Source organism: Tiliqua scincoides, chromosome 4, assembly GCF_035046505.1.
Source record: "Tiliqua scincoides isolate rTilSci1 chromosome 4, rTilSci1.hap2, whole genome shotgun sequence".
NCBI classification, from domain to species: Eukaryota; Metazoa; Chordata; class Lepidosauria; order Squamata; family Scincidae; genus Tiliqua; species Tiliqua scincoides.
Window position 1 is genome coordinate 190,401,542 of NC_089824.1, and position 144,179 is coordinate 190,545,720.

Sequence of the window (144,179 nt, forward strand, 5' to 3'; positions counted from 1 at the left end):
AATTAATAATAGTTAACATGTCAGTCTTTAAGCTATGATTCTCCACTCTCTCGGAAAAGGAACAAAAAGAACAATAGCAGAAGCGGCTGCTGAAATACTGGAGACGCCAAGAATCAGCATTGGGGGAAGAGGAGAAAGCAGTAGAATGGGATCAGTTAATATTATAGAGCAAGGCTTTTCAAACTGGGGCGATGTGACGCCCCAGCCTGTGAGCCCTGGCCTCTGCCACCTTAAGGGGCGGGGGCAGCCTGGAGGCAGGGAGGAGGCAGCGGCGCGATCCCCAGGATCGGGCCGCCCAGGGGGGCTGCAGGGGCTTGGGTGCACTTACCCAAGCCTCCTGCAGCCTCCCCAGGCTGCGGGGAGCCCGGCGCGACCTGCAGCAGGGCTCCTCGCAGCAATGAAAGTAAATGTGGAGCGATCGCACCCCTCATGTGGAGTTTGAGAACCACTGTTATAGAGGGAATGTAAAGGGGGGTGGGGAAATGAAGCTGTTTGAACCACAAAAGTTTTGATAAACAAGCTGAAGAAAACTACCTTTGCCAATTAATAAACTTGCAGGCAAACAGTGTTCTGTAAAATAAACTTTGATACATTGAAGGAAGGATTGTTGATAAATAGAAAAGCAGTCACTTGACAAGAATAATGTTTTTGATAGCCAGGCTGTGATCCTTAAAGGACCAACTGTAGAGAAATACAACTCACACCAAAAAGTTTGAAGGTTGATTAGCCTTGTTTAGCAATTTAATGAGACAGTACCAGATTTAACAAGTGGTGTAGTGGTCAGTTTTGAAATGCAGGAGGGAGTCATGGCACTCCCTCCCCAAATAGCCATGCTCCACTAAGGTTATACAACAACAACAAAATCAACTAAATTTTTCTTCATCACTGCCCAGGGTTTTCTTCTCCTGCTACTTAAATTCTGTTTTGAAACTTACATACCTGTACTTCATTCAAAGACTTAACTCATTTCACCCAAACTTTTGGAGGGGGTTGCAGCAGTTTGAAAGGTGAGAATAAAAAATATCCTAAATAAAAATAGAAGGTACATTACAGTGCAATTCTATACAGCAGTGTTTCTCAACCAGTGGTATGGGTACCACGAGTGGTACTTGGGGTGGTGTTACTTGCTGAACTCCTGGACAGCTGCCACCCAGCAGTGAAACCAGGAACATGACAGAAGAGGCTTGGCTCAGTGGGCAGAGCTCCAAAGCAGGTTTTTCCACCCTGAGCTTCTACCCTGAGCTTCTTACTGGTGTTTGCTGCATCGCATCAGCCTCCCAGCCCAGAAGTAACTGGTGATAATGTCATTACCAGTTACTTCTAGTGGTACTTCGACTAGGTAGACCATGTGAAGTGGTACGGCAGGGGACAACATTGAGAAACATTGCTATACAGCTTTACTAAGAAGTGTCCCACTTATTTCCACTGCTTGTGTCTTTTCATCCAATGAAATGAAGTAAAAAGAGAGGAAAAAAAGAAAGCCTCCACTCCCTTTCCGGGAGGCCAGATAGTCTTATACTCTCCCCTCTGTTCATCCATTCTTCCAGCTGCCCATGCTTCCTCTCCATCCACCTGTACCCCACCCCCACAGGGCCTCTGAGAGGAATTTTATCAGGAGGTATGAAGTTTCTTTGGGGCCCCATTGCAGAGGGGGAGGGGTGCAACAGTGCAGGGGAGGGTGGTGATGGACAAGCAAAATGGGGGCAGGGAGGGACAAAACAGGTTGGGGGGAGGGTGGAGACAGCTGGAAAAGGGTCTTTGGAGCCCAGGTCTACCCACCTACATGGTATCTGCAGCTAGACACAGTACTATGGAAAAACAAACACACTCCTAAGGGCCCAATCCTAACCGACTTTCCAGCACTGGTATAGCTGTGCCAGTGGGGCATGTGCTGCATTCTGCAGTTGGGGGGCAGTCACAAAGGCCTCCTCAAGGTAAGGCAAAGTTCGTCCCCCTACCTCGAAGTTGCATTTCTCTTACCTCGGTGCTGGAAAGTTGGTTAGGACTGTGCCCTAAGTCTCTCTAAAATCTTTTAAATATAGAAAATCATGCAGAAAATTAGGATTGTCATATTTAGGGTGCAATCCTAACCCCGTCAGTGCTTTCCAGCACAGCCATAAGGGCAATGCAGCTCTGAGGTAAGGGAACAAACATTACCTTACTTTGAGAAGGCCTCAGTGAGTGACAACCATCTGCAGGATGCAGCACACATCCCATTGGCACTGCTATGCCAGTGCTGGAAAGCACTGACATAAGGCTTTAGGATTGTGCCCTCGGGGTCACACTAGAATGGAAAGTGTCCTGGGTGTACCAAAACTTGCTTCTGCAGCAGCTGTAGCTCCGCAGCTGTGTGGCTGAGCTCCTATACACTACTTCATGGCAAGAGGATCTACATGCCAAAGAGCTACTGTAGCAGGCCAGTTTCCTCCCAGATTTGACACTGTGTTAAGGAGCATCATGTACCCTTTCCTCTGCCCAGCAGATATAGCTTGTTAATAGCTGCAATTGTAGTAGTATCTCCAGCATCTTGCGGGCAATGTCTGAGTAGATAGGAAAATGTAAGATCCCAGGAAATTTCTGGGCTCCCTCCTTTGGCTCCTGGGCCCCCTTTTTGACCCTGGACCCAGGTACAAATTATCCCCTTTACCAGCCCCTGCACCCCCTTACATCATCCATTTGTATCTGGGGGCAGGGTAGACTAGCACTTATGCCCCTAGGCCAGTCTAGGCTGAGCCACAAGCTCCTTCTGAGCAAAGGCCAGTTGAAAAAACTTTGAAAAACATCATCCTGCCAATGACATCCATCCTCACTCCTGTAGTGTAGGAGAAATCCCTGTACTGCACTCTTCCCCATCCCTTCTCAACAACACCACTGGATTTAATTCAAAAATGAAGTAACACTAGCAGATCTATAGAAAGGAGCAGCATAGCTGGCAACAGCGTAGAACTTGAACAGCCTGCATTGAAAAGAATTCATGTGCGGTGTGGAATTGCAAGCTACCTTTGCTGAATAAAACTCTCTTGGGAGTAAAAAGAGGATCTTGAAAATGGAGAAGGAACATCCATTTTAATTCTACTTCCAGTTAATTGCAGAAACGAAATGCTGGAGCAGCAGTGAAGTGCTCTAGTCTGGAAGGGAAAATCGAATGTAAGGACAGGTGAGGTTGGTGAGTTGTATATGATTGTGATAGTGTGGTTGCAATGAGGGCTTATATAACATAGTGATTAAAACCCAGAGCTTTAGGTTGGAAGACCCTGGATAAGATTGCAGCCAGCTATTAACTCACCATGTCACCTTAAGAAAACATCATCTCTCAGTCACAGCCTCCTATATGTAATATAATGTGGGAATAATAATGACCTACTTTTCAGGATTGATGATATAAGGATTACTGAAATGTGTTTAATGGATCTCTGCAAAGTAAGGTCCATTGGAGCCTGAGAGGAAGAAAGGGCCAAGGAGCCCACCTCAAAGTGTTCTGTTACTGTGCAGCCCAGCTTTGAACTAATGATCTGAATACCCAGGGATTCGTAGTATGTATACATTTTTCCTGATGCTCAGTTTGATGCAAGTACCTGCGATGCAGATTTACCCTGATGGTAATGTACCATCTAGTGGGGTAGCTAAGGGAGGGCTGGGGGTTACATTGTTCCTAGTACCATACCTTCAGGGGTGCCAACCTGCACCCCCCCATGGCAGATCACAAGGCACAGGGGGATGCAGGAGAAGGTACTGTGGCAGCAAGGACACCTCCTTACCACTGCAGTACCTTCCTCTGCACATCCCTCATGGGCGCTCTGAGCAGTTGCAAGACACTCTGAGCAGCCAACCACTTTTTAAGCTTTTTTCTTCTTCTAGAAATGGTGAAAAAAGCTGTTGATCACTCACAGCACTCTGTAAACCTGGAAATAATTTATGTCATCATGTAACTACAATTATTTCTGGGTCAGGCATTTCTGGAGGGAGGTGACATCATGGCCCTGAGTGCCGGATGCCCTAGCTATGCCACTGATACCATCAGAAAGAAGGGGATGAAGCTTGGGGTATATATGCAGGACTGCCTCAAGACCTCCTGAGGTAGCATGTTAACTACTACCACCCCCTTGCCTGGTGGTGATGTGCCAAACTCTGCTCCTCCCACTCCCTGGACTGGAAAAAGAAAAGGAAAAGGGGCAGAAGAGGAAGTGCAAAGTGTTTTTCTTCTCCATCTCCTTTGCTATGGGAATGGAAGGAAAGAGAACCAGTAGAGGTGAGTGGGTGGATGAAGGTGGGTGCCTACCAACAAGCTCAGTTGGCCTTGTAGATGAGCCAGCCTTTGTATATGAAAAAGGTTTAGAAATAAAATGGCTGATGGGGATTAATTTTTTCCCCTTACAAAGACACTACAATACACTGAGAAACAAAGGCAAAGAGTGTAAAATAACTCATGTATTTGTGTTCTGGAGGTTTCCTGTGCTGTGGTGGTTCACATAACTGGCTTACCCCTTTTATTTCGAAGCAGCTGCAGAAAGGGATTACAATTTCTTTTTCATGGTTATGGGCGAGAGATCCCCAACCCTCTGGTTCCTTTGCGAGGGGCGTGGGAAGAATCTAGCAATGGGAGGAGAAATGTTCACAGTTGCTCTATAGCCCATTCTCCTGTCCTGTGGTTAGGTTCTAAAAAGAGACTTGAGCCTCACACATTCTCGGAAAGCCACTCTCCTCTGAGCTTGAAGCTGGGCAGAAGTCACTCTCTGTGGTGACAGAAAAGCACTGTGTGTATGTTCAGAGGCACACATTCCCAGAAAACCACTCTCCTCTGAACTTGAAACGGAGAAGACACACTCCTCTGAACCTGAACCCTGGAAGAAGTCATTCTCTGTGGTAACAGAAAAGCGCTCTGTATATGCTCAGAGGCACAGGTTCCCAGAAAGCCACTCTCCTCTGAGCTTGAGCCTTGGAAGGTCACTTCTCTGCGGTGACAGAAGAGTGCTCTGCATGTGCTCAGAGGCACTCCACACATCACGAGTTGAAGTCCTCCGCGGCTAGCCCCGTGCGGAGGGAGGCGGGGCGGAGCGGGCGGGGCGGGGCGCGCTGCTTCTGGTCCCTGCCCGGCGGAGAGAGAGCGCAGGCCCCGCGTGCCGGCCGCGAAGGGAAGGGGTCGCTGTTGCCTCAGGATCCGCGCGCCCCGCGGCGCCTCCTCTCCCCGCCTTTTGTCCCCACGCGGCGCGCGTCAGCGGCTCTGGGCGGAGAGGGGCGGCAGGCGGCGGAGGAGCTGGAGCTGGTGCTGCTTCTGGAGGGGCGGCGGGGAGGAGCAGCCGTTGAGCGGCCGCCGCGCCACACGGCTCTGGCCTCGCACTCGACGCGGGCGCCGCGATGGGCGACTCCGGCCCCAGGCGGCCGGTCCGGGGGCACCAGTGAGCGGCCGCGCGCGCCTCCAGCCGCCGGGGATGGCGGCGCCGGCCGAGGCGGAGCCCAGCCCGCCGCCGGCCCCCGCGCCGCCGCCGGAGAAGAAGAAGCTGCAGCGGGCGCCGTCGCCGGCCAGACCCAGGGATGTGCCGGGCTGGTCGCTGGCCAAGAGCCGGCGCGGCGGCCACCCGGGCCTGCCCGCCTCCTTCTCCTGCAAAGCGGGCGCGGGCGGCGGGCACTCGCGGCGCTGCGGGGGTGACAAGAAGGGCAAGGCCGCGCCGCCCGCGGGCGCCCGGGGCGCCGGCAAGGGCCCGGGGGGTCGCGCGGGGCCCCGGGCGAAGGGGCGCAGCCGCCTGGCGGGGGCCGGCGAGGGGGCCTCGTCCTCCTGCGCCGGGCCGGGGAAGGGGCCTTCGGGGCGCGCCCAGCGGCCGCCCGCGCCGAGCCTGACGGACAGCAGCTCGGAGGCGTCGGACTGCAGCGCCTCGGAGGAGGCGGCCAAGCTGCTGTCGCTGCTGGAGCTGGGCGGCGGCAGCGACACCGAGTCCCCCCCCAGCAGCAGCGCCCCGGCCCAGCCCGCCAGCGCCTCCGCCGACGGCGCTTCCCCGCTGCCCGAGGACCCCTCCACGCCTGCCTCGCTGGCCAGCAGCAGGCTGCCCCTCAGCACCTCGCTGGCCTTCTCCGACCTCACCGAGGAGCTGCTGGACGCCGGCGTCGCCAGGGAGCTGGAGGAGCTGCGCTCCGAGAACGACTATCTCAAGGTAAGGGGGGCGCCTGGCAGCCCCATCCCACGCGTGTCTACTCTGAAGTAAGTCCCATCGTGTTCAATGAGACTTACTCCCAGGAACTATGGATAGAATTGCAGCCTGGGCTGGCGGGCTCTCTGTGGAGCAGGCAGGGGCTACTGCTCTTTGCCCTGCAGGAAGAACCTGTATCAATCAGTCAATCAATCAATTAATCAGCCAATCAGTTTATTATTGATATGGTCAAAAAAGAGGAGGGAGGGGGACACTTGGCTGGGCTGGATGCTATCCGTGCAGCCTTGGGGAGCTCTCTGTGGAGCAAGCAGGGGCTGCTGCTGCTGCTGATTGCCCTGCAAGAAGACCCTGAATCAATCAATCAATCAATCAATCAATCAATCAATCAATCAATCAGTTTATTATTGATACTGTCAGAGAAGAGGAGGGAGGGGGCCACCTGGCTGGGTTGGCTGGGATTTGTGCAGCCTTTGTGGGGGGGGGCTCTCTCTCTGTGGAGCAAGCAGGGGCTGCTGTGGCTGCTTGCCCTGCAAGAGGAACAGGTGTGGGTTTTACATGCAGCATCCTGCAACAGATTCTGCCTCCTCTCTTTGGTCCTTTGAGGTCTCCCAGTCTCTTGGAGCAACAGGGCATTCGGTCCTGAGAGGGCAACTGTGTGTGGCGCCATTTCTAAACAAGACACGCCTCCTCCCTCCCCACATTATAGAACAGTGCTTTTCAACCAGTGGTACTCATATCAGCAGTGGTACTTGAGGTGTAGTCCGATGGTATTCACAGGATCCCCAGACCTCCATTGCCTGGCAGCAGGAGGTCCTGGCAGCAGGACCACCATTGCTGGCAGCAGCAACACGTTAGACAGCAGTAGGAGACTTGGCTCAGCCAGCAGAGCTCCAGTGTGCACTTTTCACACACTCAGGAAAGCCCTCCTGTCTGCCCAGAGCCCCTCACTGGTGTTTGTCATGTTGCGTCTAGTTTCCCAATCCAGAACTAACTGGCAATGACATCATTGCCAGTTACTTCCGATGGTACTTTAAATAGGCGGACCTTGCAGCATGGTACAGTGGCGGACAAACTTTGAGAAATACTGTTATAGATCCTCTTGGAACAGAACAGATGCCCTGAGGAAAGAACTGATCACCACCTCATCCATCTCATCATAACATCAAATGGCTGGCATTCATCAAGTAGGATCACATATTTCACAGGGAACATTTCTCCAGGACTATAACTTTGTAGCAGGCAGCCTTTACTCCTATGGGACATGTTGCATGTCCCCAGATGGAACATCCCCTAGCAGCGCTCTTTGCAGCACATACCCATTGACAGATCCTATCTTTAAGGCTAGGCATCTTGCTACCAGAATTTTAGAGTACTGCCTTAGAAAAGATACCCGATTATGAAATATGATCTCCCTTCCCCAGCATCTGCAGGATGTTGGTCATGTGGAACAGTCATCTCATATCCTTAAAGAGGACACCTGACACCACCACCATGAAGCTCATAAAGCTCCTTGTAATAGGTTTCCTCAGCCTCATGGGAGACGCATGTTGTTTCATCAAACAGGATTCCTTTCCCAAACTCAGCTTGGGTTCTGGTGACTCCTCTCCTAGAAACAAGGGGAAGAGATGGCCCTTAGCCATATGTAAAGGCCTTGCAACAGTGGAGAATGCACCTTCCAGTAGAATCCCAGCAGGCAGAACTAAATACTTGGAAGGGATATGTCCCCTTTAAGTATCATAGAAACCCATGATGGAACTGTTGCTGTATATTATCATACAAGATATCTTGTTGCAGCATAAAATCCCTAGGAACAAATGCCCATCAAAGCAGCCCAGCATAGTCTTAGGAAGGATATCTTCTTTCATGGAATTGGAACCAGTTCTTCTCATCCCTACTTGTTTTTCAAATTCTTAACTGCCAGGGTAAAATTCTTAGGTGATAGCATCATATTTAAGGTGCCTGGGATTTTTCTGTGTAATAAAGAGCTCAGTTGTCACCAAAAGTCTTACCTACATCAGTATTTTAAGGAACAGAGGCATTTGAGTCCTATCAAGCAGGCACCTCTAGGGCATCATAGAACTCCCTTGGGCTGGGTATTGTTTGTTCTATAGGCTGCTTCCCTGGAGTGACTCTTCATATCCCTACTGTAATATTGAGTACAGCTCCTGATTATGTGACATTTCCACACCTGTGCTGAATACTTTCAGGACTACTTGGCACTGTCATGGAAGCACTATTTAGCCCCTGGAGAATCCATAAACCAAGTCACTATCAGTGGCTGCTAGGCTTTATGGCTGTGCATGGCCTCTTGGTGCTGTGGCAGTATGCCTCTGAACACCAGTTACAGGGGAGCAATGCTGGGAAATAACTATGCTATGGATTTCCCAGAGACAGCAGGTGGGCCAACAGGATGCTGAATTACAGCTCAATCCTGAGCTGCCCACAACGCGGGGCTGCCTCAGCGCCAAAAATGACTGCTATTGTAACCAGTGCCCTCTGGGCAGCTGCCGCCGCCTCCTTGGGAGAAGGAGACTTTCGTTCCCTTACCCCGAGTAAGGGAAATAACCCTGCAGTGGAGTTACTTGATTCTGTGGCAGCTCTGGAGCTGCCACAGAATCACAACCCAACAAGGGTTGGAGCTAATCTCCACTGATCCCACCCCTTCCTGCTCTGCTCCCCCCTCCATGCCTCCTTCCTGCCCTCCCCCCGCCCTCCATGCCCTCCTCCCAACCCGGAATGCTTCCCCCACCTCCTCCCACACCCCCACTCACCTCTCTGTTTCCCGGTGTTGTGGGCAACTGCCAGGTGGTGGAATGTGGGCCCTGGAATGTGGGCTCACGCTGGGCTTGCTCCAGCGCTGGGCCTGTGGTAAGGGCTCACAAACATGCCTTACGGCATGTTTGCGACAGTACGTACCGATAGTGAGCTAGCATGCACAGAGCAGGATTGGGCCCTTAGATGGGCATTTGGCCTGATCCAGCAGAGTCTTTCTTATGTTCTTAAGCCACATTTGAAGGTATAGCTGGGGGATGGAGCACTGTTGTGCAGAAGTAGGAATAAGGTTGGTTTGGGTCAGTTTGGATGATTCTTTGCCACCTGAACATGGTTCCAGATGCACATGCTCACACTATTCAGCAAGAGAGGGGAGGAGTCAGAATGTGTGCACCATATAAGTATACATGTCGGTAACTTCATGGGGCTTGTTTGAGCAGTAATGTCCAGACTGGCCTAATGTGTCAATCAAGATGCCTTGAAATACACATGATCTTACCAAATGTGTTTCCAATTCAAGGCTTGCTGAGATAATGTGGAAACGTGGAAGGGAACTTGTTTGGGAGCAATGATGAGAGATAGGGATGCTTCCGCTGTCCGTCACTGTTGATTTTCTGTTGTAAGCACCCTTCCTAAGGCTGTTTTTTTGCGCTAGCTGAGCTGGTTTTAGAATCTGTCTGGGAGAAAGATGATTAAAGACAGGCTGGAGGGGTCTTCACAGGGAAAAATTAACTGCTGGAGGGGATTGCTTAGCCTTGAGAGGGACTCCATTTGCAGAGGAGAATTGGTAGGAAGAAGTATAGTTTAGTCCCTGCCTGCCATTCTCCACTGCAAATTCTCCCTCCCCAGCATTCTGGGAGAAAGACATGACTGGGAACTCTGTATTTCTCTTATAATATTTTAGTTCCTTCCTTACAGCTTCCAAAAATGGATGCTTCCCAGTTAAATGATATTTGTTTAGTTTGAAATTTCCAATCCTGCAATGGAAGAAATGTATTTTCTTACTTGAAGGACTTAGGTTATGTGTTTCCCGTGCTTCTGGTTTAGCCAAATTAATAGCCTGGAAAACGACCTTGCTGATGCTCCTTTGGAGTGTTTTGAAGGAATTATTAAAGTCCAATTTGGGTAATGTAAGAATACTGTTTGACAGCTAGCCCTGTGGTTTCTGGAATGGAGGGAGTGGTTGGACTGTTGCCAGATTTAGTTCCCCTTGCTAGTACTACTGAGCAGCGATGGGTTTATTTTGCAGAATAATGTTGGCATGGCAACAGTAGTAGATATTTGTTGAATGGCTTGTGTGTAACTGTCTTCTTAGATGGAGGAGGAGGCTGCTTGCTGAAGCAGAGATTCCTATCCTAGTGCCTCTGTGAGGTATCAAGTCAGATGAAGAGCAAGAGTCCCAGAAGCATAAGGCTAAATCAACCTTGCAAAAAATAAATGTGATTATTTTATCTGACTTCTTGTATAAAACTAATGATTGTGTCATTTCTTTTTGTGGGTACACATTATCTATTGGAGCCTATCTCATTCTGCAGGGCATTTGTTTGTCATTCTTTTACCTAGAGGACTTGTAACAGAATTCAAAAAACGTTTCTTTGTTTTAGATACATTTGTCTAGTGGTAGTTGCTTCCCATCACTCACTGCCACCATTACATGGTTTCTTAGCTCTTTTTCTTTGTAAATCACTCTGTAAATCATCATGTTGACCCCTCATTTGTGTTTGGTTTGCAGGGTGCACACATTTGAGATTTTGTGTTCAGATAAGAATTCACTTATAGCCCAATCCTATGATCCCTCCACTCTAGCTGCTGCAGCTGTGCCAAAATGGCTCATGCTACATCCTGGGGGATGGGGAAGTCCCAGAGGTCTAACTACCTACAGGCTTTCTGTGCTGCTAGAAAAATGTTCCCTTACCTGGGGTTAAGCCTCCACTCACAATAATCTTGTCAGGTACATTAAGTTGAAAGATAATGCCTGGGCCAGACTCACCCAGTGACAGCCATAGCTGAATGGGGATTTGAATCCAGGTTACCTTGGTTAAGTCCACCATACTATTCACTCTGCCACACTGTTCTCTTATTTAGTAACCACCTTATCATATATGTTGCAGGCATTTCAGTGCTAGGAGGGTCAGCCATAAATGCAGACCAGACTGCTGTATGGTAAGGTAACCCACAAATCCAGACTTTGTGCTCCTGCAGAAGTGACACTCAGTTCATGTAAAGATGGCTTTGCCCTGCATTGAGACCAGGCTATGTCAATCTATTATGTTACAGATACAGATCTAAATAACATTCACTCTGATGTTACTGATTTTGCTGTGAACTTGTTGCACTCGCCCACTTTATGCTGGTACAGCTCATTCTCATTTTAGAGCTAGCGAACTTTTGGACCAAGGGCTGAAGTTGCTTATATAGAGCTGGTTCATGCAAAGCCAAATAAAGTAGTTGATTATTTTTCCCCCTAACTAAAGGAAAATTGGCAGGAAGTCAAAACTTCCTTTAGACTGGCCCATCTCAGTATTCTGATAGAAAACGGCTGCGGAGATTCAAAGTTGCCATGGCAACGCAACAAATTTCACCCTAATTAGAAATAAACAAGGGCACTTATGTTAAAAAGTATGGCCATGATCCTACCCAAATTAAATGTGCATGCCCTATTGATTTCAGCTGGAAAGCATTTTTTTAATGTTGCTGGTTAAACAAGTGGGACTTAGAAATGCTTATTTGTGGCTGAACAGAGTCAGTGTTGGTGGTGTTCTCTTTGATGTATGAGAATTGTTTTATCTTTGAGGCCTGTCAGTTGTACATCTGTGGGTGGTAGTCTTGTGACTCTCCTTATTGATCCTGTAGTTTGCTTTTGCTCTCAGCAATTTTGGCTAAATTGGTTATTCTTCAGAAATATTTCTTTGGGTTGTTGGCAGCTAGGATATTAGATGTCAGCTTTGCAGGAGCTGATCAGGCACACCAAAGCAGAACTGCTCACAAAAACGTCATTTCCATGTTCATTAATTAACATGAACAAGAGCTTCTTTGCAGATGTACAGGGCTGTGAAAACGGAAGGTAGAACAAAGAAAAAAATCTGAAGTGGCAGAGTGTTTTTGCTTCCTCATCCCTGGCAATCTAAATGAATACAGACTGTTGAATTTACTTTCAGCATTGGTCAGAAAGGCAAAGATTTCTGAATCCAGTGTGCTTGTGCTGTCGCTCCTGGCAATGGAAGTTCACCACTGGTTTTAAATACAGCTGCAGTAAGGTTCTTGCTATTGTGAGGTTCTGTGCATACTTATGTTCACTGATACTGCTGGCCTCATTTGAGGGACAGATTTTCTAGGTTATTTTCCCCCTTTTAGTTTGGATATGGCAAACATGGTGCAGAAGCTCCCCTACTTTTGAATGAACAGGTTTAGCCCTGACTTCTGGTTTGCAGTGGATGCTGCTGAGTACAGAAGCCAGGGGAGAGCATTCCACTTGACTCTGCACTGAAACTGACAACATTCTCAGTGCAAGTGACAACTTGAGGCCTCTACCTTATCCTAACCCCTTCCCTGGGGCCTATACAGGGCTACCTGGACTTGCACCAGCGAATTAGCTGGCACAGATCTGAGTAGTCCTATTGGGCAGGCCGGGGCTTGATATGGGGTAAGGGCAGGGCCAGATTAACATAGTAGCAAATGCTGCTTGCTACCAAACTGGTAGCAAATGGCCTTGCATTTTTGGGGGCCCCTGCACCCATTGGCATCACTAGTGGTGTTAGCCTGGCCTCCCCGGGTATCAGGGACCCAGGGCAAATAAGAGTGGGTGTCACAAGAGGCAGAGGCTAATTGAATTAGTTTACAATGCAAGTACAGTGGTGCCTCGCAAGACGAAATTAATTCGTTCCGCGAGTCGTTTCGTATTGCGAAAATTTCGTCTTGCGAAACACGGTTTCCCATAGGAATGCATTGAAATTTAATTAATGCGTTCCTATGGGCAAAAAAAGTCAGAACAAAGTCAAATTTGGTTTACAAAGTGTTTATTAAGTGCTCTTTAAAGGCATACCGTTTTCGCTCCATGTAAAGTGAACAGCAGTCAACAGTGGCATTAAGAACCATTATCACTGTCATTAACAAATGGAGAGACTTAAAGGTTTGAGTACTCTAGTTTTCTGGAAACCCCAAGAACTCATCATCGCTAGAGTCAGAATTTATGAAGCTCATTTGCTCACAATCACTGACATCACTTTCTTCACTGTCTTCCTCCCTCTTCCTTAGGGTGAATGTGAGCATAAACTGGCATGAAGATCCCCCCCCTTCCTTAGGGTGAATGTGAGCATAAACTGGCATGAAGATCCTCCCCCTTCCTTAGGGTGAATGTGAGCATAATCTGGCATGAAGCATAAAAAAAAATTCGTCTTGCGAAGCACGGTCATTAAAATTCATCTTGCGAGTCACCGAAAAATCGCAAAACGCTTTCGTCTTGCGAGTTTTTTGTTGTGCGAGGCATTCGTCTTGCGAGGCACCACTGTACATAATTTATGTTATAATACTTGTGTATTTAAAAAAAAAATTTAGGGCCCCTGTATAGCATATGCTACAGGCCCCGCACTAGCTTACTCTGGCCCTGCGTAAGGGAACAAATGTTCCTCCAACCAGTTTCAGCACTGGATAGAGCATGTGTCATGTGCCCCACTGCACCAGCACTGATTAGAATTGGACTGCTAATGTCCAAACTGTGTGACTAACTTTCTGAAAATCTAAGCATTGTTTTGCTGCTTTTTCCAACTGGTTCAGAAATCCCAGATGGATAGAAATGCTCTATTGTGCATTGAAAAGGAAAGTTAGCAAAATGAAAAAAATTTTGCTTGGTTATTTGAAAAAAAGCAAGAGTGCTCCAGGGAACTGGTTGGTAAGCTCCTGTCTTCAAGATGGAAAGAGGGCTGGAGGTGAATTTTCTTGCCTTTAAAGGTCATCCCCTCAATAATACCGTTGATAAATCACCCTGTCACAGCTGACCTATTATCTTGGGCTCATGAAAATATTTCTAAAGGCCAAATTCATTGCTTTTGCAATGAATTTTGCTAAGCAGTAGATGTAAAATTGTGGAATTTGTCATCTTCCCTTCTATTTCAAACTAATTGCAAACAGCCACTTGTATTAACAGTTTCTCTCTTTGTTGACAGTTTTATTTTTCTTTCCTGTTCTCTAGGATGGAGTTATTAAAGTCCAGATAGGCTGTACAGTATCTCTAGATCTTCATTCTTATATCGGTGAAGCTATCTTTAGAGTGGGGGACTGTAGTCATAGGGTTTTCTCATCTACCTCCATTCCTTTCTTCTCTTGGGAGTCCTGAGCTAAATACAAGCATGTTTGTGTACCTTCTTCTAAACATGGGTTCTTCATTTTTAAGACTTGTTTACTGTTAGTGTACTGAAGCAAAATTTGATCCTTCACACCTGGGCTGCCCTGTGATCTTCTGGCACCTGAAATAGTGAGCCAAACGTTGCCTCTTACCTGGTCATGTGCCAGCCTCTGCTTCTCCCACTACCTGGATTGGGAATGGGAGATGGAGTAGAAGAGAAGGTGTGGAGGAGAGGAGATAGGTGGGCTAACTCACTGCTTTTCTCTCCTCCACACTTTGTCTTCCATTCCATGCCCCTCTTCCTTTCCCAGACCAGGGAGTAGGAAGAAATGCTGCAGAGGAGAGTGAGCTGGCAGACAGTCTCATGGAGAACTCTTCACTTGGCCTCATGGATGGGCTAGCCCGGCTCCCCACCCCAAAAAATTACAAGAACATGCGCAAAGTCAAAACGACTCCAGTAAGCTTGGAATTGTTCCTTTTCATTTCCAAAGTGTTTGCTGTATTTTTATTTGTACAGTATTTCTTTTCTAGAAAAAACAGTAGAAGCTGTCAGAAATGCCCATCTAAAAAATCTATGTGTAGGTATTGACTTCCCTTTTACTGATCCCAGAAGTACAGAGTAATCTGTAGAAATTCTGTCTAATCTTTGCTGCTGAAGCTTCTCTTCTTCTTTCTGACCAACTGCTCTGATTAGGGAGGGAGAAGCTGCTCCATTTGGCTCTTTCAATAAACATTTGGCGATGATGTGCAGAGCACCTGCTCTGGCCTTTCCTGTCTGGCCTCTCCTCAAATATCAGAGACCTGTTAATAAAAAAAGTGGGCTGGAGCATTTCATACTTGTGCCTTTAAGAGCACAATCAGCCACACCTTGTCTTCCCACAGTGTGTGGTGAACAAGAGCTCTGAGTCCCTGTTCAGCAGAATGGAAAATGTGAGATGTGATACAGCAGCAGCTGCAGAGGGATGTGAAGACAAAGAATGGGCACTGGAGATTCCATTTGTTACAAGAGAGGGAGAAATCTTCAATCCTGTCACATTTCAAAATAACAGGCATATGCCAGAGATAACTGACAGATGGGATTCAGATGGACCTTAGCTCTGGGATCCCAGCTGGTCTTTTGCTCATCTTCAGTTCAAGCCTTTTCTGCCTCCAGAGTCTCCTGCCTTGCTTCTGTATTAATGTTGACTACCGTGAGCCTTCCCCATTCACCTTAATCTTGCTAAAAACCAAAACATGGCTGAGTCAGCATTGCGTTTTCTCTCTTCTCTGGTGTGAAGAGGATGTAAAGCAGAAGCCAATAATTGGAAAGCAGTAAATTGCTATTTCTATTAATTGTAATGTTAATGTGGGTCCAAACTTTGCCAAAAGGAAGAAACATTGGAAAGTATAATACTTTCTGAGGTCCTAGTTCACATTAATGGGATAAACAGCTTGTTATTCCTACTCATTTTAACAATGTGAAACCTGTAAGGCTGCAGTTTTCAAACTCTCTGGGAGTTTGAAAGCTGCAGTAAGTGCTTGCAGGGGAGGGGAGGGAGGAAGCAGGGGGTGGGGTGGGAGGCAGCGATGCAGTCCCCAGGATCACATCACTAATGGGGCTGCAGGGACTGGGATATACTCACCAGTCTCTGCAGCAGCCTTCCTGGGGTGTGGGGAGCCCTGCATGAGTGTCTGCAGGTCTCCCCAGCCTGCAGAAAGCGAAAGTGGAGCGATTGCGCTCCACTTCCGTAAAACCCTGTTAGCGACGTGATCCTGGGGATTGCATCGCTGCCTTCCTCCCTGCCCCCACCCTTAAGGGGGCAGAGGCCAGGGCCCTCAGGCTAGGGCGTCGTGATGCTCCAGTCTGAATACCACTGTTGTAAGGTATGGTAGGAATACACAAAGGCTGGCTTCAGACATGTTCTCAGCACTGCTGAGAAACCATGTTTTGTCCTAAAGCAGGAGTGTCAAACTCATTTCATATGGAGGGCCACATAGCATTCATGATGCTTGCTGAGGGCCGGAAGTGATGTCATTAGGCAAGAAGTGATGCCACTAAACAGGTCATAACCAAAAATAAACACTTTTTTCTCACTTAGGAACTCATTAGCTGCAAATGACAGAAGAGAAAATATACGAGTCTTGATCATATTTCAAGACATTGAAGAGCCCAATTTTCATGTGGGCTGCCCTTTCAGCAGTAACACCTCAGCACTACTTAACAGCTGAAAGCCTGAGGGCCATATAAAAAGCTTCTGCGGGCCACATACATCCCCCGGGCCTTATGTTTGACACCCCTGTCCTAAAGAGCCTACACCATGGTTTGAACTTACAAGCATACAATAGGCAAACCATGATTCACAGCTGTTTTTCTGTTTTCATTTCCCATCTGCCTGGGATTCACCTTGATAACAGCTTAAGTTCATTTGCATCTCTATGAATTCAGCAGCTATGATTGAGGCAAACATTTGATAGAATACAGATATTCCAATGAGGTTTGTTTAACTGCATTCTGCATTAAATTACCTTTCCAATGATATATAACATGATGGTATTATTCATACATACCAATTTTTCTCACAATTTTGGCCACTAGTATCAAACTCAGCTTGTTGCCCCCCCCCTAAAGCTTGTTGCCTGTTGCAATTGCTACCCCCTACATCCCCTTAGCTATGCCACTGAATGCAACCAACTGTGGACATTGGTGACATGGTAGAACTGCAGGCAGTATCGATTTAGTGTAAAAATTACTGTATGAGGTACAGGTGTTTCTAATGCAGTATATAATGAAACAAGACACTTTGCAGCTCCTTTTATTTTTGAGCTGTAGTGGGCTTGAAAGCTCTCAGTAGGTTGGCTGTTAATTTATACAGGAAGGTGTAAATCTGTGACTTTTTTTTATTCCAGTCAGTCTCCCCTCCCTACCCCACCTCATAATAATGTCTGAGCTGTTTTCTACTTGTCGGCAAGATGTGCAGGCTTATGCTTCTGTGCTGCAAATTTTGGAAGTTTGCGTTTCTACATGGCACATTATCTTTCAGGGGATGTATTTTGTAGCTTAGTGTAGATATTACCAATTAATAACTATAATTTAGAACGGGGCTCTTCAAGCCCTGACACACGTACCCCCCCCCCGTGAGCAGCGCTTACCATTCTACCATGGTGCTGCTTCTTTTCAACTCAATTGCTGCATAGGGATGCTCCAGGCAGATGTGTCTGCCCAGATATCCTGCTGCACAACCTGTTGGGACACTGGGCAATAGACTTGACCACCCAGAACGTCCCTGTGCAGCCCTCGAGTTGGAAAAGAAGCGGCTTTATGGTGGAACAGTAAGTGCCAGTCGGGGCAGGGAGAAGTCTGTTGTAAATACGTTTTTATCTTGTTTTTCAATCATGTTTTTAAATTGCGTTTTTAATCAGTGTTGTAAGCTGCCTTAGGTCCCTTTGGAGAGAAAGTGGGGTATAAATAAAGCAAATAAATAAAATAAAATAGAGTCTAAAAGTGCAATTGCTGTATCCATGGTTTGTCTACTGAGACATCATACTGAACCATAGTCATACTTCCCTAACCATAGTTTGCAGGGATGTGAAACTTGAGACTGTATGTAGGCAAAGTTTATAAGATACATTATCAGTAGAGTTGCTTGAAACGGTTTTATTTATTTTACTATTATTGATTTTTATATCCATGGAGGACTGTGAACACAGCATGCAGCTGGTACAGTAGAGCCTCCTGCAGTGAGTACTAGTGAAGGGAGTAAGGTTTGCAAAGTGATCTTTGGTAGAAGAATTGTGGTGTTACAGGCATGTGCCTGTTTTCATCTGTGAATGTTGGGTGTGTATGAAAACTATTCACATGAGTTGCACAAGGCAACCCAGTCTGTTGGGTTGTCTGTGGATTACAGCTTTATAGTCCAACCTTGTCTTCACATTGGTCTCTACTGTGCTGCTAACATGACCATCTCACACACAGATGAAAGACGCAAATAAATGACTGAAAGCTCTTTGAAGTGGAAATACATTTGTCCTTCCTCCATTGTCTACTTCGGTTCTTTCTCAAGGAGGTTCAGGCCAGATTGACCATGTTAATCTGCTTCCTCTCTCCAAAAACTAGATAAAACTGCATTCTAGGACACTGAGGACCCAATCCTATCCAATTTTCTAGTGCTAATGCAGTCACAATGCAGCCCTGATTTAAGGAAAAAACAGTCCCTTGTCTCGAGGAGGCCTCTATGACTGCCCCCCCAATGCGGAGGCAACGCACACCCCATTTGGCGCAGCTGCATCATCACTGGAATGTTGGATAGTATTGGACCCTAAATGAGAGTGACATTTCTTGAGTATAAGTCAAAAATTAAAAATAAAATGCAAGAAGCTAGAAATACATCTTATATATTGACATCAAGCTGCAGGGGGTCATTAGTTAGGGACCGAATATTTAAAAATACAGAGTTTGTACATTGGTCACAGAAGATCATAAGGTTCTATAATGATGCATTTATTTTATTCCTCTATTGCTTTATTGGTTGCAAAGGTATTTGTAACAGCCTCTGTTTAGGAAGCAGTTTGCTTTTGGGGTCACATTAATCCACCTGGCCTAAAGACCTTGACACTGCAGTGTTAGTCAGGACACCCATTTTACAACTTCTCTGTGGAATTGTAATCTTGTTTTGCTCCAGTAAATTATAGTGCTCTTCCTTCTGTCAGTATGTGGCTTGGAGTTAATTGAAAGCTGTTGCTTTTGTTCTCCAAGGAAATGTTCCCTTGTAATTCCTCGATACCAATTTCCATGTTACAGTGAGAGATCATCAGAATATGAGTTCAGCCCCTGCTGTGCTGGCTCCAATCAAAGCAACTTTTCAGCTTTCATATGTTTCAAAATGTGGCCCCCTTGAAGCTTTTTAATTCCTAGTAATACTATGGTTCTCAGCTGTATTGTTAGTCATAATACATGTAGTTTTGACTGATATTATGGACTTAAAATAAGCAATTTAGCATCAGTTCTAAATCTTTTCAAATTAAGGAGAACAGTCATATACTATACACTTGGAGGTGAGGGTGCCGGTTTAATTTCTCTCATTGAATTGAGGAATTTTGTTATTTTTTTTAAATAACAGAATTTTCAGCTGTGGTTTGTTAGCCCGCAGAGTGGATGGTTATTCTTGGCTCGCCACAAATAGTGCTCCCTCTTGGAAGCAGGTAACTTTCTGAGTGATAATAATAATGTGTATCTCTTGTTTCTTACAGCATTGTGGCATCTGTATTTGGCAGTATTAATAACCACAAATCAGTTATTCTAGCCCTGTGAGCACTTGTACAGTTTTTCCTAACTGCTTTCTTTGTTCCTTTTGGCTTGCCCCCAGTTATCTAGTGCACATCCCATTGATTATGGCTTGGAGGAACAGTTTGCCCAAAAGTGAATGAGCCATTCATTCATGTGTAACTTGGAGATTTACCGATTGGAAAGATAGGGTTGTGGAACTGGGGTTAGAGGCAGTTTGATGGATTTATTATTGACACTTTGGAACATACCCGGATCCCACAGTTTATTCTGTACTCCAAAGCTAACCCTTCCCAGTGTGTCCTCCCATTGACCCCTTGGAATACATGCCAGGGCAAAGCAAACCTTGTAGTTCGGACTTCTGGGTGGGCCTCTTGCAAGGAGGTATTTCAAAATCTGAAACAGCAAATTGGCATTACCTAGGAAAGTAATAGAATACATTAAATATGTGTGTGGCATATATGCATAAATAGGTTTTAATATTTGTGACATTTCTATAGGGAACCCAGTCCTAAAGGCGGTGCTGCTTTTGTGTGGAGCGGCACCAAAGTGGCTAGTGCTGCATCCTGTGGCCATGTGGCAGCTGCTGGAGGTCTTCTCAGGGGAAGCCTCAAGCCCTGCAATGGGGCTTCTCAAGTCTGCAGTGGCTATTTTGCTGGCACAGACTTGAGAGACTCTGTGTCAGGATGGAAGGCCCGACATAGAGTTCAGGATTTGGTGGGTCCTGCTCCGCTTCCTTCCCCCGCCCTGCCCTCCCCCACCCAATTCTGCCCACTCCCCACCTCCCCCCTGCCCTGCTAATACTTACTGTCAAATGGCACTGCTGGAGCGCCAGCAGAGCCTCCTCTTCTGGTGCTGCAGATGTACCTTATGGCACATTTGTGAAACCCAGTGCCGGCAGTATGCTCATACTGCCAGCGCTGACAGGCTCAGGATTGGGTTCTTAGGGCCCAATCCTATCCAACTTCCCATTACCAGTGCAACTGAAATGCAGCTCCAAGGTAAGGGAACAAATGTTCCTATACGTTTAGGAGGCCTTATTCACTCTTGTCATGAATATGTACATGTTAGGCCCAGGTTGGCAGTAGAAGCCTGAACCAAACTAAGTCAGTAACGGAGAAGTGGCTAGCAGTTCCTAGCTGCAAGAATGTGCGTAAATAAACAAAAAGATGGTTGTCTCTCCTTTGCTGGCCAGAAAGGACAGATAACAAGAATTACAAGCCATTGGAATGTTTAACACCTTAGTAGACGGAGAGGTGCCTGATCAAGCGTGATGGAATGCAGCTATGGATCTCCAGTTGGGAGGGGTAAAGAACTATGAGGGGCTAGCAACCAGGCCAACTTTAAGAAGGTTCTGTCCTCAAAAGTTTCTGATTGGACAATCTAAATAAGTATGAAGTCACCTCAGCACTATTAGCATAAGAAGTATAATAATGAGTGCCCCAAGGGGTGTGCGGGTTCCTTCTTAGACAGAGTTTTGGGTGCAACCTCCTGCACGCTTGGAGCTCCATTGTTCACCATGGGCACCTGGCCTCATAGATAGCCCTGGAGCTAAAAGATCTACATAGAGATACATAGTCAGCTAGCTTTATTATTTTATTGCTGATATGTTTCCTAGATGTTTATGCCTCTAGCATTTGCTGCCTTATGTAACTTTATGTAACCTTATGTACTTAAACTAAAATACCTTTTACTAAGCTGTTTCATTGTCTGTTGGGGACAAGGGTTCAGAATCCTGCCTAGCCGTTCAGCAAGCTACCAAGTGCTCACTGAGGTCTAGTAACTTGAGGACTGAAGTTCTAATTGGAGAAAGAGTTCAGTGCCTGCAAGGCATAGAATTAAGCCTAGAGGGTCTCAGTGTCCCTGGACTGAGGCACTGGCACATACAGGGTGGTGGCAGTACTACTGAGCAGAGGGGCCTTGAGGGCTTTAGGGTTCGAGAACCAAGAACTATGGGCACCCCAAACCCCCCTAAGTTTGTGTCACCTCTGTGACTGCTTCCCCACCACACGATGCAGTGCACACCCCATTGGCCTGGCTACACAAGTCCTGGAAAATTGGATAGTATTGGGCCCTAAGTCCCTTACTAAAAATATTGTTTTTGTGCATGTGCTTCTTAAGTGCCAAACTAGCAATTTTTAATGTAATAAGGTTCCTAGATGACATCGCTGTTGGTGGAGAGGCAGGGAGTATTCTTAATATTGTTTCAGTATAAATTCTTAGATGCTAAAAGATAAGGTGAGGGCATAACTACCTTTTAAAAGTGAATCTCTACTCAGTGTAGGAAAAAGTTTCTTTGCAACTGGGAACCATAGCTAAGTGATAAAGCACAAACTTTGTACACACAGAGTTAAGGATTTCTGACAACAGAGCTGGAAAATACATTTACCTTCATCTGTTGTCAGAATGGTCTAGAACAGTGGTTCTCAAACCGGGACCCACTTTTTAGAATGAGAATCTGTCAGGACCCACCAGAAGTGATGTCATGACCGGAAGTTACATCATCACGCAGAAAATTTTTGACAATCCTAGGCTGCAGTCCCACCCACACTTACCCAGGAGTAAGTCCCATTGACTATCATTGTTAAAAGCATATACAAAGTACAGTGGTACCTCGCATAATGAATGCCCCGCACAGCGAAAAACTCGCAGAACGAAAGCGTTTTGCGAAGTTTGGTAACTCGCACAACGAATTTTTATGACCTACGCTTCGCAAAACGAATTTTTTTTTGTTTTGCTTTGGTTTGTCTTAAGGGGGGGATCTTCATGTCAGTTTTTGATCCCGTTCACCCTAGTAAGGGGAGGATCTTCATGTCAGTTTATGATCCCTTTCACCCTAGTAAGGGGAGGATCTTCATGTCAGTTTATGATCCCATTCACCCTAGTAAGGGGAGGATCTTCATGTCAGTTTATGATCCCGTCCACCCTAGTAAGGGGAGGATCTTCATGTCAGTTTATGATCCCGTCCACTCTAGTAAGGGGAGGATCTTCATGTCAGTTTATGTAAGTAAGTCCCATTGTGCTTGCTCCCAGGAAAGTGTGCACAGGATTACAGCCTTCAAACTCCCCACTCAGCATCCCCCCCATCGCTCATTCACCCTCTCACTGCCCCATTTCCTTCACTTGTTTCCCCCCCGATCACGGCAAAAGCAAGCAATTGAGTGCAGCTGCTCTGTCCTCCCCAGCTTAGAGCACAATCCTGTGCGTGTCTCCTCAGAAGTAAGTCCCATTGTGCTTGCTCCCAGGAAAGTGTGCACAGGATTACAGCCTTCAAGCTCCCCACTCAGCATCCCCCCCGTTTTTGAAATCCTCTGTACAGTATGTATGCCTTTAAAGAGCACTTAATAAACACTTTGTAAACCAAATTTGACTTTGTTCTGACTTTTCTTGCCCATAGGAATGCATTAATTAAATTTCAATGCATTCCTATGGGAAAATGCGCTTCGCAAAACGAAAAACTCGCATAACGAAAGGACTCGCGGAACGGATTAATTTCGTTATGCGAGGCACCACTGTAGTCTGTTAAAAGTACAGTTCTGTAACATTTCCCCAATGCAGTCACATGCCATGGTAGCATCATGTGTAATATATTAAACATAAAATATTGAAATGAATGGGGACCCACCTGAAATTGGCTCGCAACCCAGTTTAAGAAACACTGGTCTAGATAAATCAATGGTATAAGGCAACTTTGTATGTTCCATTTATTTCTAAAATTTGAACTCTGCCATTCTTTTTTTTTTTTACAAAAATCTGAAGCAGTTAAGAGTATAAATACATGAATTAAATGCATTTCAATTAAGACATAACTTCAAAATCCATCAGTAAAGCAACATAATCCAATGTAAGAAGCAGCATACCTGATTGAAGATGGCAGAAATCAATGCTCTGTGGATTTCTAAGTCTAAAAAGCTGGTTTAATCACCACTGCACACACCCACAGAGACATCATTCTAATGTCATGCTTTGACAATGTGGTGTCCTGCCCTGATTTATGCTTGCATGCTTTTGCGGCTGTGGCCTTGGCTGAGGATTTTGCGCATGACTGGTGATGACATAATCACCAAGTGCCAGTGTAACTACAGAGGCGCATTCCAGACAGGTAGGCAGAACTTCCAAAAGTGGTGGAGTTTAGAGTGGTAGGAAGAGTCAGAAGCAAGGGAGAATGGAATCAGAGGGGGTGGGCCGAAGAGGAGATAAGAGGCCACACAGACGCAAGTGAAACAAGGAGTGAATTGGACTCTACAGGGAAAACTGAAGAGAGAGGGTGAGATGCAGCTGGAGGCTCAGGCTGTTGAAAAGTTCCTGTGCAAGAACTAAGTGTGAGGGGGACTGATAGGCTGCCAGCCCTGGTCTGGGGCTACCCCTCCACTGACAGGGTTGGGGGAGTGCAGCATGCCATTAAACACTGTGAAGTTATGGAAGGATCCACAGTCAGGGTGCTGAGCCTGATTGGTGTCCTGTGCTAGGTGTGGTCCTTCTGGCTAAGGATCACTGTTGTAATTAGGCAGAGCTATGATGAGAGACCACGAGGAAGGCCCTTATGCACTGAACTTGATGTGGAGAATGTGTGGTGATCCCAGACATATCCTACAGCTGCATAGAATGTTGTGTGGCCAGTGCCATTTATACACAAAGGAGAACTCATGCTATTGTGGCATGGTACCTTGGAAGGAAAAGACAGTCATTGGAATGGTTTAGCACTACATAAATAAACCTAAGGGATTTGTGGGCTTATGTGCTTTCCCCTTTCCGCTGTTGCCCTCAACAGCAGGAGAGTGAAAGCTCACATTCACTTTGAGAACAAATTCCACCTTCCCATTCCATAGAGGGAACTGTGGTTTGTTAACTAACAATAATTAGGACAAATCAGGATTGCAAATCATAGTTTGATCCTAATTTGATGTCCTGTTTTGTACCAGCTACAAAGTTGGTACAAACTGATTTGCACAAACTATAGTTTTCTAAATTCTTGCTTAGTGAGAAACATGATTTGTTACAAACAGCAAATGGACGTTTTTAATTTTCTCCCTTTGTTCATGAAGAAGCATGGAAGGGGGAGAGAGTATGTAAGCCAGAGACTTGCCAAAGCTTATTTTCATCCCAAGAAACTCGTGGTTTGCTGTGACATCTGAACCAACCAAATTTTGACCTTGGGCAAGTCATAAATCAGTTCCTCATCTGGAAAAAAGGAATAAGTGGCTTCTCATAGAAAGAAGAAACAAGAGATGGTAATTTTTAACCATTTATTTTAGTAGTAAGGATATTTATGCATTGTTTTCCAACCAAAAAGTTATCAACACAATTTGTATAACAAAAGGAATAAGATAATTCCCCATCCAAAGAGCCTCACAATCTGCAAAGAAACACAAGGGAAATAGCAGTGACTGCCAGTGGGAGGGGCACTATGTTGGGATGAGTTGGGACAGTTGCTCTCTCCCTGCTAAATATAAGAGAGCCACCACTTGAAAAGGTGCCTCTTTGCCCAGTTAGCAAATCATTGTGCCATGTAAAGGACGAACAGGCCTAATAATACAGATATGAAGTATTTGAGAGTGAAAAAATTAGCTGAAAATGTGTGTCCCCCCAACCTGTGGTTTAAAGCAAGAACATTGATTTAATCTCAGCTGTAACTGAAAGCAGTCACACTCCTTGGAATCTTGTTCACAGTAAGAACCTTGGAGAAAAGTGCCACCATCTGTTGCCTGCCTGCCTGCCTGCCTGCCTGCTGTTGAGTGGAATAGCAAAGTGAGACCAGTACACATCAATAGGAGCAACTGTGCTAGCACCATGGTGGGACCCATGGTCCCAATCCTATATTTACCCAGTGCCAGTGCTGAGCCCTAGCACTGGTGCTGGGTTCTGTAAAAATGCAGTAAAGCATGTTTACGGCATCTGGAGAGTAGGGAGCGCTGGTGCTGGGCCCGCGTCAGTCAGGCATCAGGCCCAGTACCGGCAGGAGGATGTGCTGCTGCTGGGAGTGAGACCACAGGGCAGTGTGCAGCTTCTGGGGGGGCGGGTGGAACAGGAACAGGACTGGAGCAGAAGGGGGATGAAACTGACGGAGCCCTGCTCTGCCAGATCCTGATCTCCTTGTCGGGCCCAAAGGTCTCAACATGGAGGCTCTTGCATTTGCACTGGCAAAACAGCCAGTGCAGACGTGAGTAGACCCATTACCAGGGCCAGCGCTTTCCTCGGGGAAGGGGAATGAAAGGAGACTCTTGGCAGCTTCCTGGTAGCAGTAGGTGCTTTGGCATCACTGTTCCAGTGGTCACTGGGAAACATAGGTTTGGGCTGCCTGAATCTCTTATACTAGGGGTGTCAACGCACGACCCATGGGCTGCATAAGGCCCATGGAGCCTTTATGGGCGGCCTGTGTGCTCCTGGGGGAGTTCCAGGGCCACCCCGCCCCCACTCGCTCCGATCGTGACCAGCGCTCTGCCGCGTCCAGAGAAGAATTCTGAGGGCTGCAGATGCTGTGCGCCGCATCCCTGGCCATCAGAATGATGTTCTGAGGCCTTAGAAGGCCTTAACACAGGGGTGCTCAGACTTTTTTTGGCTCGAGAGCTACTTGGAAACTCAGCAAGGCCTGGAGATCTACCAGAGTTTTTTTTACAATAATAGCATTTGCCATAACAGAATTAGACGTGTTGGGGTCAACCTTATGCATGTCTACTCAGAAGTAAGTCCCATTAGAGTCAGTGGGGTTTACTCCTGTGTAAATGTGGACAGAATTGCAACCTCAGAGCCCAACCCTATGGTGTCTTCTCAGAATCAAGTCCCATGCTAGTCAATGGGGCTTACTTCCGGGTAAGTGAGGAGAGGACCGCAGCCTCAGAGGCAGATCTACTCAGAAGCAAGCCCCATCCGAGTCAACGGGGCTACTCCCAGGTAAGGAGTAGTGGCCAGGACTGCAGCCGCAGCCACCCCGGCGTGCCAGGACCGCCCTCCCTGCTCCATGCCGCACCTCCTCCCGGGCTCCCCTTACCTGTCCTCTGGCGGCGCTCGCCCTCCCGCCGGCCGCAGCCTCGTAGCGCCTGGCGCCTGAGAAGAGCGAGATGCAGCTGGGCACTGGGAAGGGAGTGAGGCCACCTGCGGATGCTGGGCAGGAGGGGGACGGAGGTGGCGGCGAGGGGAGGAGGGGGCCCAATGCCCCCCGCCCGGCTTACCGGCCTCAGCAGCAGTGCCGCCTCCTCGGGGGCAGGGGGAGCAGGCAGGGGAGGAGCTACGGCAGCAGCGCGGGGCTGGGGGGCGCTCTGGGGCTCTTTCCCGCCCTTCATTGAAGTTCATTGGCCCGCCATGTTGAAAGGGGCGGGAAAGAGCCCCAGAGCTTCCCGATTGGCCTGGCACCGCCGAGTGTCCCGGATGCGATGGCGGGCCAATCAGGAAGCTCCTGGGCTCTTTCCTGCCCCTTTCAACATGGCGGACGGGAGGCTTGGCACGCGATCGACCGGATTTTGCTTCGCGAGCTACCGGTCGATCGCGATCGACGTTTTGAGCACGCCTGCCTTAACACCGCCGCCTCCTTCGCTGCTTTTGCTGCTTCTTCCAGCAGCAGCAGCGAAGGAATACCAGCCTCACGTTTGTGCAAGGGCTTTTATAGGCTTTGAGCTTTGAGCAAGGCCTATAAAAGGCCTTGCGCAAGCACGAGGTTGGCTTTTCCACTGCAGCTGAGGTGTGATGGTGTGCGGATCTGCGCTCCTACCTTGCTCCTCTTGGGGCTTCACAGCCACCAGCAAGTACTCCTTCTTAGAGCTTCACCCTGCACCAGCACTCCTGCCTCAGGATTTTGCAGCCACCAGCAAGGCCCTCCTTGGGGCTTTCCCCCCCCACCAGCTCTCCTGCCTTGGGGCTTTGCAGCCACCAGCAGGTACTCCTCCTTGGGGCTTTGACCCTGCACCAGCGCTCCTGCCTCACTCCTCTTGGGGCTTTGCAGCCACCAGCAAGTGCTCCTGCCTCATCCCCCTTGGAGTTCCTGCGCCCACCAGCCAGCACACTTCGTGCTTCTGACCTTTGGGTTGCCTCCAAGCACTCTCCACTACTTTGTTAAGGAGAAAGGTGAATCTGCCTGCAGCTACCTGTTGTTTTTCCCCTGCTTTTTTCTGTAAAAAAAAATCCTAGTCATGTGGATGTGTGTCTGCCCCAATTTCTGCAAAATACATTTCTTAGGCTGCAATCCTATCCACACTTTCCAGAGAGTAAGCCCCATTGAACAAAATAGGACTTACTTCTGAGTAGACCTGGTTAGGATTGTGCCCTTACTCTTGTTAACTGCTGTTTTCTGTATTCATATGAACAAGTCAAAGTATTGTTCTCAGCTCAGTTTGAATGCAGTTTTGAAGGTTGCAGTCACTTGCAAGTGGCAACATAAATAAACGGCAATCACATCGTGGTACAACTGTGATCCTTTTTTATTTATTTTTATTGTTTCAAAATTGTTCAGTTGTGAGTAACAGCACTGTAGGGGTAGGTGGATATAGCAAATAACATACAATGGTTGTGAATAGTGATTACCCGCTCTACAGTCAATGTCTGTTATAGAAATACGATGTGCAATACTGGCCCTCAGCCGATGCCATGAATCCAGTGTGGCCCCTGGGATAAAATGAGTTTGACACCCCTGTTTTGTACTTATTGGGGAGGTACGAGTGTGGATCTTTTTCTTATTTCATCAGAAAGAAGGTGGCACTTGATAAAATTAGAGTACTGTATGATTCGTCTTACATAATTACTTTTTTCTCCCTCCTCATAAATATTCTTCAGGCTAATCTACAGTTTTCTTATGTTGAAGAGTAGTTCAAGAGATATTTTAGTGGCTTATTAAAGAATTTGTCTCATAATTGTTAGGGTAAGTTGATGTTGTTATTATTTAGAATGTTTATATGTTGGTTTTCAACAAAAAAGTGCAGTTTATATATCAAATATATCAAATATCTTCCTGTCCCAAAAGAACTCAGAATCTAAAACCTATTATTAGATCTCAAGCACCTTTTCCACATTAGCTTTTGAAATAAACAGGTCATATATCAAAGCGTTATCATTTTCTGGAATGCCGCTTTTGCCCTGGTGAATCTCTTGAAGTTGGGGGGGGGGGGAAGATATCTGTGGGCCCAGTTCTGTCCAGTTTTCCGTCGCTGGTGCAGCTGTGCCAATGGGTCATACACTGCCTCCTGTGGGGAGGCAGTCACAGATGCGTCCTCAAAGTAAGGGAACAAATGTTCCCTTACCTTGGGTCAGCATTGTGGTTGCACCGGTACTGGAAAGTTGGATAGGATTGGGCCCTGTGACCATGAACTCAATCACTAAGAATGTCTCTTCATACTTCATCATACTACATATGAATGTCTTTGTTGCACAAACTGTCTGGATAACTTAATCGGTAAAGTGTTTTCTCAGTTTGTCTTAGCTGTTGTGATGGGACATATAGTCTGTAGTTCAAGATCACTCCTGCTGATTTAATGTTTGGTTAATCATTTTGCATTCTGGCTTCTGAAGGTATGCCTATCAGCGTTAACCCATTTTTGCCCGACCCACAGGTGTACACATTTGGTTCCTGTTGCATATATGCAGTGTTGGGCAGAAATGGCTTGAGTAGACATAGTTGCCCTATCCTGGGTCAGACCACTACCCCATCTAGCTCAGAATTGAACTAGAAGCAGCTCTCCAGGGTTTCACAGAGGGATTTCACACAGGGTTCCCAGCTGTACTTGGAGATGCTAGGGATTGAACCTGGGACCTTCTGCATGTGCTCTACCACTGAGCTACCGCCCTAGCCCCAAGCTCTACCTGGAAACAATTCCTCCTCTTTTGTTGTTTATTGCAGTTCTCAGAATAGAGGCTTTCTCCTTCTTCTAATACCTGGGTGCAGTGCTTTGATGCTGGTGGTGGGCTGAATTACTGTACTCTTCTCTTTTGTGCTTTACTGTACCAGCTTCTGCTCCATAAGTAGCTTTATAATAGTGCCTTACAAAAGAGGTCAGTGGTATTATAATACAGCCTTTAATTACAGTCGCTTATTGAAACTTGATCAGACATGGTTCATGAAGGCCTTTTTGCTGACATAGACTTGGTGCAATAATAGAGAGCTCTGGACAGTGTAGATTTTTTAATAAGCAACCTTCTTCACAAATTCTTTCAGCAACAAATTCTCTGTCACCCAGCCCCATAGAACTCTCTGATCTAAACAACTACCTGTCGTGTGGATTCTTGTCATTTTATACAGTATCAACTCTTCTGATCAAGATTCCCATCATGAATACTAGTCAGGAGCTGATCATATTATGAGGGCTATTCAGAAAGTATCCTCTGTTAGGCTTTTTAAAAAACAAGAATGAAGGAAAACAATTTAATACTGCTCAAAAGTTACATTCCATGCTTGCACTTTTCCACATAAATTCCACCTGAATTGAGGCGTGTCAATGCATGTGCTTAGGCAGCAGCAACTTTCTTGAGGAAGGGAGACAAAAGCTTGTCCAAGGATACAAGGATTGCATCAGTTCAGGTGGAGATTACGTGGAAGTGGCATGGTATGTAACTTTTGAGCAGTATCAAATTGTTTTACTTTATTCTTGTTTTTTTTTTAAAGCCAAACAGAAGTTACTTTCCAAATAGCTCTCGTATTAAATGCTATAACAGTTCCTTCAGAGACCACATCATAGATTGGAAGGCACCTAATAGGTCACCTAGTCCAACCTCCTGCCTCTAGCAGGAAATCCTCCTAGAGCAGTGTTTCTCAAACTGTGGATCTGGACCCACTAGGTGGGTTGTGAACCAATTTCAGGTGGGTCTCCATTTATTTTAATATTTTATTTTTAATATATTAGACAATGCTACCATGGTATGTGACTGCATTTGGGAAAATGTTACAGATATATACTTTTAACAGGCCACTCTGTATAACAATGATAGTAAATGAACTTACTCCTGGGTAAGTGTGGGTAGAATTGCAGGTAGAATTGCAGGATTGTTAAAAAATTTTCCACTTGATAATGTCACTTCCGGTCACCACTTCTGGTGGGTCCCGACAGATCATTCGAAAAAGTGGGTCCTGGTGCTAAATGTTTGAGAACCACATCCTAGAGCATCTCCAACAAGTGTTTGTCGAGCCTCTGCTTGAAGATCTCCAGTGAGGGAGAGTCTACCACTTCCCTCAGCAGTCTGTTCTTCTGCCATTACATATCTTGTGAGTGATGTGGGGCTAAATTTTTAGGTCATGCTGTGCTCCCTGTAAATTTGTGCAACAATCAGGGTTGGCTCCAGAGTGCACTTCCTGTCATCCCAGTGCCCTGCCTCCTCATGATTGTATGAGGTGGAAGAGGGTCTGAGGAATGCACTCTGTCTCCTCAGCAGGTCCTCTGGGATAGAGCAACTGGGGAGATGCCTAAGCTAGAGGAGTGATACACCAAACCCATCTTGGCTGCCACAATATTCTGAGAAGCTAAGCCAGCATCTGACAGTGCTTAGTGGCAACTTCAGTTGGCACTTGAGAGGCTCCAGGCCAGCTGGATGTGCTGCTCCTTTTCCTGGTGCTCTTGGAGCATGGAGGCAACAGTAGTAGATTCATCTCAGCAAGTGGGTCAACCAGAGTGCCAGATCACCCCAGCGCTGTTGTGAAGGAAATTGATCATACTTCTCAGAGCTTCCTTTGTAGTCATTCCAGCTTCAAGCCACAGATGTGAACACTGAACATGATGGGTTGTGCTGGTTGAGACTGTGATCCAGGTCCAGTGCTCAGTACACATTTGCCTAAGAGGAAGTCCTAAAATGGCATGGACAAAAAAGTAACATCTGCCTCTTTCATGCGTTTTAATGGTGAATGTGATGGTAAACAAAATAAATTGTGCTCTATGTTGAAATGTCAGGCAGTTTGAGGGATTGGGTAAAGGAGTAACCCATTATGTTCAATGTTCACATCTATGGTTTGGAGCTAGAATGACTACAAAACCATTCTTTTACTTAAAGAAATGGAATCTGATACTTCCTTGCAAGAGTGTTTCTTATGCTTATGAAGAAATATTTCACCATATGGTCATGTGAAGAAAGTGAGAGCTTAACTTTAACAGACCTGAATACTGAATCAAAACATCTGGCATCATTCCTGACAGTGCTGGGCACAGACTGAAGCATGTCTGATTCAAGCACTTGTGGAATGTCAGTTCTGTTCTGTGAGCTGTGCTACTTGCTTATGTATTTTGTTGGGTGATGCAGAATATTTAAAAAACTGGAATTTGATATCTTACATAGTGATGCTTATACTTGCAAAGTATGTATAATATGCAGTTGAACTGGAACTTTTGTAACCTTTGGTCTAACCATTATGAAAGTGGCACAATCTGAAGTGGTTCAAAGATAACATGGCAAAGACTTTCCCATGGCTACTGCAACCTTCAGTGGTTGTTCAAGCAAAGCCTACAGCCAACCTGTTTACAGTTTGATTTTAATGTTTTTGTGAGCCAGTGTGTTAACAATTTCCTTTGTAAAAACCCATCATATACGAGGGTCGCCCAGAAAGTAATGCACCACATTTTTTTTCTTCAACAATTATTTATTGAACACAATGAAACTTACACACAAGAAAGAATGATGTTTCTTCTACACTCCCTATTTTTCCACGTAATCTCCATCCAGTTCTATGGCCTTCCTCCAGCGAGACACAAGGGCATGTATGCCCTGTTGGTACCACTCCTTGTTCTGGTCATGAAGCCATTTCTGCACTGTGCGAATCACCTCTTCGTCATCCTCAAAATGTCTTCCGCGAATGGCATCCTTTAATGGCCCAAACAAGTGGAAGTCTGAGGGAGCTAGGTCAGGGCTGTAGGGTGGATGGGGTAACACAGTCCAACCCTGTTTAGTGATGTGTTCCGAAGTCCTCAAACTTGTGTGAGGCCGAGCGTTATCATGTTGAATCAAACATTCGCCTGGGTTGTTATGGCGCCGAAGTCGCTGGAAGCGCCTCTTGAGTTTGGTTAATGTCTTCACATAAGCTTCAGAATTAATGGTGCTACCTCTTGGCATCACATCAATGAGTATGACGCCCTCACAGTCCCAAAACACAGTGATCATGACCTTAGCGGCGGAAGCAGTTGCTTTGAATTTTTTCTTCTGTGGAGATTGAGGATGACGCCATTCCATCGACTGTCGTTTTGTTTCGGGCTCAAAATGGCGAACCCAGGTTTCATCACCTGTCACAATCCTGGACAAGAACGCTTCCCCCTCATCTTCAAAACATTTCAGCAACTCAGAAGAAATGTTTTTTCTGAGAGATTTGTGGTCCACCGTAAGACAGCGCGGAACCCATCGTGCACACAGTTTTGAGTAATCAAGAGCACGGATGATTGCATCCACACTTCCTTTGCTGATTGACAGCTTCAGCGCCAACTGCCTAGTCGTTAAGCGTCGATCCTTGTGAATGAGCACATCAGCAAGCTGCGTCCTGTCAGGTGTGACAGCCATGGATGGCCGCCCCGAACGCTGCAAATCTTGGAGCTCTGCTGAACCGCCTTCTAATGGCCTCACCCTCTGTGCCCAGCGACTAACCGTACTTCTGTCGACTCCAGATTTTCCATAAACTGTACACAAACGTTTGTGAATATTCCCAACAGTTTCTTTCTCTGCAGTGAGAAATTCAATGACGACACGCTGCTTGTAACGTACATCACTTACAGACGCCATTTCGAAACACTGCTGCAGCTGCGCTATCTGTCTGAAGAAACCAAAAATTTGTGTGCGCACTCCTGAAAATTCAAATTATGTATATCTAAAGTTTCGCATTCGTACCATTACTGTAGGCTGAGAAAAAAAAATGTGGTGCGTTACTTTCTGGGCGACCCTCGTATAAATTGTATTTACTCTGCTTTTAGGAACATTGGTGAGATCTTGTTTTTTTTTCCATAATGTGATTTAGATCAAAGGGGGGTTTGTGGGAGGGATGAGGAAGACTGCTCTGTGATTGCAGTTTGCTGAGATGTCACAGAGAACTGAATCCTCTGGTGCCCTTGTTCCTGATGCCTCATTTCATCATTGGATTTGACATGCTTGCTGGGAGGCAAACTGCAAAGCCATTGTTTGTGTACCCTCTTTGCTCACTTGCTCAGTAGGAAGGCTTCTAATGGGTGCCATTCTGTGATTGGCTTTCCATTGCAGATCATAAGCAGATAAATCACTGATCCATAAAGGACTAGGGAATTATCTACCTGCTCCCACCCTTCAAATTCAAATGAGAAAAAGCTTGAAGGTCTCCCTTCAGGAGTAGGCTGTGTGATTAGCCTGTGAAAGAAATGGATGAGAAAGCTCAGCTCTCATGCAGGGCTGCTACTGCCCATGAAACAGAGAGCAACAGATGGCTCAAACACTGGGATACTAGCAACATTCCCCATACTGCTGGCAATAGCCAAATGGGCTGGAGTGAGCTCAAGCACAAGGGATTTCTTATCTTCCCTTGGGTTACAGTATAGCCAGTTCCGTATGCCATCTGGTCTTATTTTTTGGGCCCAGTGTGTGGCAGTGATCTTGGATTTCTTGTTCCTTTTTATTTACCTGATCCATCCAATTTGTTGCTCTGCCAGCAACTTGCAGCACTATTGTTCTGAACCACTTGACTGTGTCTATAGTGCTGGATGGAGGATTCCCCTGTTGATCAGCTGGAGGGGTGTTATAGCTGATGTTGATATGTAACAATTTTCATTTTTGTGCATGGGGAAAAACATATTTTCTGCTCACTAGGTATTAGTGGTTTAACCCAGGGCTAAAATATGGTGAACTCTTATTCCACTTTGCTGTCCATAGAAAGAAACTCCCACACTCAACAATGAAACATCATATTCACTGGAATAAAAAAAACCCACTCCCTGATGGAAGGGTCCAAAGTAGCTCCTGCAACTGTTCATGAACAATAAAATGTAAACATAAGTATGTATAAATATTCTTCTGTAGGCATGCACTGTGCATCTGGAATAAGTCTTGTTTCAGAATACAAATACTGAACATTCATCATGGCCAGTTGGCCATAGATTGGGTCTGTGTCAGTTTATGTGAGGTTTACCTTATCAAATCTATATTGGGTTTGGTTTGAATGAGCTTTTTTGAGGGGTTTTTGCAGTCCAGGCTGGGCTTACAAATTGAGGCCTACAAATACAGTGTGTTTGTCTTGATTACAATCTACAGGCAGCAAACTTAACCAGAAAAAGTCAGGGTTCTTTACCTTGTCTCATCTTGATGGGAAGTGCTGCTGTCTCTTCAGTCTTTTCATACATCTGTTCAGTAGGAAGGATCTCCCCCATTGCTGACCTACATTTTTCAGTTTAGTTATTGCTCCTGCCTGAGCTTCACACTGAGGAGAATCCTATCCCATCTCCACCCACAGTTTCATCTTTATCTCCCTGTAAAATATTTATAGAAATAAGTATCTCTCTTGCCACCCTCGCTCCAGGTTCTCTGTGTTCAGTGAGTGCCTTTATGATATCAGAATTATTCTTCCAGACTGTCAAGTCTGTTTATGTTTTAATGGTTGAGTCGAGTGAGAGAAAGTGATGTGCTGGTTGTTGAACTGGATAAATGCTTGTGCCCTTTATGTAGGAAGGCAGTAGATATAATTTGGTCTATCTGTACAGAAAGAAAAAATAACACACTCTGTATTGGACCAATTAAAAGAGTGCAAGTGTTGCAACTTGATTGGAGTTCCATGTTCCCAGGGTACCTCCTTGTAGTTTTGTACAATGCCTCTTCCACGAGGCTGGATGAGGTATCAGATTGTGAGTGTCATTAAGGGCAGCAGAGTGAGTGGGAGAGACTTAACTCATGGACATGAACCACTCTAGGTAGGTCTTCTCTACAAGCTTCTTTCAAAATGGAGAGGAACTGAGGATGGACATGACAGTGGGGCATGCTCAAGTGAACTTCCTGGTGAATTGTGCCCAGCTTTCATTAGTGGGAGAGGTTATCATTTGTATTTCCTGCAAGGGATCAAAATGTCTCAGGTTGGACTAGGCATGTCCAGCCGGAATGAATGTATATAATACTCTGTAGGGATGGTAACTTTTTGTGTGATGTTGCATGCAGGTTATTGTCAGATTCCACTATTCCACTACGACTAGTGGGGAGCTTCCACTAAATATCAAATTGCACCCTTAGGCATTTTTAATGGAAGAGGGAAAAGTAGTTCAGGTTGGTATAATCTAAAGACTAGATTTTTAAATGGGCAGCCTCTTTTGGGCAGGGAACGGAACAATCTCATTATTTTGTTATGTAAATTACTTTGAGAATTGGTTTAGAGCAGGGGTCTCCAAACTTTTTGGCCAGAGGGCTACATCAAATATCTGATGTGGTGTGGAGGGCCAGAAAAAAAATTTAAATATAAAATTTAAATAAATAAATTAGAGATGGAACTTAGATGAGTGAACAAATGAATGAATGGGCTCATTCATTCAACCTCTCTGGCCCTCAGAACACCTTCCAGACACAATCAGAGCACAGTTCTGGTCATGTTCAGTTGAGTGTGCCAGAGGCTTTCAGGGGAAAAGAGGTTGGCTGCGGGCCGGAAAGAGGCTTGCTGCGGGCCACATCTGGCCCCCGGGCCGGGGTTTGAAGACCCCTGATTTAGAGGAAGTATATGCATGTGTACGCATACAGAAAGAGAGAGAGAGAGAGAGAGCGAGCGAGCGAGCGCTTGGCTGCTAAACCTGTCCTAAAGGACCTTCATCTGCTTTAGCATAAACATGCAACGTTTTAGTTCTGTCCATTTTAAAATACACATTGATGATCTGCAAATTTCTTAGGAAGTTGGTGGTGAAACTCAGACTAGAACCCTGTAACCCAGTGAACTTTCGACGATATGCAATAGCTCACAGACTTGGCAATATGAGCGTAACTCTTAAAAACTAGAAGTCGCTGATGCAGGGTGATTGGTTTGAGAACATGCAGATGTTGTGCCAGCCGGGGGCTTTTCTGAGTGGTAGGTTGTTTTAAAGTGAGCACATGCGCACCCACTGTGAACAGACTTGAATGGAAATATGTGGAATCAGTTGAGTATATGCTCCTGCTCTTTGTCATTTGAGACCTGAGTAATAAGAGAGCCTGGCAAACATTGTTAGTGCTTAGAACATACTTAACACAACATGTAAAAATGAAGCCAATCTGCTACTGGAAGACCAGATTCATAATTAATCCGACAAGACCCACCACTGCTTAGACATTGCACATTGGTAGGTATTCCTGCCAGATTCTGGACTGAAAGAGCTCAGTTTGCTACAACTACTGCTATATCCTGAAGCAGTAGTTTGTATTACTTTGCCAGCAACTCACTTGCTTTCACTGCCAAGAGACTTCTCTATCTCCCACAATACTATTGTTTTGTTTCCTTTTAATTCTCCCTGCCTAGAGCTCATGGAAGGGCTTTTCCTTTTCACTTGAGGCCCTGGCATGTATCTGTTCTCTCTGACAGTGTGGTTGTTTATATAAGTCTTTGGGTAGGTCTGGCTAGTTTTCCAGAGCTGAGGAAATACAATGGTAATTCAGTTCCAACCCTGGAACATGGCTAATGGAGAAAAAAAAATGCTTATTTTGCTGCTGGCCTCTCTGTGGTCTTGCAGTCTGCTACCTTTCTTCTCATGTTGGTACTTCTGCTCATTTCCTTGGCCTAGGAGGGCAGGTTGGTTGAATGTAGTTAGTGTTCTTTTACTTGACATATCGCTCAGAGTCTCAACATTTTTTCTTTGTACTCTACTTCTGCTGGGTTTCCTGAGCTCCCATAGAGCTCTTGATCACTCTTTTTTCAAACAGCCCTCTCTCCTTATTAACATAGTCCATGAATTAGCAGAACCTCATAGAGGTACTGTCACATGTGGAGTTCATGGTCAGCCACCTGATATTTGTACTCTACAGGTGTGCCCCCTTATCCACAGGTTTCTGTTCTGGAATCTCCTGTGAATAACTGAAACCATGGATACTGGTGAACGCCTGTCCCTGCAATCGGGGGGGGGGGCACTCTCCTCACCCCTGGAGGGGCTTCTGAACTCAGAAGAGGCCGAGGATGTCTGTCCCTGGGGAATCATTTGCTTCTAAGGCTTCCCGGGTTACCATACCACAAGAGAAAAGCCAGCCAGGACCCCTGAATCACAGCAAAGACCCAGGGGCTTACAGAGGGAGGATAGAACTGTCTCATGCAAGGGGAGAAAGCTTCACCCATGGCAAAACAGATCTTGTCATTTGTGGTGTGTTTTTCTCATGTGCTGATAATGTTTTATAGCAGCCAGTTTGGAGCTCAAGTCTGCAGTCTTTTTCTAGCTCAACAAAAGAGAGGCATGCTGAGACAGAGTACTTGAGGCTTCCTATTATTTGAGGGAAGATTCAGGAAGCACATGACCAATTTTGACAATGCTGCAGGTATGCAGACAAAAATCAGGGATCCTGGCTGGCTTTTCTCTTGTGATGTAGTAACCCAGGTAGACTTTTCAGCCTCACTTTGCAGCTTGTGCACACCATGCATTTGCTTCTAATCTAATTGGCATTGGCAGGCTGCTCTCTATTGTTGGGTGGTTTCAGAGCCTTCCAAATTGGGTTTCCCCCAATCTTTTCTCTGTTAATGGTGGATTTAAAGTTGTTAATACTACCCATCACTCCTTGCTCAAATGTAGTTCTGAATTACATCTGTAGTGATCTGGAAAGTGCAGTGGGAGTGGTTTATCTCAGCATTGCCTTGAAACATTTGAGCCATTAGTTATTTGATTTCTTTGTAAACCACTTTGTGAACTTTTGTTGAAAAGCAGTATATAAATACTGTTAATAATTAATAATAATAACGTTCCTGGGGGGCTGGCAGGCTGCACCAGGATTGCATTGATAATTTACATGTATTTGTGGAGAGTTTTTCCCTTGCACAGAAGAATAGCAGGTGTGTAGGTTTCCTTATCTTTAGCATGGATCATTCATAGGGAAAAATGCACCAGTAGATGTTAGAAAACCCTGTTCTCTTTATAGACTTTAGCACTGACAGCCTGCATTCAGAAAGACAAGACAGTATGTGAATGGAATATGTGTATTTAACACATGTAGAGTGTCCAAGGCCATTCCATGTTCTGGAGGGTAGACAGGACAGTATTCTGTACTTTGTCTCAGAATAGAGGAGATGTGTGCATAGTTATTTATCATATAATGAAGCCTCCACATCTCAACTGTATATATATTAGAGGAGACCATTGGGAGAGCAAATCTCTGTGTATTTGTCTATCCCCTATAACAGAAGGCTTTGTAGTCTGGATTTGAGAGAGACCTGATCTGAAAGACAAACTTTTCCCATATGCACCTTTGTAGCAATGGGCAGCCCAATCCCGAGCTGCCTGGCGCCCAGAGGAACAGTGGTGCCAAAATGACTACCCCTGCATCCAGTGGATGCTAGGCAGCTGCCACCTGCTCCTTGGAGGAAGACCCAAGCTACTCGACTCTGTGCCGACTCTTTCGTGCCATTGATCTCACCCTACTCCTTCCCCCCCGCTCTGCCTTCCCCCTGCCACCACTCACCACTCTGCCACCTGGAGCAAGGAACAAGCTATGGATGAGGTACGATAGACCTCCATCCAGCACTGGCTGAGCGCAGACTGGTGCTGAGCTGGTGCCTGTGCTGAACTTACAGCACGTTTGCGACAGTGTCTGCAGAGGGCTGGCACTGACCCGATAGAATTGGGTCCTAGGATCACCTTCCAAGGTCCTTTTCCAGATTCTCTCACCTTCAGAAGTGAGGCAGATGTTTCCAGGAGAGAGGACCTTTTTTTGTGCTGGCATCTCATCTTTGAAATTTTCCCCGCAGAGATAAAAAGGGATATTAACAAAATGGCTTGGTTTGTTGGGGGAAGGATTGTGGCACTTTCAGCCCAATTCTATCTAGGGTTGGCCTGGCGTGCACACAGAGTTCTGCTGTTATAAAATGGCAGCTGGTGGAGTGTGGAGCACACCATTGGTGGCCATTTTGGGAGCACTGCCACAGGAGCAGGTATGGCAGCAGCAGGGAGGGGGCGAAATGGGACAAGGAAGAGACAGGTCAATGAAAGTGTTGACTCAATGTGCGGCGGCAGTAAAGAAGGCCAATTCTATGCTTGGGATCATTAGGAAAGGTATTGAGAACAAAACGGCTAATATAATGCTGTTGTACAAATCTTTGGTAAGGCCACACCTGGAGTATTGTGTCCAGTTCTGGTCGCCACATCTCAAAAAAGACATAGTGGAAATGGAAAAGGTGCAAAAGAGAGTGACTAAGATGATTACGGGGCTGGGGCACCTTCCTTATGAGGAAAGGCTACGGCGTTTGGGCCTCTTCAGCCTAGAAAAGAGATGCCTGAGGTGGGACATGATTGAGACATACAAAATTAAAGGCCTGGACGCCTTTAAAAGGGGATTGGAAAAGTTTCTGGAGGAAAAATCCATTACGGGTTACAAGCCATGATGCGTATGTGCAACCTCCTGATTTTAGAAATGGGCTATGTCAGAATGCCAGATGCAAGGGAGGGCACCAGGACGCAGGTCTCTTGTTATCTGGTGTGCTCCCTGGGGTATTTGGTGGGCCGCTGTGAGATACAGGAAGCTGGACTAGATGGGCCTATGGCCTGATCCAGTGGGGCTGTTCTTATGTTCTTAAGAGGAGGAATGTGGATGTGGGGAGACTGTGGGAGGGGGTGAATTCAGCGGTGGTGGTGCCTGCTGGATCCGTTTTCCTATTTTCAAACTTCCGGGCCCCCTTTGCCTCCTTGGATATATACCAGTGAAATTGCTGCCACAGGTCCAAGGAGACCCATTGTAGCACAGGAGGCTAATGGAGGGGTAAGGGGATTTAAACCCCCTTTCTGAAACCTCCAATCCCCTCCATGCTAGATACTGCATGCCTTTTTTTTACATGGCACTGGTAGGGGGGAGGGGAGATAGGATTGGGCTCTGCATCTGAAAAGGCAGTAGGAAAGAATGAGAGGTTGATAGTGGGATTTTAAAGTAATTGTATAATTATAAAAGACCCACCAGCAAGGATAATCTATGAAGACCTTGTGCAAATGTTGGTAGGTTAGAACCTATGGACTTTGTGATGTTTGCCTTGACCAGTCTTTGAGCATTGTGTCTGTCTTCCTCAGGATGAGATAGAAGAACTACGTGCTGAGATGCTGGAGATGAGAGATGTCTACATGGAAGAAGATGTGTACCAGCTGCAGGAGCTCCGCCAACAGCTTGACCAAGCTAGTAAGACCTGCCGCATCTTGCAGTACCGCCTGCGTAAGGCAGAGAGGCGCAGCCTTCGGGTGGCACAGACTGGCCAGGTGGATGGAGAGCTCATCCACAGCCTTGAACAAGACGTCAAGGTAAATCTATGCATCCAAGTCTTCCCTCTGTCACAAGAGAGAAGACATTTGACTGGCCTTGGAATAAACAGAGCTGCTTTATATTTTTCAGATCTTTGGTCCATGTGATCTAATGCTGCTTATCAGCGGCTGTCCAGTGCCTTAAGTAGTGGGCTTCTTTATCTTATATATCTTAAATCAATACATATAATTTAACCAGCCATCAGGGATTGAACTTGAGATCTTCTACATGCAAAGCATTTGTTCTGTCTCTGTACCTTCTCTGAGGTATTTAATGTGGCTTGAATAGATCTTTGGGGAAAAATGACTTGCAAATGTCTTGCCTTGACTGAGATCTAGTGCTAAATGGCATATGAACTCTTACCTTTCAGAATAGGTTTGGAAGTGTGTCAGCAACGTTGAATGAGATCTCAGAAGTCAGATAGTGTAGCAGAAACCCCTGCTAATTGGGTAAGAAAACCCCTGCTAATTGGGTAAGAGGCTAATTTTTTTCAAGTGGCTGCTCCTTTTTTTAGCAGGGGGAGAGTAACTGGCCCACCTCACCCCAGCAGTGTCTGTTCTAGTTGCTGTCTGCTGGTATTCTTTTGCATCTTTTTAGATTGTGAGCCCTTTTGGGACAGGGTGCCATTTAGTTGTTTGATTTTTCTCTCTAAACCACTTTGTGAACTTTTAGTCGAAAAGCGGCATATAAATACTGTTGTTAATAATAATAATAATAATAATAATAATAATAATAATAATAGGGTGGGTTGGAAGGGAATGGCAGGATTCCAGTTCTACATAGCGGTCCCCATGATGCGGTCCCCACTTATCCCCGTGATGAACAAAAACAGAATAAAATATGGAAAATAAGCATTTACCAATGGCCACATATTCTTGTGCTGCCTCCACTTCTCTCTCTCTTTTTTCTTGTCTCCTTTCTGTCTACTTTTGAGGGTTGAGCCCCTTGGGGCAAGGTCCTGTCCATGTGACGTGATTATTAATTCACCTAATATACAAATGTCATAAGGACATAAGAACAGCCCCACTGGATCAGGCCATAGGTCCATCTAGTCCAGCTTCCTGTATCTCACAGTGGCCCACCCAATGCTCCAGGGAGCACACCAGATAACAAGAGACCTGTATGCCTTCCCTTGCATCTGCCATTCTGACATAGCCCATTTCTAAAATCAGGAGGTTACACATACACATAATGGCTTGTAACCCGTAATGGATTTTTCCTCCAGAAACGTGTCCAATCCCCTTTTAAAGGCATCCAGGCCAGATGCTGTCACCACATCCTGTGGCATGAAGTTCTACAGACCAACCACACACTGAGTAAAGAAATATTTTCTTTTGTCTGTTCTAACTCTCCCAACACTCAATTTTAGTGGATGTCCCCTGGTTCTGGTGTTATGTGAGAGTGTAAAGAGCCTCTCTCTATCCACTTTATCCTTCCCATGCATAATTTTGTATGTCTCAATCATGTTCCCCCTCAGGCGTCCTGAAGAGGCCCAAACGCCTTAGCCTTTCCTCATAAGGAAGGTGCACCAGCCCAGTAATCATCTCAGTCGCTCTGTTTTGCACCTTTTCCATTTCTACTATATCCTTTTTGAAATGTGGCGACCAGAACTGGACGCAATACTCCAGGTGTGGCCTTACCAAAGATTTATACAACAGCATTATAATATTAGCCGTTTTGTTCTCAATACCTTTCCTAATGATCCCAAGCATAGAATTGGCCTTCTTTACTGCTGCCACACATTGGGTCAACACTTCCATTGACCTGTCCACAACCACCCCAGGATCTCTCTCCGGATCTGTCACAGACAGCTCAAATCCCATCAGCCTATATGTGAAGTTTTGATTTTTTGCCCCAATGTGCATGACTTTACACTTACTTACATTGAAACACATCTACCATTTTGCTGCCCATTCTGCCAGTTTGGAGAGATCCTTCTAGAGCTCCTCACAATCACTTCTGGTCTTCACCACTTGGAAAAGTTTGGTGTCGTCTGCAAACTTAGCCACCAGACTGCTCAATCCTGTCTCCAGGCCATTTATGAACAGGTTGAAAAGCACCAGTCCCAGGACAGATTCTTGGGGTACACTACTTTTCACGTCTCTCCATTGTGAAAATTGCCCATTGACACCTACTTTCTGTTTCTTGGTCTTCAAGTCCAGGAGAGGACCTGCCCTCTAATTCCCTGACTGTGGAGTTTTTTCAGTAGCCTTTGGTGAGGGACTGTGTCGAACGTCTTCTGAAAGTCCAAATATATAATGTCCACGGGTTCTCCCACATCCACATGCCTGTTGACCTTTTCAAAGAATTATAAAAGGTTCATGAGGCAAGACTTGGCCTTACAGAAGCCATGTTGATTCTTCCTCATCTATGCTTGTTCATCTATGCGTTTTGAGATTCTGACTTTGATGAGGCATTCCACCATCTTACCCGTTACAGATGTTAGACTGACCAGCCTATAGTTTCCCGGGTCCCCCCTCTTTCCCTTTTTAAAGATAGGCGTGACATTTGCTATCCTCCAATCCTCTGGCACCGTGGCCGTTTTGAGGGACAAGTTGCATATTTTAGTCAAGAGATCAGCAACTTCATTCTTCAATTCCTTAATAACTCTTGGGTGGATGCCATCAGGGCCCGGTGACTTATTGATCTTTAATTTATCAATGAGGTCTGAAACATCTTCTCTTTTAACCTCTATCTGACTTAATTCCTTGGTCAGGAACGGCCGTTTGGGCAGTGGTATCTGCCCGAGGTCTTCTGCCGTGAAGACAGATGCAAAGAACTCATTTAATTTCTCTGCCATCTCTAAGTCTCCTTTTATCTCCCCTTTCCCTCCTTCACCATCCAGAGGGCCAACCGATTCTCTGGCGGGTTTCCTGTTTCTAACATATTTGAAGAAGCTTTTATTTTTCCCCTTAATGTTGCTGGCCATGTGTTCCTCATAGTCTCTCTTGGCCTCCTGTATCACCGTCTTACATTCCTTTTGCCACAGTTTATGTTCCTTTTTATTCCCCTCATTAGGGCAAGACTTCCATTTATGGAAGGAAGCTTCCTTGCCCTTTACAGCCTCTCTAACTTGATTTGTTAGCCATGCGGGCGCCCTCCTGGACTTAGTCGAGCCCTTCTTCCTTTGCGGTTTACACTTCCGCTGGGCCTCTATTACTGTTGTTTTAAGCAGCCTCCATGCACTCTGGAGAGATTGGACTCTTTTTACGTTCCCTTTCAACCTAACCAGCCTCCTCATTTGAGGGAAGTCTGCTCGTTGGAAGTCAAGGGTTTTTGTTAGAGATTTGCCCGGTATTCTTCCCCCAACATGCATATCGAAATGGATCGCAGCATGATCACTATTCCCCAATGGCTCAATAACATTTACATTTACGTGTCCTAGGAATAATCTTTTCTTGTTGCAGAATTTGAGTATCCTTGATGTCAAACTTTGTTTTGTTGGTTTAGTTCTTCTTAAGGCACAAAAAAGTTGCATCAGAAAGTTGGTGCTTTCTGGTCCAAGTGCAGTTGGTGCAATATCTGAAACTTTATCTGCTTGAACTGCTGTTGGGAGTAGATTTCCTTTAACTCTTAGTTCCAGCCTAGTTCCTGTGTTGTATTGAATTGACTGCCCTGGTATTTTTGGAAAGGGGTTGAGTATTTGCTGGTGCTGGTTGCACACACTGCAGGGTCTTGGCTGGTAAGCTCTAGCCCTCTGCTTTGGTGAATAAATTTAATGATGTACTTTGTAGAACCTTGCAAGGGTTCTGAAATCCCATACTTGCCATGTGGACATAAGAGTTGGTTTTACCTCTGAAAGCTTTGTGTGGGTAGGTGAAAGTTTGAAACTGAAAAATATGGATTTGTCCCAGGCCACCGCAGTGCATTTCACAGCTATTACTGGTTTGGAACCTGGTTTCGTAAGACAGCCTACTTTCAATTGTAACCAAACTTCTGCTTGTACCTGCTTTTCTGTCTTGATTCCTATTCCAGTTTGCTGTCTTTTTCTGTATAGCACAGGCTTTAGGTTTCTGGAGATGAGCTGGGGAGGATTAGTCAGAGTGATATGTTCTTTTGTTAGCTCAGTTTACAGTCATGGTGCTTAGCAGCTGACCAAAGAGAGAAAGACCCTCCCTTGAGCCACTCCAGGGTCTTTGATAGCTCATGATGATGTAGCGACCAGCTGGGTCATGCATGTACTGCTTGAGTGTGGCACTTTCTTGGCATTGCACAGCAACATGCTCTGTAGGAGGAATGTGTCTTCTTTCATTGCCTGTCATGGCTCTTCTCTTGCTGTGGTCCCTTGGCCACCATTCTTTTGCCTGATAGAGGCATTCATCTGGGGCAGAAGCAAAAGCAGTTGGAGCTGGACAGGGAAGGAAAAGAATGTTTAAGATAAGTATTTAGGTGGCTGAGCATGGGGGAATGAGAAAAGAAAGAACTCGGCAAATTAGGCTTTTTGATGAACCAGACTGAGGTGCCTGCATCTTTGGGATTCTTTTTTCCATGCTTACAGAAGTGGAAATATTTTGACTTCAGAGCTTCAGCCCTTGAACATTCCCTAAGGGTGACTTGCATAAACATCCTGCACAAAAAACATTGACTGAAAAACGTGATAAGCTCCAAGCAGTGGATTTAGATGCCTTGCAAATTCCATGTTCTCCTCTTTCCAGTTAATCGTGAACCTGTAAGTTCACCAAAGGAGTTGGCAGTGCCACTTGTAATTCCACAGAGGCTCACGTGATTCTCCATGGTTATGCTTAGACTTGAGAACAGGTGGAATTCTGCCATTTTATTACAGGTGGCAGAGATCTGGCGTTTGTGTTACATTTGTTCTCTGGAATGGCAGCAAGTGAAATAAGATAGGTTCCTAAGCAGTAAGAGGAAGCCCAATCATCTCCCCTGCTACTCCATATCATGTAGCATGCCACAGAGGTGCATGCTGTGGTGGTGGTGGAGAACTAGGAAGCCTGTGAGAGCCTTACCTCTCTATAGGCCTCCTGATGACCTGAGTCCCTTCAGAACTATACCTGTTATGTAACTGGTGTAAGTTCAAGGAGAGCAATGGGGCTATGCAGGCCAAAAAATGGGGGATAAGAACAGGTGTATGTGAATGCTGCCAGCAACTATTTAAATTTTCTAACAAAACCAAAGGAGTGCAGAGTGTTTTCCCTAGCCAGATTCAACGCTTTCCCCTCAAATGAAAGCCAGGTTCAGTGCTCAACAATCCAAAGTATGTTGTTGTGGTTCAGGTTCTATTGAGACACTCCCTCGTATTTTATTAAACTGTGATTACTATTCTGATCTATTTATCAGAGCCATTATTTATACCCTTTTAAAAGTCTTTTAGCGGGTCTGAAAATGATGTGGTTAGACATTTACTAACCAGTAGAAATGAGAGTTTAACTATCATGGCAAAGTACTTTTATTGTATGTATTCAAGAATTGTACTTTTATTGTATGTATTCAAGAATTGTCTCAAGAAGTTGAACCTAATGTACATGGTAAATTCTCTGTTCAACATCCTGGTTTTATTGTTAATGCCAATAAAGGTTTTGATTTGATTTGATTTGAATGCTGCCAAATTCACCCCTTCCTTCCCCAACACTCACCCCGTCGCCCCCTGAAGCACCCTGTTACTCCTTGAAGAATCAGTATGCAGCACTGCTGATTATCTCCTGTCTGGAACCTTCAGTTTCAGCTTTGTGCTCTAGCTCCTGTCTTTTCTCGCCCCTGCTTTTCGAGAGTAGGTGCGGCAGTTTCTCCACTTACATTGGCAGATCACTTTTTGGAGACTTTGCTTTTGTATCATTGCAGTGAGAAGCTGAGCAAAATCTGAGACTGAGCCAAGTGGAGGCCTTTTACACAAAAGAGCAGATCCGCTGCCAAGTGCCCCAGGCACCAAAAAATGACTGATCCTGGAAATGATGCATGCCATGAGTGACTGGCGACAGTCTCCACCCTAGCATCCTATGCTTAACTGCTCTATAATTAAGAGGATACTCTTGCACACAGGTGTTTAAGAATAAATATAGCCACCACCCATATCTGTTGGGTTCCTGTAAAATGTGTTCTTGTTGTGAGAAGCACTGGAGTGAGATGAGATTGCTGCATTGCTGTGCAGGGATTTAGTTTAGGATCAGGTTATAAAATGTACCTGGGTCATATCCTACTATTTCTCTCTAAATTCAGAGGCATATGAGAGAAAGCAAGCTGGTGCTATGTTAACTTGAAGGCAAAAACCATCCTCTGATATTGCTGTCCCTTCACCCTGCAAGTGATATTCAATGAGATATTCTTTCTGAACTTGAAGGTTCTACATTGTCATTGATGACTTCTCCTCCTCCATGAATTTGCCTAATCCTGCATGAAGCCATCTGTGGCAATGGAGTTAGATTCCAGAGGTTTCTGCCATCCTAACATGAGTAGGTCACGAACATGTTGATGCACTGTGACTTTGTATATGTGCTTTCTCCACTTCAGAAGCTGCTCTTCTGCAGTTAGGACTTCCTGTAGATGAAATCTGTGTGTGAAGTTTCCTAGGATCACAACCACCAATGGGCTAATGCTACAAGCCTGTACACTCTTTCCTGGGAGTAAATCCCACTGAACACAATGAGATTTACTTCTGAGTAAACCTGTATAGGATTGTGTTATAAATTACTTACCTGCTGTGCGCTCACATGCATGCACCTGTATCCGGCCAGGTCTGAGTATGAGCACCACAGCTGATGTTTTGTTATATTGGAATAGGTTGAATTGGAAGCAGCATCCAGAATTCAGAAATGTGGCCTTTCTATTGTTCCTCACTCTTTTATGTCACCTAACTAGGTCACTGCTTGAATTGGTTCTCTGAGCTGGATGTGGTGTGATAGCTCCCAGATGGATGTCAGGCTGCATATTTTTCTTCTCCCCCTAACAGCTGCCTCTTGGTTGCCTCAGCATGAGCCACAGTAGTTTTTGATTTACTCATAACAGTGGGTAGTAAGTGTAGCTTTTTTTCTTTTTGGTGATGTTGCTAGATCTCTGTTTCCATCCCAGTATCTGTGCTGCCATTTGGCCTCTTCTAGCTCAGTTCCCAGACTCAGGGTGCAATTGGGGATTTGTATAAACAACTGCAAAAGGTGAAGCACAGGGCAACTCCCACCACCAGTGGGTCAAAGCACACCCTTTCTCCAACCTGCCCTGTCCATCATGATTGCTTTGGTAGTATACTAGGCATATGCCCTTTAGCCTTCACATTTGTTGTGCTCCAGAATCCTCACCAGTGTATCTCCCAGATAGTCCAATTCTGCACATTTCAGCTGAAGGGGCCATGCCAGGCTTTTTTTTTCCATTGGTTTGAACAGAGGAAATGAAATCATGTACCTTAGAAAACTACTGTTGGGGATCTCCTGCAGGGATGGGCATTTTTTCATCCAGATACAGAAGTGGGGAGTTGTAGTACTACATCACAGCAAAGAAACAAACAAAAATTCTAAACATTTCTCTAGTTTCTTGATGATATAATGTCTGGATATGGGTGTACTGTATTCAGATGTACATGATTTTAGTGGTGAGCCTGTTAATGGAAGAACTCTCCCCATGTTTTGGGAACATGAACTATCTTCACTCCTTGGTCAAGTTCAAGAAGCACCTGTTCTTCTGGTCTGAAATCAAACTTATTGGTTAGTTCTTATACCAGTCTCAGGTCAGCTTTCCCCTTCTTGGAGCAGTTTGTCAAATGTGAAAAAACCCTGAGATTTGATCAGATAAATGTGCAAGGCATTTGAAGGAAAAGAAATAAAAACCAAATGCATAAGTGGATGGTGTAGTTGAACATTGGGTGAAAGGGGGAAGAGGAAGAGGCAGTTGGCATTCAATTTGGGGGCTCTACATTCCAGGAGTCTAGGGGTGGGTGGTGGAAGCAAAACTCTCCCCCCAGCAGAAAAACTTGCTACTTTTGCAAGAATGTTTTTGCAGGTGTTCAGCTTCAACCTGCTATAGCAGAGGTTCTCAAACTGGGGCATTGTGATGCCCCAGCCTGAGAAACCCTGTCTCTGGTCCCTTAAGGGGCAGGGGAAGGGAGACAGCAGTAATGCAATCCTCAGGTTCACACTGCTGCTGGGGAAGGTAAGGTTTTCTTTTTCTTTCTTTTTTTTAACTTACCTGCAGTTAGTACAAGAGTCCTAGGGAACCTTCTACAGGGCTCCCATCACCTCCAAATATCTAAAATAAGAAAAAAGGGGCACTTCCAGTTTTTATCTTGAAACAGAAACTGCCCTTTTCGGGTTATTTTAGTTATTTAGATCAGGGGTCTCCAAACCCCGGCCCGGGGGCCAGATGCAACCTGCGGCAAGACTCTTTCTGGCCTGCAGCCAGCCTCTTGTCCCCTGAGAGCCTCTGGCCCACTCAACTGAGCACAACTGGAGTTGTGCTCCAGACATGGTTGTGTCTGTAGGGTGTTCTGAGAGCAAGAGAGGTTGAATGAGTGAGCTCATTTGTTCATTTATTCACTCTTCTAAGTTCCATCTCTAATTTATTTAAAATTTTATATTTAAGTTATTTTTCCGGCCCTCAACACTGCACCAGATATTTGATGTGGCTCTCTGGCCAGAACGTATGGAGACCCCTGGTTTAGAGGCTCAGGGAGCCCTACAGAGGGCTCCTCAGACACCCCCCCAACCCCTAGAACCCCTGCGCTGGCTGTAGGCAAGTAGAAAAAAAGCACCCTCTTGTCCCTGGCAGCAGCGTGATCCTGGACATCGAATTGCTGCCTTGACCCCTCCTCCACACACATTTATCGCAGGTCTCAAACTCCCAAAGAGTTTGAGACTCCCAAAGAGTTTGAGAACCAAGGTACTTTAGCTTTGATCATACTTGCAACCCAATCCATATTGCAGTAGCAGAGCCAGAGCTGGAAATACTGCAAGGTTCCAAAACTCACCGTGTAAGCTGCCCCTTCCCCTCGCTCTTGGAGCCTGCCCAGGGGCAAAAGCAGTGTGGAGGAGATGCCTATGCATTGCTTTTGCTCCCCAGAATGGCCCTGAGAGCGATGGGGAGGGGCAGCTTACATGGCGCACTTTTCACAGTGTGCCAGTGAAGCACAATGATCAAAACAGGCTTTGAAGCTTAGCCATCTAGTCCATCTCCCTCTTTGTTTCATGGTATAGCAAAAGGTCATTCTTGTAAAGTTCAGTTCTTTCTTCCGAGTGAGGAGCCTCTCCTGTTTCTGAGATGTGATAAGAGAGTTCCTGTGACCTGGCTCTCAGACAGACTCGTATACTAATTGCTGAAGTGGCCAAGCAGTCTGCGTTCCCATGGGCCAGAATTTATTTACTGAAGAATGTTTGTGAATATGAAGGTCATCAGCATTGTGGCACCTTATGAAGCTTCCTGTGGGCCCAGTCCTGTCCAGCTTTCCAGCAAGGGCAATGCAGCCCTGAGGTAAGGGAACAAATGTTCCCATACCTTGAGAAGGCTTCCATAACTGCCTCCCCACCACAAGATGCAGTTTATGCCCCATTGGCAAGACTGCACAGGCACTGGAAAACTGGATAGGATTGGGTGCTGTGTCTTTAGATGGGAGAGAGTTAAAAGAACACCCTTAATTCAAGGTTTGATTATTCCATGGAACAGACAGTAAAGCTATCCTGTGCCTCCTGTTTAACATATTGGGCTTGAAATCCTATAACATTTTTGGGGGAGTAACATTGAACACCATGGGACATACAGGTCCAGCCTATTTATATACTGATTTTTTATACACGGATTTGACTCAACACTAATGGCTCCTGCAAATGAGAAGGAACGTGCTGATCCCTGGAGAAGGGGAAAATGCACCCCTTTAAAATCAGTTTAAAAAACTGAACAGTCCTTTTACAATAGCCTCCTTAATGAGAGAGAGAAAGAGAGAGAGAGGACTTGTTGTTGGCAACCTTCAGTCTCGAAAGACTGTGGTATCGAGCTCTGGATGGTGGTTCTGGAAAAGCGTCTAGTGTGGCTGAAAAGGCCGATTCAGGAGTGACAATCCCTTCCACACTGGGAGCACGTGTAGTGTATCCCTGGTCTGTCTCCCTGGCTGTGGGCCTTCCTTCTTTGCCTCTTTGCCTCGGTCTGTTGGCCAAGTGTTTCTTCAAACTGGGAAAGGCCATGCTGCACAGCCTGCCTCCAAGCGGGCCGCTCAGAGGCCAGGGTTTCCCACCTGTTGAGGTCCACTCCTAAGGCCTTCAGATCCCTCTTGCAGATGTCCTTGTATCGCAGCTGTGGTCTACCTGTAGGGCGCTTTCCTTGCACGAGTTCTCCATAGAGGAACCATCATCCATTCTCATGACATGACCAAGCCAACGCAGGCGTCTCTGTTTCAGCAGTGCATACATGCTAGGGATTCCAGCTCGTTCCAGGACTGTGTTGTTTGGAACTTTGTCCTGCCAGGTGATGCTGAGGATGCGTCGGAGGCAGCGCATGTGGAATGCGTTCAGTTTCCTCTCCTGTTGTGAGCGAATCGTCCATAACTCACTGCAGTACAGAAGTGTACTCAGGACGCAAGCTCTGTAGACCTGGATCTTGGTATGTTCCGTCAGCTTCTTGTTGGACCAGACTCTCTTTGTGAGCCTGGAAAACATGGTAGCTGCTTTACCGATGCGTTTGTTTAGCTTGGTATCGAGAGAAAGAGTGTCGGAGATTGTTGAGCCAAGGTACACAAAGTCATGGACAACCTCCAGTTCATGCGCAGAGATTGTAATGCATGGAGGTGAGTCCACATCCTGAACCATGACCTGTGTTTTCTTCAGGCTGATTTCAGTCCAAAATCTTGGCAGGCCTTGCTAAAACGATCCATGAGCTGCTGGAGATGTTTGGCAGAGTGGGTAGTGACAGCTGCATCATCGGCAAAGAGGAAGTCACGCAGACATTTCAGCTGAACTTTGGACTTTGCTGTCAGTCTGGAGAGGTTGAAGAGCTTTCTGTCTGATCTGGTCCGGAGATAGATGCCTTCTGTTGCAGTTCCAAAGGCATGCTTCAGCAGGACAGCGAAGAAAATCCCAAACAACGTTGGCGCAAGAACACAGCCCTGCTTCACTCTGCTATGGATGTCAAAGGGGTCTGATGTGGAGCCATCAAAGACAACAGTGCCTTTCATGTCCTTGTGGAAAGATCTGATGATGCTGAGGAGCCTGGGTGGACATCCCATCTTGGGGAGAATCTTGAAGAGGCCATCCCTGCTGACCAGGTCGAAAGCCTTTGTGAGATCTATGAAGGCTATAAAGAGTGGCTGTCATTGTTCCCTGCATTTCTCCTGCAGTTGTCTAAGGGAGAATACCATATCAGTGGTGGACCTGTTGGCTCGGAATCCACACTGCAATTCTGGATAGACGCTCTCTGCAAGTATCTGGAGCCTCTATAGTGCAACTCATACAGCTCAGTGACGATTATCTCTTTGCAGCACTTTAGGATTTCAGCAGGGATGCTGTCTTTCCCAGGTGCCTTGCCAAAGGCAAGGGAGTCCAGGGCCATGTGAAGTTCTTCTAGGGTTGGTTCACTGTCAAGCTCCTCCAACACAGGCAGGCACTCAATGTTGTTCAGCGCTTCTTCAGTGAGAGAGGGCAGCTGACTGACAATCCATCAATCCTTCTCTCTCCAGGCTACACCTCCCTTCCCCCTGAGCACATGAAAGAAAGATACTTTGCATTGGTGAAGGGAAGGGTCAGAGTGAAGCATTTCTAAGCACCTTGAGAGAGACTGATTGTTGGATTGTCTCTTAATGACTATCTTAACATCACAAAGGTCAGCAAGGCTGTTTTTAAATCACCAGAGCAAAGAAACTTTGTTTTTTAAATGGATTTGCTGTAGTGCTGTAGTGTTTTTGCCATCCACATAAGTGCTTGGAACAGAACCCACAGGAATAATTAGTCTCAACCTCTACTTCTAATCAGGCATGCCTAGGATTGCATTAATCTGACAGCCTTAGTTTAAATGGACCCCTCAGTGCTAAATAGCAGGAGGTTCAGTTTAGATTGTACAACAGTTTCCAGTTAATGAAGTTTCATTCTATATGAGGGTTCTGATACTAGGCTGACCCACTAAAGGAAGCTTGAATGCTTTTCCTAGGTCTGTCTCCGTTATAGAACATTGTATGAATGTTAGTGCCAAAGCCTTTTTTATTACCCTTTACCATCAACTGAGAATTTTGACGTTTTCATGCCCTCAGTTATTGTATCAGGAACTGTGAATAGTGCTGCTGAAATCTGTAGGTTGCTCATTGCCTCACTGATGTCTGCCTCTGTGAAGCTATTGGCAACTTGTCTGTCTAGTCTTATCCTGAGCTGCCCTGCAAGGTGCAGTGGTACCAATGTGGCCACTACTGCATCCCGTAGGCTGTGGAGGAGAGTTAAGTAAATAAATGTTGTACTTGCCTCCCTGGTCTCCAGTGGGCCTACTCTTTTACTGGTGTAAATCTGGTAGGCCTAAGGGGGCATTTGGGGCCCAGGCTGGGGGCTTTGGATCTTGCAGGTGCTGGTGCTGCTGCTGCTGCTGAGATCCACCCTGACCCAGCCTCCTCCCCATCCCACCACGCCCTGACGTCACCTGTGCAACAGAGGTTTGGCAGTTTACTGTTGCAAGCCACAGTCCTGGCCATTTGCACTAAGGCAGCTGTGCAGAGCTTCTGCCATGCCAGCAGCCCGTGGGATGCAATAGCAAATTACGAGATATGCCAGCATATCCTGCCTATAGGATTACATCATAAGCATGCACTTTGACTTTTTCTCCATGTTTTTTACTTTGATCAATTTTTTTTGAAATCCAGAATGACTGAAAGGAGAAAGACTAGGGAGAATAATGTAGCACTTGCTTGCTTTCTGTTTTATGCCTGTGGGTTCTGAGAGAAGTGGTAAGAAGTGATCATAGGTGTATCTTAACGTGCTGGTGGCAGGTATTTGCATCTAGATTCCCTATATAATTTATATTCAGAGCTGTTTCTGAAACCTGCTGATGCACATATCTGAGACTTACTGATGCCCCTGGTAAACATGAAACATGTTTTGTATATGACAGGTGTTCCCTCCCCTGAGCCCAGTTGAGCTGGTGCTGAGAGCTCCACTGTGAACAGGAAATGTGTTTTGCGAAAGTCCTAATTTTCTGGGTTGTGCAGCAAAGCTTAAAAGAATAATGCAGCTGAAGCCCTGCTGAATACTGATGCACTTTGAATGTTATAAGGAAGGGAGCATAGAAAGGATGTACAACCAACTTATACTCCCTCATTCTGTTGTGCAAACATAGAGAGATGTGTGTACTTTCAGTACAGGCACAGCTCATGCATTCCTCTGCTGAGGAGATGCATGAATCCTTTGCCCATCAGCCAGGAGCATGACTCATATGTACTTCCTCTTTTAGTATTTTCCAGTTACTGTGTGAAGCCACCCTATGTTCACAATATTGTGGCATCCTTTATCAGGACCAACTCAGAATGCTTTATCCGTTTAGAAGTGAAGGGAAAGCCTTACTAGGAGGTGGGAAAATTTGCCTTGATATGCTTTTGATAGTGCAACTCAAAGTTTTAAAAATAAAAGTAGTGCAAGCTAATTAGTTATCACTACATAAAGTATAGATTCTGCTTGAGCTGTTCAGTGCATTTTGGAAGAAAACCTCTCTCTCTCTCAAAACATTTGGGGAGCTGTTTTTAGCCTAAAAAGTCCTTTCCTGAGTCAGATGAGCATTTTGAAAAGTGGCTCTTAGAATGGGATATAAAACAAGGAACCTTGCTTTTGAATGATGATCATTTTGGAGCATTGCACATCAGGTCTAAAGACCTGCTGCTCATGCTGCTCTTTGCTCTATCAACAGGTAGCCAAAGATGTCTCTGTACGGCTCCATAATGAACTAGAGGCAGTGGAGAAAAAACGGATTAAGCTGGAGGAAGAGAACGAGGACTTGCGTCAGCGGCTCATTGAGAGTGAGTTGGCTAAGCAAGTGCTGCAAAATGAGATGGACAAACTGCGGGAGGTAAGTGAAATTCCTTGGGGATATTTATGCATTTACCTTTGTATTTCATCCTTTGTCTCAGGAGCTTAAAGCAGCACTGGGCCTCACAACGAGCTAATGAAATGAGTTAGGCTGAGAGGGTTTGGGCTGTGACTGAAGGGAGATATGAACCTGGTATGTTTATATCCAAGTCTACATGTCTAGCCACTATGCCACTGAGTAAATCACCAGCTATTTGCCAAAATTCCTCTGCCGTGTTTTCATTTCAATTCCAAATTTTAAAGAAGGTGAGAGATTGCTCCAAACAGGACATTCTTCAGAATCCACAGTAGGTGCCCAGACTCCAAGGTTGCTCATCATTTTTTAGATCACATTTTGAAGTGTCTTATGGTTTCTCATGCAAAATTAGTGTGTTGGTAAATTAATTTCCAGGTGAAAATCACTGTCATTTCGGGTTTTCTGAAATGCATAGCATGGCCTCCCAGATGTTCTAAGGACTGCTTCCCCTATGGCATTTCCTAAATTGTTAAATATATATATATATATTAACTGAAAAATGGCAAAAGACACATATCTGTCTTGTGTGCAGATAACAGGATGAGTGTCCAAGATGCATGCCTACCTAAGCTGCCCATATAAGTTTTAACAAATGTGTTTCTCAGATTGGTATCCAACCACTAGCAAAGATGGAATTTTTGACAATTCCTTCACATTTCTTCTACTGTTGTCTTAATGTAATACCCATTTTGCGAGTGAAAGCAGGGAAAGTGCAGGAGATGGCCCTTAGGACTAACTGGCACCAGGCTATCCCCAGAACTATGTTGTGCCGTGGTCTAGCTCTGCACCATATTAAATGGACCTCTCTAAATAGAGAGCCTATAGAGAACATTGAGGTTCTCCTGGGAGGGAATGAGAGCTTCCCTAGGCATTGCCTTTGAGTCTTTGGAATTTATTAAGGGGGCTGTTCTGGAAGAATGAAAATTTAAACAGCTGCAAGGAAAAGGGAGTTGTGTAGGACTTTCCATGACAAAATATAGTAGAGGGGGCATATTAGAACACTGTCTATGGGAAAGAGGTTTGCCCTCCCTTCTCCCTGCCTTGGAATACCCCTATATCACTCCCTCTTGCCAACTTACTGGCATCTGCAGAGTCTTCTAGAGCTGCTAGTGCATGTGCCACGCCTCTTTGGATCAGCAGCTGGCAGCAGTCTGGCAGCATGAAACAGTGGCCTGGCTTTCATGCTACCATAAAGGACTTTGAGCTGCCAGAACACTAGTTCTGGCAGCACAAGGCCCCCAGGGTACTGGGGGCCACAGATAGCCTTTGGGCAGGTCAACTAGATCACAAACTGCTAATAGTTTCTTTAGCACCAGACTGTTTCTGATCTGTCACCAAAACATTCTTCTGGTGCCTGTTTGTCTGGCTCTAGTGATGCATTTAGGCAGGATAGGATGACAAAGCAACAATGTGGCAGGAAGCAACCTGGCCAGCTGAAGCCATGATAACATACAGTTGGAAGAAGAGGCAGGTTCAGCAGCTTACTTGAGGGGAAGGAGAGAAACCAGCTCTTGGACTGATTGCCCAAGAAATGGGATTGTAGAATGGAACAGTGTGCGAGGTCTTGATAGAAGGCAAAAGGAGTCTGTTATCCAGTTGCATTGGCAGCAGTGGTTTAGTGTCTGCAAGACAGGATTTGTAGTTGGAATGAGACCAAGCAACCTCCCTTACTGTCTTGATTCTTATTTCAAAATCTCAAAACAAAACATTGCCACCTTTGCTAGCTTAAGGTTGACAGAAATGTAAAAAATGAAGCCCATGCAGAGCAGTGCATACTCCTTTGCCACCCTTTTGAAAAAACTACTTCTCAAGTAATTCTTGTAGCAATTACAGGCAAATCTAGAAAAGTCTGCCATTCCCAGCCTTGTCCCTGCCTGGCCAGTCTTATGCCTCCTGTAAGTTACCCTTTTCCCTGACTGCATTGCTGCTTGGTGGTTTTGTACAGGATACTGAGGCATCTTTCCTCAGTTAAAGTACCTCAGCATGCTTTTTATGAAAGAGATGGTTTTGTCCCTAATCACGAGTGACTCAGAATTAAGACTAGCTCATACTGCAAAATTCCACTGTTCAATTTGTGGATATGAATATGCTGCCATATGAAGAAAGGCAAGTGTACGTAGAACGAACCAGCAGCTATTTTCCTAATCTCAGCTGTTGGAAATAATATAGTTTCTGTGACTGAAGCAGCACATGTTTTACCCTGCATAGAGCCCTGGTTTCCCACTAATTTTTTCCCCGTACAGTTGTATACAATTGTCCATTGCATGGACAAATTTTAGCAATGTGAATGGGCCTGTAAGTTCCTGCTGTGATATCTAGGGCAGCAAATGACCACACAGGCAGCTTGCAATGCCCCACCCTCCCTGTAGATATTGGATAGAACTGATTTTTCCTTTGGAATTGCTTTCTAGGCAGCGTGTGCTGCCCCTCCACACAGCAGGTAGCACTAATGGGCACAAGATTGGTTTCTGAGCAGGCTGGGAGCATGATCTGAATAGCAGATGAACCAAAGTGCAGTGACTGTTAGTGAGGGATTGGGGAGTGGAAGGGAGGAGAGGATTTGTCCTATGGTCAGCGTGTCAGTCTGAAGTCACATGGTATGTGTACAAGGAGACCTGAGCAGCAGTCTTGCATACAAATGTCTCAGATGCAGTATTTATACTTTGTTTTTGCTTACTATCTTTGGTTTGAAATTCCAAACCAGAACACACTGTACTTCAGTTTCATTGTTTCTGCTGCCATTCCCTCCTCTTCTTCCCACCACGCCTTCCCTAGAATATCTTTTTGAAAAATGAGTCTGAGAATCAATTAAAATGATGCAAGCTTTCTGTGACACATATCAGAGATCTTGACCCAAGAGCACTGCTATGCTGTTAAATTCTAGAGCAGTGATTTTCAACCAGTGTGCTGTGCAACATTGGTGTGCGTAAAAAGATCCACGGGTGTGCTGTGGAAGTTGAGGGAGGGTCATTTATTAGTAGTGCTGTTGGGGGATGTGAGCCCCCCACTGGCGATGTGGTATGCCTTGTCACTTGTCAAAAAACAGATGGTGTGCCTTGACAATTTTAGCATCTTATCATTGTGCCAGGAGATTTTCCACTATTAACATTGTTTGTATTCTAGATTAAGTGTTCCATTGTGCATAGATGAGTATGCTACAAGTTCTGTTTTTTCCCCCGAGGGAGATCTTTCGTATAAGCATATGTAGGTTAATTGCTTTCTTCAGTATGTTGTTAGTTAGCATCCCTTAACAGTGTGTTTACAATGCCGCTGTGTCTCATCCTCTGCTTCTTTATGCTCTCATGCTGGAATTGCATCCTGTAACTTGGAAGCAGTTGGGTTTGTTGTGAGTTACCAGGTTCTGTGCAAGTGTGCATCCCATTGGACCCTTTCCCTGCCTTCCATTTTGAAACCTTCAAATTTGTTACATTGTGAGATTGCACAGAAGGTCAGCAGGCAGCTGTGTTACTACATCCAGTGGACCGTGTGAAATGTTCAAATAGGTGAACCAAGTGAAATGGTACCGCTGAGAACAAATCTTGAGAAACACTGGAATTATATTGCTATGGAACAGAAGGGGAACACATTTTGTTTTTTAGGTTCTGTGGCAGACTTCTTCAAACTTAAACTTTCTTATGTTCCTAACATGAGGGTTCTGGTGAGTCAAAATGAGAAGAGAGAGAGTTCGCACGTGCAGGCTAGCAGACAAGTATAATACACTGTAGCAAAGGTGCCTGCAGGACAAAGACATACAACTTTTCTAAAGAGCTACTGTGGTATACTAGACTGCAGCTTTTGGAGGCCCAGCTTCAAACCCCCACTGAGACATTGTACTCACTGAGTGACTCTGACCTAAGCTCAGCTTAATGTACTTCATAGAGTTGTTATGAGGATACATGGGGCAGAGAGAGAAAGAGTCCAAATTCATCACTCATAGCTCTTGGGATAAAGAAGCAAGATAAAAATGCAGTAACTCACCTGTGACTTTTCCATAGTCATCCATACATCAGTTTTAATAAGACATTGCGCTGCTATCGGGAGCATTGTGGCAGGCCCATCACAAGTGGGATTGCAACCCACTACTGGGCAATGACCCACAGTTTGGGAAATGCTGCTCTAAGCCAACACTTATCAAAGTTTTTCATCTCACAACACACTGAAAAGGCACTAAAATTGTCAAGGCACACCATCAGTTTTTTGTCAACCGAGAAGGCACGCCACACTGCAAATGGGGGAGCTCACATCCCCATATGGCCCACTAACAAATGACTGTCTCCCAAACTCCTGCAGCATACCTGCAGACAAATCACAGCACACCAGTGTGCCACAGCACAATGGTTGAAAATTGCTGCTGTAAGCCCTGCCCAGTTGGGTTTCACATTCATGAAGCAGAGGGATGATGGAAAGCCAGGTGGCTGTCCCATCATTCAGCTGCTATCTCTTCCCAGGGTTTGGGAGAGGGTTTGGACTGAGTTCTAAGCCTGCTAGGGACATGGCAGGATTCATGTTCAAACCTAAACTTCTCCTCCTGTTTTCATCCATGATGGAAGGCAGTTAGCTTAAGGCAGGGATGTCCAAACTTTTGGCAGGAGAGCCACATCATCTCTCTGACATTGTGTTGGGGGCTGGGGAAAAATGATTAATTTACATTTAAAATTTGAATAAATTGACGTAAATGACTATAATAGAGATGAAACTTATATGAATGAAGGTTTCATGATAGCTCAAGGCCTATAAAAGACCTTGTGCAAAGCAAGGCTGGCCTTTCCTACGCTGCTGCTGCTGCTTCACAGACACGAAACAGCAAGCAGCAGCAGCTAGAGCCCTTAGCCCATAGCTAACGTGAGAGATGGAACACTCGACCCTTGTGCTGAGAGCAGTTATGTCCAGCTCAGGCTCCAGCAGGTCTCCAGTGGGCCAGAGGCTCATTGGGGGTCCCTGAGGGCCACAAATGGCCCCCGGGCTGGGATTTGGCACCCCTGGCTTAAGGTATCTTCTTAATGCTATTCTTCAGTCTCCCACTATGATGTACAACTGCCTCTAAATACTTGATTGTCATTCTTAAAGGTACCAGAAACAAGTTCATAAAGAGACTGGGTTATATTCAAAGAAAGTTAGTTATAACTAAGCAAACTGAGATCAGTAAGACAAGTTGGTCATGACTAACTTAAATCCTGTTAATTCAGTGGTGCTTAGTTGTGGATACTTTCTTTGGTTACACCCAATATGTGGAATCAGTTGGTCAAGAGTACATGAGAGGATTGGTGGTTCTGCACCCACCAAAAACTGGCCTCTGATTTAATTTTGGTCCCCTTGTAACCCTGCTACTCTTTATATTGCAATGGACAACTATGGAAACTTCTTTCTTCAGATGCATGGGAGTTCCCTCTTCCAGAAACATAACATTGAATAGTTAAGATTTTTTAAAGTGTAGGCAATACAAATATTTGCGTGATGGTAGCCTATGAAATCCAGCTGACATGCCTCAGGGAATTCACACCCTTCAGCAAATTTATTTATACCCCCCTCTTTGGCAGTGGTTCCAACTGTGGCACTCTTTTGCACTACTCTAAGAATGCCAGTGCATTTTGAAAAACCCAGGATGGGAACCTGGGGTAATTTCCCTTTAAACTTGGTATGAGGCAGAGCCCCCCTCCGCATGAGAGGCCTTTTAGTCTCAGCTCTGTTGCCTGCAGTGCTGCTCCCAGTATTCCATTGTTTGTCTAATTAGTACTCCTCAATAAGCAGGTTAGCCCTGCTATTGCCTCTTAATGGACACACACACACACACACCCCTTGGAAGGCTCTGAGCATGGGGGTAGGCTTGCTCCTAAGGGGATTATGTGCTGATTATTCTTCAGCTGGAGGAGCATCTCTGATAATTGGATAAGTGTTGGAAAGGCCAATTAATTGTCACACTCATGCCTGTTTGCACCTGTGGCTTCATTTGTCCTGCAGGGAGGGATTTGGAAGGACTTGTTTACGCTTGAGCCTGGGGTATTGGCAAGGAAGGGAGTGAAAGGGATCTTATGCATGTGTCTGGTTGTAGCAACATGGTAGCAGTCAACTCTAATCACATTTGTTAGCTTTTGCTGTCAAATGTGCACAAATGACAGCCTAATGAACACATTGAGAGCAGCAGGGCAGGCAAAATAGTAACAGATGAAGCCTGATCTAGTCTGGTCAAAACTGGTGGCTGTAAGCCTGGTAATGCAGTCCTGTTCACAGTGCCTCTGAGCTTTGATGATAGAGTGGCCTTAACCATTATGTCCTCCTGCATGCTGAGGAGGTGTGGTCCAGCAGCCTGTTTCTTACAGTGGTTACCCAGATGAGCTTGAAGGCAGTAGCTCTGTCTTGCTGATCTTATGTTTATTTGTTAGTTGATTTTTGCCCCACCTTTCACTCTGAAGGACACCCAAGGCAGCTAACAATAAATTAAAATACATAAAAGTTAAAATACATAAGCTATAAAATGCACATTAAAAGCTGGCCAGTGGCAAGCAGCAGCATAAAAAAATGAATATGTCAGAGTCCCCCTGACTTACTGGGGGAGACCCAAGGGGAACAGGCTGCTTGCAGGACAAGAGGAGGACTCAAGGCAAGGAGAAGGCAGACATCCCAAGGCCAACTGCACAAAGAACACTGGCTGGGAGAGCCAGGAAAGGGGGATGGGAAGTACACAGCCTTTTAGCCATCCCAAGGAGGAAGTTGCAGGGCCTGGAGGGGCCAGTCAGCCTTTTAGTCCTCCCATGGAGGGAAGGGTGGGGTCTGGAGGGGACATCACCAGCATGAAGCCCAGCCGGGTGAGGGATGAAAGTAGTTTGGGCTAGGGAGCAGAAGCTGACCTGCCTGTGAGCCAGGACTCACTGGGAGCTCAGAAGCCCCAGCAGGTGGGGAAGAAGAACCAGGGTGATGCAACCCCCTTCCCCCACACTACCTGCTGAGGCCCCAGTGACTGGTATGTTGTTCCTGGAGACAGAACCCCCAGTGCCCCACCACTGTCTCTCCCAACTCAGAGGGTCCCCCAAAACCCAGGGCCCCACAGAACAATCATAAAACTTTAGCTAAATTACTAAAAAGCTTGAGCTAGTCTGCAGCCATCATACCCTGACCTAAGATCTTACAGGGTACCAAAGGCTTTTTGGAATAACAACATCTTCAGACCTCACAGGACATTAATGAGAGAGCTGTTCTCAGCTCAAAGGGGAGAAAATTCCATAGTACAGGCACCACCACTGAGTAGGCCCTATTTGTGGCTGCTATCCCCAACCTCTTTTAACGTTGCGTGCTCCCTTCCACCACCAATTGGTTTTCAGAGGAATACTGTCTGTGAACATGGAAGTTCCATTTAGTTATCAGGGCTAATGCTCACTGATTAGACTCTCCTCTGCAACTTTAATCCCATTTTAAAGCTATCATAACAAATTTGAAAAATTAATTACCTCTACACTTATTGTGAAAAACTAGCAATTCATGCTATATGGTCTAGTTCTTGTCAGTTTAAGTGCAGTGTGTATACTCTGTTCTAAAAATTAAAAATTGGAATTCTGTGCCATATCCTGATATTGAGTTTGATATTGTGCTCCAGTGAAAACTGCATTTGACACTCTGTTTTGCATTCTGCACTTTTGCCTTTGTTTTTTGTGCATGTTTCTGGCCATCATGGGAGTGGAACCAAGAGCACTGAAGTCCTGTCTCCTGAACAGTGGAAACCTTCAGGTTCTTCTACCTTTGGATATTTCACCATTCTTTCCCACACACTCTTCAACCTTTAAGAGTAGAAATTGGAAACAGGAGTCGGGGTACTGAATTCTGCACCCAATTATCATAGTTAATAATTGTGCAGTTGCAGCATGTGATTGCTCCAAGTAGTATCATAAGTTGTAGTATTCTGGAGATCTGGAAGTACTACAATGCAATAAGAAGTTTTAGACTAAAGCGGAATTGTAGGTAGTGTGTATCCAATGCACTAAGGCCAACTGGCTTCCATTCCCCAGCTCACAGGGCACTGGCTGTCTGTGTGTTCTTGGCTATGGTGAAACTTAGTTTAGTGGCTTGCTTTTTTTCTTTTCTTAGTGTGCATGGAGGGAAGATCAGTCTTCTTTTCAGGGATCATTTAGTATTGGTGTGCAAATCTGTTGGATTTCTACTGGAGCTGGGATCAAGCAACACTATTTATGTGATTCCCTCTCCCTATCCCTCCCGCAAACCTGTAGCTTGCTATTTAGGGTGTGCCAAGCCAGCAAGAGAAGCTGTGTCTTTTGAATAATTGGTTTGTCCTTAATAGGAGTGGCCTGAATCTCTGAGTCTTGGCACAGGCTCCAGCTCGCATTTCACAGCTGCATTTCTTGGCTATGAAACTCTAGCACCCGCTTGTGAATATTTTTGGCTTGGCTTATGTGGACAGAATGGTGTCCAAAGGGCACCATTCTGACCTGTGTTGTGAGTTATTGGTGTGTATCTCTGTTCTTTCTGGGAGTGTTGGAAGGTGCAACAGGCAGGTTGGCTTCTCAGAGAGCACTTTGTTATGGGAAGCTCTTTAAGCGCCCTGGCAGTATTCCAGCTCCCATGCAGTGGGGGAGATACTTGTGAGGAAAAGAAAGAGAGACATATATTAGGGAAAGAGAACCCTTTTATGGGTGTGCATTAACAAGCTGTTGAGCTTCAAAAGGTGGCCCAATAAAAGCTATAATCTTAGAAATTTGAGTGTGTCTCAAGTGTCTTATAATCTTCATCCTAGTCAACATTGCAGAAACTGTGGGTTTCTCATTTCAGATGTACGACTGAGAAATGGGACTTGCTGTTACCAGTGTACCTACTTGTGCCCAGTGAATCCTTCTTTGGGCTGGGATTTAAGGCTCGGCTAAATTCCAGGCTATATTAGTATTCCCTAGACCACATTGGCTATCCACTTCTCTGAAGCAAAGGTTAGCAATATGAGGCATGCTAAGCTGTTGCAGGGGAACCAGGAGTCATGAATTAGCAGTTTAAATGATTATCCTGTTCTTGGGCCTTTGGAATCTAAGCAACATTTACTTTGGGGGATCAGACCAAGGCCCATCTAGTCCAGTATTGTTCCAACATCAGCCAGTTAAATGCCTTATAGAACTTACATGAAGGGCATGAAGCCAGCAACCCACTACCATGTTTAACCCCAGCATCTGGTAATCAGATGCTTATTGCGTCTGGAGGATACATTCTTAGCTGTTATGGCAAATAGTGATTGATAGACCCTTGTATCCCTGAATGAATCTAGTTAGTCACCTTCACTGGTGGCAGTTAGTTCCATGCCAATTAGTCACCTTCACTGTTCTTGTGGCAGTTAGTTCCATGCTAATTGAGCTATGTGTGAAGAAGTACTTCCCTTGACTATCCTAATCCTACTTGAAATCAGTCTGATTGTATGACCCCAAATAAAATAGGTTGTTAAACAGTTTTCATCCTCCATCAGTGTTAACAGTTTTCACTCACCGGGTTTTCCAGTTCCTTTGTTTGTAAATCTAACCCTGCACGGAGGCTGTATGTTTGGATTAAAGATGACTCTTCCCCTTTACGTCTTGCCTTAATAATACTCAAAAGCGGTGGATCCCAGATAAAAATAGGTTCTTAGCGTGAAAGCACCTGGGAAGAGTAAAATGGAGTTTTACTGGTAAGCAAATTGTTCCACTCCATTGTTCCTGTTTCCCAGACATGACCAACTCAGCCCTGTGACATGGAGCTACTCTCTTTGGATAACCTGGGACTCCTGGGGGCTACTATACTGTCAGAGGATAGTCAGTACATGCATAAGGATAATTTTGAGTCTCCCTTTCTTTGCTTGGGTTGAGGATAAGAATAGTTTTCACTATGTGATGCTGTCTGTTCTTGTGCAGCATAACGCAAACACAACTCTTTTGTTCTAATTTGATGGCCTGTGCACTTACCTGCCCCTAGGATCACTCTAAGCCCTGCCAGATGAGTGAAGATATTCTTTGCATATCTCCTACTATCAACATAGTTTTGTTGGAGGATCAAAATATGGGAATGTTTAAATGTTAGAAATCTGCTTTGTTAACTGGAATGAATTTTCCTGATTTTCTCTCCTGGTTTCTTGAACATCATTCCATTTTAGAAACCTTTGATCTTTCTGATTTATGAGAGGATAAGAGGCAGAAGCTGTCTCCTTCAGTTATCAATAAGCACAGGTTCCTTTTAAGTCCTCTTTCTTTTCTTGAGCCAAGGAATGTATGATGCCCTTAGCAGCAAATGTTGCATATGAAAAGAGTGGCACATTTGTGATTTATAAGTTCTTTGCTCATCCTTGAGTGTTCAAATTCTTTCAAAACATCATTTCAGTTTGCGAAAGGAGAAGGGTCTATGTGGGAAGAATGTATGGAAGGTTTCAAAAGTCACTTCAAACTATTGTAATCTACTGTCCTCGTGGAATTTGCCTGGAAGGATAGCGATTTGATTAGCTACTTCTGTAAAATAATTCTGCTCTTTGGTGGAGTTTAGCAAACATGGTTCATCTGAAAAACTGCACTCAAGGTGATTAAGGGCCCAATCCTATCCAACTTTCCAGCACAGGTGCAGCCACAATGCAGCCCTGAGGTAAGGGAACAAACATTTGCTAACATTGAGGATGTCTCTGTGACTGCCTCCCCACCACACACCCCATTGGCATGGCTGTACCGGCCCTGGAAAATTGGATAGGATTGGGCCCTAAGATATAATCTCTCTTATAAGTCCTTGTAATGATCTGTGCTTCTCTCAAAACTTTCATGGATACAAATGGTCAGGCTGTAGCTAAATGATCAAGAAGGGACAAAACATTCATAAGGGAGGAACTCCTGTTCACTTGTAGAGTACACACTCATTTCTATCCCTCTTTTAGCCTGAGGCAGCTTGGAACTTTGTACAAGGTCTTCCCACCCCCCATTTTATCCTCAAAACAACACTGTGAGGTAGCTTAGATAGCAACTGGTTCAAGGTCGCTCACAAGCATCATGCCTGAGTGAAGATTTGAACTTTTCACTCTCAGTCTGATACTCTGACCACTGCGCTGTCACTAATGTGTTGCCTATATATGTTTGGTTTTTAACTTCAGTGCTGAGATGCTCATTTGAATCAACCTGTTCTCTTCTGTGTTTCAGAATTCTCTGAAGAAAAGAGGATCACGTTCTCTTGGGAAGACAGATAAGAAGTCATCTGTCCAGGTACCTGAATACTGAATATCTGTGTTTGACCTTGCTGCTATCTTTCTGCAATGCCACCTGCACAGTGTGCTTAGTTTAAAGGATGCCTTGATGGTCTCTAGCATACATCAAGTTGCTTAACCTTGCACTGGAGAACAGCATTTGCACTCGCTAAACCTTGTTTGGGCTGGCAGTTGGCCTTCAGCTCCTGAGGAGCAGCCATGAGGAAAGTGTTTGCTGTGAAAAATAATCTGGGATGTCATTCCCTGGACGTTCGGAGTTTGTTCAGTTCAGTTTGACCTTGCCCTGGAAGCCAACCCTACTTCTTGCGGCAGGGAAATTGGCACCTAGCATATCAGACTGAGGGCCTGGGGCGTGGTTCCATTTTGCAGATATGTGGGGTGGATGGGTGAGGAGGGATTTTTGAGAATACATTGCTTTTATTGAAATAAGGAAATCTCCATATAAGAAAAGTCACATTAGTACTTAAAAGTTATAACTAAACAACAATGAAGTAACTGCTGGACTTCAAACTAAACAGCTTTGTAGGAAGGGACACCAATTTGGTGTAGGAGGAATTTCAGTGTGGGAAAGTGGGGTAGAGATCTCTGCCTTGCTTGTGTTGCAGAGGGTCCCACTTCAGCCGTTATGACCTCTGGCAGACCGTGGACTCTGATGGAATGTGGCACATTGGAGGCCTATCTGGAGCTTCCAGGGAGGTGCTCAAAGTGATGTCATCACTGAGTGCTTCTGTCACATAGCTGATCAGCAGTGAACTCATTAGGCCAGAGTAGCAGCATTTGGGGGTGGGCACTGCCATAAAAGGAACTGCAGGGCAGGGAAAAGGGGAAGAATGATGGTGGAAACACAGGAACCAGAGGAAACTAAAGGAAATAGATGAGGTAATGGAAGGGACATGGAGAAAAGGCAAAACAGGAGAAGGCAAGAAGCAATGGGGAGTGCAGACAGACTGGGGACGGACAAGGAAGAAGCCATTTGGAACAAGACAGAGTTGAGTGTGGAGGCATTAGAGAAGTTGACAGGACTGTGGGTCCAGGAAGAGAAGGATGGGGGGAGGTGAAGAAAAAAGGAAGAAGACAGTTCAAATACCCCAGAGAACCCCCCAAGAGAATCCTGTCCAGGGAACAGGAACTCCCAGTGAGACTCTCCAGGAGGCCTCCCTTTGAGACTGGTGCCCAAAGAGACCCCACCAGGAAAGAGCCATGGGGCTTAGGGGTTCACCTCCTCAGTTGGAACCTGCAGTTTCCTCACCAAGAGGGCAGAGGGTGCACACTATATGTTCCAAGCAGAGGTGAATGCATTTAAGGTTTGGAATTCATAGACCTCTAAATGTTTAGATGCCCCATCATGTCCTTTTCTCCCCTATTTCAGCATATTCTTCCATTGCAATATGGTCTGGCATATAACCTGCTTTTCATCTGCCAACACATGGAGAGATTTCATCTTGCATATGCTCACAAATACAGCTGATCAAAGGATCAAAGCTGATGTTGTAACTATACAACAGCAGTGAAATTGTTACATTGCTTTTGCAATGCCTTCTTTATGCTGAAACTAATGACCACATTTTAATCAGGAAGAATACAGGGTGGCCAAATCTTTTAGCTGTGTGTGGGTTTGGCTCTTGGATCCTAGTGCTTGAATCCTTTTCACTATGCATTGCCTGACCCTGAATAGTACTGGAATATCTGGAATAGATTATCCAAATCCCCTGCAATAATGCCAAGAGGGTGGCATTAGAAAGTAGCAGTGAGGCAGAGGAAATAGCTTGGTGGCAGAGTAGAGTGAGAGCTGGAATAAATTCCAGTCCATTGCATTGCTAATCCTTAAATTGAGTTTATGCGCTGCCCTAAGCCAGCATGGAAGTCCAAATTGATGTTGTAGTAGTATGCACAGGCTTTTGTTAAATCAATAACTGGTGGGAGTTCTATTGAAATTGGTGATGCATTTTGATGTGGTCAGAATTTTGCCAATATATTTATGTTCTGTTGAGAACTCAGGGAGGGGAGATGGCAGCACACATGTTTATAGCAAAGAATGGGGTTGGTGTCGCAGCTTCATCCTCCTTACAGAAATAATGAGAGGGCTGTGGCTTTAGAGAAATCATGTCTTGCTTGCACCCTTGAGCACTGACACTGCAGCTAATATTCTAGTGGTTCTCAAACTTTTCTGGCCCACAGCTCCCTGATCCTTGTGGCCATTGGCCACGGCTCCCCATTACAACACCTTATACACTAGAAACAAAAGAACAGCTACCAGCACTCTGAGGCTGCAATCCTACCACACTTACCTGAGAGTAAGCCCCATTGAACAAAATAGGACTTACTTCTGAGTAGACCTGGTTAGGCTTGTGCCCTGAGTTTGTTAGCAGCATACCTGGAGGGTTTTCGAAAGGAGGGGGGAAGTGATGAATTTGCTGGGGGAGGGGAAGACTGTTTTGTGGGTATCTGCTAATCGCAAACTGAGACCCAGAGACTGTTTGCCTGCAATCCTAACCTCACTTTCCTGGGAGTAAGTCCCATTGAACACAATAGGACTTACTTCTGAGTAGACCTAGCTAGGATTGTGCCTTTTATCTTACAATAGCAGCCAGCATTTAGCAGCCAACAACAGTTAACCCCTGGTAACTGGTAAGAGGCATGTTTTCAAGTGGGTGCTCCTCTTTTATTTAGCAGGGGGATAGTAACTGGCCCACCTCACTCAAGCAGTGTCTTTTCTAGTGGCTGTCTGCTGGTGTTTCATCTTTTTAGATTGTGAGCCCTTTTGGGACAGGGAGCCATTAGTTATTTGATTTTTTTCTGTAAACAGCTTTAGGAACTTTTTTTGAAAAGTGGTATATAAATACTGTTAATAACGATAACAATAACAACAACATGGGAAGTAACAACCCCCCCCCCCCAGGAAGCAGGAGGAAAAAGTGGGATGGCTGAAAAGGAATGGGTATTTTTATTTTTCAATCAATTTTGGGAGACAAAGCCATCAAGAGTGGCTGTTTTCTCTTTTTTGAAGGGGGAGGAAAAAGAGAAAAGTGAGGATCCTTGGTTAACCTGACAAAGACCCCAAGCCTATGTAGGTCTACTCAGAAGTAAGTCTCATTTGAGTCAATGGGGCTTACTCCCAGGAAAGTGTGGACAGGATTGTAGCCACACAGAGCAAGATTACAACTCACCCCAAAGTAGATGGGGACTGCTTACACACATACACCCCAACATGCAGATACCACCCCTATTCCCCCCAGGCAAGACGGAGGAATGCAGGCTGGGGCATTTGGACACCCCCCCCCCAAGAGCAGGCTGGATGGACTGCCTCCTTTCTAAGCGGAGGAAGCTGCGCTGCCTGTACTTAACTCTTCCCTCCCAGTTTGAAGCCTGCCAGGAAGGCTGAAGCACAGCACCCTGTGCTGATGAGATGCGGCACCTCCACAGCTGCCCAGTCAGCCTTCTCTCCCACCTCCCCCCACCATGTTTCACACACCCCACCCACCTCACGATGCCCCACACACCTTATTCACAGCCGAAGAAAAGCAGCAAGTAGGGAGGGGCAGGTGCAGCTGAGCAGAGCAGAGCAGCTACTCTACTGTACTACTACTAGGTCCTGCAGCCATGGCCACCTCTCTCCTGGAGATGCCTCACGACGCCCCTGGCAGCTAGCCACACCTCCCTAGGGAGACGGGACGCACAGATTGAATACCTTAGTAATATTCCCATTTGTATTATGACATATGGTGCAATTTTATGTTCCATAGATATTGCTGAAAGGATAGGACCATAAGAATGAGTTTCCTCATACCCTGTTTCTCCCAAAACCTGGAAAGAATTGCCAATATGTGGTGTGTCTGCGTGTGCTACAGTAAAACACAAAAAACTAGACAATGCATATAAAGTGTTTTCTGTGTAAGGAATTGTATAGTCAAACAAATTGTATAGTGGTCCTTTGAAGATGCTCCATTTGTACAGTGGATAAAATATTGTTTGAACATTTGGAAAGATGATCAACTTGGTGTTACTGCAGTTGTTTCCCTCCTTGCCGCTACTGTTCTTTGGGAGAAGAGCAGATATGCATGGAGAGGATATATGCGTCTTGGGGAATAGATTATGCACTTCAGCCTGAGTTGGTTTGAATTCCCAAGGTGCTCATTCTTCCTGAGAGTTCTTAGACTTCCTATCACTTTGTATTGATTGACCAGCCATACTTAAATATTATTTATCTGAATAAAAAGAAACTTGCCATGAAATGAAAAGGTCTGTTGATCTTCTGCAAATCAGGGCGCAATCCTAATGCCTTATGTCAGTGCTTTCCAGCACTGGCATAGCAGTGCCAATGGGACATGTGCTGCATCCTTCAGTTGGGTGTCACTCATGGAGGCCTCCTCAAAGTAAGGGAATGTTTGTTCCCTTACCTCAGAGCTGCATTGCCCTTATGGCAGTGCTGGGAAGCACTGACATAAGGTGTTAGGATCGCGCCCTAAGTCTGTGACTGTCATTGCTTAATAGGTAGTTCTAGCAGTTAAGATGTTGTGCTATGTGAGTATAATATTTATTTATTTAAAAGATTTATATACTGCCTTTCCTATGTTTATGGCAATGTACAGTTAGAAAGAGCGACTCATAGCAGGTACATTGTGGGCTGCACCAATTGCATGACTCTCAGTACAATTTTGGTGCAGGTAAGCATTCTCTTTCACTACATTCTGTTTACTGTGAGCAGGAGTGAACAAGTCCCAAACTTCTGGTCTGACTCTAAATCACTGAATTAGAAGCAACAGAAGCATCTGTTTTCCATCTGCAATCTCCTTGACATTTGAGCCTTTGAGAAGCTGGGCATTTGAAAATCAGACCCCAGTAGTCAGGAGAGCTTTAAGTATTGTTAGGTGCTTTCCTGTACAACACTTCCATTGAATCTTAATGTTGATTCAATGTTTAGAATTCAGAAGAGTCTAATTTCTCACCTGCTTGAATTTCTCACCTGGTTGATAACAGTCCCTATCTTCTTGTCTCTTTCACGGAAATTTTTTCCTCTAGTGAATTACCAAGTGTTTTTTTATTGGCATGTCTGAATTTGCCGCAATGAATTATTGTAAGCAAAATACAACAATGCTGGACATTTAGAGAGTTAATAACAGCCACATTCAGCTGTGGCTGATGCAATCTCAGGCATGACAGTTGCAACTGAATGTTCACACTGTATTGGCCATCTGGAAAGGCACTCTTGAGTGCCTGGTGGAGAATTTTTTTTACTAGGGAGGAATTCTCAGAGTTTTGTCTCCTTCAGCAAGCCATGGAAACAGGAAATGAACTAAGTTTATAACCAACCGTCACTTTTTAAATGAGGTAATATTCCTTGAGGGAAAAATTCAAATTCCCCAATTGCTGCAGAAAGTCCAAGCAAAGACATCTCCAAACAGTATATTATTTCATAATGTTTTTTTGTAAAGTCTGTAAGAGCATAACTGAGAATTTCCACCTTCTTTTCTTTTAAGAAAGAGAAAAGATCCAATACTTAGCAACATATGGACAGTGTTTAGTCACAGTTCAGTCACTGTTCCCTTGCTCTATTTTGGAATGAACCAAGCACAGTCCCAGTTGTAAACACTGATGGTATTCATCCTGTAGACTAGCAGTTTTCAAACTTTACAATGTTAAACAAAGTCTTGGGGAGCCCCACCAGTGCATGTGCAGAGTCTTGGAGAGCCCCAGAGTGCTGGCACATATATGGAGTGGTGCAGTGCCAGAGATTGCAGCCACTTACAGTGTGCTTGAGAAGCCCCTGGAAGGATCTAAGCAATTGCGAACCTGGCCCCTGTGCTGCGAACCATCATCCCCTGTGATGAATGAAGGCACGTGGAGTTGTTGGTATACCTGAGCTCATTCATTTGAATGTGTGTATGGATTATACCCATGTATATACATAGCAACTTCCAAAGGAATACCCGTGTGAATCTTACTCTTGAACCTATGTAGAGCTCTGCCTGAGCAACTAGATAGTCGGAAAAGGAGTATTCCCTATAGGTCTCAAGGAAATTTTATATTCCTTAGCATTCCAAGCTGATTGGTGCCCCTTTTGATGAAGCATTTGGCATCTCTCTACTTTCCCTTGTCTGAGACAGAGATTTATTCAGACTTTCTATGCTCTACATGTACCAAACCATAGTCATCCACTACCACCACCCCTGAAATGTTTACATGACAGATTCTCTGGAATTGTTGGACCACCTTTGGATTTAGAGGACTTGGCGAGTAGTAATCTAATTTACCTTCTTAATCTCCCCCTTCTCCCCCAGAGAAGTCCATAAATTCCATGGGCAACTTGCTCTGTCATTCAATTGTTTTTTTCTCTGGAAAAATTTTCCTAATAGTTAGCTACAGTCTTGTCTCCTGCGTATCATTTTATACTGTGCTTTATGTATTGTTTAGTAAGCCGCCTTGAGCTTTTAAAAAGGCGGGGTATACATGTTTTAAATAAATATAACTAAATAAATAAATCTGCGGTTCATAGGACTAGTTTCTCCCAAATGTGGAGAGAAGTTCCTTAAGTTGCTTTTTCCAAGTGAGGCTAGTATGAGGTAGAATTTGGCAGGTGACTCGTGTTGGAGAACTGCCTTTTCTTCTCTACAGTTTTAGTTATCTAGGATAGTAAATGGGATGTTTTTTCTTGTTATTTTATTTACATTTTTATTCTTTTTCTCCAAGGAGCTCCAGGTGATGTACCTCTTCCCTATCCTCCCTTTTACCTCACAACTGCCCTTTCAAGGCTGAGAGGCTGAGAGGTTTAGGCTGAGAAGTAGTGATTGGCCCAAGTACACCTAGTACACCTAGAATGCAATCCTATAATACTTTCCTCAGAGTAAACCGCTATGAAAAAACAGACTGCTTACTTCTGAGTAGATAGAATTATGCTGCTAGTGACCTTCATGACAGAGCATGGCAGAGGGCTCTGCTTATAGAGTGATGCTCTAACCCAGTGGATTTTCAAACTTTTTAGCATTGGGACTCACCTAAAAAATTTTTACTTTACCAACCACTCAAGCCTCGGTGGTTATAGTGGTTATTAGACAGCAGTGCTCTCCCCAAGTAGCAGGTTGTTTAATCCTTGATGCACATAGCTTAATCTACCCTGTCATTTTCGTGAACCACCAAAAATTGGGTTGTGACCCACTGGTGAGCCATGGACCTACAGTTTGAGAACCACTGCTCTAACCAGTACCCCACACTGGCCTTCAGTCCATTCACAAACACACAGTGGTCTCAGACTAACATTTTTCTGACAAAAAAAAAATACAGCCTGCAATAAATAGAGTTTCCAGGAAGCCCTGCCTAAAAGCTGAAGATGAAACTAAGAAAGAGTTGGACTTGTGTGTGTGCATGTTTCTTGCATGTTTTAGATCAGAGATTCTCAAACTGGAGTGTCATGACTCCTCAGCCAGAGAAGCTGTGTCTGTGTCCCTTTAAAGAACAGGGAGGGGGAATGCAGTGACACCATCATGCTGCTGCCAGGGCTTTCAGGGGCATTTTTACACTTACCTGAGGTTGTGCTGGCCTCTAGCAGGGATGCAGGGAACCTTGCGGACACCTCCTTAGCGCTCCCCAAGCCTCATATTATCTAAAAATGAAGATCCTGACCCACTTCAGGAAACTGGAAGTGGGTTGCAATCTTTATATTTAGATTTTATGAGGCTTGGGGAGCCCTGCGGGACATCCACAGGGCTCCCTGCACCTCCCCCCCCAGGCCAGCACAACCTCAGGCAAGTGTAAAAATGCCCCTGAAAGCCCTGGCAAGAGCATGATTGTCCGGATAGCGTTGCTGCATTCCTTTGTCTCCTGCAAAGACTTACAGCTCCTGTGCTCCTGGAGAGTTTGGGAACTGCTGTTTTAGATGCTGGAAGGAAAAGCCAAGGAGCAGGAGACTTGTATGCTCAGAGCTTTTGGATTGCGCTGATCCTGCCTTAACATTATTAGCACTTGTGTTTGCTTCTGCTTCCCTGGCGTTCTTTCTCAACCTTTGTATTTAGATTTAAGTAAGTTTTCACACAGAGCTATTTCCCAGGGTGGTGGTACAGTAATTTATTATTTATAATAAATACAATAACATTATTTTTAATGTTACAGGTATAGCCATTTGTTTTACCATGTATAATAGAATGCTGGGGTTAGTCACAGCCTCCTGCAGTGTATATGTGTAGTGAAAAAAATTTTTACACATCTATCTCTCATATTATGAAGTAGATACATGCACTGAACCTGTAATGTATCAGTCAAATTTGTTGTCTCATGGGAAGTGATGCAAAGGCTTTGCAGTGCACTCCTGTCCCAGAGGGACTGATCCTGTATAAGATTTTCCATTGATTTTGAGAAGGGCAAGCAAGACATTATTTTGGGGTCATTGTGATAAAGATCCATCCTTGTGATTGGCAGCAGTTTATCCCTCCCCCAACCCGGCCCAGTCTCCCTGTTGGACATGGATATAAATGTCATAGTGGTATACATGTGCCTTGCTTGTAAGTTTTAACCTTCATGCCGTAGCAGAGATGTGAGCCTCAGTAATCTTTTAGTACCAAGCAGCTTGCCCAAAATGCAGTTTTTGTAATGCTTGCACTATTTTACTTTCTCAATCCTAGGAGGACAGTGCAGACCTCAAGTGTCAATTGCATTTTGCTAAGGAGGAGTCTGCCCTGATGTGCAAGAAACTGACAAAACTAGCCAAAGAGAATGACAGCATGAAGGAGGAGCTGACAAAGTACCGGTCCTTGTATGGGGACCTGGAGAGTTCCCTCTCCATAGAAGAGCTGGCTGACTCCCCTCATTCCAGAGAGGCAGAGCTGAAGGTCCACCTGAAGCTTGTAGAAGAAGAAGCCAACATCCTGAGCCGGAGGATAGTGGAGCTTGAGGTTGAAAACCGAGGACTCAGGGCAGAGATGGACGACATGAAGGGTCAGGGAGACAAAGAACTCTTAGGGCAAGACATCCACTTTGCTTTCTCCATGACAAACTGTGGGGACTCTGGGGAGAGTACGGTGGAGCTCAGGCGACACTTGCAGTTTGTAGAGGAGGAGGCAGAGTTGTTGAGGCGCTCGTTGATGGAACTGGAGGAGCAGAACAAGCTCCTCATGAACGAGCTCAATAAGTACAAGTCAGACCATGATCTGGACATCACTTTGTCAGAGGACAGCTGCTCAGTGATCAGTGAGACCTCCCAGGAAGAGCTGGCCACTGCCAAGGTCCAGATCAGCGAGCTAAGTGGCAAAGTCAAGAAGCTGCAGTATGAGAACCGTGTGTTGCTCTCCAATCTGCAGCGCTGTGATCTTGCCTCTTGCCAGACCACCCGGCCCATGCTAGAGACAGATGCTGAGGCAGGTGACTCTGCTCAGTGCATTCCAACATCGCTTTGGAGAGAGGTGCCTGTTGGGGGAGAAAATGATGCCAAGGAGAGATCTCCTGGCAATGGTTTTAGCAAATCTCATGAATCCAGCCCTGGCCGGCTTCTCAAATCCAAGGACTTTGAGACCCTCCTTGACATCAGGGACCAGGCTGCACTTGTCAGCAAAGCCATTGATGTCCTCATCTCGGATGCCAATGGCTTCACCTCTAACCTCAAGCTCTGCATGGACAATGACTGTGCAGAGCTGGCGTTGAATGAGGCCATGGATAATGAGAACACCACTGACTCTAAGCTGATCAGTGCCATCTTGATGCGGCTTGGAGTCCTTCAGCAGGAGCTCAACACCTTCATGAAGAAAGTAGATCACATTGGAGACCCAAGGGACCCGAAAGACTGTCTGCCAAGTTCTAGCTCCCACGAATCGACAAAAGAAGCTTTGAAGAAAGGGCATAGCTCTGAATTCCAGGTAAGGATTTCCCCAAGTTGTTGATAGTAATTCTCCCTCCGGTGATTATTGCTTTTTTTGCCATGCTGTTTCCTCCTGCTTTAACAAATCAAAACCTGACCCTCTTAATGTAACTTCCCTTTTCTGCCTATCCAGAGTGAAATGACAAACTAACAACTGGCTCACTGCATGGAATGGAGGCCAGTGATAAGATAAAACTTTGTCTTAATGGAGTGTGCATGTGACAGGAGGTGAAGAGCCCAGAAAAGTGTGTGTTGTGAGATGTCTACTGCTAAACATTTGTTTTGCACTGACCGTAATCCAGGTTTTGTGCAAAGCCCCAAGGAGGCGTTCCTTTGATGGACAAGCTCATATTTTTGAATGGTTTATTTTGGAATTGAATGAGCTTGTATAATTTTGAATGGTAAAACGAGCAAACAGTGATTCTTCCCATTCATTTTGCGGAGGGGGGGGGAATTGCTTGAAATAATCCCTACATCAGAAAATATCTGAAATTAGCTAGGTTAGAGAAAATGCTAGATTTGAAAGATCTTTTCTGATAGAGTCATTTTGGAGATTTTTAGATGGCAGTTATTACCAACAAATGGTATCTCACATGAAAACAAATTTATAAGGCTTTGGCTTAACCAACTCAAATATCAACACATGAGTTGTCCCTAAGTTAAATTCCATGGAGATGAGGACTACACTTTGAGCTATAAAAAGAGTATCTTAAAATGGCTTAAGTGAGGACCGAACCAGATTCATTTTGGAATTAGGATCTTCTGTGGATTAGGCACTCTGTGATAGGATCCCAGGCAGTTTTTTGTAAAACAGATGGTGCAGATAATAGTTTTGTTTCCGCACTGTCCAATGAACACTCGAGACAACAGATATGGGAGAAAGGGCCACTTTATTGTACATTAACAAGAGAAGCAGAGGCTGAGACCTGCAGCATCCGAGGCAGCGAAGCCCCTGTGGTGCGGGGAGGGACCTCTGGGCAGTACCAGAAACCTCTGCCCCCAGGCGGGCATGCACCCGACTCCGAGTCGTGCCCCGCTGCTGGGACGGCGGGTCTCATCCATGTCTATCCCTTAAGGGGAAGGCAGCCGGACCGCAGACTGCGCCACCTCAAGCCGCTGAGCCTCTGGGGTGTGCCCCGCGGTCCGGCCAGGGCCCCGTCTACGTCCTCGTGCCGCCGAGCCCCTGAGGACTGAAATAGGGTTCCGCCCTGCCTATGCCGCCTGAAGGTGCATGCCAAAGTCCCATTCACGCCTCCTGACCCGCACCACCTGCCACAAGGAGGGGTCAGCCTAGCGCTTGACCCCCCCGCTCCCAAACAGGGGAAGAAGCGACTTAAGGCCGTCCTGCAGGTCCTTAAGAAAGATGTCTGCGCCTTCCTCTGACAAATGAACACCGTCACCCCTGTACATGTAAGGTAGCGAGAACACAATTGCAGGATGCATTACCACCCTGCCACCAGCGCGAGACACCAAGTTGCCAATGGTCCTGGTAACTTTCCTGTGCATCCTCTCAACCTTAGCGCAGCAGAAAGCCCCCCGCCACACACGACGCTGCAAGAAATCCGACCAAACCAAGGTGGTCTCCGGTAGCCAACCCATAAGGGTGGTGATGTCCTCACGAGCTCTGTTCATCAGAGCCAGACCAGACATCCTGCAAAGGTCATTCTCGCCCAGGTGGAGCACCAAAACGTCCGGTGAGGGGTTCACATTCAGGAACTCCATCAACGCGGGCAGCAGCTGGCCCCATCTCATGGTGCCCACGTGCACAAGGAGGAAGACGGCTGGGTCTCGTCCCTTTTTAAAAGGTCCGCCGTAGCTGCCAGACCCAGCCCTCTTCACCTCCCCCTTGGGGAGGGACTCTCGTGTCCCGGCCAGGCCAAACAAACTCCGATCACCTCTTTAATTGGGTGATCGGGATAAGGGCTGCATTCCTAAATGCAGTTATTGAGGATAAGCTTCACTGAATGCACGTACAAGAGAACTGGGCAGCAGCAGGGGCAGTGAGGATGGCAGTTGGGACCGGAAGGAAACAAATGTTTCCTTACCTCAGTGAGGCTTCTGGAGGCCAAAACTCCCAAGCAGGATTCAGTTGGCACCATATTGGCACCACTACAATGTCACACAGGGAGTTAAGGATTGGGCCTTCCACTGGAAAAAATATGACATGTCATTTCAAATGCCAGGAGATCTCAGGACAGCCCTAGGTAGCTGAGCCCAAGTGTTTGCTCATCAGAAACTGATGTTGCAATGTCTAGGGTATGACCTAAGAAAGGGTAAGAGTTCTGCTTTGAAAGGAAGGGGCTCTGAGGAGTTGGTTGGGTTGCAGCCTCCTGAAGCACACTCCACTTTTTCAGAGTTCTATTTTTGTGCATGCTGCTGGTCTCCACCCCCACCCCAACTAGCCCTGATTCTATCCCTGGCACTGCATGGCACCATAACTGGTGTTTGCACATTTTTTCCCTCTTTCTCTTTTTCCCCTCCCCAAACAATCCAGCCCACGTGTCTGCTCATTTTGTGTCTCCTTTTGTTTTCCACATTATCTTCTGCCACAGTAGTGAAGCTCCTCCTCCTTTTCATCCTTTTTGTTGTCTTGTAGCTCTCTTTATTGTTCCTGAGACCCATTGTTTTGTTTGTTTTTTCTTTTCTTTTCTGCTCTTTTGGTTTGTTCTCATTAACTTACCCATGCATGCAGCAGTCTGAGTTTAGGGAGGCCCCAGACTGGGACGTTGGGGAGAGCAGGTCTTCTGATCTCTACCGCATCAGCAGCAACACCACCTCCACCATTGACATGGACCCCAAGATGGAAGTTGACAAGAGCTACAAGTCATACCAACCTGAGGAGAAAGATTCTTATGTGTCTGAGGTATGTGCTTATGTTTCCAAAGGGTGGGTGTCAGGCAGAGATTTCTGAGGAGATTGACTTGACGTGATAAAATACCAACTCACACATTTGACGTAGGTGGAAACAAAGTTTGTCCATATTCTCTTCTTTTTAAATCCCCCTATAAATGTCCTGTGAGATCCAAAATAAAACTTGCAGATGCAGAATGTTGGATCTAAAGACTGCATTCAGGAAAAGGGGTTAAACATTTTCAGTTGCTCATGTTCACTGCATAGCTAGAGGACTATAACTGTGCCCTAGAACAGTTGCTCTTGAAAGCTACCAGAGGGAGACCATAGATGTAATCCGATGTGGCACCAAGACCACAAACTAGGAGGTATAGGTTGTTCTGAAGCAATTGTTGAACCAATAGAAAACTGTGACCTTAGTGCTACCCAGTTCAACATATATGTAATTGGAAAGTTTCCGAAGAAGTCCAACACAGACACATTTGACTTCAGAAGAGGGGACTTCTCAGAAAGAAGGGAAACTCTAAGGAAAAGTCAAGAGGATCAAATCTCTCCAGAATGCATGGGGGTTATTTAGAGTTACACTAAAGTAAGGTGAACTAGAATGTATATCACTGAGTAGTAAAGGCACCACCATGTCTGGGAGAAGGCCAGCCTGGAGAAAAGTTTTTCTCCCTCAGTACTAGAACCAAGGGCCATTCAGTGAAACTGATTGGTGGAAGATGCATGACAGTCAAAAGGATATACTTTGGTACACAGTTCATAACACAGGCCTACAAAATTGAGGGTCAGAAAAGTTTTTCCCAAATTTTATAGTAGTTTGATATGAATTTGGGGTGCCGATTCCAAAAATGTCATCCATTTTGCCCTGTCACATCTAGTTTTGGAGATGTAGTATAGCCTCTTTAGTGAATGGTTCAGGCAGCTTCCTCATGAGGAAGCCATGGTGTAGGCTTCCTCATGAGGAAGCTGCTTGAATCATTCACTAAAGAGGCTATACTACATCTCCAAAACTAGACATGATTGGGCAAAACGGATGCCATTTTTGGAATCTGCATCGCAAATACACCCAGGAATTGGTGTAATGTTTAAGGAAGCAAAATGTGTGTAATTAGTCTGTGGACGTCATTTCCACAAGCAGTGATGATGGTCACTAGATTAACTTTAAAAGGGGATTGAACAAATTCATCAAGGGCAGATCTATCAACAGCTACTAGTCGTGATGACTGTGCTCTCTCCAGGTTCAGCAGCAGTCTGCCTCTGAATACCAGTTGCAGGGAGCAGTGGCGAGAGAAGTATGCCTTTCTCTCCCACATTTGAACTTCCCAGAAGCAATTGGTGGATCACTGTGGGAAACAAAATGTCAGATGAGATGGGCCTTTGACATGATCCAGCAGTTTTTTCTTATGTAGGAGGTATTTAATACGTAGTGTTTGAGCAACAGGTGTATTAAAGCCACAATATAACAATTCTCAATTGCAGAAAAGCAAAAGGAAAGCAGTATTGATTTTGCAGCAGATGAGCTGCCCTATAGTTTTAGTTGCATTGCATATTTGTTGGACTAGGTTTGATCAGTGGCTATAAACAGGTCCAGCCAACCCAATGAATCAGATTGACACAGTACTTCCTGTATGGTTGGTTTCTTGCTATTTTCCTTGGTCTTTGCAACCATTGTGTTTGTAAGTGCATTGGGGCCTTGACAGCACTGGTTGATGAGTGTAGGCATAGATCAGCCATGTCTGAGATTGGCTCTGATTTCACATAGTTTCCATCAGGATCCAACTGCTTTGGGTCCTCTGTCACATTGTGCTGATTAGAAAAAAAATGAAGAAACCCTATGTGGTGATCCTGTGGGTTTTGCAAACTCGGAAGCGCAGGACTTCCGGTTTGCAAATGAAGGAGCTCCTTCATTCTGTGGTCCCTATAATAAACTAGAAGTCCCACACTGCTGGGTTTGCGAAAACAGCATGATGTACATGGTAAGGAGGTGAATTATCCGCCTGTCACTGGAGTGAGGGGAAGCAGATCAATGTGGCTTGCATTTGTAGCTGGCTGGAAAGACGTGGTGGAAAACTTGGGACGAAGGGTACCCTAAATCTGCTGCCCCCTCACCTCTCCGCTATCTGCTGCTGATGAAAAGCAGATCAGGTTGCTTTTTAGGTGGGCTGGCAGTGTTTACCATTCATCCCCCCTGAAAAGACTTGTTCTAAATGTGTGCAGAAGCCGTGAAGTGTTTAGGTTTTCTGAGGTGTGTTGCCTGTGATTATTGTTGTATTTTCAACTCTCTGTGCAGATCAAGGAGTTGCAGCTGGTTCTTTCAGAGGCCAATGAGAGTTTGAGGGGTCTGCAGGAACAGCTGTCCCAGGAGAGGCAACTGAGGAAGGAGGAAGCAGAAAACTTTACCCAGAAAATCTGCCAGGTCAGTGAGATTTGGGGTCAGTCAGTGGGCAGGAGGTCTGGTCTAGAGGGTAGAGCCTCCATTTGCCTGAAGATAACATCCACGAGGTCGCCAGTTCGAGGCCACCAGCACCGTGCGACCTTGAAGCAGCTGACAAGCTGGGCCAAGTTATTCGTTATTCCATCTGCTCTGAGCATGGGAGGATGGAGGCCAGAATGTGAAACCAGATCAGAAAGAAACATCTGAATGTTATGGTTCTTGAAAGATAGAACCTTCGTAAAAATCCCTACGGGGATTTAAATAGCCTGCCTATGTAAACCGCCTTGAATAAAGACCAAGAAAGGCGGTATATAAATACCTATATTATTATTATTATTATTATTATTATTATTATTATTATTATTATTATTATTATTATTATTATTATTATTTGCCTGAAGCTTCTCCCTAGGCTGTGAAGAACAGGCTGTGAGAGAGGCATGCAACTGGGGCATAGAGGACACCAGTGCAAGCCATAACTCCTCTCATTGCTTTAGGCACATCATAGTGCAGCAGCGTATGAAAGCACAAAACAGCTCATACCCTCTTTGATTGCCAAGAGAAAGGAAAATGCGTCCAATGGTGTATTCTGGCATGGTCATTTATTGAGAGTACATTAACGAGGAACGGTTTGTACAAAGCATGCTGTGGTAACATATGTAAAACTATGTTAACTTGGTTCTAAAGGAGCCAAATATAACAGATTGATTGGAAATTAACCTGCTCCCAAATAAAGAGAGCCTTTCTGGACCACTTCTGTGTGCGATCTCCTAATGACTTTTCTTCAAAGCCTGCTCTTCTCTGAATGGTGCAGAATGATGACTGGAATTCTTCATCCCAGGCTGGAACTTGCTTTTCTCTGCGAAGCAGTAAACAAATAACTAATGTTGGGTGTAGTCCTAACCCCTTATGTCAGTGCTTTCTAGCACTGGCATAGCGGTGCCAGTGGGACGTGTGCTGCACCCTGCAGTTGGGTGTCACTTATGGAGGCCTCCTTAAAGTAAGGGAATGTTTGTTCCCTTATCTCGGAGCTGCATTGCCCTTAAGTCAGTGCTGGAAAGCACCGGCCTTAGGTGGTTAGGATTGCACTCGTTGGATGGGAAGTCTCTCAGGCCTGAGCAACCAGCAATTGCCTGCTTTCCTCCACAAGTGCTGGTATAAAACTGTGTCGAAAGGCTGTATGTAGAGGCTTTTAGTTGGGGTTCTATACATATTCAGTTAAGGTCAGTATTTGGCCTGTCACTGAATGTATCAGACAGGAGTACAGATTGTTTCAGTTCTTTTTATTATCATCATCATTAACTACTCCAGATTTTTGGGACTTCTGGGTGTAGTCATGCTATTCCTTCACCCTGTGTAAGTATAACATACTTGATTTTTGCCTCTTCCCACCTTTTTGCAGCTGAAGGAAGATCACCAGAAGGCCCTCCTGAGGCGAGAATTTGAGCTGCAGAGCCTGAACCTTCAAAGGAGGCTGGAGCAAAAGTTCTGGAGCCAGGAGAAGAATCTTCTGGTGCAGGAATCCCAGCAGTTCAAGCAAAATTTCTTGCTGCTCTTCATGAAGCTCAAGTGGTTTCTGAAGCACTGGAGGCAGGGCAAGATCCTTCCAAATGAGGGCAATGACTTCTTGGAGGTATTCCAAGCTCTGAACATGTTTTTTTCTGCTTTCAGCTGACATTAAAACAGACAATTATGACCTTTGTCTTAGGCTTTTTTTTTTTTTTTTTGCTTCTGTTGATAATTTTACCTAACATTTTATCAACTATGTATGTAGAAGCTCCTATCTTTTACATGTCCTTCCTTCTCTGGAGGTAAGATCTCTTATCCAGCCTTAAGAATTTTGCATAGGATTTTTCAATCTTAGATAGACTGATAAATCAGACTCTTGCTGTTACAGCAACAAACTCATTCCTGTTTAAAGCAGAATACATGGTCTGTGGGTAGCTGAGCAGTTGTAGACTTGGGAACAACAACCTCTTTATGGGCTAGCCCTGTGTGGAATCCAAATGATGGATGTTTCTAGGCACAAGTGCACAGATAGATGCCTGGTACAGAAAACCGAGAGAGAGCATGGCATTGAAAGGAGCAGTGAGGTGATCCTGAAGCATCCCCAGGAGTGTAAATGCTGCAGACACCCATCATGAGTGGTAGCCCCTGCCCTCTATATTGCTGCTAATCAGCCTAAACCTTTTACCTCTGGCCGAAGGATCAAGTAGACCATGTAATGCTGGGCCTGATCATGTATGAATCATTCATATCATGCATAGATGGTATGGTTGCAGCTGCTGCAAATTCCTGTTCACTACTTTCTAGGTAAACAGTATGAAAGAATTGTACCTGTTGATTGAAGAGGAAGAGCTGAATCCCCAGCAGCAAGCAGATAACAAGACTGGAGACAGTTCTCAGAACACGGTGAGATGGAATGGGGGGAGCCATGGAAAATGGGAGGCTCACTTGCAGGGATTTCTATCTCTCTAGTCTCTTGGGGATTACTTGTAGAGCCAGGGTGGTATAGTGGTTTGGGAGGTGGACTTAGACCTGGAAGTTCCAGGTTCGAATGCCCCCTCAGCCACGAAGCTTCTTGGGTGACCTTGGGCCAGTCACTTTCTCTCAGCCTCACCTATCTCACATGATTGTTGTGAGGACAAAAGGAGGGGAGCAGCTGTGTACACTGCCCTGAGCTCTTTGGAGGAAGGGCGGTATAAAAATGTTAACAATAGAGAGAGAGAGAGAGAGAGACTTGGTTCAGATGTGACAAGAAATAATAGTTTGCTACTATGAGAATGCATCTGGGAGAGCTACAGGCTTGCACAGCTCTCCCTCTCCTCCTTCTCTTTCATGATCAAAAGGTGGAGAAGAAAACTTCACAGTTCAACATTGTACAGGTCCAGCCTTGTTTTACACGGATTTGACTCAACATGAATGGCCTCTACAAATGAGAAGGAATCTGCTGATCCCTGGAGAAGGGGAAAAATGCATCCCTTTAAAATCACAGTTTAAAAAACTGCTTTTCTTACTGTTGTAGAGAGAAACAGTCATGCAAGCCATTACAGGTATAACCTAATCATCCATAGATTTCTCTTTCTCAATGCAGTGAGAAGCACCCTTTAAATTAAAGGAAAACAGTCCTTTAACAATGAAAGGGGGGGCAGCGGGCTGATAGTCCTTCAGTCATTCTCTCTTCAGGCAGCTTCAGCCCAAGACCCCTGAACACATGAAAGAAAGATACTTTGCACTGGTGAAGGAGCGGTGCATTGGTGAAGCCCTTCTAAGCACCTTGAGAGAGACTGATTGTTGGATTGTCTTATGACTCTATCTTAACATCACAAAGGTCAGCAAGGCTGTTTTTAAATCACAAAGAGCAAAGAAACTTTGTTTTTTAAATTGATTTGCTATAGTGTGTTTTTTGCCATCCACTGAGTTCTGGGAAGGGAACCCACTGGAATAATGAGACTCAACCTGTATACAAAGTTGAGGACTGTGGTTTATTTAAATCACAGTTAGGTAAGCAGCCGTTGTCTGAAACAACAGTTTGCTTCATTTTGCCAAGCTCATATATAACATGGAACTGTGGGTTACATCAAACTGAAAGCTAAAGCTTTTACTCTCTTCCTAGTTTGTGCAAAAGAGGAGGAGAGTGAAGGGCAGAGCACATGAGCCAGCAGCTTTCCCAGGCTCATTCTCATAGCAGGAAAGCATTCTTTACCCTCCTCTCCTCTTAATGACTTGCTTCTGAACCTGTGAACTGACTTCAGTGAAAAAAAATTGAGTTGGAAGTGTCACAATTCTGTTCATGGTATTTGGTCTATAAGATGATCCTATCACAGGTCAAATACACGTGGAACTTCAGTATCCACTGATTTGACTCACCACTGATGCCGAGGTCCACCTTTAAATGTCTTGTAACAAGGAAAAGAAGCACCAAAATTCCATTTTCTACCTTCGTGCTGTTAAATAATTATAATTTCATTCCATTAGATTCCATTATTCATCCCATCTAGCAGCTGAATGCAGGATAGTGTCTATACCAGGGGTGCTCACACTTTTTTTGGCTCGAGAGCTACTTTGAAACCCAGCAAGGCCCAGAGATCTACCAGGGGGGAAGGAAGCGTCTGACAGACAACCCCTTTAATGTATGGAGCCCCTGCTGGAGTCTAGTCAGTTTCGTCAGTTTTGTTGCTGCATGCCTGAAGAGCAGCTAAAGTGTCAGTTTCAGTGTCAATTTAGCTAAATATGTCAGTTTCGTCTAGTCACTAGACAAAACTGACATATTAACAGTTTGGAGAGACAGGGCTCCGTGATCTACTCATTTTGCCTCGCGATCTACCTGTAGATCGCGATCCACCTATTGAGCACCCCTGGTCTATACCAATGCATTCTGGGGTGACTATTGTCACCCCAGGAGGAGGAAACCTGGAATTGGGTCTTTAAAGCTAGTTTTCCACTGATTTGGTATCCACTAATTTTTTTAAAATCCTTGTAATCCTGTGGATAACAAGGCACGACCTGTACCACAGACAAAACTTTCACATCCCCTTAAAAGGAAGCTATTCTGTGATGATTGCTCGAAATTCAGTTGTGCGTTACAGACAGGGTGACCAGACACCCTCTTTTTCCAAGGCATGTCTTCTTTTTTAGCCTCATGTCCTGGAAAAGAACTTTTCCCTGTGAGCAGGCCTCTGCAGGCAATGCATAGCTTTCTTGTGATTAATGTTATATGTAATAAGTTATATGTAATATAGTTTTTAATTTAATAATATAGTGTTTAAATTAATCACATGAAATCAATATACGAGTGTCTTTAGCTTTTATTTTGTCATGTTCTCCATTTTACATTTTGGGGTGCCTTGTCCTCTTTTGCGGTTATGGTATCTGATTACCCTGGTTACAGATCATGCTCACTTGCTTATTTGAACAGGGCCAGCCTAAGCCTTTTCATTGCCTGCAATGGAAATGTCAGTCACTGTTCTGCCCATGGCTGCCTCCTTTAGGTTGGGATGGGTTGAGGAAAGAGGTTGAGGAAAGAGGTTGAGGAAAGAGGAAAGAAGTTATCCATTCCCTTTGTACAGGACACCAGAGGAGGGAGTGGTTGTGCAGTTTCTTCCCTTCCAAGGATTCCTGTAGGAACTGAGAATTGCCACACCCCATGTATGCTGCATGTCAGAGGAGGAGAAGAATGACAGTTTCATTTTTCATTAGGGATACAAGGAGCACTGCAGCTTCTTCTTTTCTCAGGCACTTGTGCAAAGTGAAGGATCCTACCTCCACTCCAGCATGTAGCACATGTCATGTACTGGTTCATGTGCAGTTCCTTTTAGCTGTACAAGTGGATATGCAGTAGGTCATATTATTCTGGGTGTGTTTTGTTAAATTTCTGTCTGGCCCACAAGTGTACACATTTGGTCCCTGTTGCATATATGCAATGTTGGGCAGAAATGGCTTAACTGGTTCTTCCTTCACTATCTCTGTTTATGTCATGCATGTCACTTTGCCCTCAGTTTCCTTTCTTCCACCAAACTGCTAGTTGCAAAAAGAATGATCCTGAGTCAGTAGATGTTGCAAATAAGACTGATAATAATAAATTACATATTAGGTGCAATATAACTGGGCTGCTAACTAGATAAAGTGGCACCTTTTAAAGTGATGGCCTCCTGTATTTAGCAGGGGGAGAGCTATCGCTTTCCACCCCCAGCATGGTGTCTTTTCCAGTGGCTGTTGCTGATGTCTCTTCTGCTTGTTTTTAGCTTGTGAGATCTTTGAGGGCAGGAAAGCATTTATTGATTTATTTTACTATGCAAACTACTTTGTGAACTACTGTTGTTGAAAAGTAGTTTATAAGTACTCATCATCATCATCATCTTCATCAAGATTTCTCTTTCTGAATCTGATATGGATTCTCTGAAAGGTGGTGATTATATCCAAAATTGTCTAGAATATTGCAGAACCCTACTTTGTGCATGGCAGTTATTCTTCTTTTCTTTTATCTAGCAGCCCAATGAGTACATCAAGACACTGTCGGACATGAAGGTGGTCTTGAAAGAACTGTGCACAGAGCTGCGTGAAGAAAGGAGAGGCATGAACGAGCTGCAACAACAGTTTGCCAAAGGCAAAGCTACCTGGGAGATGGAGAGGATTGAACTTAATTGTCTCATTGCACAGGTGAGATGCCCCACAATTACATATCATACTCTCAAATCCCTGCAGAAGAATGATCCTATGACAGGAAGTTGTGGAGGGAAAGCTCCTGAATCCTTCTCTAGTTTAGCATGATTTGGGGGGCTCTTTTGGCATAGTTCTGGAAATGTCATTTGGTGGGTTGGAGCACCCAGTCTGATGAACTGTAGGATATGTTTGCAGCCTAGAAGAGAGTAAATTGTGGTAACTGAACTGGCAGGCTTCTTGCGAGTTTCTATAGCAACAGGGGCAAGCACTGAGAATCCAACTGTTATTGTTTCCCTCTTCCCTCTCCCCTTTCTATGCAACTTTGCACAGCTATGAAAATGACTGGGTGTTATTGTAAATAAGACTCACACAGGCAGGCAGATTATCTCAGTGACAAAGATTGACAGTCATGGCTAGACGCAATACGTTTCTGTATCTAGGCAAGAATGGCACCAGAACCAGAATTTTCAGGTCAGAACAACTGCATAACTTCCATAAATTGGAAGTTTTCTTTTGATGTGAGAATGAATCATTATTTGTCATGACCTGAAGTGGCATAATCAAGCAGGAAAATTTTTAACAATCCTAGGCTTACATCCTACCCACACTTACCCAGGAGTAAGTCCCATTTCCTATCATAGGTAAAATATTATACATAATAGCCTGTTAAAAGTACAGATCTGTAATAGTTCCCAAATGCAGTCTCATGGTAGCATCAAGTCTAATATATTAAAAATAAAATGTTGGAATAAATGGGGACCCATCTGAAATTGGCTTGCGACTCACCTAGTGGGTCCCAACTCACACTTTGAGAAACACTGATTTAGGACATTAAGGGAATTTATAAGAAATGTGAAACTGTTACTACTTTGTTTCTCTTTACCCTGTCTTCTTTATGTCTAATATAAACCATGTGTGACATGTTATCATTGCAGTGTGTGTCTCCCCCCTCCCCTGCCTGAGATAATTTATACTTTAGGCATAAGTGGGAAGATCCACAGTGAAAGCATGGAACATTGTGCACTGATTGTAGTAGACATTATGAGGAAAGTGAGAGTAAAAAGATTTGGAGTGGCAGAAGCCACTCCGTGTATTTTACAATGTCTAGTTTGGCTCTTGTTTCCAGGTAGTACATGCATGAAATTGTCCAGAAATGTATGCTGGGCTCTTTTTTTGCATAAATTTCATACTCTTTTCAATACATAAACAAGAAAAATTCTTGCCAGCCAGTGTAAAACTAGGACTATGTAATCTGGCTCCCTGTCTTGGTGTGTGGCTTTACAAAAAAGTAAAAATGTCAAGCTTCTCATGGTTGCTATGCAGCAGTCTGCTGGGGAAGTGGCTGACTGACACTGTTTCTAACCAACTAAGAGTTCCCTCAGAACCAGCTTCAAGCTGGTTCACAGGCTTTCCTCCCATGTGGTTCATCTCTCTCTCTCTCTCTCTCTCTCTCTCTCTCTCTCTCTCTCTCTCTCTCTCTCTCTCTCTCTCTGAGAAAAACAAAGCTTATGATGCATCCAAAAATGTGGCTGTAAACTTTTGCTTCAGCATTTTGCCCACCTAAGTGGTTGGCAACCTTCAGTCTCGAAAGACTATGGTATAAGCCTACAGCACCAGGTATTCCCAGGCGGTCTCCCATCCCCCACCTAAGTGCAGGCTTTGGATCCACACTCTACATAAGGAAGGATTCCTTAGCACAAAGCTTCCCAAACTGGGGCATCATGAAGCCCTATTTCTTCCTCGTTGAAGGGTGGGGCATTGGCGAAGGCAATGATGTGATCACCATAATCATGCTGCTGCCAGGGACAAAAGGGGCAGAAACAGGATTTTTTTCCTTATCCCTGGTGGCACTGGCTCTCCAGAGGGTGCGGGGAGCCCACAGACCCTTCCACAGTGCTCTCCAAGCCTCAGAAAAGTGAAAAATAGCTATCACGACCCACTTCTGGTTTTGCTATTGTGTCACTGCCTTCTTCCCTCCCCTGCTAGCATTTAACTTACCCCAGTTCCCACTGCTTTTGTAAATAGCTTCTGTGACACTGGATGCTGTGCCACATGCTAGATATACCACATGATGACATTTCTGGAGATAGTCAACTCACATCATGTGTGGAAGCTTTGGGCCCTATGAGTTCCTCCTCTCCACCCCAATCATGTAGGTAGTCCCTGTTTGTTCCTCTGTTTCAGGAGTTGGATTCTTCAGCTATGCCCTAAGTCATGAAACTGGTCCGGGAGCATCTGGGGTTGCCAGATGTCCAGGGATGGTTTGGTTACTACCAGAATTGATGTGTGTGATAGTTCTGTAATACGTCCAGGACCAAGAGAGGATACAGAGCGGTTCCTTGATTGCTTTCCAGAATTATTTCTCATATCCCTTCCTGCTGTTAGGAGTCCAGATGTCTATCATTAAGAATTAGGGAAGAAGAATCTCTTTCTCTTATACTTTCTGTGCTTTTTATTTTTTTCTTATTCTGTTGTGGTTTCCCGTTTCTGAGTCTATAGGCTGAATATCTAGGAGTTTCCTTCATGGTTTAGAAAACAGCAGACATAGATATTTGAATGGCATGACTGTCACCCCCAGGTTGGTCTCCAAGAAACCTTTTCCCTAAAGAGCATTGGAATTGTTGTCTGCAAATCTATGAAGCTGACGTCACAGAGCTATCAGTCGTGCTTTTGACTTATGTGGTTGAATGCATGTAGGTGCATGCCCAGCACTGATGCTTCAGGCTGCGTATGCAGCATCTCCTTAGCAAGCATATGTGCTTGGTAGGAGAAAGGTAGTGAAAAGACTGTGTGTACATCCTAGCTGGTTTGTGGCTAAAATGAATAGTAACATCATCACCCTTGTGGGCTAGAGTCATCTCCACTTTATTTCCTCCACCTAGAAATAACTCATGAAAACACAGATTCATATCCTGCTTCTGTTGCTCCAGTGCTGTGCAAATACTGCTTTCAGTTTTGCACTCACATCTGCACAAGTTTGCTGGCAAGGAGTTTCATTTCAGAGCATATTGTAAGCTTGCAGCAAGATGACTGATCCCACAAGATTTCCTAGTGCTGATGAAGCTTGGTATTTATGAACCATCCTGTTAAGTGGGCCAAGGCAATTCCAGTTTAATAGTCAAGCCAAGTGATGTCTGTTCTGTAGCCTTTCTCAAATATAAAAGAATAAGCTTGGCCCAACCTTGCCTTCCAGCATTGATTGCTCTTGCCTATAAATACCTCATAGCCAACCAAGTGTTCAGCACCACATGAAACATTTAGGTGTAGCTCTTGAACTGTCACTATTTTAGCTTGTATTACTGACATCATCAGAAACTTAATGGCAGCAATTGAGGTTGGCTACATTCATGCACTTTATTGATCTTCTCCTTTTGGCTTTAGTTGAGGTGAAGATATGCAGCATTATGTGTATCACACTCAGATTCTCTAGGGAAATATGTTTGCTAAGAGGCAATTAATAGACACCTTGCCCTTGTTCAGCATCATGGGGATCAGTTCTGCTCATTTTGCTGATGCTTGAAACCTACTGGCACTCTTGTGGCTTGCAGCAGTGAAAGGAATGTTGAACCTGTTTGGAGCAGCATAAGATAGTATGGACATAATGCATACCTTCTCAGAAAGGAGAGCAGGCATGTTTCATTTAATTGTGTCACAGTGAATGTGAAGTTCATGGTACCAGTCAGTCATGTCTCTCTGAAATGTAACATGCTCTCCTAATTGTATATTTTCTAAAAATGCAGAAATAGCCACTATTCTTTCTTCCTTGCAGAAGACTAGTATGCAGTTTGAACCAGTATCTAGCACTTGTAAAACTATTCAAATTAAGGCTGTGTAACTCCCCCTACACCCCAAATGGAGACTATTAAACTACCTTAGATACTCTCCTATAAGTCGACCCCACAGATAAGTCGAGGGCAGGTCTTGAGCCAACAATCATGGAATTTTCTATGACCCTCGGATAAGCCGAGGGTTAAACTTAGAGGGGTGTCTGACTATAGTTTTGTCTGATTTTACCCCAGGCCAGATCCTGAAAAATAACCTACCACTAATTGTTACCTAAGAACTGTAGCGTCTAATTTATTAAAAACATAGTAAAAGATCATAAGATACATTTTTATTCTTTTTAAATTCTGGTCTTCACCACCTTTTTGTAAACACTTTCAGAGTAAGTGCACTGTAAACAACATACCAGTAAATCAGTGGTTCCCAATGGTACTCATGTACTCCCAGGGACACTCAACAGGACCTTTAGGGGTACTTGAAAAAGAATGGAATAATAGTAGAAAAAGGCAGGTCATGCTCCAGAATGCCTTGCAAGAACCAGCAAGGCAGGAAGGGAAGTAGCTAGTTGGCTTTGAAAGTCCCACCAACAGCTAGTTTTTGGTCATCAATTCATGTATGAACCAGTGATTGAAAACCAGCTCAGTAAAAAAGCTGAAGCATAATATGGAAAGTGATCAATCACCCAGAATTTCTCAGTACACTTCTGGTGCAAAACAGTGCAAAGGCAGAGTCTTCTGTTCTTCAAACATAAAAAGAGAAAACACTGTGATGAATACATGAAGTCTGGGTTTTCATAGAGAGGAGATGAGGGCTTGTATTATTACAAACATTTTGCTAACATGAAGGGTACAATTTATTATTGCCAAGGGATATGCAAGTGAAAAAGGTTGGCAACCACTGCAGAAGATCTGTGAATCAAATCCACCTTTAAGGTGTCTGGTGTGTTAAGCCAGAAGCTCTACATACAACCCATAACACATAACTGAGAGTGTGCAATTCAATTCACAGCAGAGAGATGCAGCTGCATATATTTGCAATCCTTTTTACTCAGAAGTAGACCCACTGCTTTCCATGGGTGTTATTCTTAAGTAATGCTGCATTGAATTGTAGCCTGGGAATTGTTGCTTCAAATGGAAAGGGGATCCCAACCTGGTGTTGAAAATAAAAGGCCTCTGCCAAATGCAAAACCTTTGCAAAAGGGAATCAGGTTGCAGCAGTAAAAGGGAACGGAGGGGAATAAAAGGTTAACTTTGGCTGAAACCCAGGAAAGTAACTATAGCAACTAACCAGCTGCCTGCCTAAGCTTATTGGAGAAACTAACCTGTTCAGAGTTGAAAGGCTCTGCCCTCTGATTGACCCGGAGATAAGGCAAAGTGAGAATTGGAGCTTGATTACTTGGCAAAAATTTCACATTGTTTGGGCTTCTGCCACAGCACCTTCTCTCCCTTTTTGCTTTGCATACTATCCAGCCTCATGAAGAGTTCTGGAGAACTTGAAGTCTCAGGGGTAAAAAATCACCTTTGATCACTTCTAGTGTCTCATTGATCAAGAAATCTCCCATGGACTACCAGAGTGGGCAGAGAATGGACTGCCTGCAGCCGCAGCCACTAAAGTGTCAGCTGTGGCTGTGGGCAGTCCATTATCCATCTCTTTGATAGTTCGTGTGTGAGCTCTCAGGAGATGGACTCTCAGAGTGCGGAGATCAGACCACCCACAGACTCCTAAAGGATAGGGAACCAGTGATTTAAACTATCCCACCTTTCTGTCTATAAAACCGGGGTGCCCAAGGCAGATAAACTGCAGTTATGAGATACAAATTCAGTACCCAGCAACTTGTACTTGAAGTAAGAAAACCAATACTCCACGCATTTGAATAGGTTTGGATTTCTTTTTTTGAAGGGAAAGTAGGGTACAAATAGTAAAATGAGAACAAATGAATTGTCAGAGAATGACAAAATGGCCTTGATCCAGAGCACTGGGAATGCTTTATTAGCATTTGTGTTCTCCCTACAGCAGTTGTTCCCAATCTTTTTTGGCTGGCAGCTCCCTTGACCTACTGGACCATTGGCCTCAGTTCCCGATTAGGACTGCGATCCTATACATTGTAGCTGGTTTTTGCAAGGATTCTGCGGCTCCCCTGACAGGTTTCCGCAGCTCCCTGGGGATCCATGGCTCACAGTTTGGGAACCACTACCCTACAGCATAGCTGTGCAGTGTGCTTTGTCCACACTAGTTTCTACATTATGTATTTTGTCTAGAGAGTTGGGCACCCTGACTTGGTTTCCAGCTCAGGTTTTTAAAATTACCCATTGTTTTCTGGTAACATGAATTTTGCTGCCTGGATGAGCTGCCTTAGAAGACATGATGTTGCATTACTTGGGTGATTGCTGCAAGGGATCCTGCTCCACCAATCAATGTATGAAACTCATAGAGTTTCTTGTTGTTCATATCAAAATAGTGTGAGTTTTCTTCCACTGCTAGTGTATCATTGAGTGGTCAGAGTGGGATAGGGAATTGAGTTGCAGACTTTTCCCCTTACTTTGAGAAAGCCTCCATGAGTGCAGGATGCAGAACACGTTCCATTGGCATCGCTATGCCAGTGCTGGGAAGTGGGTTAGGATTTGGGCCTTAGTAAATCATCATCCTCATCTCTTAGTTCAAATGAGAAGGCAATTTGTAGCTGAGTCTTTGATGCTGTTTTTGTTTGATTGCAGCCTCATTTCAGTGCTGGCATAAAGAGTCAAAGTAATAAACCCACTTGCTGGTATTGTGCTCTGGAGATGCCATTATTAGATCTTTCACAGATTCCCCCAGATGCCTGTTATCCATTTACTCACCCAGAATGGCATCTGCACTGAACTGCTTTTATGCATAAATGCAGCAAATGTGCCCAGTTATCTGATTAGAATCATCATTTCCTATTCAGCTGCCTGAGCAGTTGGGTGCCAGTGGGTCTCAGGAGTGGACCTCCTAGAACTAGTTCACTGTGTTCCCAAACTGCTGCTGTGAATGTACAGTACTGTAGCATTTTTTTTAAAACTGGGGCGCAGGTTTAACTTGCCTGCTCAGACTGATTTTTTTGAGTATTCGTCTTTCCCTCTTTCTGAGTATCCAACTCTATGGTTGCATAAGTGTACCAGCAGAAAGAGACTGTCTGGTTCCTCACTGGCAAATTGTCTGCTGTTAATCTCTGTCATTTTAGCTCCATCTCAGTCTCTTGGAACAATAACCAGTGTTCAGAGGGTTAACCCTAAGGATTCTCCTTGCCGTTAATCCTAATATCCCCAGACAGTACATTATGTAACAGGCTTCCTTGGCCTCAGCAGGGAGTTAGTCTGTTACTAGACACTACTAAGCAGTTATGACAGAAACTGCAATCTGTCCTGTAATCTGTAATGTTCAAAGATGGACTACCAGGTGACCATAGCTCATTCTCCCATTTGCAAGCTGGTAACAGGAATGTACTTGCTGAGTATCATGATTTTGGGGAGGACCTGCCCGAAAAGTCATTTAGTGCATTGTTGAGCCCATCACTTCAGGCAGCCTAATCCTTTGCAACTCGCCACATGGCAATGCAGCGATGCCAACATGGCTGCCTCTGTATCCCATGGGGGAGTGAATTTCAGCATGTTGAGGTCTTCTCAGAGTAAGGGAAATTTGTTCCCCTGCACCAGAGTAAGCCCCAGAAGCCTCCAAGGGTCAACTCAGACCTGCGCCAGCAGTCTGTACATAGCTGGTACAAGACTATGTTGACCCATGAAGGTGAATCAGGCCCAGGAAGGGAGTTAAGATTTCATGGGCACAGCAGCCACCAAATCTTCCCAGGCCCAATCCACTCTTCTCCCCACCCCGTTGCTATTCTATCCACTCCATTCCACACCCCACCTCCCTCCCAACCATTGCACAAACTTACTGCTGGCAGCAGGTGCCCGCACCCCAGCCACTTGTTGCTTGCAGCAGCAGCCAGGCTGCACTCACTGGCACTGTCACATTAGTGACAGCTGTAAAGCTGCTTATGCCATTGGAACACTCATTTGGGTCCTAAGACTTAGAGGCATAGGTCATGTTTGTGGACCTCAGTCTACTTTGGGTATTTATTTGCTATGCTGGTCCTTCTTTTGCATAGTTCAGCTTCTAACAATATATATCCTCCTTTTGAAATTACACCGTTAGAAAGACTGGTTTCTGTAAGTAACTGGATATATTTAGATTCATAATGTAAATGCTTTTCCACTAGCAATGCCCCATCAAAATCAGTATGATTTTGCAACACATCTCTTTTTAGGATAATAGGATTACTACGAGTTACTCTACTGTTCTAGTTGCTGCATGTGTAAGCACTATTTCAAATTTTCTGGTGGTTTCCTTCCATTTTTCACTTATGAGATATTTACCAACGCAGAACCTGTGTTACTGCCATGTTGAGCACGGGTGGTGTGAAAAGCCAGAGCCCTCTTTCTTAATGACACAAACAGAGCCCAGCTGGATCAAGGCCAGCAGGATTGGCTCAAAGTTCCAGGAGGCCCTTGACAAATTGGCTTCCATGGGCCCCTACTTAGGTGGGTATAAGCAAGTCACTCTGGCATCACCACATGAAGGCTATAGATACAGAGATGGTCTTAGGGATCAGGTGTAGGGCCCTTGGCAGCTGCCCAGTGATGCTTATACCACCCTTGAAGTCCAGCTTTCTGCTGACCACTGTGGCCAACCAGATGCTTCTGGGAACTCCAAAAGTGGAACAGGAGAGAAATTCCTCTCTCCCATCCTTGCTTCCCAGCAACAGTGATTCAGAGGCATGTTGCCTCTGAACTTGGAATTAGCATATATCCATCATGACTAGTAGCCATGGGTAGCGTTTTCCTCCCTGAGTTTGTCTGAGTCCTTTTTAAAGCCATCTTAGCCAGTGACCAACACCACCAGAAACAGGCATATATGTGCATGAGAGCAATTATCAACCACACAGGCAATGATATATACTGCTAAAGAATGGAGCGAATGTATCGAGAGAGTTTACCATGCTATAAAGCCCTGCTGCTAGTAGGTTTTCCAGAGATATTCCTAGCTGGTCTGGCATGGAACCCACTGGAAGTATTTGTCACTCTTGTGGCATCTTCATAGTATTAAGGAAATGCAAAGACCTACTAACCTAACCTCCATATAAAATGCCTGTATAAGAAAACTCAGGGCCCAATCCTATCCAATTTTCGAGTGTTGGTGCTGCTGTGCCTATGGGGTATGCACTGATTTCTGTGTTGGGGAGGCAGTCTTAGAGGCTTCCTCAAGGTATAGGAACATTTATTCCCTTACCTCGGGGCTGCATTGCAACTACCCCGGTGCTGGAAAGCTGGATAGGATTGGGCCCTCACTCCATTCTGAACCATGTTCCAGTCCTAGCAATGATAATTAACCAGTTACATTCAAAAAATAGATTTAATAACTTGTTTTCAGTTTGGCTGGGTTTGTATGTTTGTGATTTCTATGTTATGGGAACTGGTTTGCCCATATTATGAGAATGGGTAAATTCTCATAATTTGAAGAATTATGATATCCTTGTGTTCCTTGTGTTGTGGAAACTCATTCCTTTATCTTACTGCATCCAGTTATCTAGTTATAGCATACTTTTCCTTTTCTGACAAGATGGGAAAATGGCACTTTTCATAAAATTGCTGAGACCTGGTTCCAAGTTCTGCAAGCAGACTGACAATGGTTAACAACCAGAGGTTGATCTTTAGAACTCTCATGTTTAGGTTCAAGGTTCATGGTTATCACTGATTCTTGTTAGGTTCAAAAGCAGGACAACATAACCAAGGTTCTAGTAATTCCTGGTGAAAACATCTGTGCAGAGTGATCTGTGTACATCCAATGAAAGAGCCTATACCCAAATCAGAACTAACCTTCCATGCCAAGGCTGCAATCCAGCCAGTTGATGCACCTGCGTCTTGGGCTTGCCGTGTTAGAAGAAAAGTACAGAATCTTCCACTTTCTCAAGTCCAGTCTGGTTATTCTAGTGCAGGGGTGTCCAAACTTTTCAGCAGGAGGGCCACATCTCTGTGTTGGGAGCCAAGAAAAAAAATGTATATTTAAAATTTGAATAAATTTACATAAATGAATATGGTAGAGATGGAGCTTATAGGAATGAATGAAGGTCTCGTGATAGCTCAAGGCCTATACAAGACCTTGCCCAAAGCAAGACTGGCTTTTCCTTTGCTGCTGCTTCACACACGGTAAACTGCAAGCAGCGGAAGGAGCTCTCAGCCTGCAGCTCACATGAGATCTAACAGTCAGCCCACGTGCTAAGAGTAGTTGCATCAGGCCAGTGCAGGCTTCAGCAAGTCTCTTGAGGGCCAGAGGCTCATTAGAGACTGGGGGTTTCTCGTGGGCCAGATTGTGGTTCCCTGAGGGCCACAAATGGCCCCCAGGCCAGGGTTTTGCCAGCCTTGTTCTAGTGTGAAGGCTTCAAGTGTCCTCATTTATGTATCTATCTATCTCTGAACTGAGGATCTCCTTCATTCAACAAGGGTCTTTCACACTCTCCCCCACCCATTAAAAAAAGACATGCTACTTGTTGCTGAAGGATGTTCCATTCATGAGGCTGAGGTAGTCAGTTCAGGTGGCATATTGGGCAGGTGGGCATCCATTGCTGCCACACCTCTTCCTGCCAATCCTTGGATTTGAAAAGGGACAGAGCAGAAAAGGAACTGTGGAGGAGAACAGATTATTGAACTAGTCTGCTAGTGTTGTTGCTGATTAGCAGACACCAGCGAAAGATCTGCCTACATTTGATACACTCTTGATTGCCTGGCATCTAAAAACCACAAATGAAACAATAAAGTGAGCTTCCCTAAGAGCAAGTGTGACATCTCTGGTGCTACTGCAAAGAGGACCCTGACCTACTTCAATGTATTTCAGCTGATGGATGCACACAGATTTCAGGAAAAGCTCGGTACATGGAACGGCTCATAAATGGGGAGGTGGTTATGCACCATTTGCAGACAGTTGTTTCAGCTTGACAACTCCTGCCCTGACCCCAACACTCCTTTACTGAGGAAAAGAGCATGTCTAACCTATAGCAGATCAGACAGCAACCACAAACAAAAAGTACTAGCTAAGCAATTTATTGTCACTTATTGCAGACTGGGGAGATTCTGCTCTATAAACCAGCAAGCTAGAGCCTTTGGTTGAATAGGGTTGCCTGACACAGCGGCTGCCTTTGTCCTTACAGCTGGAATTGAAAGCTGGGAAAAGCCTGACAGAGCGAGCACTCTCTGACTGGAAAGCAGCTCTGAAGAGGGAGCGGGAAGAGCACCAGCATCTCCTGACTGAGTCATACAGTGCAGTCATGGACCTGACCAAGCAGCTGCAAATCAGCGAGAAGAACTGGGACCAAGAGAAACTGGAGCTGCTGGACCATTTCAAAAATGAACAGCAGCAGGCTGAACAGCAAGTGAGGGAGTTGCAGAACAAAATTAACGAGGTAGGGACTGTGTAGGCATGTACTAAGGGTAGCCCATCCTCACAGGTCTGCTCTCTTTTCTTCAGCAAGTGTGAATACATCTATCTCGGCACACGTCTATCAGAATTAATGTAGGCTGCCTGCTGTGAGTGGAATGTACGTACAATACTTTGACAGCATATGGGCCTGAGCTCACAGTTTCTATTTCCTTGTCTTTACCTCTTGTATGTGCTTGTGTATAAAGCCAGAGTGAGGTTGTGGACAGAATATTTGCTGTCAGCTGGAGAATCTTGGGTTTAAATCCCTACTCAACCTTGAAAGTGACTTGAGGCCTATCAGTATCAGCCTACCTCCTGGTGTTGTTGTTAGGCTAAAATGGGAGGACAGAAAACTATATGTGCTACCCTGAGCCTCTTGGAAAAAGGATGGAATGAAAATGTCATGTAATGCAATAGCAATGGTAATTGTCATAGTAATGAAACAAGGCACAACATGAATCAAGGTATAGCATGAAAGAGGCGTGCTCCAGTGTTCCCATTAATACATGCACATGTTCTCAGTGCACACAGTTAAACGTGGGTATACAGGTTCCCCCAAGCAAAGAGCCAGAGCAGAAAAAGTGAACCACTGCAAATTTCAGTGCAAGTAAAGTGCTATTTCAGTGCCATAGCAAGTGGCAAAGCGCTACATAGTAAGAGAAAGACAACCCCCCCACTGGATCATGTAAACCTGGATCCCATTTTTTTGGGATCAAAAAAATCCCAAACTTTTTTGTCTTGCGGCTCCCTTGACCTACTGGTCCATTGACCACGGCTCCCCACTAGAGCTACAATCATATACATTGTATAGGGTGGCAGGTTTTTTGCAAGGATTCCACGGCTCCTCTAGCTGGTTTCCATAGCTTCTTGGGAAGCCACGGCTAACAATTTGGGAACCACTGGTGTAGCCTGTGGAGATTTCCCTTCTGACTCCAAAGGCGATAAACAGTTCCTGAACATTTTTGCTGAGTCTTCCCAAGGGAAGTTGTTGCAAACTACACCAAAGAATCTATTTATAGCTGTTTGTGATGTCCTAGAAGGAGGGATAGCATAAAGATATGTGTTGGGATAAGGAGGAATCCTTTCCCTGAAAAGGCTACAACTTTGGCAGCAAAATAAACTAATGTGCTGTGTTGTAGTAACCACATCCTCTGAACAGATCTGTCCCCTCACAGTGGCACACTGAACTTGCAGCAGTTAATGCTGCATTGACATGCCCCAAAACTGACCCTGATTCAAAATGCAGCTTGAGCTAGACATCTGCCCTTAAGCTACACTTTTTGCATTAGTCATTGATTTTCTGTAGAATTCTTGTGAGGGATATGTGGGTCCTGCAAAGGACAACCAATATCCCCATACTATTCACCAAACTAGTGCGAGATCACTGAAGGCAGCACAGAAAGCTCATGAGAAATAAATAAGGTCGCTATCTCCAGCAATGGCATATGGTTCTTATGTGCAGACCAAGCTCTTTTATCACCTTTTTTATGCACCTTTTCCAGCTACAGAAGGGAACTGACCGGTGGGCTTTGAAAGACTCTGAAATGGAGAAGCACGGCGGTAGCTGGAAAGAGGTATTGTAGCAAGAAATGGCCTTATTTTGAAGTCTCATGAACTGAAATGAGGGTGACCATCTTGGCTCTTGAAACCCTAAAACAATAGACTGAATCTGAAATAAAATGGTATTCCAGAATGTTGAAGAGAAGATGTAGAATCATGCTGGGGACAAACAGCAGTGGTTTGTTCATGACCTTCGTGATCCCCCAGAGGCTTCCTGCTTGTCTCTTCTGATCCAACAAGCTGATTTTTGTTCCCAGTTGGTTTTATTGTATGCAATAATATGCTTTCCAAGATGGCATCCACCCAAGATGGAGGTGTGGCCTCCATCGTATCTGCAAATTCTGTATCCCAGACCCTGTTGATCCTGACTTGGAACAACCTGAGTCCTCCAGAGGTGACAAGAGCTGTGCTCCGGTCACCTGCAGAGGGCTTTCTGGAGGCTGTATGCATCTCAGGCCTCAGAATGGCTGTTTTGGCCAAAAAAAGCAACTTCCAGTTTGTGGCCGGAAACCAGAAGTGACTTTTTATGCCTTATAAGGCAGTGGTTCTCAACATTTTTTTCACTTGCGTACCCCTTGGCAGCCTATTTCCATAAATTGTACTCCTCATCTTATCAAAATGTTTGTAATTAATATAGTTGCTCTTATTTTAAATGAATGTTTTCAACTAATAATAATAATAGTGGTATTTATATACCGCCTTTCTGGTCATCGGATTACTCCTCTGACTTTTTTCAAGGCGGTTCACATAGGCAGGCTATCTCTAAACCTCTGAGGGGATTTTTACAATAATAGAAAGGTTCTATCTTTCAAGAAGTGCACAACATTTCAGATGGATCTTTCACGGTCTGGTGTCACTTCTGGCCCCCAGTTGCCTCCCACACTGGCTGACAAGCAGCTCCTTCATCTCTCACTTGAGGGGCAGCCAAGATGCTTCTTCGCTCACACCAAAGACCAGGTGGAATAACTCACCTCAGCTTGTCAGCTGCTTCAAGGTCTCGCCATTCACGGAGCTGCCAGTGGCCTCGAACTGGCGACCTTCAGATGTTATCTTCAGGCTAACGTGAGGCTCTACCCTCTAGACCAGACCTCCTCCCCAGACTACTGATCCTTATCTGATAATACACAAATTGATGACCAGAAACTAGCAGTTGCTGGGGCTTTTGCAGCTAGCTAGCTGCTTTCCTTCATGCCTTGCCAGCCCTGAAAGGCATTTGAATACAGACCTTCCTTTGTCCACCATTATTCAGTTCTTTTTCAAGCACCTCAAAGGTCCTAGCAAGTACCTCTGGGGGTACGCATACCCCAGGTTGGGAACCACTGTTATAAGGCATTCTGAGGCCCAGTGAAACTCAGGGAAGCCTCAGAATACCTTATAAGGGCAGAAAAGTCACTTGCAGTTTCCCTCTGGAAACTGGAAATTGTTTTTCCTTTTTGGCCAAAACGACCATTCTGAAGCCCGCAGAAGCTCTGAGCAGATGCACGTGGCCTCTGCAGCTTCAGAAAACCCTCCAGAGGTGATCAGAGCACAGCTCCGGTTGCCACTGGAGGGCTTAAAGGGACCGAAACTGCAGATTTCTTTATCTATGGGGGGTCCAAGAACAGATCCCTGCGGATACCATGGCTTCACCTGTATATTGTACATGGAGATGTTTTCTTGTATGGGGTTTGGTGACTTTTACAGCTATACTATCTGCAGAAATTCAAAGAGCTTGAGCTCCCCACTGTTTACTGTACATTTGTGCTGGCTAAAGCTGTCCATGTAGAATTTCTGTCTACTGTGTGGCACTTAAAGATTCAGGACCTCTGTCAGGAAGGTCCTGAGCACATGGTTACATTAACTGATCAAAGACAGTGGTGAAATGGAGGTGTTGTGAGAGCCCAGGAATGGCTTTGTAGAACTGAGTTTTAGGGTGTGATATGAAGGAAGAAAAAAGTATCTTAAAGGATGGGGAGGAGGCTGATTGTTCAGGGGGTCTATAGTGAAAACTCCCAGTGCATATGTTGACTAAAGAAAGTTGCAATCAATCTGGTGCTTATAGCCACAGAGCCTAGGCACAATCAAGTGAAGCCTCGGGCTTCTAATTCATATATGGACATCACTGCCCTTTTATCTAAAAGGAGTCCTCTGGAGTCTATACCTGCCATACTTTTGCTTGGAAGAGGTATTGACAAATTACTCTCTGATGTTTTCAGACTCTCAATGAAAAAATCACTGACAAAGAAACTGTTTGTGAAGCAGACATCAAGGGAAGTAACTTAAAAAGGTGAGACATGAACAGTGTTTCTTATAGTGCACCAGGAACCGGCTTATCTGCTCTGCTGTCTTCTCCAGCTCCTCACCATTAGCAAATACTTAGCATGCTTTTCTCTGAACACCTCCACTTCATAGTCAACACAGGACACAGGTCAACTCATAGGACAAAGCACTCTTGTCTGCACAGACTAGGTTGTAGTTGACCTTACCAGTCACCATAGAGAATTACTTCCAGAGTGGTAGCCATGTTAGAGCCCAATCCTATCCAATTTTCCAGTGCTGGTGCAGCTGTGCCAGTGGGGCATGCACTGCAGACCTCCTTAAGGTATCGGAACATTTGTTCCCTTATCTCAGAGATGCAATGTGGTTGCACCAGTGCAGAAAAGTTGGATAGGATTGGGCCCTTAGTCTGCTGCATTAAAGATGTGTTACATTTAGTACCATAATACATTTCTTTCAGCATAAGCTGAACATGAGTAAGAAAATCAAGATGAAAATGAGAATTAAGCTGCATTCTTATACACACTTTCCTGAGATTAAGCCTCATTGAACAAAACGGAATTTACTTCTTAATAGAGATGCCTAGGTTTGCACTGTTAGTCACACTCTGCTTTGCGACTGGCAGGAAAGCACAAGATGGGGAATGGGGACTCTCCCACTTTGTCTAAGATGCATGACTTCCAGTTTTCAAATCTCTGCCTTCAGTTAGTGTGTCCACAATACATATTCTTGTGTAGTGTCTGACCTTTGGTGTTTATCAGAGGTAAAGGAAAATGAGATGCTGCCACATATCAGATTGGTGATGCTGAGAAGACCTTTATCTCAGTCCCTTGCCAAAAGAGCAGAATGTGTTATTTTGATCATGTTTCATTTTTATTCCATCATTAAATACTGTTAATAATAACTTGTTACCAACAAAAATGTTGATAACATGTAACAAAATGTGTTATCTTTTAAACATCAGATTGCTGTTTAATTGCGTGGTGGTTTTTTCCCTGCAGCTATTTATGAAAACTTGAAGTCAGGGAATTATCCCGACTGAGCATGAGCAAAAGAGCACCCTCAGCTGTACATGGTTTTTTGGAAGTGGGGCTCTTTTCCTTTGTTGGCCCTTGACCGAAAATCTCTTGCTAGAGAGCTACTCAGTGAGCGAAGGTGTTGCTATCAGAAGTGGTGGAGATTGGAGCTAAGGCTTGAAACTGTCATACCCCATAGAACTACACCCTTGCACTCCCTGTTAGAGAACAAAGATTTATTCCTATCCCCTGCAGAAGTAAATCCCGTTCCCAGTGCACAATTGCTATCATTAGTTTGCAATGATACAAACTAATACATTTACATGCATAAATGTAAATATGTAAACTCCCTACATTGCGTATAAGATTGTGAGGTACATACTGTATTTACTCTTTTTTCCGTTGTGGAGTTGCACAGCCCTATCCACACATGCTTCATTGACTATGGAAGAGAGAGCTAAATCGTCTTAGGGCCAGTTCCCATCAGAACATTTCCTCATATTTTGAGGTTGATACAAGAGCAAAATGGTGGAAGACATGAGTCTTTGCAATGTCAGGATATTCAAATGTAGGTTTGGCGTATTGAATTTGAAGGGTTTCTGATGTACATTCATTCCCTGCATCTGCCTATCCTGTGACCAATTTGACATTTATTTTTTTAGACTTGTATGCTTTTAATTCTCTCCACCCTCAAATCAGCTAGCATCACAATTAAAACAATATAAAACATGATAAAAATGCAATAACACATCAAAATAAAATCACCTCTACTGAGGAGCAAACCCTCATAACTCAACATTCCCAAAGGTCCAACTACCCAGACACATTTTTAAAAAGTGTCTGGAAGCGGAGTGAGTGGCAGCACAAACCTTGCAGGAAAGTTCCATAGTCTGGGTGCTACCACTGAGAAGGCCTGGCCTTGCCTGCCAACCAAGAGAGCCTGTGCAGACATGGATATGTGAAGCAGAACCTCTGCAGAAAGTCTTAATGGGTGGGTTGAGATCTCTGGGAACAGGCTTAAGGTAATTTAGGGCCAAACTGTGTGAAAATCACAACTAGCTGAAGTTTATGAAGGCATGCTTTATCTGCTTCCCTGTGTGTCCTATGACCAATAATAACAGGAGAATTGAACATTAATGGTGAGTAACTTGAAGGCAGAAAAGTAGATATAGCCCAACCAGGAAAAAGAGCTTCAACTTAGGGAGGATAAAGCCAGGAGGCAGAAATAACATGCCACCATCCCCAATATATTCCCTTCTCTTTCCCATGCAGAACAAAGTCAGTTTCTTCCATGTCTGAATTTGAAAGCTTGCTTGACTGCTCTCCTTATCTTCCTGGCAAGACCAGTCCAGTGATCACAGACAATATCCGCAACAAAAAGGGCTCTCCAGTGACACAGATGTTGCCTGACCCTTTAAAGGACACTATAGGGGTCACCCCCAAGAACTGTACTTATGTGAATAGTGAGCAGCCTACAACTGAGAACCTTGTCATGGAGAAACTGGACATCTCATCATGTGACTGCACTAGAGCAAGCAATTGCTCTGTGCAGGATCAGGCCCAGAAACAAATTCAGAGGAGCTATACAGCCCCAGACAAGACTGGGATTCGCATATACTATAGTCCACCAGTAGTACGCAGGCTGGAGTCTTCACGAGCGCACAACAGAGAGGGAAAGATCATGGTTGAGCCTGGGTTCCTGTTCACTATGGCTAAGCCCAAGGAGGAGTCAGACGACTCAGAAAGCATGTACAGTCGATGGTTGTGTAATTTCTCCAAGCAGCACCGGGAGCTGCTTGACAGTGGTACCGTTAGTGAGAAGGCTGTGGCTCCTGTGCCCCGATTTCCACCTCTGCATGACCTTGAGATATCTGGCAACATGAGTGATGACATGAAGGAAATCACTAACTGTGTCCGGCAAGCTATCCGCTCCAGCTCCCTGGAGAGAAAGGTGAAGAACACTTCCAGTCAGACAGTAGGACTGGCCAGTGTCAGTACGCAGACTACCCAGACGGTCAGTGTTGGTCTGCAGACAGACATGCCAAGAGGGAGCATCCACAGCAGCAAGAGCTGGTCCCCACGAAGTTCCTCCCTCATGACTGTGCGCAGCAAGCAGATCTCGTCATCTTTGGACAAGGTCCACTCCAGGATTGAACGGCCCTGTTGCTCCCCCAAGTATGGCTCTCCCAAACTGCAGAGAAGATCATCTTCCAAGCTGGACAATTCCAAGGACCGAAGCTTGTGGAACCTCCATCAGAGTAAGCAAAATGGGTCAGCCTGGGCTCGCTCTACCACCACCAGAGACAGTCCGGTCCTCAGCAACATCAACGATGGACTGTCCAGTTTGTTCAATGTTGTGGAGCATTCTGGCAGCACCGAGTCCATTTGGAAGCCAGGATGTCAGGAAACCAAAACCAAGCCAGAAGCATCCAAGTATGGGATAGTGCAGGAGTTCTTCCGAAATGTATGTGGCAGAACTCAGAGCCCCACTTTGGCTCCTGAGAAGAAAGATCAAATAGGAGGAGATAGTAGCAGCAAAAAGCCAGATCTTTCCTCCTCAGCTGTGCTCCAACCCTCTGAAGGCACCTCCAAGATCCTTGACAAAAAGCCCTTGAAGCAGAGTTGCACTGAGGAACCAAAACTGTCTACCCCAGGCCAAGGTGGCAAGGAAAAAACCTTAAAGGACCCAGATGTCATCTCTGCTACTATTGGCAATGAGGTAATGTTTTCTTTACCCTGAGAAATAACAAACTAGCTGTAAACATAGAATTTGTCCAATGTCTAACCCATCCCCAAGGCCCATCTATGAGCTGAACTGAAGCATAGCATCTCCTCTATCCTCTGAAAATTTGAGAAAGTGGAGGTGATGATATCCATAGCTTCCATCGTTTTATGGTGTGACCACTGTTCCACTTCTATTAAGAGAGTTCATCCAAATGTGTTCAGTGGTTAAATCTGGTAAGAGCACCCTTGGATAGATGTTTATTGTGACTGCATAGTATAAGGAAGTAAATAATAGACTTACAAACTCTGCCCCTTCCTCTTTTCAGATCAGGGTTTAGTTAGAGAATAGACAATGTAGTGGCTGCTAGGTCCACTTTCTTATAGCTCCTGGCCTAGAATGCAAGGCTCTGCCAATGCAAGGCTCTGCCAATGCAAGGCTTTGGGGTGGGCGGGGAGGAGTTCCGGGGTGGGGGGAGGGCTGGCGGAGGGTGGTCCCGAGGGCGGGTGGGCGGGCACGGAGCGGGAGGCGGGGCTGTTATGCCAGATCCCAACCTCCATTCCCAAGCAGCTTGGAGCAGCTTCAAGCTGCTCCACTCTCCTCAGACTTGCGCCCCTCAGGAGATGGTGTAAGTTCAAGGAGACCCATTGGGGCTGCAGTGGCTTATCCAGGGGTAAAGGGAAGAGTTTACCCTTACCTCTGGCTGAGCCAATTTGGGGCCCTATCTTGCGCTTGATACAGTGCAGGCCTCTTGGCCTGGCTGTTCCAGTGCAAGGTAGGATTGCACTGCACAGTTGCTTGTTATTTTTGTTTAGTATTTCATGCCTGGTCTATTTCAGCTGTTCAAAGTGCTTGACATTCATTTTCTGGGTAGCATTCCCATGAGGAAGGTCTGTATTATCATCCCCATGTTGCAGGAGGTATGGGGAAGCAAGCCTTAAGGTCACTTAGGTTACTGTTCTGTACACACTTACCTGAGTGTATTCTGAGCGTACACACACTTACCTGAGTAATTCTCATCAAACTAAATAGGATTTATTTTTGAAGAGACGTGCAGAGGATTGTGCTGTTGAATGAGTTCATGGCTGAGGTGAGAATTGAACAAGAGACTCTCTGGTCCATAGCTGCAAGGTTCACAGCCACCATAAAATACCAGTCTCTCATGCCCCGCCCTTTCCACCATGCCATCTTTTTCTTTTTGTAGGATGTAGCCTGTGACTGCAGCTCCCAGTCGCTGACCTCTTGTTTTGCTCGACCATCACGATCAGCTGTCCGCCACTCCCCTTCAAAGTGCAAGTTGCACCCCTCTGATGGCACCCGGGTGGAGGAGAAAGCAGGGCCTCTGAATGAGTGAGAAGGCTACACTCACTGCTGTGCTGCTGGAAGAGCAAGTCTGCCCTGGAACCACCAGTCCCTTTGGCACCTGTAGGACTGGCTGCCTCTGAGCCAACTATAGTGGAGATCCTGAGGGGTTCTGTCTGCTCTTAGATACTCAGAGCTGCAGTGTGCACCTCCTGTCTTGTCTTAGCTCAGTGGGGATGTCTGCAATGCAGAAGCTGTGCTATACAGCCAGGAGACTGAGTGGGAGTTTTGCTGGGAGGGGGTGGGTTCCTATCACTGGTAACCTTTCTGCCCTCCTTGGTGGGTACATGATCTGCAAGAGCTGGACATTGCCAGAGTCTGGTGAAGCAACCTGTGCTGTTTTCATGGCACCAGGTGCAGGTGTGTGTGCGTGTGTGGCAGTTTTCCCCAGGGTCAACAGTTCAAGGAGGTGCATCTTTCTCATTCCTGAGGATCATTACAGTGAGAGAGATCAGGGAGTTGTGAAGCTGTTTGGCCTGGCCTGCCTCTGTCTGAGGGAAAGAAAACCACAAGAGCTGACTTCAAGGGAGCTGGCATCTTCTCCTAAAACATCTGCACTTGTAGGGTTCCCCCAGAGTGAGGCACTTGCTGTGGTGTACAGTGAGAGAATTGGGGAGGGAGGGGTTGTCAGATTCTTGCTAAGGGAATTCCACAATAACATCACTGTTTCAGGGTGCTGGATTCTGTGCACAAGCAGGCTGCAAATGTGCTGGTTTTGGTCTGCTTCTGTGATTGCGTGGGTAGTTTTCCTCAAGCGTGCCCAACTTGTAGAATCTGCATTGTGCCAGCCTGCACTGCAGTCAAGCACTGGTATAGAATGGGCTCTATGAGTGGTTCCAGTTCTTGATAACTCATCATTGCTACTTTTGCATCTGATATGCAGGAAACAACAATGCAAATATGGCTTGTGTTGCCTTCCTATCCTTGTGCATCAAACTTCCCATGGTTACTAAAACGCACCAGTAGCACTGGGCCTTTCTCTTTTAGGCAGTTGGTGTCAATTTCCATAGCTCAGAACAATTGCTGGTTTGTTTTGTCAGCCTCTGGTTCTGTTCTTGGCTGGCCAGGGTGTGTTTAAACCCAAGGAAAGCTCGCACACATCAACAGCATGCTAAATCCTCTGTCTCCAAATACAGTCTCTGTGTCTCCTACAGAGGGAAGTTACAGCAAGATGAGATCTCTTCGAAGATCTTGGTAGGTTTGTGATGTATTCATTTCTAATGATGTTTACATCAAGGGAGAAAATGATTGAACTCCAGAATGAGAATGCAGGGCAGGCAGTACATCTGTAGGGAAAGTACCATCCTTCCTTGACAGTTTGATGCTTGGTAGTTTGTGAGAACCAACCTTATCCCAGACCAAGGCAATGAAAAAAAGATGGTGCCTTTTGGGTTGGTGAACAGTCAGCTCCCGGTGGGTGTCATTATTAGCTGTTACGGACAACTTTCAGGACCACAACAGAAGATCCCTCTGCTCATTGATGTTGCTTCCTGTTATGCTAAGGTTTTTTGTTTTTGTTTATTTGGGGGGGGGATGGGGGAGGTTTCACTGCTTTCTCTGAATTTGTAGTACAGATAAGTTTTATGTTGAAGTTCCTTGTAAGGCAAGCTTACAACCTGGAAAAGCAGGGCATTGCTGGGTTGCAGGACTTTAGAAAGCCACCTGCCAGTTTCATTGTGTACAGTCCCATCACTGTAAAGAGCACAAGAGGGACCAAAGATGGTGCTTCTTCAGAAGTACCCACCTGGGGAGAGAGAGAGAAGGATCCCATCTGGGACCTTAGCAAACACAGCTTGGGAATCTGAAATTTGCATACTCAGTGCATAGAAAACTTGAATGCCAGGAAAAAAGCTAAGCTAGAACACATCCTCTGACATGCTTTCTGCAGGCAGAAAACTTTTGAAGCAAGTGGCATTTAACCATTTCACACAGCCTTTCCTGCCTTCCAACATGGTGTAGTCACAAGAAGGCAGTACCATGAATTTTAAAAAAAGTGTACATCAGCTCTCAGAGAGGTCAGGGAGAAATGTTCTAGGGGATGTAATATGACCTGATTGATTCCTGCCAGTAAAGCAGATCATATTGCTACTATGAAACAGCTGGCCGAATTGTAAGATTAACATTGTCCTGGCCTCCAGAACAATCAGGGAGATTTTTGGAGAGCTGAAGTGAATATCAAGCTTCTCAAAGTCATGAATCACTCCAGCCATGACAGCCATTTTCTTTGACTGTCCCTTTTTTTGGAACCTCAGTGAATTTTGTCTGATTTTACACTGCTATTTATTTACTATTTATTGCATGTTATCCTAGTCCTTCTATGAGTTTGGGTGGTGTATGTGGTTTTTACCAGCAGCAGCACCCTATTTATCCTCAACAAACCTGTGAGGTAAGTTAGGCTGAGAGAGAATAACTGACCCAAGGTCACCCAGTGAGGGTTTGAATATGGGTCTCCTCACTTTTAGGCTAGCACTCTTCTACTGCACTGCTCTGGCTCTCACTGCTGAATTTATATTACACGATTTATAATTTTAATTTGTTTTACTCATATGAGATTAAGCCTTGGTCATTTGAATGATTTAATTCAAGAGTTCCCAGTTCAATCCATTATCTTAAATAATTAGTAACATCATGAAATAAATCTCTGTGACATCATACTGTTTAAAATATCAAGTTGTAAACAAGTAAATAATTATGTTTATGACATGTTTACAACTGAGGAATCTAATAGAGATGTTACGGTATGCTTTAGCTATGAAAATCTCTATTCTGCACCAGGAAAAACTGCATTTTATAACTTGTATAAATGATGTTAAATAGATTTGCTTATTTTGCCTAACTTAGAGCCCAATCCTATCCACACTTTCCTGGGAGTAAGACTCATTGACCATAAAGGGATTTACTTCTGAGTAGACATGAATAGGATTGGGCTGTTACTCTTGCTTCTCCTACAGTGCAAGCCTAAGCATGTTTACTCAGTTTGGTTTTGTTCAGTGGAGCTTACGCCCACGTAAGTGTGCATAGGATTGCACTGTTAAATCATGGAGAGGAGCAAAGTAGTATGTAGGACATTTGAAGTTCTGTTCTTTGGCAATGCTGTTCAGTGGACCATTTGCTTCCTCAGATTTCACCAGGGTTACTTGTGCACATATTTTGAAGTGCACTTCCTTAAGGGTTAGAAGTAGATTGCAAAGTATACACGCAGTTTTAATCATTAAAAAAAACCCCGGTTTTCACCATTTTATTTCATATCAATAAAATCTAAAATGAACTTCAATCATTCATTTGGCTCTAACTAAAATATTAAAACTAAAAATTCCAGCAACTGAGAAGTGGGGAAGTTGTTTCAACAGGCATCCCCCCCCCCCCCGCCCTAATAGTTACAACTGAGAAGTTTTGGTTTTCTCTCACTACAGCCATTTTGGTGTCTGACATTCAACCTCTGCAGTCCTCTCACGACTACACATAAGAAATAGGGCCAGTCTGCCTTAGTCCTTCCTTCAGTAGTCTCCCTTTATCAGCACTGTCATTTCTTTACAACACAGTGTTGAACAGAAGTGAGAGAGGGGGAAAAAATCACTCTCTTTGTTTTTATCTCCAAAAAAGCCATTCATAGTGTGGTAGTTGGGAGGTGAATGGCTCCGGTAGAGATGTCTGAGCATGGCCTACTGGTTGCATGTCAGGAAGCTGTTTGTTGTCCTCTCACTGAGTGACAGCCACCTGCTCCTCTTTCTGAGCCTCCCTTGTTCTGGAGCTGAATTGCATGCCCATCATATGTCTGTTTGTAACTAAGGGCTCAATCCTATCCAACTTTCCAGGTCGATGAAGCCACAATACAGCCCCGAGGTAAAGGAACAAATGTTACCTTGAGGAGGCCTCCATAACTGCCCCCGCAGAATGTAGTACATGCCTATTGGCATGGCAGCCTCAGTGCTGGAAGTTTAGATAGGATGGGCCCCCAGGGTCCATGTTGGCAAGTTTAACAGAGAAGCTGCTTCTGGAGGATGGTCATTCTCATCTTATACATGTCTCCTTTGTAGTCAGTCCCACTGAATTCAACAAATTAATCCCATGTAAGTATACATAGGATTGCAACCTAAACCAGACAGAAGAAGACACAGGTAATTTGACAGGTTCATGTCCCTCAGTACTTGTATCTGGGATGTTTCTGTTAGACTTAAAAAAAAAATCAAACACAAAACTGAGGTCAAAAGATGCTTCCATCTCTGTCTGCTGTGTTGACAAAGGATTTGTGGAGCATCTATATGACTTTTACTGGATATTTGGAACAGTTTTACAAAACAGAAGCTGATGGTCCCTACAGCTAATCAGAGCACAATCCTGAGTTTGCACTGGGCCAGCATAAGTAACGGACTTAGGCCAGCCTAAGAGTGTAGCGAATGTGCCGTAAAGCACATTTGCGCCTACTCCAGAGTCAGCTGGGTCTGCACACAGAGGTGTGCTGGCCCATGGAGGCCTGATCCATCCTCCTCACTGACAGGAAGGGGTAAGTTTGCGCCAGCCAAGTCAAGCTGACGTGGGGGCCTGGGGAGGGTGGGGAGGAGGCGTTTTGGGGAAGGGCAGGCAGTGGGCAGGCGGGTTGGAGCTGGGGGGGCCAGGATCTGGCACTTATGCTGGATCCTATCCCTGTTCCTGGGCAGCTCCAGGCTACTCAGATCCGAGTAGCCCCATTGGAGTAGCCCCATTGGGGCTACTGTGCCATTACCGGGGTAAGGGGAAGCAATTCCTCTTGCCCCGAGCTAAGCTGCATTTGGTCTCAACCCTGCTCTGGATGCGGGGCAGACCTTCCAGCCTGCCTGCTGCAGGGCAAGTTAGGATTGGGCTGCCCATCTATTTAGATTGCAATCCTAAATGCACTTAGTAGGGAGTAAGTCCCCTTGGACTCAGTGGAATTTACTTCTAAGCAAACATCCACATAATTACACTGTTAAGTTTTCCCCCCCCCTGTCATGTATATACACTGTTAAGTTTTTTCCCCCTGTCATGTATATTCAGAGTATAGGAGCCCTTGCAGTTAAAACAAGATGTAAGTTATTGCTAACTGAAAGCACTCTTCCCCCTTTCTTCCTGTGTTGATTTAGTAATGGGCTACACTGGGTTCAGACTAATCAGTGCAAGTTCAGATCCTTGATCTTCAAGGATAATGTCATTCTTTAAATGGGGAGGGAGAGTTTAGGGAGGCAGGTGAACCAGGTAGTCGATTAACTAGGATAAAAATACCTGTTGGATTACAAGATTGCAGGTGCAGAGCGTTCAGCATTTTCTTGTATTACAGTTGTGGATAAGCTTACATTTAACCAGAAAGTGAGTTCTTTTTGAGGAGAAGCAACCACCCTAGTTCCTGATATGGAGGTGGGAAAAATTCTGTCGAAACTGGACAGGCTTGAAGAAGCAACACTGCCAAATGCCTTCAGATGACCTCAGCAAAAAATCTGCATCCCTTGTAGTGGATGCCAGTATTTGCCCAGATACACATGTGCTGCATAACAGAGGGGCTGTCACACTGCCTTGGCAGACAGAAGGGAAGAAGATCCAGCCTCATATGGCCAGATGTAGGATTCTGTTACAGCCAGTTCTTGTATTTCCTTCATCATGCTCACTTGCAGGAGCACAAGTGCCTCATATACCTGCTTTCAGCAGTTACTTTAATTACATGGAATTGGAAGTTTGAGGCATTTCTTCTCCTGTGAGTTGGCATCGTTAAACGGAGTTGGGAACTGGTTCTTTGTAAGTGCTGAAAACCAAAATCTGAGTAATGCACAGGAGATGGGGCATGAAAGCCAGGAGGAGCAGTGAGTACTTCATAGCTCCGTGCCCTGTGTGTAATATGGGACTTGAGTTACTGGGACTCTGCATGCAGGGCTGTGGAGTCACAAGCTTGCTCTGTAGCACAGCCTGTTTGGTATTAATCCCTGTGAGTGGCTGCATCCTGTGGCTGTGTGGGTTCGTTTCGCAGGCCAGTGAGATCCATGCAAATATCACATCTGTGGCCTTGTTCTCAGTCTACATCCCACTGTGTGATTGCTTCAGTTATCACTAGTGAACGAGGGACTTGCAGCTACTAGTCTGCGCCGTCGCCACCAAGCGCCTTACTGTGCCAGGGAAACAGAGCCACTGTCTGCTTGGCTCTTGCTATTTTCTTTCACAAACCGAGTTGGGTGGAGGTTGGGCTTGTTCTCATCTGAAGAGCAGAACACAAAGCAGATGCTGGCAGCTGACCAACTCCCCAGCTTGGGGCTGGACAGGCTTTTCTGGGGCAGCCCCTTTCTATTCCTTGCATGAGTTTGTAAATGGGGTGGGCACAGGGAATGGAATGAAACATGCTTGCTAACTTTGGGTGTAAATACTTCCTTTTGGGGATGGTTTTTAGCAATTTCATTGGGAACCTTTTTTCTTTTTTAAAAGAATCTTCTACTTTTTGGATTGTGGTTTGTTTTTTTCCATTTTTACAAATGCCTTTTAATTATTTGTATATTCTTAAAAAGTTTGTTTACTCTGTAAATAACTGTGCTGGATAGTTCTAAATATGGAGTTAATGGAGCCTGGGACACTTTTTCATTAATAAATAGCATCCCTAAGCCCCAGGCAAGATATCCTGGGGCATCCCCTTTGCCAATAATGCTCCAGTTGCCAACATGTCTCAATGCACAAAAGCAGTTGGGCTTTACCTTGGCAGAATTGGTGAAAGGCTTGTGACTGAGCGCACCCTAAAGCACGAACAATATGTGATTTACCACTTTTTAACGGAATAAACTTTTCTTTCTGGAAGAACAGAATCTCAACAAAAACTGGGCCATACACTGCATTGATCCCAGAGGATTGTTTCTAAAAATTGTTTGATCAAAATGAAACATGAGCTCATTTTACTGCTTAAGTTTCCCACCCGTACAAGTGGCTAAGTCAGTCATGTCCTATTTTCCAGTTCCCCTTGTCACCAAGGAAGGCAGTTTGCGTGTGTGGATTCTGATCTTTCTCCTTTCCCATCCATCTCACTTTGACTCTTAGCCCACAACTTCCTTTCCTTGTCAGAGCGTAAGAGGGAGTGCTGCAACTCCCAGCAGCCCTTTTCTAGCACTGGTCATCTAGTTCAATTCATGCTGGAATCTGTCTGTCTACCTCTTGCTCATTATAATGCTTCTTGAAAATAACTGCAGCATGACTGTATGTGTGTTCATGGGTGTGAAACATGCCCACTTTTTTCAGAGCAAGTTGTGTGGAAACAAAACCTCAACTGTTCAGGATTTTTTTAAACGAGAAGTAGCCTTTGGAGGCCTCAATTTTTAGCATTGAAGAGGTGTTCAATGCTCGGTTTTGAGTACTGAAGAGTATCTAACATGTTCTGATTCTTCTCAAAATCACCTCCCAAACCGATTTGCCCCGTGTGAAATTCTAGATGTGAGTTTACAGCATAAATATGTACCTGGAGCCTGCAAATAAGGTTTGCTCCGTGTTCCACCTCAGGAGTCCGTCTCGGCTTATTTCCAAAATAAAACCATTGCATGGTATTCATAACATTAAGAGTGGATCAAAGTGTCTGGGGCAGTGTACATACAGTATCTTTTCAAAAACCCAAAGGCAATTTGGTCAAACCATCTTTTCCTCTAGTACACACTGGAGTGCTCTCTGTTCTGTCTACTAGGAGGTTGTCTTGTTTGAAGAAACACTCAACCAAACCTCTGTCCATTAAGAGGCACCCCTGCTTCCCCCCCCCCAAAACCAGTCTTTCTACTGTGTCCTATAATAGTACACACATTCATTTTTATGGTCTCTGCTTACATTAATATTGCAGATTCTTGAAGCACTGTAGAAACTTGCAAAACCACTTCGAAGAGGGGCCATACTGGGTTAGAAAAAAACCAATGTGTACTCCAGAGGACAATGGCTCTACCACAGAGCCTTCAAGTATCTCTGAAAAGGTCTTGCCTGTGCATGGCTTGAATCTACTTTTTGTTTTGCTTGAATTGCCTAAACAGCCCCCTCAGTTCCACTGTTAGTTGCTGCTTTCAAGTAGCCCTCAGTTACTTGAAGAGCAGTTTTCTTCATGTGGTAAATGGCTTTTCAAGATTGCTTAATGCAATCTCTGTCTCATGCTGGGTTGTTGTGAGAGGTAGTGAATATACAGGGTCTGCTAGCATGAATAGAACTTCACTTTTAACATTCACCTTTCAGGTGCCCCCCTTTGTGAAGGCAATGATGCCATGGTAACTCCCCAGAGAGAGAATTTCAAAGCTGTTGTTTCTTCTGAGGACACCAGCCAGAGAGCCCATCAAGAAGACTAAGCTGCCACAGAGACAGCTGTTACCTCCAGATAACTTTCTTGTGTCATCCTGACAAGTGGTGAAGGAGGGTTTTACTCCATGTCAAATGCACATGTAAAATCTGGTGGAGTGTGTGGTAAGGTCATCTGTGAGGGCTCAATGATTGGCTGATGAGTGCTCATTTTTTTCCTGCTGACATTTGGTGTTGGATCCCACAGAAGGGTTTGCCTAAAGCAAAAGACCACTAATATTGGGTGGTCTTTTCTCTGGAATTGTGGTCCTCAAATCTAGCCACTATGAGCAGAACATGCCCTGGGTTTTCTTTCTCCTGCTGGTACATCTGGAGTGTTCACAGATATCTGTTTTTAATAGGGAATCTCCCTCCTCCCTTTTAATAAAGAGTAAAGTAGCAACAGGTGTTCTTTTTTGTGCTGCCACCTTCAGCCTTAGAAATAGCCGGACTGACTGAATCCCTGTTGCAACTATTCCTGAAAAGAATGAAGGCATGAGGCTATTGTGTGAGTAAGAAATTCCTAGAAACCGAAGTGAGATCAGAGTCCATCCAAGCTTTCGACCCAACTCTGAAGACGCATTTCTCCCACTGCCCCCAATCAGACCTGACTTAAATCTGACACTGTATGCTTTTAAAGACAAGCAGATCTATGCAGGGATCTGTGTGGCTGGTATAAAGTTTCTCTAAAGTCCTGTAAGTGTGTGTTGGAGATCCATGTCTGGTTTCCATATTGTGCTGGTGTTCCAGTGGCATACCTGGCAGGAAGTCCAGGAAGCCACCTGGTTCAGGGGGTCCTGAGGGCTACATGGTTCACAATGCCACATGCTGCCTCCCCACCTCTCAGAAGGCCTTCTGGAGGCTGAAAATCATCACTTCCAGTTTTCTGCTCCTGCATGCATAATTATTGGTGACCGGATGTCAGTCTCATAGAAACTAATATGTAATTTATTTTTTAGCATGCTGAGAATCATGTTTCAACTGGTCTCTGCTCTTCTGGATTTCAGTCACTCTCACATCTATGAACCTTCAATCCTCTTCTACTGCTTTGAGTACCCTTTTTTTTCTTTCATTTTTTCATCGCCTTTGTCTGTTTTTTTTCTGCCACATTTTCAACACTTGAGGGAGGCAGGGAGGGGATTGGGTGGGGTCGGGGTAGCCTGAAAAGGGTGGTGATGGAGTGGGGAGGAGGGTGTATCAGGCCCAGGAGGGAGGTGGGATCTGCGACAGCAGCGCACACCAGATCCTTCCCATGTCCGATCTTTCTTCATAGAATGCAATCCTGAGATGACAATTTCCTCTGTTTCTTCCCTCTGGTTATCATTGCCCCTTTGTCTTTCCTTTGCTCTTTTCCATATTTCCTTATCAATTACTGTTCGGCCTCTTTGTTTCTTCCACCCTTTGCTCCTGTTTTCCACCCTTTGTTCATTTCTTCTGTCTCCACCTCATATCCTCTCCATGGGTTATGTCTTGACTTCCTAGCATAAGTTCTTGGTTTTTCTGTTATGGCTTCTTGTAATTTCCCTGCTTCCATCTTTGGGGCTCTTACTCTTCATATTTGCTCACCTTATCAACTTTACCCCTTCCCTACACTTAAGAATCTCTTCATTGCTTTGCCCTTCACTCACAGCTTTGCATAGCCTGCATGCCTTCTGAGGGCACAATCCTAGCCAACTTTCCAGCACTGTCCTAGCTGCATGTAATGCAGCCCCAAGAAAAGGTAACAATCATGTCTTTTCCTTGAGGAGGCCTCCTTGACTGCCTTGTCACTGCAGGATGCAGTGCATGCCACACTGGCACAGTTAAAGTTGGTTAGGATTGCGCCCTGAGTCTCTCATTCTCACTTCCATTAGTCTCTGTGCTCTGATCCCTGTCTTCCTGTTCCCATTATATACTATTATGCTCTTCACTTTTATTTCAGTCCAATGTTCTTTGCAGTCCTTCATTGTCTTGCTGCTTTTCTCCATTGCTCTTCTAATCCCTTTCTAATTACATCATCAGCGCTTATCTTGCATACCTGCATGTTTTTCTGGCTTACATCCTGATTCACTCCCTGCTTTCCACACTCCCATCACTATTTATTATTAATTATTAACAGTATTTATATACCGCTTTTCAACTAAAGTTCACAAAGCGGTTTAGAGAGAAAAATCAAATAACTAAATGGCTCCCTGTCCAAAAGGGCTCACAATCTAAAAAGATGCAAATGAATACCAGCAGACAGCCACTAGAACAGACATTGCTGGGGTGAGGTGGGCCAGTTACTCTCCCCCTGCTAAAGAAAGGAGCACCCACTTGAAAAAGTGCCTCTTACCCAATTAGCAGGGGTTAATTGACTGCTTGACTTTTCATGGTTCCTCATGTCTCTATCATTTTAGCCTTCTGTCTAGTTATGGTTCTGCTCCTTCTCCATGGCTTTCTATTATCTCCATATGTTTCTTGCTTACTTTTGTGGTATCTTTTTCATGCACACAATTCCTGCATTTCTTCAGTTATTTCTCCTAGTTTGCTTCTGTGCTTTCTTATCTTCCTCTCTTAAGCTATTGCATACTAAACACACACACACAACACAATGCAGAGCCTAGTTCCATTATTGTAAGTGTGGGTGTGTACACACCTTCACCTGTCTCATCTTATACACTTCTGCTGTTCTAGGAATCAGGTTGCCTTTCTGACCTTAGCCTATACTGGTTACACATTTTCACCATTCCTTTGGGATTGCTTCCAAGTAATTTCTCTGCTATCTTGTTCTTTCTCCTTTGTTCTTCATCTGTCTACCTTTCCTCATCTCCTGGCTCCTGATAAAAATAAGCCCTGATCAAAAGAACATACTGCTCCTATTATACTTCAGAATGAATTTAACAGTTGTCTATATCAGCTGCTCTTGTGCTCAGCAACCATGAGGGAGAGGCATTATTTCTGCATTTCCCTGCACAAAGGGCTGTGTTGTTGTTCTTTGCGCTATGCGACTCTGTAAATTATTCTTTGGCTTTGCTATAGTGTAGGAGGCAATGAGGCAATCTATATTTCCTGGAAGGCTTCATTCCCAAAAATGAGCCAACAGTTAGGTCTGATTCTCATTTTACTTTTTGAACTGGGAGATTCATATCACCTGAGTCCAAATTGCGCTCATGCCCCAATGACATGTCAAATTAAGTGTGTGTTTCTCTAAAAAAAAATAAATGCAAACAGTATTTCCTGATTGCATTTTGATGGTGGGTTTTTAAGTCACAGATATAATTCTAAACTTGTGGAAACAATTGGGCTGGTTCATTCTACAGGAACATTCTACAGATCCCCCTAATGGTTTCTTTTTGATTGACAGCTAGGACCTGGTACGGACAACTTCTTTGGGTGAAATCATTGGCCCATGTTTTGCTGGCTTCCCTCTGACTGTTGGCTGGAAAATGAGAGTAACAGCACAATCCTATGCATGTCTACTCAGAAGTAAGTTCCATTGTGTTCAATGGGGCTTACTCAGGAAAATGTGCATAGGATTGCAGTCTAAGAGCTCAGTACCTGAATGACACCCAGGATATTCCAGTTCTTATGTCAAGGGGAATAAACAAAACAATTTCCATTGTTGTCTTGAGCACCATCTCACATATTCCAGATGTTTAAATTTTGCCCCCTGGTGGTTGCACAGGGTTCTCCAAATTTTGTGGGAACATGCCATTCATGTGCTCAGTCAATGCCTTCCCTTGCCAAGAGGATTGTAAATATTCACTTTGGATTTTGGGCATGTCTTGCTAGTGTTATGGCAAAGGGATTTTTCCCCCCAATATTTTTCCAAGTATTTGAGTTGAAATGTTCTGTCTGGTCAGCTTTGTGTTTTTTTTAAACTCCAAATTCTCAAACACTTGTATATGGTCTTGGGGCTTTTTACACTGAATTGTTGTAGAAAATGAAAATGTAAAATCTGTTAAGAGAGTCATTAAAAATATCTATTAAAAACCTGTCTCCCTGTCACCTTACTTAAGCTAATATAAAACTGCTGCTTTAAGCCTCAGGTCAAACACGTTCATTAGTTCCTTTATAAAAGTGTAAAATTGTAGGTACCCTAGAGTCTTAAGGGGTCTTGGGAACCTACAGAATTCCATCACTTGATTTTGAAAGGAAGGGATAGAACACCAATGGTCACTGAATACCAATAGTCACCCACTGAATATCAGATCTAACTGCTAAGTGCACCTCACAGCCCAGTACTATTGGAAATGAACACTGGCAGAACTGCCTTATGACAATTGTGAAAGGGCTTCCTGCAGCATGGAGAGGTTGGAGTGGCCCCATGCACGGTGACAGGATGCTGGAGATCTGCCAATTAAGGTAAGTTGGTGGGGGAGGTGGGAAGGGGTGGGGAAGGTGGAACAAAGGTGAAATGGGGACGGGCTGGTGCAGTGGTAGCAGTGGCTGCAGAATCCAAACCCTCTTCCTGGATCCAATCCATATGACCTGGGACTGTGTGGACCTATGTAAGCGGTATCACTGGTGTAGGTCCAAGTAGTCTCCTCCACTCTGCGGAGACTTACCTCTGAGTAAGGGAATGAATGTTCCTTTACCTTGAGGAGACCTCCAGTTCTGCTCCGCCCCTTCAAGATGCAGCACTAGCCATTTAGGTGTGCCTGCATTGGTGGGAGAGGGGTAGACAATAGGGTTAGGTTGTCAGAGTGTTTACAGGTGTAAACAATACCAGTGATGATCAATCACATGGGTGTTATAGGTTGCGTAGCAGAGACTGCGTAGTAGAGACATACTCATTCAGCATGCGTCTGTTGATTTATGCGATATGCATTTGAGTGATTCAGCAAGCATTGTAGCATGTACATACAAGGGCACTAGTGCGGTAGTGTGTTCTGTAAACTGCAGCAGGAACCAAGAGGGGAAATCTCTCTATTCCATTGCACTACACAAATGTGTTTGGATGGGAAGTTCACAGTTTTTGGTTTCAGGACTATTTTCCTTCTCTCCCCTTTCTTCAAGTGGGATCAATCTGCAGGTACAGGTATAACCTAATTATCCACAGATTTTTTACCTGAAGTTTTATCTCAACGTGATGAGAAGGGCCCTTTAAATTAAAGGGGAAAGGTCATTTAACAATAGCCTCCTTGATGCGAGAGAGGGCAGCTGGCTGACAATCCATCAATGATTCTCCAGACACTTAGAACAGCTTCACTCCAAGGCAAGCAACCCCTCCCTTCCCCCTGAGCACCTGAAAGAAAGATAATAATTTTCCATTCTTTCCCAGTACTGCGCTCTGGGTGGAGGTCTCTGGCTAGGAGTGAAGCCTTTCTAAGTGCCTGGAGAGAGACTGATTGATGGATTGTCTACCTAATGACTCTGTCTTACATCACAAAGATCATCAAGGCTATTTTTAAATTGTCTAGCAAAGGGACATTGTTTTTTTAAAAGGATTTACTTTAATGCAATTTTTGCCATCCACATGAGTTCTGGGAATAGAACCCTTGCAAATAAGGAGACTCAACCTGTATTTCTTTCCTTTTTTATTATATGTTGTACAGTTGTTTAAATTCACTCACAAGAAAGGTTTCTTCTAAAGGAAATCAAACCCAATATATATACAATCATCCATGGCTCACTCCATGAACTGCTTACTGCCATTCCTCCTATTGCTCATGGTGATGTTTAGCACTTGCCCTTTCTTAAAACACCACATTCCGACAATGCAGACAGTTTTAGGAGTGTTCTTAGTGGCTGAGCCACAATTATGGATCTTGGATCCCTGAAAGTTTTCTGCCAGACTCCAAACCTGCTCTTCTTTCAAAAGTGATGGGAGGTATCTTTTGCAATGAGTTTGTTTGTGGTTGAAAATGTAGCACTTGTTATATTCCTTTCAAGCTTTCCCTGAGCATTCAGAATGGGACAGAATACAAATACAGATGCTGTTTTTGAGAAGGGGGAATGTACAGTTGTATTGTTTTCAGCAGATATTTTCTTCTTAGGAGAGGACTAGGAGCAGGTCCCACTCCCTGCATTGAAAAAGGAACAGAAGATGAAGTAATAGAGGAGCAAAGAATGGTGGCCTAGAGTATCACCTCTGATGCACTAGACCAGGGGTCTCCAAACTTTTTGGCCAGAGGGCTGGATCAAACCTGGTTTTGAACCAGGCCTGACTAGGGGGATGACCAGAATTACTGTAGAAGTCACAGCAATCAATCCCAGCCCATTTGCCCCAGAATCTGCTATGTATGGATGCAGCAGTGTGAATCTAAATAAAGTTAAAAATAAATAAAAACAAGAAAACTTGGAACTTTCCACATTTCTATCCTCTGTTCTAAGAAGTTCAGGGCATCATCATGGGGTTCCCAGGGAGTCACTTATCTGTGGACACACAGACAGATAATAAAAGGTAAGGCCAGAAGCAAATTCTTTCTTGTTTGTGTGCTCAGCTTTGTCCTTCAAAGACAGCAGGGTGGAGAGCAGTTAAGTGGTAGCTAGGAATTTGCTTGCGTGGAGGGAAGACATCAACTGTGGCCTGGCTGGCCTGTTAACCAAAATATTGATGTGATCTGAGGGAACTGGGAACCTCATCTTCTCTAAATTGTTACCTTTGCTGCTTGAACGAAGCTGTTGCTGCCTTGTTAGACTGTGTTGGGGAAGGCCCATGCTGTGCAAAGGAAACTTTCCCTAATTTCTAGCAATGTTAGCAAGTTGGAGGCTTTTGCTTATGACAGGGGTGCTCACACTTTTTTTTGGCTCGAGAGCTACTTTGAAACCCAGCAAGGCCTGGAGATCTACCAGAGTTTTTTTACAATGTTCACGCCATCATAACATATAACATTTATGTGTACAATGTATGTTGGTGTACCTTGCATAACCACATGAGCCAATATTGCACAACACAACATAATTAACTATAAACATTTCTTGTAATTACTTGAGTTTACTTTGATGACTTGCACTGAAGTGAATCAGCCAAGGATGCATAGTCCGGACAGTAGCTGCTGACAGCCAGCCTCAAGCACACTTCCAAATGTTCATCAGTCATGGTGGAACGGTACTTGGACTTAATGATCTTCATGTAGGAAAAGGCTGACTCACATAAATAAGTGGAGCCCTTCCTGCCTCAGGTGCTCTTATATCCCTGAGGGCCCTATTGCCTTCAAGTGGCTGCAGCTGTGCAGCACACTCTGCTGGATGCCCAGGCCTTACCCTTAAAGGGGCCACTGCTGACACCACATCTACCTCCTCACCAGATCTTCCTCGATTCCAATACAAGTGGGGGGGGGGGAGCAGATCTCTATACAGACCAGTGCAAAAACAGGGGAAAGGTGTGGGGGAGGGAAGATCTCTATATAGACATCTCAGCAAGATCAGTGCAAAACCCCTTGCACACAGAACCAACAGATGGAAGTTGGGGGGGGGGGCAGATCTCCATACATACCAGTGCAAAAACAGGGGAAAGGTGTGGGGGAGGGAAGATCTCTATATAGACATCTCAGCAAGATCAGTGCAAAACCCCTTGCACACAGAACCAACAGATGGAAGTTGGGGGGGGGGCAGATCTGTTAACAAGGTCCATCCATACTGTGTTGCAACAGGATGATGATCCGTCATCCTGTTAACAGAAGTGACATTCCTGTCACTTGCCTCTCTCCTGCTGTGTCAACCCAGCTGCACAGGCCAAACAAAGAACCTGCACCATGATGGGACTAAAATGGAATCTGGCAGGTGGGGCCATCCCAAGGTATCTTTCTGCCCCAGGTGAATTTGGATTTTAATCATACCTTATTGTCTGCTAAACAACATAAAGCAAACTCATTAAATGATCAATAGCTGACTGGGAGGCTCATTTTAATTTTGAATGCTAATAACACAGCCAGTGTGCTAGAGTAGTTAGAGTACTGGACTAGAACTGAGAAGAATGTGTTCAAATCCCATTAGCCACTAGTCCAGGGGTGCCGAAACCCTGGCCCAGGGGGCATTTATGGCTCTCAGGGACCCCCAAGCCGGGGTATGGGAACCCCCAGTCTCCAATGAGCCTCTGGCCCACCAAAGACTTGCTGGAGCTCAGGCTGGTCCAATGCAACTGCGCTCAGCTTGAGGGCCAACTGCTCAACCTCTTGTGCAAGCTGCTTGCTGAGGGCTTCGTCTGTGAAGCAGCGGCAACAATGGAAAGGCCAGCCTTTCTTTGCGCAAGACCTTTTATGTGCCTTGAGCTAGCATGAGACCTTCTTTCATTCATATAAGTTCCAATATATTCATTTATGTAAATTTGTTCAAATTTTAAATTAATTCTTTTTTCCCAGCCCCTCAACACACTGTCAGAGAGATGGTGATGTGGCCCTCCTGCCAAAAAGTTTGGACACCCCTGCATTAGTCAGTGAGCTTCTGAGTCGATTTTACCTCACAGGGTTGTTGTGAGGCTGAAGTGGAAGGAGACAAACCTTATACATGGTCCTGAAGTCCTTGGAAAACCGCAGGTATATTATAAATGCAATAATTATCACCTTATTGTGCTCTGGCCTAGATACCACCCCCAAATTACAGGGCATTATGAGTAAAACAGATTAGAAACCCTGTCTCAGCTATAAGCATGCATGGAAAAAGGGGATGAATCCTGAGGTGCGGAGCTAGCAACCCTCTATCCCTCCACCATATTCCTAAAGCTTCAATATTGGAATTGTAGCACCCCAGGCAGTTGCCTTATTTGCTGCTGTGGTTGAGGCAGAGATGCTGGAAGTCGGTCACTACCCAGTGCTGATAGTTCAGAATGGCAGCTCCAGCCTATCCTGACTGGCTCTGAGATGCCTCCCACCCTGGTCTGGATGCAGAGCAAAGCTCTGTGCTGGTATTCCCTGGCCGTGCATACCCAGGGAGCAATATAGGAGTAGCACCTCTTCCCTGAGAGACACTGTTGGGGGAGTGGACAAGACAGTGCAGGATTTGGCCAGTATTTCAAATAACCTCACTGAGGAGGCTCCACATCACACAAGATGCTGCAGGTAGAAGGGAGCAGGGCGGGAATGGAGGCCATCTTGTAAGGCTTTAACATCAAGGCGCCTGGTTGACTCCACAGCTTGTTAATAGTCTGTGGGGGCAGCAACACCCCCATATCAATTCATTCAGAGTGCTGCATGCACAGTGGGAGGGAGCAATTTAAAAAGCCCAACTCTGCAGGGATTCCCACTCTCCCCCCCTTCATTTCTCCTTCACTGTGGTTTCCATAGAAGCCACTAAATCTGTTTCCATGGAGATGATAGTGATTGTTTTGAGTTTGGTGCAATGAAAACAAATGTGACGATCTGACAGAACTGAAAAGGCTCAGGACAGCTAGGAGCAGGCAGTGGCAGCAGCAACAATGGCAAAGAGAGGCACAGCCTTACCAGGCCAGTGAGCAAAAAAGGGCTGCTGGCAATGGGGGGGGGGGGTTACGCACACCCATTTTATTGCCTTTCTTGCTTTGCTGTGTGTACCCCCACGGGGGTGTTGTGGGGCACTACATGTTTTGGAAGAACGGGAAAGGAATAGTGTGCACAACCATCATCCTTTATGGAGTGGCTCTGTTTCTAATTCCTGTGCAATGTGGCAGCAGCTGCTCCTGCCCCTACACACCGTGACTGGGATGGGATTCTCTGTCCCGATCACTATGAGCAGAAGCTGACGTTCTGCATGCCACACCGATCATTGTACTAGGGGTGGGGCAGCAGCATGCAAGCTTTAGGGCCAGCCTGTGAAGAAGTCAGGGGATTCATCTGCCACAGGTCTGGACAGTCAGGCACAGGGGAACAAAGCAGAGCACACAAGTCAGACGGCTTAGGCACAAAGCCAAACCTCAAATGCACACTTGATTTTGTGCCCCAGAACAGTGTCTCTTTTGTATATGTTATCCATTCAAAAGAATTACGAGTCTTGCAGAGGTACTGTCTCATGTCAAATGCTGGAGTGCAAGGGAAGGAATTGGTCTCAAGGAGAATTGTTGGTGGAAAATAAAAACAATGAGATGGAAAAATCCACCTTGATTTAACAGGAATGATCTATGGGCAGGATATGAAAGACTTCTGCTCACAGGTCTTTCCTGCAAAACACCATATTTTCCATTCTGGTGCACTGTTTTTATGTGCATTTTATCCTGGGAATCCTTCCAAATCTCTGCCATGGAAGAAAAGTATTGTAACACTTTAGTGACACTAAAGGGACAAAAGGCAAAATGTGAAGGGTTTGAAGGGAGGGATTTCCCTCCCACCACATATTGCCTATGGGTCCAGCATAATTAATGTATACATTAATTAATGCACACACACACATGCACACACCCCACTAGCCATTACTGACTTATCATAGCAATTCATAGTATTGCATACAGAGCTAGCCAGATTATGCAAGCAATCTCAGGCTCTTTATGTGTGGCTTAAGGACGTGCACACTGACACACACACACCCCATGAGGAGGAACCATAAATCAGTGGTAGACCAGATGCTTTGCATGCAGATGGTTAGTCACTAGCATTTCCAGGTAGGCTGATAACAACCTCCTCTAAAACCCTGGATAGCCACTGCCAGGCAGCATAGACAGTACTTAGCTAAATGGGCCAGCGCTCTGATTTAAGGCTGCTTCATTTTTTTTTTCTTGAACTTCAGCAAAAGGCATGTATAGGAAACAGATTTGGTTGCACCTCTGGATCCTATGTGACATTGCAGAGGATGTCAGGCCACACCATTCAGCTGGTGCTCTATAGTCTTCAGTTTAAGAGCATGAATCAAGAGTTATGCTTCATCAGGGCTGGCCCATCTATGTGGCCAACTGAGGCAGTTGCCTTAGGGAACAGATTGGCAGCAGGTACCCACCTCTGTTTGCTCACTTGCCTTCACTGCACCTCTTCCTCCTCCTCCTACTGCTCCCCAGGTTAGAAAAGGAAGAAGGGGTGGAGGGAGAGAGGAAACCTAGAGGAGTAGATTTGCCCACCACTGTCTTCCATACTTTCTCTTCCACTCTGTTTCCCTCTTTGTCTTCCAATTCAGGGAGTGGGAGGAATAGAAGCTGGTACATGACTAGGTAAGGGTGAGGCAGCTTTTGGCACATTGCCTCAGATGATGGAATGTCTTGGGCCAAACCTGTGCCTCATCTTACTCTGTAGAAGAACAGGAGGTTCTGGGGTGCTTCTGTTGGAGCATTTATGACAGCTGTTTACCATGGCAAAAATCTTAACCTTGTGCCACTTGTGTATTTACACCAAGATCATGCAACAATGCATATCTAGACTATCCAATTCCATATCTACCTGGTTCTCTTATGCTTGTTCTCATATTTAATGTTTTCCTTGAAAGTCTGTGCACCTGGAATTTGTGCTTATGTGAGAGTTTCAGCTTGTAGAAAACACTGATACAGACTACAACTTGAAATGTGACCTTGACGTTACCTAACGCCCAAGAAACTGAATTCATGAAAATTATATACCTAGAAGAGTAAGTCTGCATAAAAGACATAACAAGCAACTGGCTTGCAGAGTGGGAGAGAGAGAACTGTCCATGTATGGCCCCTTTGCTTGTGGTAGCGGCTTTTGATGTTGATGATGTTGCCTATAGTAAATAGGTCATTTAAATGGTCTGCCACAAGCTGATGCTGCAATTTTCAACCCACCAAAAACCATCTCTGTGTGTGTTTAGGAGAAGCAACAGCATTCAGACTTCAAGCTTTTGACTATGGCAAACAGGTTGGCTCACTATGAGCAAGGAACTGCACAGTGGAAAAAAGAAGTAGCTGCCACACACAGAAGTTTTATTTTTTACTAAATTGCTAGTTTCTTTCTTGGAAATTTCTCTGGTTACCAGAAGAAAGGGATCTGATGTGGTTTCATGTCAGACTTAAGATCAAGATTGTACAGGAATAGAGAAAATGCAGTCACAAAAACTGTCCAATGCTAATTCACCTTATTTTATCTGGTTTTTTAAACATCAAGGCTGAAAAGCTGTAAGTGAAACAAGTTTTTGATTACATACTACCCCCTGGTGGACAGCTAGCAACTTTGCTAAAAACACAAGCTCTGCAAGACTCTCAAATACAGCAATTGGAGCTTGTCCAGATGGTACTTTCTATGCTCTTCATACAGCACTGTGTCCAGGTGGGTGGCTAATTGTAAACTCACATGCAGCTACGTGGGGAGCCAGTTGACTGTGGTGTGCAGACATGTGGTAGGCAGGGCTGACCTTAGCATGAATCAACATGAGACAGCTCTGGGTAGTGGATTACTGGGCAGACACATTTTCCCCCCACATTTGTCTCTATTTATGTATGGCATTGAAAACAACTGTGTGCAACCAGGTTATGGTTTATGTTAAAATCTTTCTCATTGTGTGGACTGATGCTACCAGACAAAGTTTATTATGATGACAAATGCAGGTCTGGCCCACCCATCAGGCCAACTGAAGAGGCTGCTTCAGGGAGTAGGATGATGGGGTGCTCATATTTGTCTGCCTACTGGCCTCTACTGCATCTCCTCCTCCTTCTACTCTTTGGATTGGAAAAAGAAGATGGGTACAGAGATGAAGAGGAGATGTGGAGGGAAGAGCTGAGCTAGAACACTGGAGAATGGGAAGAGCAGAGGCTGGCACATCATCAGGCAACAGGGGCATTTGGCACGCTGCCTCAGGCATCAGGAAGGCTTGGACCAGCCCTAGCAAATCTGTCCCACCTAGTGGAGTACAGGATGCAGCTGGAACTATTACCAGGGATGAATACCTCAAAATATGAAAAGAAGCTGATAACACAGGCCTACTAAATTGAGGGTCAGAAAAGTTTTTCCTAAACTTTATGGTGGTTTGATATGAATTTGGGGTGCCGATTCCAAAAATGGTATCCGTTTTGCCCTATCATGTCTAGTTTTGGAGATATAGTATAACCTCATTAGTGAACAGTTCAAGCAGCTTCCTCATGAGGAAGCCATGGTGTAGGCTTCCTCATGAGGAAGCTGCTTGAACCATTCACTAAAGAGGCTATGCCGTGTCTCCAAAACTTGATGTGATAGGGCAAAACGGATGCCATTTTTGGAATCAGCACCCCATATATACCCAGGAATTGGTGTAACATTTAAGGAAGCAAAATGTGTTAGGTTGTGTAATAAACATATAGGTAGGGCCTCAGTATCCATGAGGTGTCAATTCTCAGACCCCCACACCCTGATACCAAAAACTGTGAATACCGAAATCCCTGGTTTTGGTCCCTTTAAAGCCTCCAAAGCAACTGGAGCTACACCTCTGCAGGCTTCGTAGAGGCAAAAAAACCCAACCCAGTTTCCAGGGGGAAACCGGAAGTGATGTTTTTAATACCTTATAAGGCATTGGAAGACCTGGGAAAGCCCTGGAGGGTTCAGGCTGAGCCAGATCTGCAGATAAAAAATCCACGGATAAACAGGCTCCACCTGTATATTTTTGAACATATGGAACAGTGGCTGCTGAACAACTCTCCCAGCTCTGAAATGTGAACACTATGATGTTTGACAAGGCTTTGGAACCCATGCTGAGAGAAAATATATGCCATTTGTGGCCTGTCTGATGCGTTGGTTCACATATTCAAAAAACAAAAATACATATGGTACGTTTCAGCCCTTCAGGGCAGTTCACCTTCAGGATACAGAATTATGTGGAGAATTTACAAGTTTGAATATTCTTCTGTGTTCAGTAAAATAGTAACAAAGTCCATATGTGCAGAATGCTAGTGTATCAGGGCATGGGCTGGCTAGAGTCTTGACACCCTTGCTCTCTACAGGGAAAACACGGCTGACATGGGGAAACATTCAAATATGTTACCTTTCCTCTTCCATTCTGAAGTAGTGCAGTTACCGGGGGGTTGTACCATGTCTCTTTTCCAGACATTTGAATTGGTTATCTGCTGTATATGTTGCAAGGTCAAGAGCAAAGTTCAAAAGCAAACTCAGTAGGCAAGAGTGGTGATCGGCTGCAAGCTTTATTCTTGCAATGGGCTTCTCAGGGACTCCTGTCCAAAAGGAGAGAGCAATGGGAGCTATGTTGGGAACTCACAGCACTCTCAGAGAAAAGCAAAGCTCCAGTGTGAGCCTTATGTAGTATTTTGGCTTCTTTGTGTGAAAATCTCACACTGTCATTGGCTGGGGTTATGACATCAGAAATGGAGGCTTTCTCAGGATTGGTCACAGATTTACAAGCATCTGATTGGTCAGTTTCAAGTTACAGATTCCATATAGCAAATACTTATACAGAAAACACTGTTTCCAACAACCACTAGGTGGCGCTGTTTACTCATTTATTACAGAACTAGTCTAAATTCCTTTCTGTTTGGTCTTATTTGTGGGCTTTCAACTTCTGTTTAAACTAAACTTCTGGTTTTCTGTAATTCTTAATATGTACACTACTCAAAACAATAAAGGGAACACTTAAACAACACATCTGAGATCTGAATGAACGAAATATTCCTATTAAATACTTTGTTCCTGACATAGTTGAATGTGCTGACAACAAAATCACACAACAATCATCAATGGAAATCACATTTATTAACCCATGGAGGTCTGGGTTTGGTGTCATACTCAAAATTGAAGTGGAAAAACACACTACAGGCTGATCCAACTTCGATGTAATGTCCATAAAGAAAGTCAAAATGAGGCTCAGTAGTGTGTGTGGCCTCCACGTGCCTGTATGACCTCCCTACAATGCCTGGGCATGCTCCTGATGAGGTGGCGGGTAGTCTCCTAAGGGATCGCCTCCCAGACCTAGACTAAAGCATCCGCCAACTCCTGGACAGTCTGTGGTGCAATGTGGCGCTGGTGGATGGAGCGAGACATGATGTCCCAGATGTGCTCAATTGGATTCAGGTCTGGGGAACAGGCGGGCCAGTCCATAGCATCAATGCCTTCATCTTGCAGAAACTGCTGACACACTCCAGCCACATGAGGTCTAGCATTGTCCTGCATTAGGAGGAACCCAGGGCCAACCGCGCCAGCATATGGTCTCACAAGGGGTCTGAGGATCTCATCTTGGTACCTAATGGCAGTCAGGCTACCTCTGGCGAGCACATGGAGGGCTGTGCAGCCCCCCAAAGAAATGCCACCCCACACCATTACTGACCCACTGCCAAACCGGTCATGCTGGAGGATGTTGCAGGCAGCGCAACGTTCTCCCTGCCGCCTCCAGACTCTGTCACGTCTGTCACATGTGCTCAGTGTGAACCTGCTTTCATCTGTGAAGAGCGCAGGGTGCCAGTGACGAGGTTGCCAATCTTGGTGTTCTCTGGCAAATGCCAAACGTCCTGCACGGTGTCGGGCTGTCAGCACAACCCCCACCTGTGGTCGTCGGGCCCTCATACCACCCTCATGGAGTCTATTTCTGACCGTTTGAGCAGACACATGCACATTTGGGCCTGCTGGAGGTCATTTTGCAGGGCTCTGGCAGTGCTCCTCCTGTTCCTCCTGGCACGAAGGCGGAGGTAGCGGTCCTGATGCTGGGTTATTGCCCTCCTATGGCCTCCTCCACGTCTCCTGGTGTACTGGCCTGTCTCCTGGTAGCACCTCCATGTTCTGGACACTACACTGACAGACACAGCAAACTTTCTTGCCACAGCTTGCATTGATGTGCCATCCTGGATGAGCTGCACTACCTGAGTCACTTGTGTGGGTTGCAGACTCCGCCTCATGCTGCCACTAGAGTGACAGCACCGCCAGCATTCAAAGGTCACCCAAACATAAGCCAGAAAGCATAGGGACTGCGAAGTGGTCTGTGGTCACCACCTGCAGAACCACTCCTTTATGTTACTTGCCTATGATTTCCACCTGTTGTCTACTCCATTTGTGCAACAGCATGTGAACTTGATTGTCAATCGGTGTGGCTTCCTAGGTGGACAGTTTGATTTCACAGAAGTGTGATTGACTTGGAGTGACATTGTGTTGTTTAAGTGTTCCCTTTATTGTTCTGAGCAGTGTATATAAACTTATTTTTTATACAAGGCAAACTGAATTCTTATTGTAAATAAGGATTTTTTAAGAGATCTTTCTCTTTATTTAGCTTTTTCTGTCAGCTTAGAGGCTCTGACAAGTCCTCTGGAATGTTCTGCCAATTAGGGTTTTTTCATATTATCTTGTTCCTGTCCAGCTGCCTCCATTTGTCAAACTCTATTTTAATTAGCAACAGATTTACTGTCTCTGCCAAGGTCCTCTTCTCCATTAAAACCGAGTTTCACCTGTGTATAACTCTTAGTTTTATGTTCTTGGTGTCAAGAGATATTGGCTTCCCTGATTAATTGGTGCAGGCATCCTGCCTACTCCTTATCTGTCCTTCCTGTATGTTGTAATCTGTCTCTGCGTTGTGTCTAATCTCTCTTTGTGCCTCCCTAGTTCCAATTAAAATCAACAAGCTGGACCTCGAGTCTCTAATCTCTACATTCCAGGTCTACATTCCAGGTCTATGAGCTGTCTGATTCTCTTAATTAACTTTGCCAGACTTCTGCCAAGGTTGCATCTGATTTACAACTCTCAAACTTGTGACTTCAAGCCCCCCTCAATAGTTTTCCTCTTTCTGTGCATTTTGATCCAACTATTCTGACAGCCAAAATTCACTTTAAACTACCATACATATTGCTACTAATATTGTTTACACTTGTTTACACTTGTAAACAAGTTTACAATTGTTTACACTTGTAAACAATAACTATTAAACTATGATGCTTTGGTAAAATGCATATACAAGACTGTTTTTGATTTAAAGAGAAGCCTAAATAAACATTGCTTAGAATTCAAAAGGCCTTGTTTCTGCCATGGTTTCATGGTTCTCTGTTATAGTTTCCATCTGTCCCAATTAACTGAGCTGAGATGAAATTCCAGCTTTTTCACTCCCTTTTACAAACAGTGCTTTCCTTATCTGATGCTTTGACAGCTTAGCATCCCTTCATTTACAGTCGGTCTGCTAGCCTGCACTTTCTACATCAGACTGAGACCAAACAAAAGAATGCTTTTTGTTCCAAACATATTCCCTATTTCTTAAACATTATTTGTTTTAAACTAAATGGCTATAAACACCCATAACATAGAACAAACATTGTTAACATTTTGGTTCATTAACATGAATAAACATTTGGACATTTTCTCTATTAAACTTCCTAATGATTTAACTTTTAATTTGTTTGTGTTTGGCTTATGGCTTCCACTAGCCTGTATCATATATATTATAGTGATTTTTTTTTTTCTAAAACTGAATATGGAATCTAGCAGCCTGAGACATGGCCAGGTACATGACACACTTAATTGGTAGGCAAGTTTCCTTTGTAAGGATCACATATCTTGAAGGGAACACCACAGTGTTTGTAGGGGTGAAGCATGTTAGTAAGCATATGGTGCACATAGGAAACTGCCTTTTACAGGGTCAGACCATTGGTCCATCTAGCTCAGTATTACTTACCTATACTGACTGGCAGTGGTTCTCCCTGGTTTCAGACAAGTCTCTTCCAAGCCTATCTAGAGATGACAGCAACTGAATCTGGGATGGTCTATATGAACCACACCTTCCCTAATTATTGCACTTTTGTCCTGCCTTCCCTCTAAGGAGGTCAGGTCAGCAAACATGGTTCTCCCCCTATCTTATCCTCCCAACAGTCTTATGAGGTTAGTTCAGTTGAGAGCTAGCAACTGGCACAAAATAACCCTGTCAGCTTCATGGTGATTTGAACCCTGATCTCTGCAGGCCTAGTTCAATACTCCAAATAACTACACTAGGCTGGCTTTTTGTTTGTTTGTTGATTTCTTTACTGCCTTTCCCTAGGTAAACAAAACCTGGTGCTCAAGGCAGATTACAACATAAAAGGTAAAAACATACACAAAAAACCCACCGATATTTAAAACCACAATAGTCTTAACAACCACAGCTAAAATATAAAAGCATGAGAGTAACAGCAAATAAAAACACCTGCCCCAATGATACACCACCTATCACTACACTCCTCCACCCTACCCACCACCAAAAGCCATGTGAAATAAAATATTACTGGGTGCTTGGCAAGAAGCAGCAACTCGCCCCACCTCCCTGGCATCCGTCCATCATGTCTCTGCAGATGTGCATGTCCCCTTCACATGTGACAGGTTTACAATAGGGATGCACAGTAAGCAAAGAGAAATAACACACTTTCCACACAAAGGCTTAAAGCATCTCTGTCTTCAGTTGTGTTTACAATACAAATGTAAAGCCCGTGTTAACCAGAATGCTTTCTCTCTGCATTCTTTTCAGTGTGAACAACACTAACAAAACTGCAGGAGGGAGGCACAGAGTTGACTTCAACCTCGTGTTGCCCAGGTCAGAAAGCCTGTGTTAGCAGAATCTCCAACAAAGTGCAGCCCAGACCACTTTTGCTGCTGCAAGAACTGTCCTCTTTGCTATTCTTTACATCTTTGAAGATGAAGATCAAGAAGCTGGTCTTTTCTCTGCTCTCACTGGGAACTGATACCCATTAGGTTTGGGGGTGGGTGGTTCAGCCTTTACGCTGAACCATTTGAATCTCTGATTTAAATCATGTTATTCTGACTGCACAGTTGTCATGCTTTCCCCTTCACTATGCTTGTGTACCCACCACACAATAAATATTCTCTTTGCACCTCTATCTCCAACATTTGCATCTTTGGTAAATGCTAACTTCCATTGGGATCTGCCATGAGACAGCAGCCCAAAGTCTGCATGCAAACATGAGGAACGCTCAGGTTTGCATGCATGTGTATGTGTGGTAACACCTGGGATATGCAAATGAGACTAATCTTTATACACACTTTCCTGGGAGGAAGCCAGTGGCTGCTCAACCATTACATAGTCACAAAGAGTTGGAACAATGACTTGCAGCCCAATCCTATCCACGCTTTCCTGGGAATAAGCCCCATTGAATCTAATGGGACTTCTGAGTAGATAATGCATAGGATTGAGCTGTGTGCTGAAAGCCAGGTTGGTTCAACAGGCAGGCCAGTCTGTCCTGAAGTCTTTTCTGGGCCAAGATTGGTTTGTGTCATCATGATGGAAGGAAAGAAGGCAAGAGCACATTCAGGATGCTGCAAAGGAGTCCTGATAGAAAGGGAACTTATTGAGGAGGGAGTAGTTCCTTATCTGGCTGTCTAGTGGAATGCAGCTTCAAGGACACAGCCCACAGCATAGAGAGTATACAGACATGAGGAAATCCATCACCATTTCAGTCTGTATTTACAAATTTACAACAATAGCAAAGCTGAGAGGAGACAGCAATTTCACAACACACATGACCACCAACAACCCACCCATGGGGCCTCTCACAGTCTTTCTTATATAGCTCTGTGCATGAATCAGGATGGCGGATGTTTCCTCCTCTGCCACACCCTGTCTCATGATGCATGACTCATCTCTTTGATGGCATCTGCTAGTTCTCTTTACACCTGAGTCTTGGTGACTCAGCACTTCACATACATTTGGCCCTGTCTTATTCAGGCCTGCAAATTTCACCTGGGTTATGTTCTAACCGTGACAAACTTACACACCATTGGTTTACTCACTAGTAAACAGGATGCTGTCATTTGCAGTGCTAATACAGTTCCTCTTCTGATGCACCTTGGATGCCTCCCTCTCAGATAAGATTGCAAAAACCTTCTTATTGTTACCTTCTGTGCTTTCTGGCCTAAAGTCCAAAAGTGGAAACTTCCCAGAAGATGCAATGGCAATACAGGTCCATTTACTTTAACCTTGACAGTGTCTTTTCATCTTCACTGTCCAAGCGGTAAATTGACACCATCTCAGAGAGACTCAGCCTGGCCTTTCCATAGTTCCCAGCTGTGGAGTCATGTTAAGCATTTGTTGGTGTCAGTCTGAATTCCTTCCAGTTCCCTTGATCTTTTATTTTTTAGCTCACTCGTACTTATGCTGCACTTGTCTTATAGCCTCTAACTCAAAGAAATACATCTGCCCATCTAATTCTCTCCTTTGCTGAAGTCCTCAGGTGTATCACATGGGCACATCAGCCTGGGGAAAGCTGTTTGGCTTTTGTTCAGAGCTCAAAGGTCACTAAAAGGTGCCCTGCACGAAACACAGCTGCTACTAGTAGTGCCCATCAGCCATGTCAAGTGACTGTGTCCTCAAAGAGGCTCACAGTTTTTCTGGTCTACACAGAGCATGACGGTGCAACTAGTCCCATGTCAGTTGTTGTTATTGTTGACATCTGTTTGCCAATAGATGTAGTGAAGGTCTGTAGTACAGACGTGAGCATAACACAAATGGGGCAAAACCACTAACTTCCATGAGGAGAATCAAGATTCTCATGATGAAGAAGCTTGATGGCTGCATAACCTCCTCAAAACAAACAAAAAAGGTTATTCAGGAAAGAGAACATACGTAGATGCTCATCAGATGTCCAAGGTCTTTTCTGAGAAGCTCCAGTTGGAGGATCCCTAGGCTGTCAGATTATATTTCCAGAGAACATAGCAGAACTTTCTTGGTTGTGGTCTCAACCTGGAAACAGACAATAGCTTTTTAAAGATTGTTAAAAAGTGATATGCTATGCATTGTGTAGTAGGTATGTGGTATAATGAATGTGGAGTAGTAGGCAATTCATTTCTTTCACCCCACTGTCTCACTGGCTAAGCCTTATCAGATTTTTCAAGTTTAGAAATACTACAAAACTCTGCAGAAGCTGTTTACCAGAGATAACTGTGGGATGAATGAATGCACTACAAGTTTTATGTCACATATACACACCTTTATAATTCATTTATTATCATTAAAATGCTCTGAGGAAAGCAAAGTAGGGAATATTGATTTTTTCCCCCCCAAGGCTACATCTGAGTCAGAGTTTGAACTTGGACTTCCTATGGAACAGAGGACAGACAGATGGGCAGACACTTTGGAACATTTAAGAGTTTTGATACTGCAAGAGAGGACTTCCATAAAGTAAGTCACACATTCAATGGCCTTTTTTACAATCCTTCCCATTGTCATACTTTATCTCATTTTAACAAAGGTCTCATCCCTCCATTGTCAAATGTTGCTGCCTCCTGCTCCCACCTGATGATGCATTACATGCTTTACAAGTAGCCCCAAAATGCCTTGGGCATTGGGAGGTGTTGCCTACATCTCCACTGTAATACCTTTAACAGCCCAATCCTGCCTAATGGCTTCTGCTGCATCCCGTGAGGGAGTTTTGGCTACTGGAGGTCTCCTTGGGATAAGGGGGCATTTATCCCTTTGCCCTGGGGTAAGCCGCAGCAGCTGCTATAGAGCAACTTGGACCTCCCCCAGCTCAATTGCTGTTGCAAGTCCATGTTGATCCATGAAGGCAGATAAGGCACAGGAAGGGAGGGTGTCAAGATTTGGTGTGCACTGCCATTGTCAATCCTGCCTCCCTCACAGTCCTGATCCTTTTCTCCATCCCATAACTACCCCATTCCATCCATCCTTCCCCCATTCTGCCAACCTCACCCCATTCAACCCCCTCCCCACCTCCTGCCAACTTCCTGCACCCGCTTACTTCCTCCAGCACATGTCCAGAGTCCATTGGTGTGTGAAGCTGGCCACTCACTGCTTGTGACAGTGGACAACCCACACACATAGGCCTAGTTGCATTTGTGACAGCCGTAAAGCAGGTTATGAAGGTGGAGTGCATGTTCTCCTGGTATATTCCTTCAATAGGATAGGGCTGAAAAGGACAGATTTCTGTTCAGTAGTAGCTTTTCAAGTGTTGTCCAATCTCATGCTCTTATCAACAGTTAAGCAATTCTAGTCATTCATTGCAGCCATTATTCTAAGAAGCCCCCATGTATGGCTAAGAGGCACTTTTTCAAGTGGGTGCTCATTTTTTTTAGCAGGGAGAGAGTAACTGGCCCACCTCACCCCAGCAGTGTCTTTTCTAATGGCTGTCTGCTGGCATTCTTTTGCATCTTTTAGATTGTGAGCCCTTTTGGGACAGGGAGCCATTAGTTATTTGATTTTTCTCTATAAACCGCTTTGTGAACTTTTAGTTGAAAAGCAGTATATAAATACTGTTAATAATAATAAGAAAAATAACTCAGATTACACTTATTTCCTCAAAGGTCAGTGGAGCAAAAGTGGAAACAAATCTCCAATGAAAACAATATTGTGGGCATTTTAATGTCCTCATAGTTTGGGCTGGTCAGAAACCGGGCCTTGTAAAATTACATTTGCGCTAATGAAATCCAAATCTACACTCCACAGAAATCATGCACATTATATAAATTTGCATAAATGTTTTTAATTTGTAAATTTATTCTGATTGCAAACTTAGAACCCAAGCCTATGCATGTCTACTCAGAAGTCCCATTGTGGTCAATGGAGCTTACTCCCAGGTAAGTGTGGACAGGATTGAAGCCTTCATGTTTCTGCAGGATTTGGAGGAAAGACAGGGTAAGCAAGTGGAATAAAGATGGGGGGGGCAGAGAAGAGCACAGAAGCTGTCCTCCATCAATTCTCATATCAAGATCTCCTCTTGTTCATGAGTCTTCAGGAAGTGCTACTTCCCCTTTTATTGTATTTTTCATTACCCAAGGAACAGGAAAGAAATTGAGTTGAATTTTGGAGGAAGGAAAGTTGGTAGAAATGGTACAATCCTATCTCTCCCCCCACACACACACACCAAAATGACTACTGCTGAATTCATTGGTAGAGGAGCAGTTGAAGAGGTCTCCTCTGGGTAAGAGAACAATTGTTCCCTTACCTGGGGTTAAGCCTCCATGGCACTGGAGGGGGGAAGTCTACTCAGACCTGCACTTGCTGACTATCTGGCACAGGTCTGTGTGAACCCATGCTGCAGGATCAGGTCTAGGAAGGGGTCTAGGATTCAGCAGTTGCCCCCTTCCTGGATCCAATCCACTCATCACTACCTCTTCCCCACCAGTTTGATCCCCTTCCTACCCTATTCTGCCCTTCACCATCTGCTCCTGCTTCTGCCTCTGCCTTGTCTCTCTGGTGAGTGGTGGAAGAGCCAGTGATGTGGGCAGGAAGGTGCTGGTCTTCCTGCTGGCACTTCTGGCAGAGCACTGAGTAGTGTACTGTCCAAGTGCTTTTTATGACTGATGCTTATTGTTTTATGGCAGTCAATGCCAGTGGAATATCTTCACCAACAATGGCCGATAAGTATAGGATTAGGTTTAAAATCTGTGATTTTGATGAGTGGAATATCATGTACAGCCCTGATTAGAGATCCCCTTAACTTTGGACACTGCTGCTGTCAGTGCAGTGCCTCCTTCCATGGCTGCTGTAATAAGGCTATGTTGAGGACGTGTTTTTGAGTAGGTCAAGTCCAGTTGGTTGACTCTGGATTCAACCTTACAAACCTTGCATGTTAAGCAAATATGCTGCAGTTTTGGGCTGAGAAACCGATTACTCAGTAAGCACAGGGGAACCTGGTCTAGAGATATATGGGAAGCGAATGTCCCTATCCCATCCTTTCAACATCCAAATTACCTTTTTGACATGTGTCTGTTCTGAGCAAGACATTTTCCCCTGAAGAGTTATGAATCTAGAAGGTCAAAGTCAGAAAACATTTCTCAAATTATAATTACATTGCTTGGCATGACGAAATTGGGCTGCCAAGGCCCTCTTGCATTTGAAAACTGATGAACCATCACACTTGATTAGCACACACTTCCTGCCAGGTTTTCTGTTCTCTATCCTGGACGGTATAGTCTCATTCTAACTTTAGTACTCTGACATCTCATGAGAGGCTCAGTGCTGAGGTTTAATTTGCTCCAGCAGATGGCAGCTGCTCAGCAGTTCAGCACGTTAGTTGTCAACATTTATGAGGGACTCTGGCTTTGTCTACACAGCTGGCCCTGTTCAAAGAGGTCTGGTGAAACCTACAGCAGCTGCTATTGTCATGTTACAGAATGAATCAATATATGTGGTTGTAGGGTTTGGTAGATTTACAGGAAGAGTAGAAGGAAAGCTGTGGAATGACTTGCCCTGTTTCAAACACAGACAGCAGGGTGGCTAGGTATCCTCTTTTTCCAGGACATGTCCTTTTTTTTTTTTTAACCCTGGAAAAGAGCTTAAATGTTCTCCTTTACCCTGTGAGCAGACAGTGCAGAGCCTTCTTGCAATTAATAAATTATATGTAATACAGTTTTAAATTTAATAATAACTAATATAGTGTTCAGATTAACCACCTGAAATCCATAGACAAGTGTTTTTGCTTTTATTTTGTCATGTCCTATATTTCATTTGGATGTCCTACATTTTGGGGTGTCTGGTCCTCTTTTGTGGTTATGACATCTGGTCACCCTGACAGAGAGTGATTGACAAGCTTGGCAAAAACACGAGATACAGCACTTTTCTTTTGCTTGCCAGAATATTTCTGGCAGCTCTTGGGTCCTGACAGCTGATGGATAGTAAATGGTGTTGCTGCCACTATCTCTGGGAAGTTGGTGTGCCCTGCCCAAAAAAGGAAGAAATTGAAGGAAACTTTTTTGCACCTATGTCACCTTGCGAACTGCCATGGACAGTGCAGATTCAAATTAATTAATTGGGATCAAAGCTTGATGTATATTCCACGACAGAGATAGGCTGGCTCTGATTGCCAGATGCAGGGGAGGGCATCAGGACGCAAGTTGTATCTGTTGTCTAATGTGTTCCCTGAAACATTTGGTGGGGCACTGTGAAATACAGGAAGCTGGATTAGATGGGCCTTTGGCCTGATCCAGCGGGGCTCTTCTTATGCTCTTCTGATGGGTGGTTAGCAAAGAAAAAGGAGTTCACAGTGACAGGAGAAATCAACTGGTGACTTTTTCCAGCCAGTTGCAATTCTAATTAATTCTATGAAACAGGCATGAAGGGGATTCATGATCTATACTGAAGGCTACAGCTGAAATGAACAATCGGGACACAACCATCAAGCAAAAGCACACAAAAACAATCCACAGGCTAGGCATGTCTTTTTTAGGTAAAGGCACTTAATTCTTGGAAGAACAATTTCAAACAACAAATTTCACAAATGTTTATCCCTATTCCCAGTGTGATTCTTATGAATAATTTTCAGACAGCAGTCATATCATAAAATGAGATGATGTTACTAGGCAGGGCTTACACAGCCCGTGTACTGCTTGTCCTGGTGCGAAAATGCTATCTCCAGGCGAATGCTTCTTATCCACTAAAAAAAGAGTAACAGCCTGAGCTGAAAGACATTTCTTTGGAAGAACTCCCACTGATCTCAGTGGAATGTGCTACCACAACATGGCTTTCCGTTCAGGGTGTAAAAGCCACAGCTAAATCGATGAGCTGGTTCCATCTTCAAGCATGCAAGCTCATCACTTGATGACTGCAACATCAAGTGATGCCTTGAATATGTGAATGGGCCATCAAGGATCTAGATACCTTTTTCAGCTGAGTCAGTTTATACAGTCAGCTTCCAGATATCAAGTACAGAGTAATAAAGTTTAGAAATGAAATGGTGGTATACCCCGAGAATCAATCTTATACATATGATCCCAAATTTTAGCAATGGCTATCTGGACAGATGTTTCAGAATGCCTTCCATCTTGTTCCTTGTACCATCCTTCTTCCATTGTCTTTACCTTTAGCAATTTCACATAATACAGTGTCAGCTTCAGATAAAATAAAACAAGTGTTCTTCTGTGTGGTTTATGCTGTCAGTCAAGTCTAGTGCATATCAGTGCAGATTACCTACTATTGAACAGGAAATGTACCTGGCAGCGACTGTAGTGCAAGAGATCAGGGACAGGATCATGAGAGGTCCAAATAAAGTTCTACAATTGAAGTCAGCATTGTGCTCGGCGTGTCATTCAACCCTGCCCTCCAGAGTTATTTCTGTCCACTGCTGGGAAACCATTGCCAGGGTCTCCTTTGTGGAAGGACATTTCAGGTCCTTCCTGGCGTGATTTGGAGTACCCTCCCACAAATGGATCATGCTACTGCTGAGTCACAGTTCAAATGAGACGGAGCCTGGAACAACCTGGGAGAAGTCATGCATTCTGAATGTGAATCCTGGATGGACCTGCACATGCATGTGAGATGGAGCAATAGGTCATTCCCACAAATGATATGTTGGTTTTAACAGAAACAACAGAAACTCTGATGGCATCCTAAAGATTATCAAATTTACTTCAGTATAAACTTTCATGGACTACAGTCCACTTCAAATGCATGAAGTGAAATCCTCAGTAAGCAGGTTTATATTCACAAAAGGAAAAGGAAAAAAAACCTGAAAACAGCAAAGTGAATTCACAAGAGAAAATGAAACAAGGCTTGGAACAAGTTTAAAATTATGTCAGATAAGCACAGTTGCAAGTCACAGCTTGTGATAATGACCTAATAAAGCAATACTAAGGCTGCAATTCTAACCAATTTTCCAGCACTGACATAAGGGCAATGCAACTCCAAGGTAAGGGAACAAACATTGCCTTACCTTGAGGAGGCCTCCATGACTGCCCCCAAACTGCAGGATGCAGCACATGCCCCACTGCCACAGCTATGCCAGTGCTGGTCAGTTGATTCGGATTGTGCCCTAAAATATTTAATTCTGTAATGTGACAAGAAAGCCTACAGATCCCCTCCTGTGAGAGTGCCAAGACATGTTATAAAGTCCAGTGCAGCTTTTTCTTGATCTCATTTCCCACTGAAGTTTTTCTCTTGGGGCAGTGGTATTCAAACTGGGGCGTTGTGATGCCCCAGCCTGTGGGCCCTGGCCTCTGCCCCCTTAAGGGGCGGAGGCAGCCAGGAGACGGGGAAGGCAGGGGCTTTTGCGGAGGCAGAGCAGATCACCCCACTCTCCCTTTCCCTGACCTGGAGCACCCTGCAGGTACTCGTGCAGGGCTCCCCACACACAGGGACGGCTGCTGCAGGGACTGGTGAGTGCATCCCAGTCCCTGCAGCCCCCTGAGTGATGCAATCCTAGGGATCGCATTGCTGCCTTCCCCCTGCCCCCCCCCCCACCCACACAAAGACTTACTGTGGGTTTCAAACTCCCAGAGAGTTTGAAAACTGTAGTCTTGGGGGATTTTTTCACTGCAAAATCTGCAGAAGAATGGTTTTGGAGATTAACATTTTCCCAAACTGGTTTTGAATATTGTCTTTCCTTATGTCAGATGTGTGTCCATTTTATTCTTTTGCATAGGACCCGTTTGTCCTATGTAGACTACAGAAGGGTAGTTTTGCCAAATAATAGGAAAGATGCCATATATCATGTTGTAGGATGAGCAAGTAAAACAAGCCCCTAATTGTGTGGCTGATATCACTGAGTCATAAGAAGAGACTTGTGGGATCCGGCCAAAAGCCCATCCAGTCCAGTTTCCTGTATCTCACAGTGTCTCACCAGATGCCTCAAGGAGCACACAAGACAACAAGATACCCGCATCCTGTTGCCACTGGCTTGCACCTGGCATTCTGAGGTTGTCTACTTCTAAAAGTAGATGTAATGATGTTGCCTGAGTAGATATGGAGTCAGAGTTGGCAATGTGGTTTGTGACAGGGTCTGGTCCCTGTGTCTGTGTATTTGTTATATAGTGTTCATCATTGTTGGCAGGTTGTCTTTTAAGATTAAGGATTGGTCTGTAAGCAAGAACAGGCCTCCCACCTGAAGCTTGTGAGAGAGAAATGACATTGTCCAAAATAGGTTGTAGGTCACTGATGATATGCTGAAGTGGTTTTAGCTGAAAACAGTAGGTGACAACCAGGGGTGTTCTGTTGTTTTCCTTTCTGGGTCTATCATGAAGTAAGTTATCTCAATCTATTTCTTCACTGCATTGGATTAGCACTATAGTTTTAGGGATACCTATTTTAAATCCTTCAGGTGTGAGTCCCTGTCTAATGAAGTGGAACTAAGGCAGTGCTGTATTGTGGAGTTTAGCTAAGTGTATGCAATGGATTATGTGGTGTGTTCTGGGTGGAAGTGTGTAAGTTTGTTTGGCAATCAGTGCATTTCCAGAATAGGGTGATGTAGTTGCACAGCAAGATCCAGAAAGTGTTCCCTGGAGTGATTCAGGCTTGATGGTGGAGTGAAAGTGAAGTACTGGTGGAATTTCCCAAGGACCTCCTGCCTGCAGGTCCTGGTGAAAAAAAAGGTGTCAGTGTATTATCTCAGGTACAGGTTTTGAAGGACCAAAATATCACCATTTAAAGTTTGTTACAAGATCAGTCTTGTTTCATTTCATTTTGCAAATTTACTCCACTGTGCTCTCTCTGATCATCTTACTTCAGGCAAATAAAATGTATTAGATGATTAGACTGCGGGAGTTGTGATTTTCATCTTGTGCCACTTTTATGGAGTAGGTTCTAAAATAATGAGCACCCATTAGGTAAATATAGCCAGAAGTGCATTGATGTGCTTGGCATCAATGCAAATCAAACTTTGCAAAATAAGTTGTGCAGCAAAAACAGCAAAAAATAAGTTGTGTAGTATTCTAAAGTCAGTTATTAGCAGAGA

At 44.8% G+C, this 144,179-nt stretch overlaps 1 protein-coding gene across 2 annotated transcripts; it reads left to right on the forward strand.

The window, feature by feature from the left end:
* Positions 1 to 5,749: 5,749 nt before the first annotated feature.
* MTCL2 (microtubule crosslinking factor 2) lies at positions 5,750 to 109,057 on the forward strand. 2 transcript variants are annotated; one of them, XM_066624099.1, is made up of 15 exons: positions 5,750 to 6,146; positions 40,624 to 40,848; positions 54,653 to 54,811; positions 65,980 to 66,042; positions 74,657 to 75,883; positions 78,578 to 78,748; positions 81,029 to 81,154; positions 82,575 to 82,805; positions 83,486 to 83,584; positions 87,161 to 87,331; positions 98,340 to 98,591; positions 100,111 to 100,182; positions 102,364 to 102,434; positions 104,713 to 106,159; positions 107,367 to 109,057. In XM_066624099.1, the coding sequence occupies exons 2-15, from the start codon at positions 40,651 to 40,653 to the stop codon at positions 107,514 to 107,516; spliced, it is 4,437 nt and encodes a 1,478-aa protein (XP_066480196.1). In that variant the 5' UTR covers positions 5,750 to 6,146; positions 40,624 to 40,650; the 3' UTR covers positions 107,517 to 109,057. The 2 variants fall into 2 exon arrangements, with proteins under 2 accessions (XP_066480196.1, XP_066480195.1); XM_066624098.1 differs by having other exon boundaries at positions 87,164 to 87,331.
* The last annotated feature ends 35,122 nt before the right edge of the window (positions 109,058 to 144,179 follow it).

What these genes read in the sequence shown, in the direction of transcription:
- MTCL2 (XM_066624099.1), top strand. Translation starts at nt 40,651, where the DNA reads ATGCTGGAGATGAGAGATGTCTACATGGAAGAAGATGTGTACCAGCTG. An exon ending in AAGATTCTTATGTGTCTGAG is followed by an intron (nt 78,749 to 81,028) that starts GTATGTGCTTAT and finishes CTCTCTGTGCAG; the next exon opens with ATCAAGGAGTTGCAGCTGGT. An exon ending in TGCAGAACAAAATTAACGAG is followed by an intron (nt 98,592 to 100,110) that starts GTAGGGACTGTG and finishes CACCTTTTCCAG; the next exon opens with CTACAGAAGGGAACTGACCG.